Source organism: Chiloscyllium punctatum, chromosome 9 (genome assembly GCF_047496795.1).
Source record: "Chiloscyllium punctatum isolate Juve2018m chromosome 9, sChiPun1.3, whole genome shotgun sequence".
Lineage (NCBI taxonomy): Eukaryota > Metazoa > Chordata > Chondrichthyes > Orectolobiformes > Hemiscylliidae > Chiloscyllium > Chiloscyllium punctatum.
The window spans coordinates 102,650,621-102,794,799 of record NC_092747.1 but is presented as its reverse complement, the minus strand read 5'-3'; the positions used below and the strand labels follow the sequence as shown (position 1 = coordinate 102,794,799).

Sequence of the window (144,179 nt, the reverse complement as noted above, 5' to 3'; positions counted from 1 at the left end):
GGCATTGAAGTATCAAAGATTCTACTTTAAAACTTGTCATGCAAAGAAAAATATGGAAACCCTCACCCCCACCTATAATCTGGTGAACTTGATAACGGACCATTAAAATGGACCACAGATCATCCCCATTGTGACATAATATGGGGTTATGGGGTTATGGGGTTGTGGGGATAAGGCAGGAACAGGATACTGATTGAGGACGATCAGCCATGATCATAATGAATGGTGGTGCTGGCTCGAAGGGCAGAATGGCCTACTCCTGCACCTATTATCTACTGTCTATTGTCTAATATTCACTCATTGAAGCCCCTCACTCCTGAGAGGATTTGTGATGATGAGTTGTAGTATTGTTACTGAAAGCAGTAACATTCTGGAATGCGAAGAAGGACTCCTTGGAGAAACTAACATCAACTCCCTTTTTGGAACATGTAACAGAAACAGGGAAATTATAAATGAAAGGAATTTCAAGTGCCTTACAGGTCATTCTGGGAAAAGGAATGATTGTAGTTTAAATTGACTGTCTCCAGGAGAACAAGCAACTCAAGTACAAGCCCTACAGGAATTTCAAGATTAACATGGAAATAACTAATTCTTTTCCTGGTGAACAGCAACTTTTTCTCAATTCCACCTCACCTTGTGCCTTGTACCTTGTTCTGCTTGTTATGCACAATGGGTTTTATCTTTTTAATGAAGTCAGTACTTTTTATTGTGTTAAGTTTATAATAAAAGTATAACTCATTAATTAATTAACTCAAGATCTGCCTGGATTTGAACTTCATTGCTATACTCAGCATCAGATAAATAATGGATTGAAAATGAAAAATTTCAGTTTAAAAATTCAAACCTCTGTTTCCAAACATCAGGCATGTAAAGAAAATAATTTATTCACCCTTCTAGTCCTGGTTGTAAAATGAAACATTTTTTGTCCTTGAAAGTAAGGCAGTAGTGATCAAGTTTTAGACCTAAAGTTATAGATGTCTATATCTATATGAATTTTGAGCATTTAACTTGGTATTAATGGAAATATAAATATGTACCAGCCTGAAATTCTCATTAATAGAAATTTCCCAAATGCTATGATTATATGAGGAAATTTTGATCAGGGTACACTGCTATATATCTAAAAAATAACATCATTACAAGTTTGATTTCCTTTGAATGTTTCTTAGATACAATTAATATATATCATATGAATTGGAATACAGCTCTGTCAAACCATGATTTAGACACAAGGTGAAGTCCTGCCATATTGAAATCAGAAAGATCAAGAATTAAACACAGACTCCATTTGTCATTAATTTCTATTCAACATGCTGTTTGTTTACATTTAATAATTATCCTTGTAATTTAAAAATCTTTACCAAAGGCAGTATTACTATTGTTCACCATTGTATGATAAGATAACAGTACTTAGCTTTTACCTTCGTTGTGTCACAGCTATTATGCAGTGAATCAGTCTTCCCCTGCAATGCAGCACATTGGTGTAATGTGTATTTTTATTTTCAGTTTTGATATTCTTCCACATCGTCAACTGTGTTTCATAAAGCATCTTAATTTCTAATTTATGTAATGGTGATAGAAGAATCTTAGGAAAATTTTAGGGCCTTTGTTGATTTAACAATTTTTCCTTGATGTCCATTGATAGTAAATAAAGTACTTCCTTTGCACATAATGTTCAGCTCCTGAACCATGTCCTCATTGAAAGATCAGAGAATTAACACTCTTCTTTTTCACTAAATTGCATGAGTAAAGATTGAAGTGTTACTGAACGAGAATGAAAAGATGTAACAAATGGATGAAGACCAAATCAGAAAAAGAATTTACTCAAAGAGAAAAATGATGATCCAAAATTATTGTTTCATATACTTATTGACCTACTTTCATGGGTGCTAGCTAAGTTTTTTTTAACTTCTCTTCATAATTCAATGCATTGATATAAGGATTAACTATGTGGCCTTTATCTACTCCACTCCAAGTTAATTTTCATACAGACTCTTCTCAAATTGGATCCTAATAATCCATAACTGATTTGCAGGTTGACTGATATAAAACTGGTGTTTATTGGATCTCTTGCTTTGAAGATAAGTGGATGTTTTCAATATAATCCAACAGCTCCATCACCTAAGACATGTGATTGTATTTTTTTCTTTTTCATGATGACTAGCAGCCCTTCATAGATACCGTATCTAGCCTATATGCAACCTTTGATATAAAGGCCCCAGCACTGATCTTCTGTTTTGGCTATTACCATTTTAGCAAATTGTAACTAGGTCTGTCTACTGAAGCTCCTCTAAGTCTCAAGTTTCAAGCATCTACTTTAGTGAACATTTCCAAGAAATGAACATTTATAAAGAGTTAACGTTATGAGTCCAATTTGGCATTTTTTTTGGACACTCTTTCTTCAGTTTCTGTTAATACACTGTTAATTCCACTGACATTGCCAGATCAGTTGTGTTTTTCAGCATTTCTTATTCTTGTTTTAAGTTTCCAAAATCTCTTAACAGTTAGCTTTTATACATGATTCCAGTTATTTCATTCATCTTCAGTTTCAATACCATATGCGTGCTGAAGCGTTCTAAATTTTCTTTGTTAGAATCCTATATCATTTCTCATTACCCTCTCTCTGATCCTTCGTTACCTACTATAGTTTTTTTTTAATCAACCTGTTCTGATTGGCTGTGACAAAACTCTGGGACTTCATCTTGGTCCTTCTGGGGTCACTGATTGTACATTTGTGAAGATTCCTGCATTCTCTGCAATGTGTTGTGTTGTTTCCCATGTTTTGAATATTATTTATTTTGCTTATCCTTGTTAATATTCACAATGCAATTATCTTGAATGGTCAGTAGCACCTTTTTAAATCAATTCAATTTTACTGTAAATTGAAGTTTTCTTGAATTCTGCCACCGGTATAATGATTGGTAAATTAATTTAAATCCGTCATTCATACTGTTAGTTTGTTATTTCAAGGTTGCATGGATGCATATTGATTGCCAGCATTTCTAACCCCAGATCCAGACAGGCTGTGATTGAATATTCAATAAGAGCTAAAACAAAAGAGATACTCCAGGGATGGTGATCTGCAATACTTCCATTATGTGTCCTATCAATGTTGTATTTTCCTTTTTTTTTAATTAACCTTATGAAAAGATATGAACCATCTTTGTCAGTTACTCTTCACAGAATTAGATAGGCTGGTAGACTTCATAATAAGATAAAACCTGTACAGGCCTAGAAGATTGGGCTTCACTGGGGAAAATGGTTTTGTATTGATTATTTTTATGTTCTTTAATTGTAGCATTTCTCACAATCCCCTCAAAAGATTTTTACAATTAAAGATACTCGGGAGAACTAGCAAAATACATGCACGGTATCCTGGGACGCAAGATGATTTCCATATTTTCTCTGATTCTAACCTGATAGTGTAAATGTGAAGCTCAGGCCTACCCGAATTCTGAAATGAATCAAAATGTGACTTATGGAGACCATAGCCAAACATCACCCAGTTTAACATAATTTGGAGTAGAACTGCACTTCAATGTCAAATCAGGTTCGCAGACCATTCACAGGCATTTGAACATTCTTTTAAACTTACCTGATTTTATTTTAGAATGTTCAGTGATTAAAATTCTTCTTTCCTCAGTTGTTAGAACATTCAAACTTCCAACATGTGGCCAAAGACCCCCTGATATCTTGTGTTATAGGAAAATAAGAACACATTGGAGTAGGCCAATGAGCACCTAAAACCTGTTCCTCAATCCAATGAGATGATAGCAGAGATGTGTACTAGTCCTGGGTCTCCTCCTCCACGAAATCCAACCCACCCGACATTTGGAGGAAGAACGCCTGATCCTCCACCTTAGGACCCTCCAACCACATGGCATCAATGTCGATTTCACCTGTTTACTCATCTCCCCTACCCCCCCCCCTCCCCCCCCCCCCCCCCCCCCCCCCCACCTCATCCCAGATCCTGTTCAACTCTCCAACTCGGCAACACCCTCTTGAACTGTCCTACCTGTCCATTTTCCTTCTCACCTATCTACTCCACTGTCCCCTCCAACCTATCACCATCACCCTCACCTGTATCTACCCATCGACTTCCCAGCATCCTTACCCCCAGCCCCACCCCACCCTCCTATTTATCTTTCAATCCCTTACCCTCTCCCCACATTCCCAGTGAAGGGCTTATGCCTGAAATATCGATTCTCCTGCTTCTCAGATGCTGCCTGACCTACTGTGCTTTTCCAGCATCACACTTTTTGACTATTAAATCCATACATTTACCTTTGTCCTTTATCTCATAATTAAGACCATATTGAGCATCAATTATTAGTCACAGAAGTGAGTTCCAAACTTTTATTACTTTCTGTGTGAAGAAGTACTTCTCAATTTTATTTCAGAAAGGTCTCACTCTAATTTTTAAACTACTCCCCAGTCCTAAATTTACAACCAGTAAGAAATAGTTTCTCAGAAATAGTACATCACTATGGGAAGAGCCTGATCCTCAACTGGATAGGTGCAATTATAGTCGTGTAACTTAATATAAGATGTAATATAAGATGCAAAGCTCGATACTGGCACTGTCACATACCTTCATACAAATTCTTTTTGACTCAAATTCCTGTTTGCATGGTCTAGATGTGTCAAGCTATTTTAAATAACTGAGTTAACATTTCTGGCAAAACAGCACAAAAAAGACGTTCAGGTAAATGTTTTAGCATTTGTACATTGATACCCTGCATGCCATTTGCAGGTTGAAAAGCTGATGGTAGCAGGAGATGCTTTAACAACCATAAATAAGATAATATCTTTGTTGAAGTGTAGTTAAAAGTCATTCAGTTCTTTTGATTAATAGCTGGATGTGTTCAAAAACTACAATACTGGATTGACTTCAGTTATCTAAAATTGGTTGAAGTGAACTGAAATGAGCATTAGAAGGGATGCAAAGGTAGGAGAATGATGAAGAGTAAGCAGAAACATAATAAAAGCAAATATACTTTATTTTAGCTACAAGCAAGGTAATGAGAGCATTAAAGACCAGATGGAGACTTTAAAGGGGTTGGCTAGATAGAAATATGATGAAGTAACAGATGGATTAAATTAATTCTTTGTATCAGTCCTCACAAATGAAGATTGTGGATGTATTCCAGGTGCAATTAAACTGGTTCAGAAAACTAAAGCATATGTTGAGGTCAATAAAGCATGTGTTATAAATAAATTTAAGGCATTAACTGTATATAAAGGACACCTGGACTACAAGGTATCCATCCTACAATCTGCAAGGAAATGGCTGAGTGAATAAACTATGAGCAGGCTAACATTTTAAAGAATGTTGGAAATACAAAATTATAACAGAGAAAAGAGATGTTGATGTAAGAGTGGCACTAAAAGCAAAACGATTTCAGATCATTTGATGTCACATTTGTTGTGGGGAGTAGAATTTGTTTAATTTTCCTCTCCTTTTTTCTAATACTGGCCTGTTGTGCATTCTAACTTCCATCATTGTCATCTGTACCTTCACCTGTCTGCACACTGAATCTTTGAGTTCCTTCCCTAAACATCTCTGCCTCTCTTCTTATTCATTTTTAAAACTCTACTTTGGTCAAACTTTTGATTCTCCTCGCTGATATCTCCTTGTGTGGTTCAGAGTAAGATTTTGTCTGAGAGCACTCTTATGAGGCACCGTGGAAAGTAGTTATGCAAAATGAAGAACAGCCAGATCCATGTCAATTAAGTCCTCGAAAGAAGTTCCTGTGTCTCATGGAATGATCCCAACTGATGGTCATTGATTTTGAATTATGTTGGTTTGACGAAGGAAAGAAAAGTAACTGATATTTATATTACATTATTCTTGTTTAAACAATTGGATTCCAAGTGTTAGGATACACCTTTCTGACTAGGAACTGTCCTGTGCTTTGAATACTATTGCTTCATCTTTCCACTGCTCTTGAAGTGCTATACGATACCTATTACATCAGACATTAATTATGCCTTCCACATACATTAAATCTCAAAGACATAGAGATGTTGAAACGTTGTTGGGTTGATGAGATCTAAGAAAGTGATAAAGAGAGGGAAAAACTCTTTGGGTTAAATGTCTTTTTGCATATTAACTGCTTTTATCTCATGAGGGATGAATATCACCCCTTTGATCTTTCCTTGATGTAAAATGTTTCTGTAGCCTTTGTTAATAAAAGACAATTTTAAAATAAATTTACATAGAATTTACAGCATAGAAATGGGCTATCTGCCCTAACTGATCTGTCCGAAGTTTTGTACTCCACACAAGCCTTCCAACATATTTAAATTATTTCTTCCCACCCTGTTCCACTATCCCTTCATTCTCTTTTTCCTTTTATGGTGGTAGTTGCACAGTAATAATGTCACGAAACAAGTAATGACTCAATTTATGTTCGAGGGATATTGGTTTCAAGTCCCAACATGGCAGATGGTGAAACTTGAATCCAATAAAATCTGGAATAAAAATGCAGTGTAATGACAACCATATGTATCAATTGTCATATAAGCCCATGTGGTTCACTAATGTTCAAAAGGGAAGGAATTCTTACCTAGTTTGGCCTACATCTGACCACAGCCATTGACTAGAGGGGTGTAGTTGACTCTTAACTGCCCCTGAAATGAGCCAGCAACCCACTCAGTTCAAGGACAATTGTAGATGGGCAACAAATGCTGGTCTTTCCAGCAACACCCAATTCCATCCAATTAAAAAAAAACGTTTGTGCAAAGTCTGCCTTAGATGTGTCAATGTTATCTGCTACACCTACTGTATGCAACAGCATGCAGCATGTATTTATTCACTACTGTCTTTGGAAGCAAATGTATCCTAAATTTCATCTTTTGGTGGTTATCTTATGTCCATGTCCTCTTGTTCCAGACTTACCCACAAGTGGAAAGCAGTCTTGATACACTTTCAAGTTGGGCTGATTCATTTCTCACACTCTATTAGTTCCTATTGCTTTTCCTCCATTAATTTGATCCTTATCAGTGTCTATTTAAAGCAATTATCGATAACATCAGGCATTGAAAGAACAAAACAAAATGAAACCAGTATTTCATTAATGAATTCTCTGGTCAAACTAAATACTGTGATAGGATATCAGTAGCTATTTGCCCTCTGTAAGAGATTTCAGCTAACGCGGCACCATTTGTCCATCCTGCTTTTATTTTTATTGACTTGCCTGTCATAGTGAATCTTCTGCATGCCACCAATCATGACAAGGGCAGTTTTCATGTGGAGAAGGGCACTAGAATTCACAGCAATCAAAATGTATAAAGCAATTCGAGAGCAGCAGCATGGAGCTGAAAAAATCCCAGATCTTTTGCATTTCAGACTGCTTTAATTGCAGGACCTTACCATTAATCAATAGGTGAAGAGAATGATTTTGAGCACAGTATAGTTCAAACATGGAATTCTCCACTGGAAATAGTAAGGAACAAAATATGCAGCAGGAAAAATGTGTCAATATTATAAAATTTTTCATCTTTGTTGGTAAGCTAACACAAATAGCTCCCCAGCAACACTTATAATGTTATTGTTGATTTATAAACTGATAATCTCCAGCCAATAGGAGAAAATCACTTGCTTGAAAAGAAATTGAGAAAGTAATAAACTATCAAAGCTTAAAGAAGACCTTATTCAGCAAAGACTAACCGTGGCCCACCCCGGAATACAATGACACAGACCCCAACCAGATATCTAACCACAGCTGAAGTCTGGGACCAGTATAGGAGCCCTCCCTCCGAAGGTTAGGTGACCACCTAGGCTTCACTGCGAACTACTCTCCTCAAACTTTGAGACTTGCTTCCTGCAGATGGTGTGAACACTGCTGCCACGTGATACCTTGCAAGACTGACATGACTGGATGGGTATATGAATAGGAAGGGTTTGGAGGGGTATGGGCCGGGTGCTGGCTGGTGAGACTAGATTGGATTGGGATAGCTGGTTGTCATGGACAGGTTGGACCAAAGGGTTTGTTTCCATGCTGTACATCCCTATTACTCTATGTCTCTATGACACACTGACAGATGATAAGATGTATGTGACCCTTACTGAGGACTGCCGCACAGAACATGCCTGGTTGTGTGATTACCATCACAAAATGTGGCAGGGTAAGGCAAGATATTTTTGTTGTAGACATACCCCTACACAGCAGATGAACGTGTGCTGAGAGAGCAAAGGTACAGTTGTGGTAGGCAGCCTTATTCACGCCTGGACTGGGTACCTGTCCCTGTGCAGTAACTATACCTATAGCAGTCATACAAGACTAGCTGATCGTGTGCTGTGCTAAGCAAGTCTGGATTTGCAGGGCACACTACCTATGCATCAGAGAGGTGCCAGGAAGGAGAGGTGCCAGATAACGACTCACTGAATGTCATATACCAATGTGGACAAGCAGGTGTTCCTGGATCATGCCCTGCTCTACTGTTTGGCCATGGGCAAGATGAAGGTCATTTGGAGGAAGCAGTGAATTGAACCCGTCAAGTACCCGCTCTCGTTTCAATGTTGGATTTTTCCACCAGTTTGTTTGGGGTTTGGCGAGATCACAACCAGAATATTAATGATGCAAGTGAGGCCTTCAACAAGGAGCCTAACAAGTATTAATCACTATCAATTGTCAACTTGCTATTGCCAAGTAAGAATCTTGCCACACCATTTTACACAAATGTTTAAAAGAATCATAGAATCCCTGCAGTGTAGAAAGAGGCCATTTGGTCCATTGGGTCTGTACCAACCCTCCAAAGAGATCTCTCTTAGACCTTTCACCCTAACCTATCTCCATAAGACCATAAGACCATAAGACATAGGAGTGGAAGTAAGGCCATTCGGCCCATCGAGTCCACTCCGCCATTCAATCATGGCTGATGCGCATTTCAGCTCCACTTGCCAGCGTTCTCCCCGTAGCCCTTAATTCCTCTAGACAACAAGAACCTATCAATCTCGGCCTTGAAGACATTTAGCGTCCTGGCTTCCACTGCACTCCATGGCAATGAATTCCACAGGCCCACCACTCTCTGGCTGAAGAAATGTCTCCGCATTTCCGTTCTGAAATGACCCCCTCTAATTCTAAGGCTGTGTCCACGGGTCCTAGTCTCCTCGCCTAACAGAAACAATTTTCTAGCATCCACCTTTTCAAAGCCATGTATTATTTTGTACGTCTCTATTAGATCTCCCCTTAATCTTCTAAACTCCAACGAATACAATCCCAGTATCCTCAGCCGTTCCTCATATGCTAGACCTGTCATTCCAGGGATCATCCGTGTGAATCTCCGCTGGACACGTTCCAGTGCCAGTATGTCCTTCCTGAGGTGTGGGGACCAAAACTGGACACAGTACTCCAAATGGGGCCTAACCAGAGCTTTATAAAGTCTTAGTAGTACATCTCTGCTTTTATATTCCAACCCTCTTGAGATAAGAGACAACATTGCATTCGCTTTCTTAATCACAGACTCAACCTGCATGTTTACCTTTAGAGAATCCTCGACTAGCACTCCCAGATCCCTTTGTGCTTTGGCTTTATTAAGTTTCTCACCATTTAGAAAGTAGTCCATTCCTATATTCTTTTTGCCAAAGTGCAAGACCTCGCACTTGCTCACGTTAAATTCCATCAGCCATTTCCTGGACCACTCTCCCAACCTGTCTAGATCCTTCTGTAGCCTCCCCACTTCCTCAGTACTACCTGCCTGTCTACCTAACTTTGTATCATCGGCAAACTTCGCTAGAATGCCCCCGGTTCCCTCATCCAAATCATTAATATATAATGCGAACAGCTGTGGCCCCAGCACCGAACCCTGCGGGACACCGCTCGTCACCGGCTGCCATTCTGAAAAAGAACCTTTTATCCCAACTCTCTGCCTTCTGTTAGATAGCCAATCCTCAATCCATCCCAGCAGCTCACCTCGAACACCATGGGCCCTCACCTTGCTCAGCAGTCTCCCGTGTGGCACCTTATCAAAGGCCTTTTGAAAGTCCAGATAGACCACATCCACTGGGTTCCCCTGGTCTAACCTACTTGTTACCTCTTCAAAAATTTCCAACAGGTTTGTCAGGCATGACCTCCCTTTACTAAATCCATGTTGACTTGTTCTAATCAGACTCTGCTCTTCCAAGAATTTAGAAACCTCATCCTTAATGATGGATTCTAGAATTTTACCAACAACCGAGGTTAAGCTGATTGGCCTATAATTTTCCATCTTTTGCCTTGATCCTTTCTTGAACAAGGGGGTTACTACAGCCATCTTCCAATCGTCCGGGACCTTTCCTGACTCCAGTGACTCTTGAAAGATCTCAACCAATGCCTCTGCTATTTCCTCAGCAACCTCTCTCAGAACTCTAGGGTGTATCCCATCGGGGCCAGGAGATTTATCAATTTTAAGACTTTTTAACTTTTCTAGCACTATCTCTTTCGTAATGGCAACCATACTCAACTCAGCCTCGTGACACCCTTTAATTTTTGGGATATTACTCCTGTCTTCCACTGTGAAAACTGACGCAAAGTACTTGTTAAGTTCTCCTGCTATTTCCTTATCTCCCATCACTAGGCTCCCTGCATCAGTTTGAAGTGGCCCAATGTCTACTTTTGCCTGTCGTTTGTTTCTTATGTACTGAAAGAAACTTTTACTATTATTTCTAATATTACTGGCTAGCCTACCTTCATATTTGATCCTCTCATTTCTTATTACACTCTTTGTTATCCTCTGTTTGCTTTTGTATCCTTCCCAATCTTCTGATTTCCCACTGTTCTTAGCCACTTTATAGGATCTCTCTTTTTCTTTAATACATTTCCTGACTTCCTTTGTCAGCCAAGGTTGTCTAATCCCTCCCCGGTTAATCTTTCTTTTCTTGGGAATGAACCTCTGTACAGTGTCCTCAATTATACCTACAAACTCCTGCCATTTTTGCTCTAGTGTCTTCCCGGTTAGCCTCTGCTTCCAGTCTATTTTAGTCAGTTCCTCTCTCATGCCCTCATAATTACCTTTATTCAACTGTAACACTATTACATCAGATTTCGCCTTCTCCCTTTCAAACTCCAGACTGAACTCTACCATATTATGGTCGCTACTTCCTAAGGGTTCCCTTACTTTAAGATCTTTTATAGAGTCTGGTTCATTGCAAAGCACTAGGTCCAGAATAGCCTGCTCTCTTGTGGGCTCCATGACTAGCTGTTCCAAAAAGCCATCCTGTAAGCATTCCATGAATTCCCTTTCTTTAGATCCACTAGCAACATTATTTACCCAGTCCACCTGCATATTGAAGTCACCCATGATCAATGTAACCTTGCCTTTCTGACATGCCTTCTCTATTTCCCGGTACATGTTGCGTCCCTGGTCCTGACCACTGTTAGGAGGTCTGTACACAACTCCAATTATGGTTTTTTTGCCTTTGTGGTTCCTCAATTCCACCCACACAGACTCCACATCATCCGACGCTATGTCATTCAATACCATAGATTTAATTTTGTTCTTAACTAACAAGGCAACCCCACCCCCTCTGCCCACCTCTCTGTCTTTTCGATAAGTCGAAAAACCATGGAGGTTTAACTGCCAGTCCTGACCCCCCTGTAACCAAGTCTCTGTGATGCCTACTACATCATAATCATGGTCATAACCCTGCATTTACCATGGCTAACCCCCCTAGGTTGTACATCCCAAGACACTAAGGGGAAATTTGGCATGGCCAATCCACTTAATCAACACATCTTTGGACATGAGGTGATCTTGCTATTGAGGTGGGCATTGTCACAATTTTTTTTCGCACACCTTGCCACAGCCCACATTGCACAGAGGCATATAAGATGCTGCCCATACTTTTGCTGTGAAAATATACATATTCCCATTGGAGCAGAAATATCTCACAGTTCCAATTGTCTATATGTTCTAAATGTTCACTAATATTCATGCAAAGTCATTAGTACACAAATGTAGCATTATCACAGGCCTATCTGCCTCATCTCATCATTCTCCTGGCTTATTACCTCATCATTAGCATTGACTGCCTCAGCATCTCCATCAGATTCCCCTTCATCCTCATCTGAGGAGAGAGGTAGCTGGTCCATCCCCCTCTCTTCTCTGCTCTCGCCCTGTTATTGAGCAAGGTTGTGCTGGCCATGGTTGCTATTCACTGCTCTGGTGTTTGTTCAGTGAGTGCTGAAGTGCTCCCCTTGAATGGTCCAGAAAACCAATCGATAGTGAATAGAGTCATAGAGATGTACAGCACAGAAACGGACCCTTTGGTCTAAATCAGCATTAGCCTGAGAGTTTTGCACTGGATTAATTAATCAGGCTTTCTGAATGCTAACCATTGTCATTCACAAGCCAACACTGTGACAATGAAGGGGAACAGGGTGCAAATATTTGTGTAAGCTGGGAGTTGTGTAAATGTAACTGTCTTCATAATTCCCTAAATAGTGGGTGTGCACATTCAGTCACAAACGAGTTGAACATCAAGGGAGTGTAAACCCTTCCAGTTCAGGAATCTGATTGAATGATGCTATGGAGCTCTGAGTGCTACACGTACGTAGTCAATGGCCCCATGTACCTGAGGGAACCCAGTGATGACTAGAAATCCAATACCTCAGACACATTGCCTCTGTGGATCCACCACTGTAAACTGTGCAAACTGAATTGCTTTCCTGTAAAAGTCATCGATAACCTCACAACGCAACTTGTGGAGTGTTAGTTAGGAATGTCACACAAATCCTCATTGAGTTTGGAAGGACCAATGGTAATGCCTCCAAAGCTGAGCTGCTGCAGATTTGCTTGCAAGAGACGGTAGATGGATGTATTGGCTTTTCTAGTCATGGAATTATATTGCCTGCAGTGTCCTTCATTCATCTAGAGACAGATGCAAGACTGTCTGCAGACCTTTCTCTGTAAACTGCTGTAAATTGCTAAAAGCTCTTGTTCCCAATTTCATGCGTTGTTTGCTCCTCCACAGCTGCAACCCCCTAATTCTGCTGTTGTTGCTGTTCCCTCTCTTTTCCTTCTATTATTTGTCTTCTTAATCTTATCAATGTTCAAGCAGCTGCTGGATTCCAACATCTGGCATGAAATTAATGATCTGTGAAGAAAGATCAAGAATGAAATGTATGCTTTGCATTTGGAATCTTGACATAGTCAATTTATGTCCTTGTCATGCTGCTGCTTTCTTGGGCGAAAACCTGGCTAATCACTTTTACAACCTCTGTAATCCATAACTGACTCTCCCTTTCAAGATCTGCCATGTGCAATTCTTTTTGGGCTCTTTACCTTAACATTGCTGATCACTCATGGGGTAATTAACACAATTTGACTGCTGTTGCACTCCATTACTGACTGCAATGCAGCCTTTGTATCATTGGAAGCATCAGCAAGCATGGCGCTTAATCGAAATTGTGTCAATTTGCCTATGATGGGTAACTGTCCCATTAACCCACTCTATATCATCCTCCTACCATTACCCAACCCTTAAAGACAATTGTCAACTCTGCTGTCGAACTTAGCTACCCCTTTTATGAATGGTTAATGATTGATTCAATACAATTGCAAACTCAACTTTTGTAGCTTTTGCAACTTTAATATGCATTGATAATTTGTCTTTAAGGCAAAGTCGTGAATGCAATGTGCAAGCAACATACTTTTCCAGTTTCTGTTTCAATTGCTTTCTTTGAGTGTATGGTTGTTTCACCTAAACATGTGCAAACATATCTGTGGCCCCACTTTGCACATTCTTAAAACCTCTATTTTGGAAAGTGAGTTTGGGAAAGCTGGTCGTGGTTAGCTTTCATTTTGATTTTGTTTCCTTATCTACCTATCACCTTTTAAGAGTACTTTCTCACCACTACAGTGGTTGGCCTTCAAATTTTCTCTTTGCTTCCCTGTCCTATTTCGATTCCCCCACCCTTAATACCTGTCCTTTTACAATTTCCCTTGACATTCCTCTTGACCCTACTCCCATTATGATCCCTGGGCCCAGGTGTACATTTACATGCCCTCATTCAGTTTCATTGCCCTGTGAAAGTGATAGAAAATGGAAGAAATAACTTCCTAGATCATCATTACAGTTTCTCTCTGATAAATATGAACTACAACAATGGTTAACTAATTTAGAATTGAACAAAAAGGATGTAAGGATATTTCATCTTCAAAGAAGTTGCAAAGCAATTCAAAGAAACATGGAATCATTTTATATTTTCGATCAATCATTTTCATGCAAGCCATTGCTTCTGAATCTTTCTTTCTTGTTGCAGTTTTATATGTGAAGGAATTATACAATTTTGACTGATACAATGTTATCTAATTGGTAATGATGAATGTCAGTACTTACTTAATTTAGCTTTCTAGCTTTGTTATACTTTTATTTCAATGCTTGTTTTATTTCAGTACATTTGAGGTTGGGTATCTGTTGTGATGGCTCTGGCTTTGATTAAATCTAGTAAGTTTCATTTTGAAGGGCATAAGATCAAAATAGAATGAACATGTGGCACAACATTGTCATCCTCATGAATGCCACTGACTTTAGAGTCTGTTGAATATATCTCAGAAAATGAAATTCGTATAATCATACACAAAATGAGCCCATTGTGCCTATCATGTCCATACTGTCTTACAATAAGAACCACTCAGCTGGTCCTACTCTTTCTAGCCTGTTCTCTGCAGCTCCAAAATTTTGCCTGTTCAAATAATTAACCAATTTCCTTTTGAAAGGTACAACTGAATATCCCTCTGCCCCGTTCTCAAATTCTGTTTTCCAGATCCCAACCACACTCTGCATAAAATTCTTTTTCCCTCATTTTGCCAATCATTTTAAGTCTGTGTCCTTCTGGCTCTCAATCCCTACACTAATAAGAACTGATTGAGACACCTTTATCAAATCTCCTCTCAACATTTTCTTGAGGAAAACAGTCCCAGATCCTCATACTTAGCTGTAATACAAAAGAAACAATTTTACCTTTTCCTTCTTGATGTTTCAATAGACCTTTGACCCAAGAAAAGTCTCCGAACATCATGGCAGCTGCTTAGGGAGCCTTGTTTTAACCATGTGTCATTGTTGATGATCTTTTTGGATTGTTCTTCCACATTCCCACCATGGAAGACTATTCAAACTGTCCTTTAAATCGTCCAGTTGCTGAAAAGGCAATTGGAAAATGATTTTGTCAACTTTGTGCTAATCTGTTACATTGGTTTGCAGTGCTTCCATTGTTCTCATATTGACTTGTATATTCTTCTCACTATGCAAAATACTTACAACGTGGAGACAAGCCACTCAACTCAAATGCCCATGCTTGTTACACATAAAGGTTTTGACTACTTTTGTTTCTAACTGAATCAACAACTTGAATTCCTGTCTTCCACATTTGTTGGGTCCAAAATGTTCCTTGAGAGGGAAATGTAGGACCATGAATAGACAGCAGTTGTTCCCCTTGATTGAGGGGTAAATCACAAGAGGGCATAGTTTGAGGTTAAGGGGCAGAAGGTTTAGAGGGGATTTTGGAAAAATACTGTTTTTACTTAGCAGGTAGTGGGAATCTGGAATGCACTGCATGAGAAGGTCGTGGTGGCCAGAAACCTTGCAACCTTTAAAAAATATTTGGATGAGCACTTCAAATCTCATAACATTCAAAGACATGGCACTAATGCAGGAAATTGGGATTAGTGCACCTTTGGTGGTGGTTATATCAGTGCAGACTCAATGGGCTTAAGGGCCTTTTTCACACTGTATGACTCTATGACTCTATAGATCTTAGAGGATGAAGTTTTGTCACCCAGAGAGTGGTGAGCATGAGGAATTCCCTACCACAGAAAGCAGTTCAGGCCAAAACATTGTATGTGTTCAAAAAGTTGTTAAATATAGTTCTTCAGGCTATAGGGATCAAAGGGCATAAGGACAAAGCAGGAATGAGTTAGAAGATCAGCCAAAATTATACTGAAAGACAGAGCAAGCTCAAAGGGCTGAATGGCCTACTCCTCTTATTTTCTATTTTTCTATGTGTCTGACCACCTCTGTCAGTGGATCATTTTGCAGCAACTCCTCCACATTGCTGCAGGTACTATATTCTTAATTCTCAATTGGATTAATAAGTGACTATTGTGTATTTATGGACCCCTAGTTCTGGCCTTGGAAATATCTCCTTTTTGGTTAGCCAATCAAACATTTTAATGGTTCGTATTTTCTCACACAATACAAACATGTCAACCAATCGTTACCAATATATCACAACTGATTACTGAAGCCTTGGTCATCCAGCATATTTGAATTTTTCTCAGATGTTTTTGCATTAAATTCTTTTTGTTTCTCAGCATCTTTTCATTCCTGTTTGGCTTCCTTGACATTTTTTTATTTTGCTGTCAAAATGTCACTTTGCTTTCGAATTTTGAGGATCTGTTGATATTACCATGTATGCAATTTAGTTGCTTTGCATGTCTATCAATACTTATATTATTCCAAAGATTAAGGCAGCACTTTTTAAAAAAAATTCTGATAGAACACTCAAGTAGGTCATTATGTTGTCTAGTTTCTGAGATTTATTCTTCAGGGGCAGAATTACTCAGTTGCTCAATTAGAAACGATTGAGGTGATGTTTCGTCAATTCCATTTTTTGGATTTATTATTAAGGATGCTCCTTGAAGAGATTGGATAGTGCCATGGATACACAAGGCAGAATTTTACCAGCTCTTAACAATATGGGCAATGATCAGAAATTTGGGAAATACAGCCTTGAATGAAAACCATCAGATTTTTCATTTTGAGAAAAAATAGACCAATTTTTTATAATAGTCTGAATTTTCCCTTAGCATTTTAATAACTAGATGAAAATCTCACAAATAAGCAGTGTCAACCTTATTTCCATTGATTTACACTTCATTATTAGCCAATCTCTCATCATTTTAATGCAGTACACAATTCTCACAAACACTGGTGAGAAATTAGAGGGTGTCAATTCTTAAGTTGTCAATTCCCAACTTAAAAGTTAGTGCAGTTATCTGATAGATGCAGCTCACCAATTTGTTTCTCTGTTCCTTCATCTTCCCCCTCATTTACCAGCATCTCATGGCACACTTGGTGGACAGCAACTGCCTCCAGCCTCTGCTCACAGAAGTCAGCATCAGCAAAATGCCAGTCTCACCATACCATCATGACTGATCTCAAAATAATTCAGAAGACACTTCCCAACTTCACCCACTTACCATGGGGCTCACCCACACCCTATACTGCAATGATCTGCCAGATCACATCACATTTAGAAACACGCCCATCTCATACATCTGTGCAGGGTGCACATGGTCTTAGGGTCTTATCACAGAACTCATAGCTTGCTTTTTTATTGTTCATTCACTTTGTGCTTACCTGCACACTCTGGCCTGCCTTGCCTTTTAGCAAATGTATTAAACTGGCTATATTGAAATTGCCATGTTATCCAAAGACAGTGAAAGGAGACAAATAAATCACTATCTGGAAATTCTTATCTCCTTAATTAATTTTGAATGGTAAATTGGTACATTGGAAGATGAACAGTGGCCTGTAGATATTCAGCTTGGAAAGACAATGGAGCTAAGCTCAGAAATATGCAAATATGTCATATTTCAGAAGCTTGTTTTGGATAGCTGAGTAGAAGGAAAATGAATGAAAAAATGACTCTCTGTCTCACACTTCAGAATTCTACATATTTCGCAATTCTAAGGAATAATGGCAGCAGCTAAACAGCTTGGGACTCAGATTTCACTCTTGCAACTCAAGGAACGTTAAATTGCATCTGCCTTTTTAGATTAGATTACAGCATGGAAAGAGGCCCTTCAGCCCAACAACTCCACACTGACCCTCTGAAGAACAACACACCCAGACCCATTCCCCTACATTTACCCCTTCACCTAACACTAACAAGTTAGCATGGCCAATTCACCTAACCGGCACATCTTTGGATTGTGGGAGGAAACTGAAGCAAACCCATACAGACACAGGGAGAATGTGCAAACTCCACACAGACAGTTGCCCGAGGCGGGAATTGAAGCCGGGTCTCTGGTGCCATGAGTAGGCAGTGCTAACCACTGTGCCACTGTGCCACCGTGCCGCCCTATTTACACTAGACACCCTCCTCCCACTTCTCTTTAAACTTATTACCCTTTCTTGTGTGAGTGCTTGACATCACATTTTATTATTTTATTCTCAGCATTTGTAGATAATTAACATCTTCTTTCTTTTAATTTTGAAAATCTTGGAATTGACTCCTTCATTTTGAATTAGTTAACTACATGCTTACTGAAATGTGCGAACTGCATTTTAAGAGAAGTTTTTTTTAAAAATTTGCTGAAACTGACCAAGAAGAAGTTATAAGAAGAGGAGCCAATTTCCCCCTCCACACCTGGTCATAACAACTGGCTATTGAGTGATATGCATGTTATGGTTTTGTGGCAATCTTCTGTGGAACATACCTTCCAGTCGTGAAATGTTCACTTGAATGTGTCTTATGTGCAGTTTAGTCTTGTGTGTGTTCTGGAGAGCTTCTGTTTCCAAGAAGAATTATCCCGTGTTTTCTGAATATAATCAAATTAGTTTGGAAGACATGCTAATATATTATAATTTTTTTTTAAAATAAAAAGAATATTTACTGTCTTTCCCAACTGCTCTGGATAAATTTATCTTTATTTTTGTCTTATACGACTTCTCATGGAAATTCCTATTTATTCGTTGGGGATTGTTAACCAATATTAAATTTCTTTGGCTGCAGCTGTAATGCCAGAATTATAAGACAACTGAGGTCCTATTATTTCTATTTGGCTTAAGAAAGCATTGATTATAAAGACCATTTGGATGTACACATGCATCATGTATCAGATTCTGTGACTGAATGAAAAGCCAATTCAGAACTAATCCACTGACATGGAGTTATTGGCATTCAGTTTGCATGTGAGGTATAAGAAATAGGAAAACTCTTCATCAGAACATAAGAAGCAGGGACAGGTGTAGTTCTTTTTGGCTCTTTCAGCCTGTACTTCCATTCAGTACAGTTATGAGTTGTGCCTACAAAGATGTGAAACGAACCATTAGCCATGGGTCCAGTGTTGCATCCCCTCCTCTGAGTCAAAGGTTCTGTTTTCAAATTCCACTCCAAAAACATTAACACACAATCCAAGGTCTGATTCACAATGCAGTACTGAGGGTGTGCAACGCTGCTGATGCTGTTTCTCTGTATACCGGAGACAATCTATACCGGAGACAAATTTGTCCTCTTGAGTGGATATGAGAAAAAAGATACAGTGACTCTATTTTGAGGAAGAGCAGGCAAGTTCCTTTCCAGAGCCCTGGTGAATTCCTCAGCCACTTCATTGAAATTCACAGCTAATCTGGATGAGTAAGTGACTGCTGTTTGTGGAAGTTTGCTGTTTTGAATATGACAACTGCATTTCATATATTGTAACAATGACTCCACTTTAAAAGTCCTCATTGAGTGTAAAGCATTAAGATATCCTGGTCTAATGCAAAGTATTATAGTCATGGACTCTTTGTATTTCTTTAAAGAAAGATATTTACAGAATTACAATTTTAAAAATTAACAAAAAGAACTGCAGATGCTGGAAATCAGAAATAAAAAACAGAAGAAGGGTCACTGGACGTGAAATATTAACATTGCTTTCTCTCCACAGATGCTACAAAAACTGCTGAGTTTTCCCAGAAATTTCTGTTTTTGTTTTTAAAAATACATTCTTCTCTGAGGGAGAATGTCAAACATGATTTCTACTCGGAACATTACAACTTTTAGGACTCAACGTAGAGTTTAACAATTTTAGATCAGCTCCCTTTTGTCAAACACAATCAACTCATTTGTCATTTAATGTCTACTGCTATCAGAGATATTTTACTGAGCCAGTCCTAGTGCCTACACCAACAAGTATACACACAAACATACCTGAGAGTTCATCGTTAAATAATCTTCAATGTAAAGTCAGGAAATAACATTCAAAACAAACAGAGGTCAGTGATTCCTGAGGAGGGATCTTAGGTACTGAAACACATATTCAAATAGCTGACAAGATGCATATATCCGAACCTGGATTGTGTGTGTGATTTTACATGGCAAAGGATATAAAATTGAAGTGATTGAAATGTGTGTTCCATGATTACGAAGGAATCAGTGTTGGATGTACACCAGCACCATGTCCTAGTTCAAAATTTGGAATGCAAGTTATTACAACTAAGGAGGGAGAGAAGTAGACTAACTGCTCTATAAAATATAGAATGGACAGATTGGACTTCACAGAAATTAAAGTACTTATTGCCCTCCAGCAGTGGCAAAGCACAAGATAGTCATCCACACTTGTGGCAAAGAGAATATCAACAATCTTTCCACAGAGGGACAATTTCACAGTGGGACAAAACACAAAAGTAAATCATCACAGTCCCAACACTTGCAACCTTCATAACCCATCCTTCAGCTCTTTCCATTTACAAGTATTTTGTTATCAAGACGACCTGAACAGCAGGCCTTGCCTCATTTAACCAGTATTAGGAAATGTGGATGTTAGGAGAAAGTGAGGACTGCAGATGCTGGAGACCAGAGTGGATGTTAGTCAATGATCCTTTGACAGCACCATCCAAACCCATAACTTCTTCTACCATCTAGAAGGACAGGGGTGACAGGTTGGTGGGAAGATCACCTGCAAGTTCTCTTCCAAACTGCACATGATCCTGACTTGGAACTATTTCACCATTCTTCATTATCGCTGGGTTAAAATCCACAATCTTCCATCCTTACATGCACTGTAGCAGTTCAAGAAGGCAGTTCACTCAAATATTTCTAAGGTGAATTGGAGATGGGTCATAAATGCAGACTTAGCCATTGGTAATCACATACCACACAATAATTTTTAAATAATGCTGGCAGAACCAGAGCTGAAACAGGAGCCAACAAATGAAGATGGTAGTAAAATTAAGTTCATTAATTCTATTCCCCTCACTGGTCAACCTTCCAAGCATTTTCAGCATTTTCTGTTTCAGTCTCACTCACTACTTAATTCATTGACTACTGATCAGTTGCAAACTGAAAGAGAACAGCTCCATGCACATTTTTGATGAATCCAGCAACATAAGCGACCATTGTGTGACTGGCAGAGATTTGAAGCTACACCAAAAGTGAAGTCAGAAATGGTGTTTAAATTGTCTTTTGCGCAATTTTCTTCAATCAGTATTAGTCACAGGGAGGTGAGATGGAAATCAGTGGAAAGCTAACAAGTGCATTAATGAGCCCATGATGTTAGAGGCTAGATGCTAGCATGGATAGAAGTTTGGCTATCTGGCAGAAAGCAGAGTGGGGATAAAGGGGTCCTTCTCAGGATGGCAGCCAGTGACAAGTGGTGTTCCACAATGCTCAATGTTGGGGACCACGACTTTTTGTTTTATACTTTAATGATCTACATGAAGGAACTGAGGGCATTCTGGCTAAGTTTGCTGATGATACAAATATGGGTAGTGGGACAGATAGCATTGAGGAGGTGAGGAGGCTGCAGAAGAATTTGGACAGGTTAGGAGAGTGGGGCAAAGAAGTGGCAGATGGAGTACAATGTGGGAAAGTATGAGGTCATGCACTCTGGTAGGAAGAATAGAGGCATGGACTATTTTCTAAATGGGGAGAAGATTCAGAAAGCTGTAGTGCAGAGAGACTTGGAAACTCTAGTCCAGGATTCTCTCAAGGTAAACTAGCAGGTTGAATCAATAATTAGGAAGGCAAATGCTATGATGGCATTTATTTTGAGAGGATTGAATATAAAAGCAGGGACACATTTCTGAGGCTTTATAAACCTCTGGTCAGGCCACATTTGGAGTATTGTGTGTAGGTTTGGTACCCCAATCTCAGGAAGGATGTACTGGCCCTAGAGCGTGTTTAGAGGAGGTTCACGGAAATTGTCCTAGGAATGAAAAGCTTAACATATGAGGAACGTTTGAGGACTCTGAGTCTATACTTGACGGAATTGAGAAAGATGAGGGGGGATCTAATTTACATAATACTGACTGGCCTGGACAGAGTGAATGTTAGGAAGGTATTTCCATTGGTAGGAGAGATTAGGACACAAGAACACAGCCTTAGAGGAAAGAGAAGTCCTTTCAGAACAGAGATAAGGAGAAACTTCTTCAGCCAGAGAATGGTAAATCTATGGAATTCACTGCCACAGAAAGCTATGGAGGCCAGCTCATTGAGCATATTTAAGATGGAGATAGATAGGTTCTTGATTGTCAAGAGGATCAAGGGTTACAGGAAGAAAGCAGGAGAATGGGGATGAGAAACTTATCAACCAGACTCAATAGGCTTAAGTCACTGATATGTAAACCCACGAGATCCAGTGGGAAACTGTGATAAACAACTAAAGACATGCTTGAATGGGAGAGTTTTGAGACCAGAAAAGCTGGGAGTGATGAAGAAGTTACCAGGGTAGAGGTCTCCAGTAGGCAAAACATAATAGTTGCACAACAAACCATGAAGGAAGGTGACGAGAAATCTTGATATTAGAAGAGTGTGCATTGGAAGAGGTGCAAAGCAGTAGAAATGTGGGACTTTTTAAACCAATATGTGAGCAATATTACCGGGGTAACTTGAAGTTAGTGCCATTGATAACGTATCAGGCTGGGATATTTCAGTTGAGAAGGATAGTGTGAAAGCCAGCTAACTATATTGTAGAGAAGCCACTTCGAGAAAGTATGAAATAATGTTTAGTTGGTGCAAAGTCGAGAGAAAGAGGATGTTGTGACCAGTTTTGCAGAAGTGGAAGAACGTATTTATGGTAACAAAACAATTTTAGCAGAGAAAGCTGAGATTAAATCAAAAAAGGAAAAGTTAGGTTCTCCATCTTCCGTGTTTCAAAGATTGCAACTTTCCCATTTGAGCAGCAAATGCAGGAATTCTCAGCACTCATCTCATAAATGGCTGAATCATCTGTTAGTCAGAATAGTCAGTTTATTGCCTCTGATTAAAGCCACAGCAAACAAATTCAGAGCTCGCTAGAAGTTAAGGTTTAATGGCAAAATTGTCCTAAAACAGATATCAGTTAGAAATTATTGAGAACCAGGTTGAATGTAGAAGGTGTAGAAGGTTTAGAATGAGAAGAAAAGCAAATTACGGAAATGAAGAGGGATTATGAGAAGAAACTGGAAACTAACATAAAATGGAATCTCAAGGTGTTCTCTCGGCGCATAAATAGAAAATGAGGTGGTGGAAGTAGAAATGATGCCAATTAGTGGCTCGAAAGGAATTTTACATATGAGAACTGGGGGCATGGTTGTGGAAATAATGAATATTTTGCATGTCTTTACCAAGAAAGCAGATGTTACCCAGGCCGTGAAGATAGAGGAAGAAATTCAGTTATGAGAAGGGATCAAAGTTGATAAAAAGAATGTATTGGAGAGTTTGTCTGTATTTAAAGTTAACAAGACACTGGCACTGGATGACACACATACAAACATACTGAAGAAAATGAGCATAAGAACATATGAGGCAGTACACATAATTTTGCAGTGTTTATCAGACTCAGGAATAATGCCAAAGCATTGGAGAATTACAAATATTATGCTGTGTAAGGGTGTAAGGATAAACTGAGAAATTATAGAACAATCAGTTTAATTTCATTGTTTCTTGAAGTTTCTGCACCAATGTCCTGAACCTTGCATTATTCTGGCTAAGTCTGAGTTGCATTGAGTTTTGAGGGTTTGTTACTGCAAGGCTGAGCAAGTTCGCTCACTGTTTTTTACCATACACACTGCATTAACCACAGACACTGCCGCATGGTGTCTTTCAAATCTGATTTCTGTTCCATTTTACCAAGTGATGTTCCCACAACAATTTGCCATATTTCAAAGCCCAGTATGCCTTGTGCCTGCATCATCACTAAAATGCCAATGAGCACTGGCATTCTGAATCTGCCATGCTTGTTGAAGAACTTGCCCACATGATGTTGAAGAACAGGTAAATGCACCACAAATGACTGACAGGGATCAGAAGGCCCAGGTGTTACAGAGGAGGGCAATCCTTTCCCCAAAAGGCCGCTGGGAGATACTGTGCCATCAGACCTTGCCAACCTTGTCTGAGGCCACCACTGGATCAGTGCATTCGCCAGGGTGGAGGCAAATGGCCAAAAGTGCCACCAAAGATCGATGATCTTCTCTGTTCTGCCTAGGAAAATGCCGTACTACTCATATTGCCATCTCTCACTGACTCTGCACACACCTCTCGCCAATGCTCATGCCTTATCATTCTTAGTGTTGCCTGGAATATCTTCCCTCACACTGCACCACCCTCCCCAACGTCTCCCAACCTCCATAACCACCAGCTTCCCAACCCATCATCCTTCTGTGCTGCTCCCTCAACCTTCTTTACATATCATCATCATTCTCCCCACCTACCACTGTCAGCCATGCTACTCAGTGTAATCTCATTCATTCTCCTTATTTTAATTATTGCAGGAGAAGTCAGCAAAGAACAGGACAGAAGGAGACCAGGCCAAAGGAGAGAGGTCTGACATCAGGCTCCTTACTTCCTACAAGGAGAGAATTTGCCACCTACAGGAGAAGACTGGGATTGCACCTGAGAACATGATGAAACATCCATGTCCCATCAAATGAGTAAATACCATTCTGTGTACTACTGACACTCTCCCATTAGCTCTGCTGTCATTCTTAGTCCATGGATGAAACTTCTAACCCTGGCAGCAATGCCTTTCTCTCTTTTGCCTTTCAGGTTTTGCAAGCCTGCTCTTGATCTCAGCATTATACACCCAGTTCGACCAGAACACCCAATCTCATCCCGTAAGGACAAAAACACAGCAGGCCTCAGTGGAAGCATCATTAAGACTACATCCTGACCAGCTCAGATATAGACACCTCCATGGGGACAATCATGATAGAGAATAAGGGCATACAACCTGGTGAAGCACCTCAGTGTTCATCAGCTCTGCAGCTGGATGAGGCAAAAATACTTCAGGGACTAGTACTCAGGGGATTCCTAGATATCAGCCAGCTCCCAGGTAGGAGAGGACCCTGTGATGTGAGCCATCAGGGACTTCATACAAATGCACAAGGAGGAGCAACAGTGGCAGGCAAGCAAATGATTATCCAGAAGCTGTACCCAGTACAGTAAACCAAGTGACTTTTCAGCTGTCTGCCTCCATTGAGAGGTTGGCAGGCACAGCACCCTTATGACAGCCACACATACATACACCTGCCCTCCAATAACACACCCATTGGTTCCTAGGACCAAAAGCATGGCAAAAGGGGAATGGGGAACTTTGAACCTAGTCCAGGGGTGCTCTCCTCACAAGAACGTGGTGTCATTCACCACCCAAGCCAAAAGGGGAACTATATACAGACCCTTGAGCAGTTTCTACTCAGGACACATCAAAGATTGCTAGACCTTCCATCCCCACACCATATGGCTCTATCACTTTGAACCTTGGAACTTCAAGCTGAGGAGGGTCAACTTCTCTCTCTAGCAAAAAAAGGTCCTCAGCATGTCCGACCTGTCTAGACATGCTTTCTCCTTCAAAAAGCTCCAGGGCCAACAAAGTAACATACCTCAATTCCAACTGCAGACCCAAGGAGTGTATTTAAAAGTACAGGGATGGAGAGAAAGAAGAAAATGCATTGACGTTACTTTGGTGACATACAAAGAAATCAAACTTGTTTTTCACATTTTGTTCCGTACATATTGCTGACTGTAACCTTCATGCATCTGCTTTCTCTGTGGGCACTCAAAGCAATATCCCACCATCCAACGCCAGTTCCTGGTTAAAGAAGAGGCTTCATGGTTTGAGGTTTGCTCACAGAGTGGCTGACATCAGGTACAACTAGGGGAACAATGTCTACATATAGCTTTTCTTGTTGCTGGGGCATTTGGTCCTCCTGTATTTTTTGATTCCTTGATGTGTAAAGGTGTAGCTACCAGACAGTTTTCCAGCAGTGGCTGTGCTAGTGGTTTGCCACATTCTGAGAGATTCACCAGTCCACAGAGCCCAGAGTGTACACATCCTACAGGACAACAGCCTGACAGATGTTGGATGTCAATGTCCACGGAGGAGGATTGAGTCTGTCTGTTGCCTGTCTATCTTACTCTAAATTTTGTTTTCATCACAAGCAGCATGCAATTGGTTTGGAGCAATGGCAATTTGAATCACCGGGTACCTCCTGTGATTTCCTTGTCAAACTTTCTCGACTTAGAACTTGGTTGACCATTTGGTAAGATGGGAATGTGAATATTATTGAGGTGAGTTGTGCTGTTAACAAGGCAATTTAACAAACATTAATCCCTGTCATTTGGCATCTTGCTTCTACTTAGCACGAGTCACATCATTCAGTTGTGAAAATCATAAATGATGGAGTGAAATGATCTCAATCTTGAGATGTGCCTCTCTGGACATGATGCCTAATTTAGCAACACATTTCACCATAACTCATGTCACTTAGACCTCTTTAAGCATCCGCCCAATAAGTTGGGATGGAATTAATTGTCACATGGATAAATATGGGCTAATTAGGAAGGCCAGCACAAATTTCTTCAGGAAAATGATGTTTTCTGAAGGGGTTGGTGAGTTTAATATTGTTGATGTGGCATGCATGGTCTTCCAAATGGCTTGTAATAAAGACTCATACTCATGAGAAATATTGGAACTTATGGACTGAAAGGAACAATATCAACATGCATAAAGCATTGTCTGCATGGCATAAAAACTGGGTGTAATAGTTAATAAAATAGTTTGGGTTACAGGAACATCAGTGTGGAGTTCCCCAGGGGTTAATTTTTGGGATCCTTGCTTTTCCTGACATAGTAATGATCAGGAACCTGGCGTGCAGTGACAATTTCAAAATTCCACTTTGGAAACTGTGAGGAGAGCATTGCAGAACTTCAAAAGGACATTAATAAGTTGATGGATGAGCAAATTGTTGTCACATGACATTCAATGTACAGAAAGACAGGGTGATATATTTTGGTAGAAGGAAAAGCACATACTACATGAGAAAATAGCTGCTACTCTAAAGTTGCAGTTGTATAGAGAGACCTTGGCGTAAATATGGATAAATCACTAAAGCTGGCTGAGCAGATCAGGATCGGATAGGACAGGTGGAGAGACCAGGCCATAAAGCATAAGTATGCTGGACCTTATTAATAGGGTATAAAGTACAAAAACAAGGAGGTGATGCCAACCTTATATAAGTCACTAGTTAGAGTATTGTGGAGTATTGTATCAAGATCTGGATGCCATACTTTATGAAAAATGTGAATGCATTGGAGAGAGTTCAGAAGAAAATTATCAGCATTATTCAGGGCTGATTGTAGGGATAGATTGGAGAAGGCAGGGCCATTTTCCTTAAAGAGAAGAAGACTAAAAGGAGATTTCCCCATCAAGGGTCTGGACAAAATAGATAGGGACAAACTATTGTCAATCATAAGAAGATCAAGGAGGGGAGGGAATGATCTTAAGTTAACTAGCAAATGAAGAAAATATGAGGTGACAAACAAAATTTTCACACAGTCAGTATATAAGTATGGCCCAGATGTGCGGTGGAGCTGGATTCACCCAAACAATCTAGACGGCACTGATTGATGATTTAACTTGAGACAAGTGTGGGGTTGTTACAGAGGAATTGCAAGAGAATGGCACTAAACCACCATGTTCATTTGGACAGCTGGTGTAGATATAATGGACTGAAGAGTTTCCTTCTATATCATACTGATTTGCATGATTCAGTGATTTATTCCTTTTGAAAATTCACTCCATGTTCAAAATCTTTGTGTCTGCTGGCTTCATGCACTCTCCACAATGCAGATGCTTTATATTTAACATTATTCAGAGGACTTTAGTTTTGAAGGATTTTGCAAAGCTAATTTCATACAATCCATACAGTGTGAAAACAGACCATTCAGCCAATGAGTCCAAATCAACCCTCCGAAGAGCATCCCACCCAAATCCACCCCATACCTGTACACCTATATTTGCCATGCATTAGCCTGCACATCCCTAGACACCATGGGCAACTAACCTGCACATCTTTGAACCATGGAAGGAAACCAGAGCACCTGGAGCAAACCCACGCAGACACGGGGAGAATGTGTAGACTCGATGAAAACAATCGCCTAAGGCTAGAATCATACCCAGGTTCCTGGCACTGTGCAGGCACCATGCCACCCCAAAATGCTATTTCAAGTTTTGAGAAAATACTTGGAGTGGTGTGTGAGCCAAGCCACCGCAATGATTTGGGCTGGAGATGGTGCTCATACATGCTGGCTTGTCTGATGAGTAGATGCAAGTGTTTGGCAGTACATAACTCTCTAAAGGATTTACTTGCTCTCTAGCCATAATATCATTCACCTTTTGATCTCACACCATGTTTAAAATATCTCTTGCTCAGCATAAAATAAGAGGTATCATGAGGAAGAGATTTACACACAGAAGGTTGTTAGTCTTTAGAATTCTCTTCCACAGAGAACAATAGAGGCATGGTCATTAAATACATTCAAGGCAGAGCTGAACAGAAATTTGATTGACAAGTATATAAGGAGTGCTGGGGAAAGGGAGGAGAGTGGAGCTTAGGCCACAATCTGATGATGTGTTGAGTGGCCTACTCCAACTCCTATTTCTTATGATTGCATGTTCTTATGAGTCTGGAACTCACAGTCTGAAAAGATTATCGAGTTAGAAACTCTGATTGCAATTAAAAGTATGTTGAGTAATGCACTTGAAGAACATTAACCTGCAAGAAATGGACCAAAAGCTGGAAAGTGAGAAAGTGACACTGAAGTCCCTTTGGCCTTCTTCTCTGCTGTAAATATCTATAATCCTGTGATTCCATGGTAATTCCAATGATTCTTAATCTTTCACAAACAAATCAAATAAATTGAATTTAGAAAAGCAAAATAAAAAATTGAATGCTAGAAATATGAAATGTGACTTAATGACCTGTGTTTGGCATGAAGGCATCCTCTTAGTTTATTTAGAATTGGTAACTGCATCAAAAATTCTGGAAAGGGAGCTGAATAATGACAGGTAGAAATAGAAAGAGAGGTCCTGAAGTTACTATATTTTTGTACCTTCCTAAAACTCAACCATTTCATGGAATTTTGGACAGCAGCCAAATCTGGAAACTGTTGTTGGCATTGCCATTTTCCATCACTTTTTTCCAAATGTCATGACAGATTTGTTTTGGCATTCACCGCCTATCCATTGGGAAGAGGACCTCTTTTTGCAGCTCACTTTAATCAGCACCTCCACCGTTATTTCAGAGGGCTTCAGAATCCTCTGGTAGGGAGGTAATTTTCACCTCCGGCTCCACCATCCTGCTCTTGCTGTCTCTATTTAACAGAAAAGTATTTCCCTTTTAAATGCTGCCTTCGGCCTTTAAGTATTTGCCATCCCGCCAGCTTACCCATTCTTTTTAACAACAAGCTGCTTATAGTCAATGCTTCCTGTACTGGCAACTGACCAAATTAATTAAAATAGGTTTAGCCATGAAACCTCCCACCCACCCATTCCCAATTGATTGCTTTGAGTGGTCACAGAGCACTAACTGCCCACTCTCTGCCTGATTTTTATTTCAAATGACTATTGTCACCTACTTATTTTGAAGAAGTTTAGGGGGGGTGCATCATCAGCTGTGATGGTGCTTGACTGTTCTCTGAACTAAAGCTTTATCTTGGCTGGAGAAATTATTCTCCTGTGAGGGAAACCAACACCATTTACTCAGAATTATTCACTGTTTCTCAAAGATCAGAAGAACAATTTCCTTAACCTCTCCCATTTGTGAAAACCTCCATGTTAACTCACTCACCTTACCTATTCCTGTAGTACCTTCGAGTAAATGTTACTAGGAGTGCAATTTTTCCCTCCCTACATGTGGTGAATGGGGAGAAGGTCAAATAATTGAGCAAGTTGCATCTGGAAGGGTGCTCACTCTTTTCTAACCATCATTAAATGTGGGCCAAGAAGGGCCAGTCTAGATTTCCTTGACTTGCCAGCAATTAACAGCCACTTAAGAACCTCAATTCAAAATGAGAGAATTACCTTCTGACAGGTGAGAGAGGTGGCTAGTTTCTGAGGTACTTGGGCGGTATGCTAACCAGAATGGAGCCGGGGGACATTTGTTTAACACGATCATTGGCAGAGCTAGAGACAAGAGGGCAGCTGGTGAAAGCTATTCCCTGTTCTACCCCAACAATGGTCTGCCCACAATTCCCATCAGACCATAAGATGTCAGAGCAGAAGTTGGCCATTTCATCAATTGTGTCTGTCCCACCATTCAATGAGATCATGGTTGATCTGCTAATCCTGAACTCCACTTTCTTGCTTTCTCTCCATAATCTTTTATTCCCTTCCTGGTGAAAAAGCTGTCCATTTCAGCCCTGAACGCATTTAATGCCCCAACCACTACAGCCCGCCATTGTAAAGAATTCCACAGAATTGCCAAATAAAGACACGATACTGAGTTCTGGAAATCTAGACCAAACACAGAAGACGCTTACGAAAGTCAGCGGGTCTTGCAGACTCTTCAGAAGAAGAGTCACACCAGACTCAAAACATTAACTCTGCTTCTCTCTCCACAGATGGTTCCAGACCCACTGCATTTCCCCTGCATTCTCTGTGCTTGTTTTCATAGATTTATTACTCTCTGAAAGAAGTAATCCCTCCTCATCTTTATCTCTACCCTGTAAGAAGTGAAAAAGTTCCTTCTTGCTATTGGTTCCCCCAAAGATCATGTCTCAAAGTCTTTAGGACTCAGAAGGTGTTGGCTTTTGATTTGTTGGCTATGTTTCTTGATGGGGCAGTGGCAATTTTGATTGTGCCTTCCCCTTCACCGGGACTACATTTCAGAGAATTGTGGCATTGGACACAACAGCAGTGATTTTGTAAATTTCTTTGTCTTTCAGGAGATTATTTTACCTTCACAAGATTGCTCTAGTAAATGGTTATTTGCTCTAATCTGCAAGTCATTCATCACAATCATAGCATAACAGTAACAAGGATATCATTTTAAATCCAACTTAGTAACTTTTCAAATTAGTATTCCTGAGACTAAGTTGTAAGACATTTCTATTCACCTTCTGTTGGACTTAGTTACTTTAACACATTTTGTTGGTGTCAATAAATCATGGGGAGTGAACTTTCAACTTAGCACCTGCCCAAGGAATTGGGATCACCTGAACTTAGATGAAATCCATCCATTGTGGGTAGATGGTTATGAGCAAGATGAATTCTGTATTCTTCCCAAAAGGTAGGCCTTTCAGTCATGGGACCTTGAATGTGCAATTTGTGAACTTTGCATCATATCCTAGAGTCAGTCAACAGCCCACATAAAAGGTCATCTGTAAAATGATGATCATCATTGGTCATTTTGCCAGTTATTTTTATATTAGCTGTTGCAATGTCATGTTTTCATTACAGTCCATGAATGAATTCAAAAGCATATTATGTGGGAATTTAGGTTCATTAAATTGTAAAGTGAAAGAAGCCACCCCAAACCAAATCTTTCTGCCATGACTTGAAAAAGGAAAAAACACATTTTCCAAGAGATCAACCAGCTAGCAGCGCAAAAACAGTGAGAGGCAACTTGTTTTGCCAACTGTAATTTTGTTTGTAGAATGGAATGCTATCACCATAACAATAAAGTCATCATTGGCATGTTCAAAGTTTTCCAATGCAAGAGCGATTAGCAGCCTTCCTCTGGTTACAAATAAAAGCATGCAAAATCTAAGTAATAAAACAAAGTTATCAGATGGAAATGTTCAGTCAAATCTAATTGTGCAGTTGTAGTGGTATCCAATAAATGATAAGTACTTTTAAATATATCGAGGTTTAATGTTAATAGTTATGTAACTCCATTTAGTTTGCTTAAAAATCAAATATAATTTTTGTCAAAAAAATATTTTTGTTTGTTTCAGGATAGCAAATACAAAACTTTTTCATTAATCACCAAAACTATCCCATCACTTAATTTGAAGTTGATAAGAACTCAGGATATTGTGGCTGGGGTAAACTATTTGGTCCCTTCAATCTTTTGCAGTTTAATATGAAACTAATTTTCTACCTCAATTCTAAATTCTAGCAACATTTCCAAATCTTTTCAGTGTCTTCATATCCACAGACATGTTATTCTTTATCTTGAATACAGCCATTGACTGAGCATATACAGGACTTTGAAAAATTCAAATCATTTTGAGTGAAGTCATTTTTTAATATGTCTCAATTCTAAATATCAAATTCTTTTTTGGAGCCATGATTTCCAGTACTCGGCACTTCACCAATGGAAATAACCTCTCAGAATCTACACTGTCAAGTTACATAAGAGCTTTTTTTTTACATCCTTCTAAATCAAGGGAATGTTGACCTATTCTGGACAATCTCACCACCTAATTCACTCTTCATCCGAGAACCAGTCTCAACTGTACGCAAATTTATTCCAATACATTATACACAGCTCTGGACCATGTTGAATTTGTTTTGCATTTTCCCAGTGATGATTTTCATTTTAATTTTTCATTAGTAAGAGGCTACAATTTGTCGAAGGGTGAATAGTAGATATTTTAAAATGCGACTAAAAGCAATAATTAACAGCATTGAACAACATAAGTTGATCAAAGAAGTGCTTGTTGGCAGAAGGAATTGGACCTTGAAGCTTGCTAGAATAGCCAGCATTGGTATTACAGAATACCAACCATGAAAATTTCCTTTGATTGTCTATATGAGGGCTTGTTACAAAGCTTATCCATTAAATGTGTGCAAAGGTTCCATATCTTCATGCACACCCTTGGCATTAGGTCATGTTAGTGTTATTATAAATATTCTGGACATTGAGGAGATCAATAATGCCAAGTCTGAGAACTATGATAACAGTTTGAAGAGAGAAAAAGAGTATAAAATTACAGCAGAAATTGTTACAAACAAAAGAGCTGAATTTCTTTGCTGGGTGTATTCCAACACTTCCCTCCTCAGGCCTCAGCCCAGGCACTAAGTAACAGGGACAGGTAGGCTGCAGGTTCCTATATAGTGGTGCTGGAAAAGCACAGCAGGTCAGGCAGCATCCGTAGAGCAGGAAAATCAACATTTCGGGCAAAAGCCCTTCATCAGGAAGAGCTTTTGCCTGAAATGTTGATTTTCGTGCTCCTCGGATGCTACCTGACCTGCTGTGCTTTTTCAGTTCCGCTCTAATCTAAACTCTGATTGCCAGCATCTGCAGTCCTCACTTTTGCCTTGCAGGTTCCTATATTTAAATTGGGTGACTCCTGCTGCTCCAACTACCAGGTACTCCACTGGAGGCTGCAATGCAAGTCAATGGCCTTCAAGATTCTCTTCTGTTTTAGCTCTCGTGGCTTGCGAGATCCACATATTGTGCCGTATACAATTTAACTGATTTAGTATTTTTAAGATTGTGGTATTATTTTAAAATAATGTAATGTTGCAATTTGAAATGACATTTTTACTTACCACTATAACTTAGGTACATTAGCCTATACGACTGGCCTATTAGCTGTTAACAGACCAACATGTTGAAGAGTTGCTGGAGAGATCTGCTGTCAGCCCAATGCTAAGCAGTTTGGAATTGCCTAACAGCTGCTGATGCTTAAGCACCATATTCAGCATGGGACACATTTCATAGCATTATATGAAATTCAACGCTGGGCACAAAGGATGACCATTTGGACAATGGTGGTATTTACATTCCATACAGCATCTCTATGCACTGATTCTATCCCAACAGCAGCTTCCACCATCCAATTCATTATATTGCATTTCCTTTCTCCACGGAACGCAGCTGAGGTGCTGGTACAATCAAGGGCTAGGAACTGATGCTCTGAATTTATGAATTGCCTCAGGAGAAGTAACAGACACTGACCAGATAGTCCAAAGTCATCAACTGAGGCCCAAGGTTCTACTTAATAGGGACCATGAGCATCCAGGTAGTGAGTGCCCAAAACCAGGAACAGGATCAAATCTCTGAGTTTTCCCTCTTCACCTAAAGGTGTTGAACTATAAAAATGAATTTAAATACTATTTACTAAATAGTATCATGCCATCTGACCAGATGGCATTTTGTTGTTTATCCTCAACAACCTTTGCACCCCCCCCGCCCCCCAACCTTCTATTCCCTCTACTTTCAAGTATTAATCTATCTTCTCTTGAAATACATTTGTGCTATCATCCTCAACTACTCTATTTGATAATGAACATTCTCACTACTCTCTGGTGAAAGGAATTTCACTGATATTTTTTATTGAATTTGTGGCCACTTTAGATTTATGGCCTTTAATTTTGAAGTCCCCACAATAGAAAATATCTTCACTACATCCACCCAATAGAATGACTTTGTAATTTTAAGAGCTTCCAGCAGGCTATCTGTCAACATCCGCTAATTCACAGAAAAAGTGCCCCAGTCCTTCCTAATATTCACAAAATTGTCATGATAAAGAAGGAACCCACCTGCCTCATGGGTACCTTAATTTATTTTGTGTCTTTTCCCCGCTTTCTCCTCATAACTCTGCACATTCATTCCTTTCAGATAATAATCAAATTCCTTCTTAAATGCCTCAGTTGAACCTAGCCCTCTAACTTTTTGGGGCATCACATTTCTGACCCTGTCTGCTCACTGAATGAGAAAAGTATCTCCTCATGTTTCTATTGTTATGAAGTTACTTCCAGTCCTTTTTTTTATTTTGAGGATACATGTTTACAAGACAACAAAAGTTAATACATTTCAATGACTGTGGAGATGCTTGGACTTGTTTTCTTTTAAAAAAAAGGTTACTAGAAGGACACTTTGGATTTTTTTTAAAAGCACTTACAGGAAGAGACAATTAATCCAAGGAAACAGCTGGAGCCTTATAGACTATAGAACTGTCAATTTGTTGACTGAAATGTCACATGTCTGCGTTTATGGTTGTCAGGAGTTTTGGGTTAATATGATATTTTCGGAAAGGTCAATTAGGATATAGCCTTGAAAAGAGAAGCCACCCAATTTATTCTTTGTAACTTTGTTTTGAGAAAACCCTCTTAGAGTCCAGTGTGAGAACTGGAAAACTGATGCAGCAATCCTCTTGAGAAACCTCTGGAAGATATCTTGCTGATATTTTCTGAATAAACAACTTCAGAAAATGTCCTAATAACAGCCATACATGTATATGTGTACCAGGAAATGCAAATTGTCAGCTACCTTGTATCTTATCCTTTTTCTATAAGAATTCACAATTTGTTGACCAAAGAATATATTTCTTCTAAATTGAGCTGTGCAGAATAAAAACCTTTTTTTCACCCCTGTATGTATGCATATGTGTAAGGGTATTTAAAAGGGTTAGTAATTGTACTTTCATATTTCAAACTGGATGTCACCTTTTTGTTGTATTCTTAAGCTAACATAGATAAACCAAATATTTGTGAATGTTGGTAACTGGGTAAAACATTTAAGTCTATGTTGCGGTTCCCGTTAAATAATGAAAGACAATGCAGTCCTCCAACCTTGGTTGTAACACTGTAGTAAATAATTTTAACTTTGCTTTTATTAAGCAATTCTACTTTTATTTTAATGAAAATTAAAAATTGACAAAATTCTAATCTTTTGAATGTATCAATTGTCTTCACTGGATTGATTGGTTCCTTGCATCCTTGCTATATTTTGAAATTACATGCATTCATCTCGGTAACAAATGCATCACGATTGACACTTGGTCTCAATACAACTAAACGTTTAGACATGGAAACAATGTTCCTGTTGAGGCAAATCCAATTTCTCAGTATCTCAGAATTGGAGTCTTTTCTCCTAAATGTGTCAATTCATTGTTAATGAAAAAAAAATTAGATTTTATAAACATCAACTGAATGAAACATTATTAAAAATGAATTTCTAAATGATTTAAGTTGAGAGAAATGCTGCCTCTGCCCCTTGGCTTCAAGATGCAATGAACATTTCATCAGCTTGTTCTTAGCTGCATGCTTATTGTAGAAAGTGCATTTTAAGCACTTAATTCCCCTACGTAAGAAAATGTTCACTGAAAGAACTGTTTCATCACATAATGAAAAGCTTCCTCTTTTAATTGCTACTCACAGGATTTCAATTATACTTTGCTCTGTGCATTGTTTGTAAGTAAGTAAAGAGGAACTTTTAAAATAAGCAACATCCTAAGGCTATAAATCTGCCAAAAAATTGCTTAGAAAATCACATATTGCTTTTTTTACAGATCCAGAGAGAAAAGCACATTTTTCAGATTGTTAATTTATGTGGGATAACAGTGTAAGTAGGAATTTATAGAATTCCGTGGAGAGCGGGGGTTCTGCTTAGAGTATATGCCAAAGCAAACTGAAGAGCCTCAATGTGTTCTGTGTTTAGTTTTAATTAATGGATGCTGTGGGAGGTAACCTTCACCTTGGGAATATCTTTATGTGGAACATTCACCCCTCACACAAGCCTCCTAGCTTGGTCCACGTGGACCATTCTGATGCAATCAATAGAGCGTGCTCGAGACCATCTGACTATCTACTCCACCAGATCTTCACTCAGCCAGTGAAAGTAAAAGTACTTTCAAGTTACCACTGACAGCCTTGGCACTGGCCAAAGAATTAAAGGTAAGGAACATGTTTCTTCAGGACAGTAGTTTGAACTGACCAGAAGATGTCACTGTTCATTGTACCATTTTTGGAATATGCAGACGAGGATTTTTAATCCAGCATTGATGAGTTGACATGATATGTAGATACTGCGCAGTAATGAATAAACACGCATTTGCCTTGAGTGAAACAAGAAGCTGTTATTTATGTGATAATTCTTCAATGTAAAAATGATGAGGTTCTGTTTCCAATTGACATCGTTTTTGAAAGTTTTTAGTGTAGCTGGTTTGAATTGCACATTTGCTGGTCTGAGGTGGGAAATTTGAAAAAGTGCTTAAGGCAAACAAAACAGATTTTAATTAAATTTTGAATGCTTAAATGTGATGCACTTCAGCAGCATTTTAGCTCAAATGAAGGGGGAAAAATACAACAACATCAACATTAACATGAAAGCAAAATACCGTGGACATTGGAAATCTGCAATAAGGACTAAAGAATAACTGGAAGAACACACCAGGCCATCAGTATCTGAAATGAGAAAAAGAGTTAACAAGAAGAATCTTCCAACACCCCACAGATGGGGAAGATGCTGTAGTGCAGGGTGTTGGCCTTTCCTGGCATGTCATTGGTAGGGACATAGCTCTAGGTAGACTAAGAAGATGTCTCTGTCTAATTCCTCTGTGTTTGACTTCAACATTAATCACACCACACACCACCCTCCAACACACCCATCAATAATTGGAGGTCTGCCTGCAAAGTCAGTTTTTAATCTTTGTTTAAAGAAGTTATTGAGTGAGGATCTCCATGCTGAAGTGCCCTCGACAGCATTTAGAGAGACATACACACCCTCCCCACCACTACCCATTCCCCCACCTCTCCACTCATATCTCCAGGTGCTGGGCAATATCTCATTCTGGCCACTGATTCACCAAATTGGGGAAAGTCACACTGACTGTTCTCCAAACAATGCTACTTTCTAATGTTCTTTTCATCCTGACAAAGCAGTCCTGAAGAATACAGGAAAGTTAATTTAAAACAACAATATCATGCATTTATGGAATGCTTTTCAGGTATTATGTCTCAAGACACTATGCAGGAGTGTTATTGAATAAAATTTAACAAGCCCAGTAGAGATCTGGGATGAGAGAACAAAAAATGTAGTCAAAGAGGTAAGTTTTAGGACTTGCCTTAAGAGAGAGCGAGAGGACAAGCGAAAATTCCAGAAATTAATGCCAAGGCTGCTAAAAGCATGGTTGTCAATAGTTGAGTGCTTCAAGGGGATGTCCAAAAGGCCAGGATTAGAGGACAAAAACAATTCCAAATTTAAATACACAATCTTCGGCTTCTAAACAAATATTTTTAAAAAGGGCCTGTTACATAGATGTTAATCCTTCCTTCTATTCTAAGGTCAGAATTGGAAATGTTTACTGATAATTATATAATGTTCAGCACATTTATGACTCTTTCAATACTGAAACAGTTTATATGTAAAAGAACAAGACATGAACAATATCCAGGTGTTGGCTGATGAGGTGGCTGCCTCAAAATGATAACCTCTAACAAAACAGAATCTAACCCTTGCCCTATGATATTCATTGGCATTTACCATTATTGAATCTTAAACTATCAACATCCTGAGGTGACCATTGACCAGAAACAGAAGGGCAGTAGCCACATAACTACTGTGGTGACAAAAGCAGGTCAGAGGTTGGGAGTAATTCATCTCCTGATTCCAGAGCCTGTCCACAATCTACAAGCTACAAATCAGGAATATGATAGAATGTCTGGATGATGTGCAGCTCCAACAACACTCAAGAAGCTTGACACCATCATGGTCAAAGCAGCCCTCTTAACTGGCACCACATTCACAAACATTCACTCTCTTCATCTTGATGGATAGTTGCAGCAAGATTTAATATCTGCAAGATGCACAGCAGAAATTCTCCAGTGCTACTTAAACAGTTGCTTCCAAACCCACAACCATTTCCATCTCAAAGGACAAGGGCAGCAGATATATGGGAACATCACTTGCTGCAATGTCCCCTACAAGCCACTCACCAACCTGACTCAGAAGTGTAGTATCACTCCTTTGCCAGCCAACATCCTGGACTTTTCTCCTGAACAGCATTGTGGGTCTACCTACACCAATAGGATTGCAGTGGTTCAAGAAGGCAACTCCCACCACCTCCTTAAGAGCAACTAGGGATGGGCAACAAATGCTGGTTCAGCCAGTGACATCCACATCCCATGAATGAATAAAGAAACAGTGAGGACTGAACAGAACAAATTGTATTTTGCAGCATTGCTTTGTCAAGCTGAGGAATGTGTCAATGGTAGATTGGAGAAGTTCTACATCTAAGGCACTTATCGTCTATGGTTTGAATTAATAATAGATGCAAAGTCTTACGTTTTTGTATAATTCTGTTCCTCTTCAGTCAAGAAAAAAACCTTAGTGCTTGGGGCTAAAGTTAATGATACCTGAAAGCCAGTGTAGGAATCATGAGATGTGATTTAGTTTGCCATTGATAGCAAAGCAGGCAGCAGGCAATGCACACTTTCACAGCCACCAGCATTGCAGTTCTCGCTCACTCTGAAGTTATAACTACAGTCGGTGTCAGATTTCAGTCAGGACATTGTTACTGAAGAATGCTTCCTGCTTCCCCATCATCCATCAGTTTGACCAATTCAACATTCATAACCTTTGTTTACCCTGAAGTCATGTGGTATTCCATGGTGATAATTCACTTACATCTGGGGGCAACTAGTGTGTAAATAAGCCCTGAAGTAAGCAAATGCACCCAGGTAAGGTTGTGAAAGCATATTTGTCAATGGTTGAGTCGCTAAATCGGAGCGCAAGAGTTCAAAACAGGATGAGAGAAAAGTTTCCTGTTCCATATGTACAATTGCATGCTTCAAAATAAATATATTCAAAAACATTAGCCAATCAGATAACACACAACTCCATTTACAATTTGGAGCACCATACACTCACTAAATAGGATTGCAAACAAATAAAGGGCTGATAAAGTATGTGGTTAAAGCTTTGAACTCCAAAATAGTATTGCTAGCATTAAATTGGCACTGCACACTGTCATTGTGATCTGCCTGTTCTCCATATATCCAGTGACAATGGTATCTGCACTCAATAACACTTGTATATCGCCTCTGCAACAATTTGACCCCAGAAGTGCACATGATCACCATGGACACAAATTTGGAGTTTTAAACACATTGAAATTGGATGAAGATGACCCTGTTTCTCAATCCTTAGTTCTCAGTCCATTCTGTGACACCCTGTGCCTTGAAGCATTTTAGCTGCTAATGTTGAAAAAAATAAATTTTGGTGTTTCAATTTAAAATAAAAATTGAAATTTCATTGAAAAATAATTCTTCAGCAAAATAAAAAGGCAGTATGTTTAAATAATAAGTATCAGTGCGCATTATTTTAACAAAGCTTAAAAAGGCACTTAAAAGTTGTTACTGACATTATACTGTGGTACAACCTATTAGTCATAGGAAAGTTTTCTGGCTAGGGACATAGATACTTAACATATCATTCATTTCTCCATACAAATGTATAATCCTTCAAACTCTTGAAATCCCTGCAGACCTTTTAGCTTGGGAAAAAAATGTAAAGCTAATTCTGTACTGGATGCTTTACGATTACAGATGGAAAAATACTTTGCCTGTGCTTTTGATTTTTTGATCCCTATTTAACTGAAATCCTATTAAAATCAGCTTTATGCTTTTCAACTGTTGAGTGTAATTGGATCCAATGCTCCACAGCCCAAAACCTTGGCTGCTGTTTTCAAACTGGTTGCTGGAGGGAATTGGCACTGAGTTATGAATGGATTAGGCTGAGTTCTTGAAGCAAGCATAGATGTATAATAAGTCTACGAGCTCATTTCATCTAATGAAGCTAACTGCAACAATAAATCAGTATCTAAACAGCATGCAAGAAGGGTTTACAAAAATACATGCTGTTGAATGCAAAATGAACGGCTGGTTCACAAAGTGATTCCACATGACTGAACTGCAACACTACGCATATAATAATTATTTTCGAGATAGTTACAAAAGAAATAATGACACCAATGATGAGGTTTTGCAACCATGGTGTGAATTAAGAGCTTGGATTTGTCACACAATGCACTTGCATAATCATCCATGTATATTTTAAATATATATTGTAAGTATCAAATAAATATGCAGGCAAAGGCAAATCATGCTGTATATTCATCATGAATGCAAATTAGGAAATTTTTGCTTTGAAGTAACTGAATTATATTTTTTCAGGTTGAAGTTATTTTAATTCAAGAATGTGCTAATTGTGCTAAAATTGTTATGTTTTGCACAATTTATGTCGAACCTAATTTCTCACAGAACTGTAATGGGGCTCTTGACAATATAGTGTCAGCACTGACAAAGGCCATTTGGTCCATCAAGTCTGTGGAACAATTTAATTAGTCCCACTTCATTTTTTATTCCAATACCCTAAGAATGCTTTTCTCCTCACATGCCCATTCAATTTTCTCTTCAAATCATTTGTCACTTCTATCATTTTCAAAGGCAGCAAGTTCTGAGCTGTTACCATTCACTGCCTGGCAAATAAAATGCTTCTTCATTTTTCCTTTGTGCCTCTTGTCCAAAACTTTAAATCTGTGGTGCCTGCTCCTTGCCATTATCTTACTGGACCATAAGGTTGCTCTCTCATTAGACTTGGAAAGAGAGAGAGAGATGTGTGGTGGAGATTTAACCAGAGGGTCTCCATGCCTCAGGCGAGGGGAGAGGTTGAGAAGTAGACCCCATCATCATAACTTCAGTCAATGTGGGAATTAAGACCATGCTGTTGGAATCACTTCACATTGCAAACAAACCATCCAATTAGCTTATGGGAGCAGCTTCTCTTTAGTTATCTTATCTCAATCTGTCATATTCTTATATAGATCAATCAATGTACTTTGTCCAAAGAGAATACTCCCAATTTCCTCAATCTCACCTTGTGGTTGGAATATATTAATAACTGCTTGGTAGTACAGAAGTTAGACATTACTAAGAGGAGACAGGAAGTTCATGTTTTTGTCTTGCATTTGTCAGAACTAGGACACAAGAAAAATACTTGAGAAACAGACTCCATTTTATACAGTATGAAAAGAGGATCCTTGGTTGGAGGGAAATGCAGCAAGAACAGTTAATTGTTAATCTTCTCAAACCACACAGGTACATTTTGATTGGTCAGAATGTCGCCATGGGGATGCAACAGCGATTGGTGGCTCCATGGCTCCTTTCTCAATGAAACAGTGCAAGATATGCAAAAAATCCATTTGCCTACATACGACTGAGTCCTGTATATGTGAAGCATCTGTCATAAATATATCACAATGTGAACCTGATTGATGATCATCCAACACTTTTCACTGTAGTTTGTAACACGATACATGTGACAATAAATAAATCAAATCTTAAATCAGTTTCTGCCAAAAAGCTAAGCACAGCCTGGATTATTTGCTAAACGGTTTTTAACAGCTGAATCACATCTACTTATGGATATACTTGTATGAGGCTTGCAAGAACCGACTAGTTGCCTACTTTCTTTATGCTGCCCATTGCATATGGTCAATGAGACAAGTTGTTTGATAGGGTGCACCAGTAATTAGGATGAATGACCTATACACCTAGTACTACATGGCACCTAAACTTGTAAACAGGTAGTATGAGTATTATGAGTACTATGAGTACATTTGCAAATCGATTTGTGCTCAAGTTGGAACTCATACAGGACATTATAAAATAGTCAGTTATAAGTGTGAACTAACATTCACATGTGGGATCTTTAAAATGAACATGAATACACTCCTGTAAGGAATTGCATTCATCAGTGAGTGTTTGTAAGTCAGACTTTTATAAGTCAGGGACCCTGTTATCACATTGCTCATTTGTGTAATGGACTGAATGTCCTTTTGACAATGCTATAGATGGACCAACCAGTCAGCACCTTCTTGTCATGCAATATAAATTGTCAAACCAGTTTTTCAAGTATTTTCCTTGCATTCTAATTTTGGTGAGTGCAAGATGAAATGTTTCAATTCTAGTTTCCTTTCAACAATGTTAAAAATATGTCTCTTGTGAAGTTATTGACATGATGCTCATAATTCTAATGATAACTCAACCAGTAGATCCAGTGAGTAATTGAATTGTGCAGAAGAATAGGATTTTAAATTGAACCCCTGGTCTCTACTAACTTAACTTCAGCTGAAGTAGCAGCAATTACATTTGCATCCAGTGCCCCCAAACATAGGTATGATGCAACTAGTCAGTGTTTACACTGCCCATCAAAATTCAATGTCTATAGCTGAATATACAACTGTGAACATTTGATGAAGCTTTATCAGCCTGACTGTCCTTCTACCAGCAAAGGAAGAGCTTATTGACAGCTATCACTGCAGCTCAAACACTACTATTGGTTAAAGTACCAAATGGTGACTGATACAATTGAAAACGAACCCCCAGTAAGGAGCAGTCAATGTCTTTTGGAGTAAAGGGTCAAAGCTTGTGGTGCAAAATTGTAAAAATTAAAATAACTGCTGATAATTGCATGATAATCTAGAAGATAAACATTGCTAAACAGAGATATGATATCAAAGCTTCTCTTGTGGTTCGCTCCTGATGAATAAATTATGACATTTATTCATCAAGAATGAATCACAAGAAAACCAACTTTAAACGAGTAAAGAATGTCTGATTATTTGTGAGTGTACAAGGATATGGGCTGTGATGTATAAAGGGACTTTTGCTTTAGGGAAGGTGGGCTGTCAACATGCTGGCTTACTGCCAGAATTCCATTCTCCTAAAGCAGCACAAACAAATTTGCGTGTGCAATATATATTTGGAAAATCTTCCATAGCTCAGAGCTCTCAGCAAGATGTGGCATTGAACTCTTTGGGAAGCCGCTATAGCACATTGTGTCAGGGCATAATCTAAGTTCCACTGTGATTGCCCTGAATTGATGGAATTGTGTTCTCTTTCTGACATTTCCTTCCAGATTTTCTGTTCAAACATCTGACAAAGACATTGCTGTTACTGGAGTCCTTGTCACCTTGCCTCAAATTCAAGGACAATGTTGTCAGCAAGCCCATCGAGAGCAACAACCTCTAACTGCTGCCACATATCCTGCCAAGAAGGTGAATTACAATCATGCAACTTCACATCTAAAGACCTGGCTATCATGTTTTATATCTCTCAGAAAGTCACTGCAGGCCTTTATTAAGGATGTCGTGGGCCATTGTCACTGAACTATGTCAGCTGCTAGAGCAGGATTTGCACTTAGAGTCATAGAGTCATTGAGAAAACCCCTCAGTTCAACTCGTCCATGCCGACAAACTATCCCAACCCAATCTAGTCCCACCAGCCAGCACCCGGGGCCATATCCCTCCAAACCCTTCCTATTCATATACACATCCAGATGCCTTTTAAATGTTGCAATTGTACTAGCTTCCACCACTTTCTCTGGCAGCCCATTCCACACATGCACCACTCTCTGTGTGAAAAAGTTGCCACTTAGGTCTCTTTTATATCTTTCCCCTCTCACCCTAAACCTATGCACTCTAGTTCTGGACTCTCCAACCTGAGTAAAATATCTTGTCTATTTACTCTATCCATGCCCCTCATGATTTTATAAACCCCTATAAGGTCACCCCCTCAACCTCTGTCACTCCAGGGAAAGCAGCCCTAGGCTATTTATCCTCTCCCTGTAGCTCAAATACTCCATCCCTGGCAACATACTTGTAGATCTTTTCTGAACCCTTCCAAGTTTCACAACATCTTTCCGATAGGAAGAAGACCAGAATTGCATACAATATTCCAAAAGTGGCCTAACCAATGAATGTACAGCTGCAACAAAACCTCCCAACTCCTGTATTCAATACTCTGACCAATAAAGGAATGCATACCAAACACCTTCTTCACTATCCTATCTACCTGAAACTCTACTTTCAAGGAGCTATGAACCTGCACTCCAAGGTCTCTTTGTTCAGCAATACTCCCTAGGACCTTACCATTAAGTGTATAAGTCCTGCCAAGATTTGCTTTCCCAAAATGTAGCACCTTACATTTATCTAAATTAAGCTCTATCTGCCACTCCTCAGCCCATTGGCCTATCTGATCAAGATCCCATTGTAATCTGAGGTAACCACCTTTGCTGTCTACCAAACCTTCAATTTTGATGTCATCTGCAAACTTATTAACTATACCTCTTACGCTGACATCCAAATAATTTATATAAATGATGAAACATAATGGACCCAGCACTGATCCTTGTTGCATTCCACTGGTCATAGGCCTCTAATCTGAAAAACAACCATCCACCACCACACTCTGTTTCTACCTTTGAGCCTGTTCTGTATCCAAATGGCTAGTTCTCCCTGTATTCCACGAGATCTAACCTTGCTAACCAATCTCCCGTGGGGAACCCTGTCGAACGCCTTACTGAAGTCCGTATAGATTATATCTACCGCTCTGCCCCATCAATCCTCTTTGTTACTCCTTCAAAAAACTCAATCAAGTTTGTGAGACATGATTTCCCACACACAAAGCCATGTTGACTATCCTTAATCCGTCCTTGCCTTTCCAAATACATGTACATCCTATACTTGGAAGGAATGAGTGGCCTTTCAATCGTGGTGGCTGTTCAGGTTACAGCTCCCCTTGAATTGTTATACCAGAGGTTCAGTTTAAGGAGCAACTGTGGGTCTGTGTGACATCTCAGATTCCTCAACTCACAAATGCATGCATTAGGGATTCCATTTTCTCCAGATCATAGATGTTCACATGCTTCCTGGAGACAAAGGGAGTCATGCAGGTTGGTCATGGGATTCTTCAATATTGTTGTCTTGAGAAAGTAAGAACTACAGATTCTGGATATCAGAGTCGTAAGTGTGGTGCTGGAAAAGCACAGCAGGTCAGGCAGCATCCGAGGAGCAGGAGAATCAACATTTCTAGCAAACATTAATTCTCCTGCTCCTCGGATACTGCCTGACCTGTTGTGCTTTTCCAGCACCACACTCTCAATATCATTGCCTTGTCCAAGGGCAGGGTGCACCCATATTGCTTTGAGAGTTTCCTACTACAAATCTGCTGAGTTTATTGACAGAAAAGGCTTCCAGTCCATTAATGTCTGACTCTTCTGTGACCATAGATACCTTCACGAGATATTCAAGGAGTTGTTATGCTGTAACATTTGAGACTCACATATTCCTGCCTCCTTCAAGGCCCTTGGATCGTACAGAGAAGGCTTCTGGGAGATAGGTTACCCCCTTAAAAATGTCAGGTGATACATTTACAAAAGCTGCAGATTGTTGCAGGATGGGGAGATATTGGTGCTCATATTTCCTGCAAGACCTGAGTGGATCAGACCATAGCTGTGTTTAAGGTGAGATTTTGATGCCTGGAATCCTCTGGTGGAGTCTTTCAATATTGTTCAGAAAGAATGGCCCATGAGATTGTGACATCATATGCCCTTCACAACTGGAAGTGAAAATGGGGAACGTCCCAAATGCAGAGGAAATGAAAGGTGGACAGCAATCTTCCAAGAATGAAGATGACAGCAAGAATGTGGTCACTGACCTGGAGGGACAATCAAGAAAGCATCACAGAGCAAAGCATGTTTGAGATCCAGAAACCAAGAGAACATAATTGAAACATACATCTAGGATTAATGTGATGCATTAAGTCTTCTTTTACATGTTTGATATATGGCAAGCAGCCCCTGCTTAGAGCAGTTATAGAGTCATAGAGTTATAGAGATGTACAGCACGGAGACAGACCCTTCAGTCCAACTCATCCATGCCGACAAGTTCTCCCAACCCAATCTAGTCCCACCTGCCAGCACCTGGCCCATATCCCTCCAAACCCTTCCTATTCATATACCCATCCAGATGCCTTTTGAATGTTGCAATTGTATTAGCCTCCACCATTTCCTCTGGCAGCTCATTCCATACACGTACCACCCTGTGATTGAGAAAGTTGCCTCTTAGGTCTCTTTTATATCTTTCCCCTCTCACCCTAAACCTATGCTCTCTATTACTGGGCTTTGTTGTAGTCCTTCAACATTTCTGTTGCTGAATTTATTTGCATCATTCATTTGATTGCAGCTATTTTAATGATCCTGTTCAGATATGTTAAGACACACATCAAAAGCACTTGGAACTTGAAACTGGACCTTCAAGCTCAGACTTAGGGAAATTATCACTCTGCCACAACAGCCCTATCTATCTGACTGTACAGTTGATATCAGTGAGTGATCCCACTTTCAGGGATTTACACATTGTATGTCATATTAGTTGTTAGAGAAAAAGCAGCAGCCAGTGAATCAGTACACTAACATCACATTGGGCTAATGTTGTCATTTTTGTTGTGGGCGTAAGTGTGGAATGATGTATGTCAGGCCAGGGCCTACCACAATTCTCATGTATTGTTGTTGGCCTCAATGTTGTCCACTTTAATTTGCAATGCCTTGACTGCAAGCAACAAGGTTACACTTCAAGGATCTTTGATGACTGATGCTATCTGCAGTTAAGGAGTTGGTTGCTTATAAGTAATGAGTAACTGGTCTTCATGGTTTCTTTCATCCAATTGTTATGGACTGGGCCAGACCCCCTCAAAACATTTCAAGAAAGTTGCCCGGATCCTAGCTTTACTAGTTGTTTTAAGCAGGTGTAAAATGGATATTCCAGGAGGGATGCAATTGGCCCAATCACTTAGTTTTGAACAAAACAGAATTTATTGACACTAAAAAATTGAACAGAATATAAAATAGTTTGACCTATCCAAAACCTCGACAGATTATCCCAACTTAATGATGCTGTTCCAAATTCCTGCAACAATCCTCATAAACACCCCTTAGCGAAAAAAGGTAAAATCAAACACAGAGTCTTACGAGAGAGAGAGAGAGATGGCAGAGAGATTCAGCATGGAATACCTTCTTCCATGTAGTTATTTCTTAGGCCAGCAGCCTCAAAACTGACTGCTTGCTAAATCCAAACCAAACCAAACCAGAGGAAAGCTAATCTGGGAGAATTCGCCATTCCCCTTTTACTGTACAAGTATTTTTTTAAACCCAAAAGCCTTTTGCTGAGGCAGTATCTGTTAGCTATAATTGGCCCTAAAATCCATCCAAACCAGAACTCCTGATAACTCTGAGTTTATGCTCCTTCTGAAAAAAAACAAGGACTCTATAATCTTTTTAAAGGAGCAGCATCACCATACCTCCCTCCTTAAAAAGCAACGAGCCATCAATGTCCAAAGATGGCTTCATTTTAATACCCCTTAATATCAAATTGTTAGTAGTGTACAACACACATACTCATTACATTGACTATAACATCCAAACATGCAATACTACATGCTGTTTCAGTCTGTTTTACTCCTGCCTCCAAATGCCTCCCTTTCTCATCATGTTTTCTCATCCTGCCACATGCACAATTTTTAAATTGAATGGCTATAACAACAAGGTCCATCTAAACAGTCTGGAATTTTTGTCCTTAAATTTCTCCACAAACTTCAATGGATTACGATCAGTGTATATGATTGTCTCAGGTACATTACTGGTAACGTAAACATTGAAATGTTGTAACATCAACACCAAAGCCAAAGTCTCCTGCTCAACTGTTGAATAATTCTGCTGATGAATGTTCAGTTTCCTGGAGAAATACCTGATAGGTCTTTCTATTTTCTCATTGTCTTCTTGTAAGAGCTCAGCACTGACACCCACATCACTTGCATTGATAGCCACCTTGAATGGCTTTGCAAAAATAGATGTGGCTAATACTGGGACAGTGGTTATCATAGCTGTCAGGTTGTCAAATACCTTGCTTACAGTCCACCGTCCTATCAAACTTCTTGCCTTTCTTTCGCAATGCAGCATGTGGAGCAGCCACTTTGCTAAAATCTGGGACAAATTTTCGCTAAAATCCACTCAGTCCAGGAATCATAGTCCTGCTCTTTTGGTCGATGGTATGGGAAACTCCACAATTACTTTTGTATTGCATTCCGTAGGGCCATTTGCCCATGTCCAGTAACATGGCCCAGGAAGGTGACTTGGCTTTGGAAAATTCACTTTTTGCCAGGTTTATCACCAAGTCTGCCTCTTAAAGTTGATTGGAAAAGTTTGATAAATGTTACAAATTCTCCTTCCATGTGTGACTGAAAATCACCAGGTCATCTATATTTTTTTTTAGATTAGATTAGATTCCCTACGGTATGACCTTATTGGTTAGTTGCTAAAATGTGGCTGGCACATTTGTCATATCGAAAAGCCTGACTTTAAACTGATACATTCAGCTTCGCTCTTTTGGACAAAAGTATCCTCTGAAGAAGTCCAACTTAGAAATACAAGCTGCATATCCCACCTTCTCAACACAGTCTTCCAAACATGGAATCGGATCTGCATCAGTCTTTGTAATGGCATTGATTTTGTGATAGTTCACACATAACCATTGGGCACCATCTGGTTTTGGCACCATGACTACGTGTGAGCTCCAGACACTGTAACTCAGTTTTATTGCATCATCTTGGAGCATGCATTTAATTTCCTTTGAACTTGTGCCAACTTTAGAGGGTAATGCCTATACGGATGTTGCTTAATAGGAACAGCATCTCTTATATCTACATCATGCATAATTAGGTTGGTACTTCCCAGCTTATTTCCAAATATCTCCCCATGTAATGGCAATAACACTTCCAGGTTATTTCAATTTTCCTCTGCACGGTAACTCAATAAATTATCTCAATTTTTGGCAAATTCCTCATTGTCCAACTTAATTTGAGCAATGTCCAAATCTGAATCCTCTGAATGTTGTTCTTCACTGTGTGTTGTAACCAATAACACAGTCTCGTTTTGCTTTCATTCCCTGTCAAAATACCTTTTGAGCATATTCATATGACGCACCCTGTAAGGTTTCTTCCTGTCTGGACTCTTTATCAAATAGTTCACCTCCACTCAATTTCCTTTCAATAAGGTCCACTCAACCTTGCTTTTAAAGTTTCACCTGTCACTGGAAGTCACATTAACACCTTATCTTCGATAGCAAAATTGTGAGTTTTTGATTTCTTGCCTTTTGCCTCTAACTCAAGCTGTTCATTTGCAATTGAATTGTTGTCATCTCAACAGATCCTGATGGTGTTTCCAGAAAATTTAAATGCTGAGCTATTGCTCTAATTACCTCTCCTTTCCTCACGGAAGGAGACAGCTCCAGCTCCTGATTGCCTGCTAATTCCAGCTGCTTGGCCTTAATTATCTTTCGTGAACCCCCCATAGTCACTTCTTCTACCCGCAGAAACTTTTTGGTGGCTGAAAGAGCCATGGCTATCCCCAGCACTGTTTAAACCAACTGAATTCAATACCCAGAACAAAAGACACTAACACCTACCACTCGCTGCCTTTGAGTCCAAAACCTTAATCCCAATTTGGTACTATAGAATAAATCCCGGATGAGCCCTCAACCTGATATGGATCAGCCCAGACCTCCTCAAAATGTTTCAAGAAAGCAGCCCAGAGCCTAACTTTGCTAATTGTTTTAAGCAGATGTAAAGTGGATATTCCAGTGGATGCAGCTGGCTCAACCACTTCGTTTTGAACAAAACAGAATTTATTTGCAAGATTACTGAATGAATCACAAACAAAAGAGAACAGAATAACTTAACCTCTCCAAAAACCCAACAGACTATGCTGACTTAATGATGCTGTACCAAATTCCTGCAACAATCACCAGAAACATCCCTTGCAAAAAATAAGTATAATCAAACACAGGGTCTTACAAGAGAGAGAGAGCAAGAGAGAGAGAGAGATGGCACAGAGATTCAGCCTGGAACACCTTCTTCCATGGAGCTGTTTCTTTAACCAGCAACCTCAAAACTGACTGCTTGCTCAAACCAAACCAAAGCAAACCAGAGAAAAGCAGAGCTAGGACAACTGGCCACTCCCCTTTCTTTGTACGCATGTTTTTTTTAAAACTCGAAAGCCTTTTGCCTTTTGTTCTGTAGTTAGCCGTGTTGACTCAGAAGATTCATCTCATCATCCATGGGGGGCATTGGAGCCCAGAGGGCACAAACATACTTAGAATTCCCTGTCCAGACATTCATGGCATCATGGGAGGGGAGGCAGTTAAGGGATTAGGAACTGTTTAACTATATTGAAAGGAAGCTTCCTGGGGCCTTCCTGTGTATGCGTCCTTCTCTCTATGGGTTTGGTCTGGGATCATGTAAATTCTGAGAGGAAGAGACACTTAGAGGGAGGTTGGATTCCCTCATCCCCTCCTTGCATTGCCATTGATACTAAGCACCAATAGTTACAGCAATGGAGTGCAGATCCATGCACAAATCAGCAGGTAAGTGTGTGTGGTGGATCTGGGCTTCCAAGGTTGTAGCTGGCCTGTCAGTAGAGAAAGCCAGATCCAGGCATGTCAGAACCAACATACTACTGATTATGTTGGTAAATTCCTTCATCATTTGGTGCCATTTTCTGACTATCTCTGAGAAACCTGCATGCTATTCCTGTGCCTGTCAAGTGCATTGTCACACAGTCATTTGTGATCGAGATCATAGACAAATCCTCTCCTGGGGCTGAGCAGGTGCCTGATCTTTGACAATCCTTCTGAATGCCAGAGGTCTATGGAATTTCTTTCTTGTCCTGCAATGGAGATGGGTCAGCGATCTACTCTCTAGATTTTGCTCTCAAGTCTGAACTAGAAAGATGACATACCAAGGTGAATGTCTCCAAGATAGTAGAGGATGCAAGGGAAAGACTTGCCATACGAGAAGAGAAGGAATTATTTGTCAAAGGTAGATAAAAGCCTGTGCAGATTGTTAGGAAATGGAAGGCATATACTGTACCTTTAAGAGAAAGTGAATGCAGGCACCTGTCATGTAACTGGTTAGCAGTCTCAGAGTGTACAGGAAAATTGAAAATATGTAACATTTGGCTATGAAACAAATACCGAAGTTTGGTTGCTATGTTTTCACAACAATTCAAATTTAATCAATCAATTTAAATTATGCCCCAGGATATTAAAACCCAACTGAATTTGAATTTTACTGTTTTGACAACATTGACCCAATGAGACAATCTGATGTTGCGGGTATAAAAGAAGCAGACATTTTGATAGCCAGAGAAAATGACAAACTGACATTGAGAGAGACTGCTATTCAAAACACCCTCTATCAAAGGTACCTTTTCATATGAAACATCTTTGCAGCAAAAGACTGATGACGACCCAGGGAGATCTGGAAAGACAGAGATGACAGCCACTGTAGGGATTTGAAAAGTTAAGTTGAGGCAATTTTAGTAGGGGCGTTTATTAGAACAGTATATTGCTATAGAGCTGGAGGTACATAACAAATCTTTAAGAGAAAGGAGGCTTTGAGTTATAAAAAGTTGTTGTTTGATGTTCACTTTTACAGCTAAAGAATAAATTGATATATTCCTTTAAATAGTGGAAATTGGGAGTTCTCTTTTACTCATACGCTAACACATTACAGGACAAGGTGAACTTTTCTGTGTGTTTGGTTTAATTAGCAGAAGGGTTCACCACCATGTCGTAACAACATCTAGATTGAATTAGCACTCATGGTGACAGAACAGCAACACAGCACAGAGCTTACTGGTTTGATTGGCCATTATGTTTACCCATCCCTACATGAGCAATCATGATCTTTTTCCCTCTAACTCAGGCATTTTCTCTTCATATAGATCAAGGAGCCAATCCCTGTCACTTTTGGCCTTCCTGACCTGACTGTGCGTAAGCCTTTCATGCAGTGATCAATGAACCTTAGCAAGATATATGTGCATAGGCAGAGTTAGAATGAGTGTTGGCCCTACAAACTTGAACTCACAGAGAGACGTTGGTGTCACTTATTGTTGCGGAGCATAGATCATTGATATTCTGCCTGCACTGCTGTGCGTTTCTTCTTACTCTTGCCATTGCACTGATGTGGGCTACTGTCTCAGTTCAGTTGGCTGGGTCTGGTGGTGTGGCGTCCAGTGCCAGTCAACAGGAGAAACCATTGCACTCTTTTCCACCAGCGTTCCCACGTGCCTGACAGTGAAATGGGGAGGCCAGTGTCAATTTCTAAACCATGTCCTTGGTTATAATTGTTGAGAAACAGAGTGTAAAAAATAATCTCTAGCTTGCAACATCTGAAGCAGTGATCTTGGACTTTAAACATGGCGTCAGGGTGTGAATGCTGAAAGGTCCCAGCAATGGTGAGCATTTCTGTCTCTCCTCTTGCATTATTCCATGAGAAGGGCTCTGCAGAACCCAGATGCATAATTATTGAGGTGAAGAGGGGAATATTGTGGGTGATGTTGCTCCAAGCAATGGCTGGATGCTGCAAATCTCACTCAGCAAAACATTTCAACTTAAAGTGGGAAATTTCAGCCCCATGTCTCTGTTTAACAACGGCAAAAGCAATACAGAGAAAAAAAATCTCTGATTGTATACTTCAATGATGCAGCTTTCCTTTCAAGGCAATCTGACATGAATCTGTAACTTAACGGGTGAAAAATGCTGAACTGATGATCTACAATTTCCCAATATGCAAGGCCACATAAAAAGAGAGGCATCCTGGAGTATTTCAGTTTTTGTCAGTTTTCATTCACAGCATATTTTACTAAGGAAAATGTACCAAACTCAAAAGTACCTTTATAATTAGCAGTGCAAATCTAGAGGAAAGCCATATGAGAAAAATATTGTATCACAAATTGTAAATCAAACTTAAGTATTAGGTATTAATAATTTTTTTAAAATAGATTGGCACTGGTTTTAATTTAAAGCCAATAAAGTGAAGCTAATTTAACACCAGTTAACAAATGCAGTTATTCCACTATTTTTAAAAGGTTATGCACGTTTACGTGACATTTGAAATGGTTATCTTCCAACCTGCTGAATAGTCCAGTGTTAAAATTATGACTAGTGAATGGCTGAACACTCAATTCCAAGGATTTGGTGTTGAAGAGATGATTGCCCTGCCTGTAAAGCATCAAATGCTTTGACTGCATCGTAAGATTATAGTACATTGAACTTTTATTGGTGACAAAGCAGATTTCAAACCAGCTGCAAATATGGAAATGAAAAGCTTTGATGCAGCAGATTTGGAAACATGTTTCAAAAACCTGCCTTTTAAAAAAATGAAAAACCTAATATGGTGATGATTTCTTAATGGACTGCCTATGATGCACAAAATCATCAAATTACTTGAACTTCAGATTAGCGAGTCTATTTACGTGCTGCTCAATCGGATTTTTAACATACTGCGTAATTTGTTGTTTTATTAGTCTGTCAATATTATGCATTAAGACTTTCAACAGCTTCCATTGAACATGGAAGTGCTCCTTTCAAAACAGGAAATGCCTAATGCATGTTCTTCTATGTCATGGCCAAGATGAAAGGACTCACTCGTACTCTAACTAATTAATTTGAAATGGTGCGATGAAAAGATTTTGTTTATATATAGATGAGAATGACATTGTCCAGGGAAAAAAGAAGCTTTTTATTCTGTGGAGTTTGTTTTTACCCTAATATTGAAAACAGTGTACATATTCATCACTTTGAAGTTCAATTACAATGACTGACTGTTTTATAGGGTGAGTCTCCGTATTGAACATGCTCTTTGAACTTTGAACACTGATTGTGATCATTCTGAAGTGGGTTACAATTTAGAATATATGAAAATAGACTGGCAAGATGTCATATGCCCCACCCAGTCATTCTTTAATGAAAAAGTCTGAGAGATGTCTATTTCTGTCACACGTTTAAACCAAGATAACTCCTCTAAATTTCAAGTACATTGGTAGCAATTCTTCACTTCTTCTCACTATTTCTGTCTCCATTTCTGCAGCTAGATCATCAATGAATATTCATTTTTAGCCTAGTGATTCACAAACTACCTCAACCATACTTTCTCCACATCTCCATTTCATTGTCCCAACATCTCTATCTCTGTCATAACTGTTTTGCTGATGCAATTTTCCATATAACTGCGTCTGACATGGTCCTTTTATCCTCAAACAAAGATCCTTTAACTTTGGTTGACAGAGCTCTCAACCTTATTTGTCCTATTTCCCACATGACTCCTCTATCTCATCCCTTCCATCTTGAAACCCTTGCTCCCAATTTCTCCTCCAGCAGCCCCCACAGTCAATAAATGATCCTTCACATTTTCTCCCACCCCAGTATAAAAATCAAATAGATCTTCCTTCCCCAGTGTTCTGAAGGGATTCTTACCTTTGCAATATCATGGTTCAGAAGCCCATTGCTTCTTATAGCATTTTTCCACACAAGTGTGGAAGATGCAATACCCATCCTAATAACGCCAAACAATGCTTCTGAAGAAACAACAATTTAACGTTGCTTCCATTAACTTATTGCATTCTATTCACTAACATTATGCTCTCCATTGCAATGGGGACAGCAAATGCAGATTAGATGATTGTTCAATCTGCAGGTATAACATCCTCCAGTTACATTCTCCACCTTTGTCTCACTCTGAGCTCTTTGTTCTTGGCACCTTGGGATGTTCATTAACAGCTCAATGCAAGCTCAAGGCACAGCACCTCATCTTTAAATTACTTTACAGTCTTCCACATTCAAAGTTGCATCCAACAATTTCAGAGCATAACATCTACTTCCATGATGTTAACTCTTCCATTGTTAGCTTTGGCTTCTACTTCTATTTTCTCAAATTCTAGCTATTGATTATTCTGTTGCTTGCATGGCTTCCAAATGCCAATGCATTCCAAACACCCACCGCCCTCTGTGTGAAGTATTTGCCGCGCGTATCCCCCTCAAACTTTCCACCTCTCACCTTGAAAGCATGACCTCGCGTTATTGAATCCTTCACCCTGGGAAAAAGCTTGTTTCTATCCACCCTGTCTATACCCTTCATGATTTTGTAAACCTCAATTAGGTCCCCCCTCAATCTCCTTTTTCCTAATGAAAATAAACCCAACCTACTCAATCTCTCTTCATTGGTAGCACCTTCCATATCAGGCAACATCCTCGTAAACCTTCTCTGCACCCTCTCCAAAGCATCCACATCTTTTTGGTAATGTGGCGACCAGAACTGGACACAGTATTCTAAATGCAGCCGAACCAATGTCTTGTACAATGTTAACATGACTTGCCAGCTCTTATACTCAATACCCCGTCCAATGAAGGCAAGCATATTATATGCCTTCTTGACCACTCTATCTACCCGAACAGCAACCTTCAGGGTACAATAGACCTGCACTCCCAGATCTCTCTGCCCATCAACTCTTCCCAAGGCTCTTACGTTCAATGTCTAATTCGCTCTAGAATTAGTCTTGCCGAAATACATCACCTCACATTTGTCTGGATTGAAATCCATCTGCCACTTTTCCACCTAACTCTCCAGCCTATCTATATCCTCCTGTATTCTCTGACAGTCCTTTATGCTTTCTGCTACTCACCAATCTTTGTGTCATCTGCAAACTTGCTGATCATACCAACAGTGCCCTCTTCCAGATCATTTATGTATATTACAAACAATAGTGGCCCCAACACTGACCCCTGTAGAACACCACTGGTCACCTTTCTCCATTTCGAGAAACTCCCTTCAACTACTTCTCTCTGTCTCCTGCTGCTCAACCAGTTCTTTATCCATCTAGCTAGAACACCCTGCACACCATGTGACTTCACTTTTCCATTAGTCTACCATGGGGAACCTTATCAAATGCCTTACTAAAGTCCATGTATATGACATCAACAGCCCTTCCTTCATCTATCAACTTGGTCACTTCCTTGAGGAACTCTATTAAGTTGGTAAGGCATGATCTGCCCTGCACAAAACCATGTTGCCTATCACTGATAAGCCCATTCTTTTCTAAATATAAATAGATCTTATCCCTCAGTACCTTCTCCATCAACTTTCCCACAACCACCAACGTCAGGCTCACTGATCTGTAGTAATCCGGAATATCCCTACTACCCTTCTTGTACAGGGGGACAACATGAGCAACTCTCCAGTCCTTCGGCACTTCACCTGTATTTAAGGATGCCACAAAGATATCTGTCAGGGCCCCAGCTATTTCCTCTCTCGCTTCCCTTAGCAACCTGGGATAGATCCCATCCAGTCCTGGGGATTTGTCCACCTTAATAACCTCTAGCCTATCCAACACATCTTCCCTACTTATGTCAACGTGATCCAGACTAATCAAACTTCTATCCCTAATCTCAACATTCATCATGTTCCTCTCCTCAGTAACACTGATGCAAAGTAATCATTCAGAATCTCACCCATTCTCTCAGTTTCAACACACAGCTTTCCTTCATTATCCTTTAGTGGACCAATCCTTTCTCTAGTTACCCGCTTGCTTCTTATAGAAGAATAAAATGCTTTGGGATTCTCCTTAATTCTGCTAGCTAAAGCTATTTCATGACCCCTTTTAGCCTTCTTGATTTCTCCTTTAAGACTTGTCCTACTCTTCCGATATTCTTCCAGGGCCCGTTCTGTTCTTAGCTGCCTAGACCTTATGTATGCTTCCCTTTTCCTCTTGGCTAGTCGTACAATTTCTTCTGTCATCCACGGTTCATGAATCTTGCCCTTCCTATCCTTTGCCTTCAAAGGGACATGCCTATCCTGCACTATCTTTAACCTATCTTTGAAAGCTTCCCACATCTCAAATGTGGACTTCCCTTCAAATAGCTATGTCCAATCCACATTTTCGAGCTCCTGCCTAATTCTGATATAATTGGCCTTGGCCCAGTTTAGTACTCTTCCCTTAGGACCACTCTCTTCTTTATCTATGAGTGTTCTAACACTTACAGAATTGTGGTCACTGTTCACAAAGAAATCCCCCACCGCAACTTCTACCACCTGGCCTGGCTCGTTCCCCCGTACCATGTCCAATATGGGTGGCACAGAGGCACAGTGGTTAGCACTGCTGCCTCACAGTGCCAGAGATCCAGGTTCAATTCCTGCCTCAGGCAACTGTCTGTATGGAGTTTGTGCATTCTCCCTGTGTCTGCGTGGGTTTCCTCCAGGTGCTCTAGTTTCCTCCCACAGTCCAAAAATGTGCAGGTTAGGCGAATTGACCATGCTAAAATTGCCCATAGTGTTAGGTGAAGTGGTAAATGTAGGGGAATGGGTCTGGGTGGGTTGCTCTTCGGAGGGTCCATGTGGACTTGTTGGGCCGAAGGGCCTGTTTCCACACTAAGTAATCTAAATTAATATGGCCCCTTCCCTCATCGGACTATTGTCATTTAATTTCTCCTGGGATCTGAATTCCCATAAAGCATCGCTTGCATTCTTTTTCCTCACCCAACATGCTTTAACTCGCTTAAAACCTACTACACCTCTAACTTTTCATAGTTCTGATCGAACCCGAAACATTTTTTTTTATTTCTGAAATTATAGTTGGAAATCATTGGCTATTGAACATGAAATTCTGATTTTATCTTAATAGGGAATGTCTGAAATCATCAGGCAGAAGAACAGACATATTTCCACTGACTGTTGATGAGAGTCAATCTGATAGATGCACGGTTGTAGACATTAATAACCAGAGGATAGCATGCATATTTGAATGAGAAATCTCCAGAAACAAAAAGCTGGCTCTCCCGGTAACCCAACTGATAAGTGCATTGCATCATTTGGAACTCATGTTGGTGACAAGAAGACATTTCTCTTAAGTTTGTTTATTGAAGTCAATCCAAAAGCCATTTATACTGGTCCTACCATTATACTAAAATTGATTAATTCTGGAGTCCCCATATGTTGGTGATGCCAAAATTAACCTAATTTAGTATAATGGTAGAACCAGTATAAATGACTTATGGATTGACTTCAATAAACAAACTTTAGAGAAATTTCTTCCTGCATAGAGTGGTGAGATTAATACACATGGACTTGTGGAGTCAAAATATTCAAGAGGAATCTAGGTGAATACACAAGAGAGAAAGTAATAAAAGACTATACTGATAGGACTAATTGAAATGGAAGAGACAAGTGTGCAGTCGAACTAGTGGTAACAAGCTATTAAACCAAATAGCCTGTTTCTGTGCACTAAATTCAACAGTATTCAATGTCATTGTAGATGGTGTGTATGAGGAAAGTTATTATTCCATTTTAGTTAATTAATTTTTTCAATTTAATCCTTAATTTTCTAATCATTTGTTTCATGAAAGATTTTTCCTCTGATATCTTACGCAGAAAACTTATTGGTTACAATTGTCTCTTAATTAGTTCCCAGAATCTTTCTTGGATTGCCTTGTTACTTTGAATCTACCCTCTCCTTGTCTCACTGTGATGATTTATTTGAAATTTAATTGTTTTTTGCTCAGTTTACGATCATAAAAACCTCTCAGCCTCCTCCTTTCATTACTTTTAATTTTATCTATTCTTCCCTTACAGCTCAGATCCCTGATACTAAAATATAATAAAATAATTTGGATTTGTTTCACAAAACTTGGGATGTCTCAAAGCAACTTGTCAGTGAAATTTTTTAAACTAATCATTGGTTAATAATACAGAAGTTGAAAGCACTTTTGCATACAGTTATGTGGCTATGATAACCTAATTTGTTGTTGAGGTATTGGTTGCTGGATAATTATTTGTTCGGACATTCAGTAGAACTCCCATGCTCTTTCTTAAAATTACCACAAGATTATTTGTGAATGAGACAGGGTAAAAAGCATTTTCAGTTAAAAGCTCATGTGAAAGCTGAACAGTGTGCCATTCGATTTTAGTGTTCAAGTAACTAAAATAGGAAGTAAACCCACAGCCTTCAGACTTAGAGGGATTTGTTATTGCATAGATTCATGACTGGACAAACAGTGTACCTTTCAGAGAATTACATATAATCCCTTCATATGACAATATGGTATAAAGTTACCTGCCTTGCCTTCAGTCATTCTCAAGTAATGGGAGTCTTAGTAGTGTCTTCAATCAATCTGTAATGTGAAAATGTAACATACCAAAACCTAACTATGTATACATCTCTGATGTACTGGCAATGTAAATATTTAGTGTTGTTAACAGACTTCAAGACATGTATCTCAACAAGAACCTAATCCATGTGGTATATGTGAGTGGAGTTAACACACAGGGCACCATTCAAACTATTTCATACTGGAAGTGGTGAGTGACTTAAGACAGCATGTTGCATTGCAACATCACGATGCCAGCAATTGAGAACTTCAAGCTAATATTGACAGTTACTTAATGGCAATGAATTGGCATGAAAGGCTGAAAAAGTGGGAGTCACAGTGTTTTCAGCACATAGAAGTTTTTTTTTTAGAATTCCTACAGTGTGGAAACAGGCCCTTCAGCCCAACAAATCCACATCGACACTCTGAAGAGTATCTCACCCAAACCCATTGCCCTATCATTCTACATTTACCCCTGACTAATGCACCTAACTTACACATCTCTGAACACTGTGGGCAATTTAGCGTGGCCAATTCACCTAGCCTGCACAATTTTGGATTGTGGGAAGAAACCAGAACACCCGGGTGAAACCCACGCAGACAAAGGGGAGAATTTACCTGAGTTAGAAGTTCAAGCTTCATATAAAGTGCTCCAAATATGTACTGAAGCAGGGTAAAGTGCTCAGATCTGGAGAGGGAGAAGGGGAGTGGGTGTCCAGACCAAGGAATGTGTCGGGTATGGAGTGAGGGTGTCTTGGCTCCAGTGGCAGGGGGAGTGTAGAGGAGGGTCCAGAGCAGGGAAAGGGGTTGTGCAGTCCTGAGTGCTAAAGTGGGATGTTGAGTCCAGTGATAGATCAAAGATAAAGTCAGGTCTGGTGGTGGGATAAGGGAGCTCGCAACCTGTGGAAAGGGTGGAGTGATGATGGATGGTGTTGTATCTGGAGCTGGGGTCGAGGAGCTCGGGTCCAAAAGTGGACAGAGAGTTTCAAGTCCAGTGGAGGGGCAAAGGGCTCATTGGAAAGTGTAGGAAGGGTTGGCCTCAGCAAAGTGCGAAGGGGAATTATGTCCACTGTTGCGGGAAGTGGATGTTTGGTCTGGGGATGGATATTGTGCCCCTTGCAGCATGGGCATTAGGTAAGTGTCTGGTCCAATGGTGGGAGAGGAGACGTTAATGTCCAGGAGGAGTGCGGATGGGATGTTGTGGGAAGAGGGGATGACTGGTCAAGGCCTTGGGAAATAAAGAATCTGGAGAAGGTGTAGTTGGGACATGCGAGGTACATTGGTGATCAGTGAAATCATTATTCAGGGCTTATTCTAGATTTTTAATGGCTGAACCTTTCTTGAGTAACTATTTACCCAACTGCAGCAGAATCCCTCATATTGTCTGATTTAAATAGATACTTCTGACGGACACCAGGAATTGGGAAATGCCCTATTGGAATCCTCAATTTCTCAGCTGATTCCTTCACAGTCTGTTATAATTGTGATATTGCAGGATCCCCATTCACAACTCCCAGATACACTTCAGAAACTATTATCTGCCCAATGGAAAATCTAATGTTATACTGGATATGGCATATTTTCTATAGATTCTTTAGTAGTGTCTAACTCCAGGATTTGGTGAGTCACCTCTTCATAAGGAAACCAGTGGAAGAAAGGAAATGGGAACTATTAGTGCTCAATTATTCCAGCCCATCAACTATTACAAAATGTACATGTGCCAAGACTCAAAACAGTAGAAAATATCACCCTAGTGCCAAACAGTGACAGCCCTTGAGCACGTAGCACATTAAAAACTCATCTTTTCAATGTGTTCGCAGGTCCTGTGTTGCACGATTTATGACATTACGGGTAATTTTCTGAGTTGGCAACAAAGTGAGATCTGCAGCAGAATAAGGATGCAAACATGAGTCAACCATGTCAAAGGTTGCTTGAATACTTTGCATGCCATTCTGCTGAAGACAGCCAAGATAAGGAATGAACTTATGTTGGCATTCATCACTCAGCTATATACCAAACATGGGAAAGTCTGGGTAATCTTAACTTGGCAATCTTCATGAATCCAAATTATCCATTGCACACCTGCTCCCCTAATTGAAAGACATTGGCAAGTGTACTAATTTTCTTCACCATTTCTGTTTGGTATTTTGAGCTGTACTGCTGATAACAGAGCATGTCCAAGTTCCAAAGTGGGCACTTCTTTGCAGCATGTCCTGTTGTAACGCCTCCAATGCAGTACACTTTGTATTGAACAGTCAAACCCCAGTTCCTTTTGCTGTCAGCCTGAACTGGTATCAACAAATTCTTCAAATTTGTGATGAACAGTCCATTTGAAGCTTTAGGAGGGAAATTAGATGATGATAGCATTGGCTCCCTCAGCCAGTTCCTGCACTGAATGCTGATCTGTGGGGGAACAAAACACAGCAAAGTTACTTTCCAATGCTACAATGCTATTTGTTTTTACATTTCCAACTAGTACCTTCTAGTGGTCTAATTTCTTTCTCCTGATTAATCTTTTGAGTTATTCCTGCTGCTCTTTAGATTCTGCACATTACTCTGCTCATTCAGCTCATCCAGATCACACCAGCATTTTTGCTCCATTTGAGCTTCCTTCCACATTTCCACATCTAAATCTACGATAATCACCTATTCCACTCTCCTTCATATCTTTGTCCAGCTTCCCTTTAAATGAAGCCATTCTATTCACTTCAGAAATTCCTTGTGGTAGCAAGTTCCACATTCTTCCCACTCTTTGTATGTAAAAGGTTCTTCTGAATTTCTTATTGACTTTCAGCCTTCTTTCAAGAGAAAGAGAGCCAACCTGTCCACTCTTTCCCAGTATGTGTACTAAAGAAGACTACAGTTCAAGATAAAGATATATCACTCACTTGTCAGGGAAAGTAGGAAAGGACAATGAATGCAGCTTTCTTTATGCCACCACTCCATTATTGAGGATCTGAAATTTGAATTTAGGCAACAAAATATGTAGATTTTTATTTCAACAAAATGGTTTCTCGATTTAAAAGAATACAATAAAATGGCCTGTGAACCATACTGCTGATTTGCAGAATTAACTTGCAGTTCAAAGGTAAGAGGACAATAGAGTTTTCATAAGAAGAATACTGACACATTAATTGACCATTTGAACTAACCTTGAACTAATACATGGCATGACAATTTACGTAAATTAGATATTTCTCTTAAGGAAAATACCATTGCATTAGCCTGTCTTCAATCATATCACCATATTACAGTTGATTGGATTTTTCTTTGTAATTAAGAACCCTTTCCCAGGAAATATTATTGGATTAACTTGCTGTAAATCATGTCACCTTACTATATATGATTGGTCTTTCTTGTAATTAAGGCTTTACTATTTCTTAAAAAACATATAAATAATGTGTAATTTTAAAATGTAATTGTGCAACTTCAGCCCGGAATATGGAAGCTTCAATCTCTGTGTTGCTGGATAGAATTGCGTCAAGGCACCTTAATTCAATCAACTAATGAAACTTGCTTTTTGAATACACCGCATTTATCGATTCCTTTGACTGATCTCAAACCAAGAGGCCCCTCTTCAGGGGACGTAGATCTTCAGTATTACCTCCTTGTAGGTTAATACAAAAGGCCAGATAAAGGCGGTGAATAAAGAGCTTCAATTGATACTTGTTGTTGCTTTAGTTTATACAGGCTAACTGTCTCTGCAAGAAAACTGAATTCTTGATAATGCATCACTTTGTGAGGTGACATAGAATTTGGTGCAAACCTTTATATTTCACATGTTAATGAATATACTATGTATCTCTCCATAACATAAGCAATGCCACTAGCATATTCAAAAATAACATGGAAAAAGAAAGGGAAATACAAGTATTATCACTATCATAGGTGTTCAGTATTTAACTTTGAAATGTCATGAGAGATGTGTTTGCACCAACTTTGTTTCAGCCAGCTGCTGAACTGTACCATCACATGAAGGCAATTACTTATCAAGAACAATTTAGAGACTAAAGCTCCTCGATCAATGGCTTCATGGTCTGGTCACATTATTGAGGCTAAAATGTCAAGGTCCATGCAGTGACACTTCAAATTTGCAACAACAGATTTTCATCATTCCTCTTATTTAATAGGAGTGAGTGATTAAAAAAAAAACTTTCATAAGATAGCTCCTTACTAAATTGAGCATCCTAACAGATGCAACAAATATGTTTTTACATAACAGAGCCAACAGACTTATGGCCTCCACACACCATAATTGATTTAATTTTGTTAACGTACAGATACATTCAGAACATAATATCTAAGGTTTGTCTTGTGTATTGAGTTTTTGTCTTGTGGCATAAGTTGAACCTGCATTTCTGAACGTCAGCTACCTGCCAATGTCTTAAGTCATTTTAAGGAACTGGCTGAGTCGGAAAGATCCAGAATCATCATGACTGGTACCGCTGAGAAACAGGTGAACTACAATATGTCCTAGGTAAAAACAATGACTGCAGATGCTGGAAACCAGATTCTGGATTAATGGTGCTGAAAGAGCACAGCAGTTCAGGCAGCATCCAACGAGCAGCAAAATCGATGTTTCGGGCAAAAGCCCTTCATCAGGAATACAGGCAGAGAGCCTGAAGGGTGGAGAGATAAGTGAGAGGAGGGTGGGGGTGGGGAGAAAGTAGCATAGAGTACAATAGGTGAATGGGAGAGGGGATGAAGGTGATAGGCCAGGAAGGAGGGTGGAGTGGATAGGTGGAAAAGAAGATAAGCAGGTAGGACAAGTCATGGGGACAGTACTGAGCTGGAAGTTTGGAACTAGGGTGAGGTGGGGGAAGGAGATATGAGGAAACTGTTGAAATCCACATTGATGCCCTGGGTTTGAAGTGTTCCAAGGCAGAAGATGAGGCGTTCTTCCTCCAGGCATCTGGTGGTGAGGGAGCGGCGGTGAAGGAGGCCCAGGACCTCCATGTCCTCGGCAGAGTGGGAGGGAGAGTTGAAATGTTGGGCCACAGGGCGGTGTGGTTGATTGGTGCGGGTGTCCCGGAGATGTTCCCTAAAGCGCTCTGGTAGGAGGTGTCCAGTCTCTCCAATGTAGAGGAGACCACATCGGGAGCAACGGATACAATAAATGATATTGGTGGATGTGCAGGTAAAACTTTGATGGATGTGGAAGGCTCCTTTACGGCCTTGGATGGAGGTGAGGGAGGAGGTGTAGGCGCAGGTTTTGCAATGCCCACGGTGGCAGGGGAAGTTGCCAGGATGGGAGGGTGGGTTTAGGGGGGCGTGGACCTGACCAGGTAGTCGCGGAGGGAACGATCTTTGCAGAAGGTGGAAAGAGGTGGGGAGGGAACTATATCCCTGGTAGTGGGGTCTGTTTGGAGGTGGCGGAAATGTCGGCGGATGGTTTGGTTTATGCGAAGGTTGGTAGGGTGGAAGGTGAGCACCAGGGGCGTTCTGTCCTTGTTATGGGTTGGAGGGGTGGGGTCTGAGGGCAGAGGTGCGGGATGTGGACAAGATGCGTTGGAGGGCATCTTTACCCACATGGGAAGGGAAATTGTGGTCTCTAAAGAAGGAGGCCACTGGTGTGTTCTGTGGTGGAACTGGTCCTCCTGGGAGCAGATACGGCGGAGGCGGAGGAATTGGGAATACGGGATGGCATTTTTGCAGGAGGTAGGGTGGGAAGAGGTGTACTCCAGGTAGCTGTGGGAGTCGGTGGGTTTGTAAAAAATGTCAGTATCAAGTCGGTCGTCATTAATGGAGATGGAGAGGTCCAGGAAAGGGAGGGAGGTATCAGAGATGGTCCAGGTAAATTTAAGGTCAGGGTGGAATGTGTTGGTGAAGTTGATGAATTGCTCAACCTCCTCGCGAGAGTACGAGGTGGCGCCAATGCAGTCATCAATGTAGCGAAGGAAGAGGTGGGGAGTCCTTGTCTCTGATATCCAGTAGGCAATCTGCATCTGATAAAATACAAATGGTTAAGAAAGGATTAAATTAACTTATATTTCCCTTCTGTGTCACATGTCTCTGCAACACCAGACACCACCAAAAAAATAGCTCTAAGTAAATGAACATGTTTTGCGTTCCGCATTTTCTTATTCAAATCTTCCTTCAACACTCAGCAAAATTCCTTCCAGGATCTTCATGCTTTCTTTTAGTATTCTTTTCAAAGACAGATAAATGAAAGAATTGCAGCTGCTCAGAACTAATTAAAGATGTATAAATAATATTAAACAGCTTCTTACATTTCAAAGTACAAAGTCTCACCTTTCACAATAGTATTCATGTGTTGCACGAAACTGCCACTTTGGGTTTTAAAATAGCAATACAGTTTTTTTTATTCAGAATAGCTTTCTTGAAAAGATGTTGACAAGAAGGCAGTGTAAGTTCCATTTTGGTGATCAGATATTTGAGAGGCTGATGTAAGGAATGAAAGAGCAGGCGGAAACCATTGATGAGCTGAGGAGGACATTCTGACCCCACTTGCTAGCTGAGCAAGTATGGAAAGAAATCATTAAATAAATCAATGAAATGCTGTGAACCATCAGAACCTGGAATAAAATCATATGGCAGGTAGCAGAATTTTATAAATGTGCTCAGTGATATTAATATGTATAACATGCATCTTCTGTAAGTGAACATGAAACAAAGTCACCCAGAATGAGCTATTCATTCTTTTTGATATTTCAGGAAGCCCACACAAGGAATTTAACCAGCGTGGTACGGTCTTAAGCTAAATGTGAACATATGTGGGGGTCATTTATGTCTTATATGAGTGAAAATGGTTGGTGTAGAAAGGTGGAGTTGGAAAATAAATTAGTTGTTTATTCTAGAATACTTGTTAAATGCTCAAAGGAAAATCCTACATGGAAAGGACAAGACAGTAGGACTCATTGGACAGCCCTAACATTAGGGTTAGCATGATTCCTTTGGGTTGAAAAGCCTTCTTCTGTGCTGCATTGTTCTTGAATTCTTTACAGCTCCTGTACAACTGTTCACGCTCCGCCTGCCACAACTGCCATATTGGACAATTTTCCAAACTTTCTTCGGCTGCATTAGATAGTGCAACATCCTTGGAAAGACTGGGCGAGAACAAGAAGGAAATGCAGATAACTGGAATTCAGCTGTGACCTATTTAAATGGTAGAATTGTTTCAGTGGATTAAATAACCACCTCATATTCCCATTTATTTATGTGTCACTTGTGGAAAAGTGCAGACTCCAGACAACATTACCCTAAAATAGTATTTGGATATTGATGCAGTTCACAGGGCCACAATTTTTTGTTTAAACACCTTGGGATGTTCTACTGCATGAAGTGTGCAGTTTTAAGCCAGTTGTTGTTACTAGGAGAGGTGCACCAGCTAAAGCTTTCACCACCTAGCCTGTAAATGTCAATATTAGTTGAGTTTCTCAATTGCCCAACCTGTCAGTGTCCTATTATTATATTCATTTTAACTGTGTCTTAACTGCTAAGTTGTAACATACTGTTTGAAAGTGCAATTAGTTCTACATTACCAAAGCTCATTAGATATCCAAATGCCAGTTCACCAATATTTGCCTATTGTTCAGTTAAGTACAATATTAACTTTCCATTTCTTTCTATTAATCCGACTTAGCGGGTTTAAGGTAGCAAAGAGATATAAAACATGGAACTGTAGCTCAGTAGGGGGCAGTCTCATCTCTAAGAATCATTGCAAGGATTTGAACTCTTCATTTAGGTTAATTCATTGCAATGCCAACAGCGAACTGCTCGATAAGATAAAAGTTAAACTGAGGCCCACTGAGGTAAAATTAAGATCCCTGGTGTAATTTCAAAGAGGACCAAAAATAATTTCTAGTTGCCTTGCCAATATTTATTCTTTAGCCAAGGCCATTTAGAAGAGATTTTATGCCCCAGACTTCTACATGACTGCAAAAACTGCACTTCAAGAAAGTACTTCTGTGGCTATCTAGTGCCTTGGGACAGTTTGAGGCTGTAAAAGGCAATATATACTGCCACAAACAAACTGGCTTGAACAAATCATCCTTGCTAACTGCTTCCTCATTCCAAAATCCCACGTGGATGCAACGGTCAAAAAAGCACAATAATGCCTCTGCTTCCCCAGGTGACTCAGGAAATTTGGCATGTCCATAAGGACCCTCACCAACTTCAATAGATGCATCATATAAAGCATCTTATCTGGATAAAAATGGCCAGATACGGCAACTGTTCTGCTCAGGACCATAAGAAACTACAGAAGGTTGTGTAGTTGCGGAAGCCAACCTCCCATCCATGGACTCCATTTACAGCTCTCATTGCTACAGAAAGACTGCCAACATCAACCAACCCTGGTAATGCTATCCTGCGACATCTTCCGTGAGGCAGAAGATACAGAAGCTTGAACACATGCACCAGCTGGTTCAAGAACAGCTTCTTCTCTGCCGTTATTAGACTGCTGAATGGGGTCTCTAACTTCAAATATTGCTGATCTTGTTAGTGTTGATCTTGCCTCATGCATGTCCAGTGCGTAGTAACCTGTCTGCCTTACTCTGACCAAGACTTTTTCACCCTATGTCCTTGCTTACTATGAGCTGCCTGTACTGCTCTCGAACAAAGGTTTTCACTCTACTTAGGTATACATGACAATAAATCAAATCAAATCAAATCCATCCCTATCCTCTCCAACATCCTTGAAAGTCTGTCATCTGTCAAATCCATGTCCATGTTTCTGGAATTTTATGTTTAATCCTTCTGTTGTCTGAGTCCTTAAGGGTCAGAAAGGGTCATCAGCGAGCAGTACCTGAAGCACCACCCACTATGATAATGTCATATCTGCTTGCTAGATGAACAGTTTAGCACTGCAAAAGATTAAGACTATCATCTGGGTCTTCCTCCTAGCACCTGTAACAATGACCTTCTTTCTGTCAGAATGTCAGAAGTGGGGATATTCATCAATGATGACATAATGTTTAGCACATGGTTGTGACTTCTCAAATATTGAAACAGTGAATGTTCAAATTCAGCAAGACCTGGACAATTTCCTAGCAAGACCATTTCCAACACAAGAGAATTTGACAATCATGGCTTGACATTTGTTGTGGGCATTCACCTTACACAAACCACAGGAAGACTGAGGATCACAAATTAACTTTGTGTTTATTCAAGTGATCTCAGTCTTAGACTGGTCAACAGAATGTTACCTAATGCTCACTCCCACTCTGTCTGTCTCTCTTCACCTCTGTCTGATCTTGGTCAGACATGTGTCTGAAATGTACAGAAAATTATTAACTTTCATAGACATGCTTTATTTACATTTCTACAAGACAAAGAAATCTTCAATCTTCGGCCTTTCCCTTATCCTAACTATAAGAAGTTGATAATACTGTAGTTTGCTCCCAAGGTTGATACTGGTTTTAGGGTGTACAAGGTTCATATTCAGTCATTACTTTTGATGTGGTCCTTTAGGGTGTTCAAGACTCATGCATGCTAAAATATGCCTTACAGTTCTAGCTTATTACGGTATCATCTTACTCTTGTTGCAACTTCTTTTTTATAAAATCCTATTTAATTCCCACTACAAATCCAATAGCATGACCGTGGCTGAATTCCCCTACTGCCAAACATTTGAGGCTTACCATAGACCAAATTCTGAGCTGGACTAACCATGAAATTTCAATGGTGTAGACTAGGAATAGGTATAGGTTTCGATGAGTAACTCACTCCTGAATATCTAAAGTATATCCACCACCTACAAGGCACCAGTCAGGAGTGCAAGCACTCATGAAAGTTTTCCAGTTTGACTCCATGCAAGGCACAGCAGCATACTTGGTTAGCACCACATTTACAAAAATTGCTCCCTTCATAAGTGATGCTCAGTAGCAGCAGTGTATATCATCCAAAAAACGAATAGCTGGAATTCACCAAGACTCTGTAGACGAAGCGACCAACCCACAGTTGTTTCCATCTAGAAAGACAAGGGCAGCAAATACATGAGAAAACTATCACCTACAAGTTTGCTTTCAAATACTTGGCATCCTGACTTGGAAATATATTATCATTCCTTCAACATTGCTGGACCAAAATCATGGAATTCCCTTCTTAGCAGCATTGTAGGTCTATGCAAAGCATATGTGGTTCAAGAAAGCAGCTCACTATAACCTTCTCAAGGACAACTTGGAACAGGCAATAAATGCTGGCTCAGTCAATGATGCCCACATCCCATGAATGATTCTTTTCAAGTCTTTCACATCAATGTAATTTAAATTAGCTGCTTTCATGCAATAAACTACATTTCAATCTAAGACAATACTAAATGGTTGATTTCTGCAATATGACATCAAGCAGGTTCTGTGGATCCCTAAACTGAAAGGTGATAGTGACAGCAAGTCTACATCTACCATGTAGCGGAAAATAGTGCAGGAAACATATTCAACATGATAAGAAGCAGGACAAATTCAGTCAACAAGCTCCAATTAAGTTTCCATCCCTGCCAAGGTACCAAAAAGGCTCTTATCAGTGACCCCAGATCACATTTTTTATGACTGTGACTAAGGGAAGATATCTATTGTTCCTTACTGATTTTGGTCATCCTGAAGCCTTTGATATGATTGAGCACATGATTCCCCCCTCCAATACCTCTTTGTTGTTCAGCTAGATGAGACTGCTCCCAGCTGGTTCCCTTCTTATCCAAAAGTGCCCAGACAAACACTTGCAATGGCTGCTGTTCATGCTTGTATGCATCTGTCTCCTAATTTTGACCCCCTCCTCTTTCTCAACTAAAAGTAACAGCATCTGAAAGCACAATGCTGTTTTTATTTTGCATGTATGACAGTAGTCAGAATGATATATGGCATGGAAGGGAACTTGCAGATGATTGTCCTTCAAGACTGTAACGACCATTAACTTTCAAGCTGCTGTTGAAGGAGCCTTAGTGTGTTGCTGCTGTTCGTCTTTCAGGTGGCACACACTGCTGTTACTGTGTGTCGTTCATCGACAAAGTAAATGGTGGATGTAGTGTCAAGCAAGTGGCTGTTTTTGACGTGGAAGATGTCGAGTTTCTTGAGTGTTGTTGCAGCTGCACTCAAGCAGACAGGTTGGGAGGATTTCATCACACTCTTGATTAGAGCCTTGTAGATGGTGGACAGGCTTTGGGCTGGTAGGAGCTCAGTTATTCACTGCAGGATTTCTATTATCTGACCTGTTCTTGCAGTTGTAGCATATATGTGGTTTGGTCAGTTCAGTTTGTGGGCAATGGTAGTCTCCAGAATGTTGATAATGTAGGTTCAGCAATGAGAATACCATTGAATATCAATCATTGCCAGTCTGGATGTTGTTGCATTTCAAAATGGACTGCTTTAGTAACTGAGGAGTCACAAATACTGCTAAATATCATGCAATCATCATTGAATATCCTCAGTTCTGACATAATGATGAAAGGAAGGTCATTGATGAAGCAGCTAAATGTGCTTGATGAGATGATTAATTTCCTACAGTCACAAGCATCTTCCTTTGTAGTAGGTGTGGCTCCAATCAGCAGCGAGTTTTCCCCAGTTCTTACTGACCTCAGTTTTGCTAGGGCTCCTTGATACCATATTTGGTCAAATGCTGCCTTGATATCAAGGACAGTTATTCTCATCTTACCCCTTGAGTTCACCTTTCTTGATTAAGCTTGGTCCAAGACTGTATTGAGGCTAAGTGCTGAGTGGTCCTTGTAGAACTTAAAAATGAGTGTCAATTAACAGGTCATTAATGAGTAAATGCCAGTATTATCAATCCCTGAGATATCTATACTCATTTAATCATGGTACATTTTGAGCACACAATTTTAATTTTGCCACTACTGGTAGCTCAATTTGGCATAACATTTCTTACAATGTTTTTGTGAAGCCCCTTGGGACATATTATGACATTAAAGTTCCTATACAAATATAAGTTACTGTTAGGTTTTGTGACTGACTCCTCCTGACTTGCTTGATTTAGGGAGACCTTTGCATTTCTATTTTCTGGAACATAAGAAGGTATTTGGGGAGATCATTCTTCTGTTTTCCCTTACTGAAGTCCTTACTCTCTTTGCAAATGGGATGTCCCTTCTGCCCTTGTCTTATTGTGCCTGGGCTCCTGACTGAAAGCTATCTCCTTTGATTTGACTGAGGCCTGCCGACAACCATAAGAAGCTTCCTGCCTTTGTGCCTGCACTAAATGACAAGGCAAGACAGAAGTAATATTAGTCTGGCATCGTTGGCTGAGGGATCAAAATTCAAAAGTGCACTGCAAGGCATTTCAAAGCAATGATACTGGGAATAACCACATAGGATGAAAAAGAGTGAGCCCTATGATGGAAAGTGAAGTGCACAGAGTTGCTGCCTAGTCTACTTCATGAGCTAGGTGCATGTCTGAGTGCACCGTCTCCTTCCAGCAGTATTGTATTGATAGTTGCCAGTACATCTTGAGGTGAAGTGCAAAAGTGTCCTGTAAGTGGATTGGAGGTGTGTCATCAGCATTCTTCAAAGCTGGTGTGTGTTGTATGACATTATTTATGAATGTGAACTACACGTAGCTGGTGCCCTGAGATGCTGGAGGCTGGTTGAAGATGTTGGAGAAAGTGGCAGATGAATTTGCAAGGTACCATCTAATTTCCATGCCAAATGTTCTCAATGTCTAGCTTGCTTGATATGAATATTAATGTAGTGAGTTGTGTTGTTACCAATGCATTTAACTATTAATAATGCCCCTTAATTGGCAACTCAACACTGCCATGCAAGAAACTCACTGGCTGCTTGTTAAAAGCATAAAAAGAGATAGTGAGATGTTCCTGACATCGAGATAGTTCTCGGCAGGCTTCTTGTCCAATTCAGCCAAACACTGGGCCACACATCAAAGTTCAGACCCCTTTCATATAGCACTCTAACGTATTGTTTCCCCTTGTAGGCAATCTAGAACTTGGGAACTTGGTCTCAAGATAAAGTGTTAGTGAAGAACTGGGTTAAGAAGAAATTTCTTCAATCAGAGAGTTGCGGATGTTTGAAATTCTCTAATCTGGTGTGCTGTCTGTGCTCAGTTATTGAGTTTGGTCAAGGTTAACTGCAAGCGAATCAAAAGTCATGAAAGTTGGCTGAAAAAATGAATTGATTTTGCATGTCAGGCATTACTAAATGGCAGAGTAGGATTAAGGGTCTAAATGCCCGATTCTTGTTCCTATTTCTCATGTTCTTATGCCACGGTATTAAAATGTTTTCGAGAGGGAAAAAGTAACATTGGCTTCAGTGAAGAGGAGCACATGAATCACGCAAAGTTGCAGCCGATTTTGGTGCCTGCATCCTTTCTGACCAAAACCTCACATAAATTTCCAGGAATCAATGTACAATACATAGAATTTCAACAGTTGTTGCCATATGCACAACTTTCTTCCACTGTATGTCATTAGGACTCTGGATTGTCCTGCAATATCATGTCGCTAATAATTGAAAGAGGCATCTAAGATGTTACAGTCCCAGTTTGTCATCCTGACCCTTTTATTGTAACTTGGTTATTTTAGGATTCTTCATAAAAGTTGCCATTAATTATGCTTTAATATTACTGTAAAATTTGTTGCATAAATCGTTCCCTTGTTTTATGATTCCATGAAGGCCCATTATTTCTGTTCATGGATTGCAGCCAGCTGACCCTTTAGCCAATTGATACTTTAGGGGGTTTTTGATGCATTTTTAGACTTACATAGTAGACGCTAGTTCAGTGGAAGATTAATGCCTCATTAAGTCTACCTCTTAAGATCTAGTATATGAGTCCCATGAATTTCAATGATAAAGTTTTCAAGTAATTTGTTTAAATATTATAAATCTCATTTCTTTCAACCAAATTGACATTTGAATTAAGATTCTGCCATTTATGGGAATACTTCAAAAGTAGTCCATGGAAATATTTGTGAATGATATCTATTGTTTCAATTACTAAGTCCAATCTCTTGTTAATATCTTGCTAAATGATTCTGCCATGCATGACGCTTGCTTATTACCTGAATACCAAAGCACTGTAGCTCTCAGTTCTCTTAAACTGCATTTTTTTTTCAAGGATTTAGACATCTACAATTGAAAAAATTTTAGTCAATGTTGAAGAAGTTGGTATTTTCTTTACACCAGACTCCACAGTAATTATTAAAATACACGTAGGTCATCCATCTTAACTTATGATTTACCATGATGGATCGTTTGGACTTAATCATTGCTTAGGGAAGGTTATGTTTTAATATTTCATAAGATTTTATGTTGCACAGCTTTTTTCCAAGTTATTTCAAACCAATTTGCAGATGAATTTTCACAGTAAATAATAGATTTTCAGCTGAGTTTCACATGTAATTATCATTTTACCTATGCTTGAAAGTTATTTTGAAGACAATGAAGAATGCAGGAGGATATGTCAAGAACAACACAAGACTTAGGCAAAAATGAGGTGTCAATCTCACAAAGCTACACTACAGAGCTACTTGCATGCATCTGGTGAAAGCATCATGTGATGTGATGTGAGACGACTAAGTGATTCCACAACAATATTTCAGATCCAAACTCTGCAGTTTTGCCACTTTTTGTTATGAATGGTAATTAAATAACAGTAGGCAAAGCCTATATAAAATCCTTATCGTCATGAAAGGGAAAACTCAGCATAGAAATGCAAAAGACAAGGCTAAAGCATTTGTACCAATCTGCAGTCAGAAAGGTCAAATGGACAATCCATCTCAGCTTTTTCTGGAGATAGAACACAGAACATAGAACATTACAGAGCAGTACAGACCCTTCGGCCCTTGATGTTCCGCCGACCTGTGGAACCAATCTGGAGCCCATCTATCTTACACTATTCCATTTCATCCATATGTTTATCCAATGACCATTTAAATGCCCTTAAAGTTGGCGAGTCTACTACTGTTGAAGGCAGGACATTCCATGCCCCTACTACTCTCTCTGAATAAAGAAACTATCTCTGATGTCTATCCTATATCTATCACCCCTCAATTTAAAGCTATGTCCCCTCATGCTAGCCATCACCATCTCAGGAAAAAGGCTCTCATTGTCCACCCAATCTAACACTCTAATCATCTTATTTGTGTCAATTAAGTCACCTCTCAACCTTCTTCTCTCTCATGAAAACAGCCTCAATTCCCTCAGCCTTTCATCATAAGACTTTCCCTCCATACCAGTAAATTTCCTAGTAAATTGCCTCTGAACCTTTTACAAAGCTTCCACATCCTTCCTATAATATGATGACCAGAACTGTATGCAATACTCCAAGTGTTGTTGCACCAAAGTTTTGTACAGCTGCAGCATGATCTTGTGACTCCATAACTCAGTCCCTCTACCAAAAAAGGTTAACACACCATATGCCTTCGTAACAACCCTATCAAATGAGATGGCAGCTTTCAGGAATCTATATACATGGACACCGAGATCTCTTTGTTCATCTACAATTCCAAGAATCTTACCATTAGCCCATGATTTGGTGTTGGACTGGGTGTACAAAGTTAAAAATCACACAACACTAGGTTATAGTCCAACAGGTTTAATTGGAAGCACACTAGCTTTCGGAGTGACGCTCCTTCATCAGGAGATAGTGATCATCTGATGAAGGAGCATCTCTCCGAAAGCTTGTGGGCTTCCAATTAAACCTGTTGGACTATATCTGGTGTTGTGCGATTTTTAATCATTAGCCCAGTACTATTTATTCCTGTTACTCCTTTCAAAGTGAATTAGCTCACATTTTTCCACATTAAACTCAATTTGCCACCTTTCAGCCCAGCTCTGCAGCTTATCAATGTCTCTCTGAAACATGCAACATCTTTCGGCACTGTACACAACCCTAACAACCTTAGTGTCATCAGCAAATTTACTAACCCATCATTCTATGCCCTCTTCCACGTCATTTATAAAAATGACAAACAGCATTGGACCCAAAACAGATCCTTGAAGTACACCACTAGTAACTGGACTTCAGGATGAGCAATTCCCATCGGCCACGACGCTGTGTCTTCTTTCAGCTACCCAATTTCTAAGTTAAACCACAAAATCACTCTCAGTCCCATGATTCCATATTTTGTGCAATAGCCTATCACGGGGAACCTTATCAAAAACCTTACTGAAATCCATTTACACCACATCAACCGCTTTACCCTCATCTAACTGTTTGGTCACCTTCTCAAAGAACTCAATAAGGTTTGTGAGGCATGGCCTACCCTTCACAAAACCGTGTTGACGATACCTAATCAACTTATTCCTTTCTTGATGATTATAAAACCTATCTCTGATACCCAGCATCAGAAAAGTCAGTCTTCAGCTAATTTGATTCTCTCCATGTGATGCCAAAAAAATAGTTGAAGGGACTGGATACTTCAAAGACAATGTAGCATAACAACATTCTGGCAATGGAAGTAAAGACCGTATTCCAAACTAGGCAAATGTCCACCACCATAGTGTACTTTGCCCACCACTTTCAGCTGCTTCCCTCTGTCATGCAATTAGAAACAGGAATAGTCACTGATGATTGCACAATGTTCAGCCCCATCCATGCCTCCTCAGCTACTGAAGCAGCCCATGTCCAAATGCAGCAAAACCAGGACAGGACCCAGGCTTGGGCTAAGTAGCAAGAGCACATAAGATCTAGACAAGCATCTGACCATCTCTCCTTCACATTCAACAATATTACAGTATCACATAAATATTACAGAGCAGAAGGAGGCCATCTGGCATTATGTCTCTGAAAATGAGCATCGTGACCTAGTACCATTCTTCTGCCTTTTCCCCATACATTTGCAGATTGTGCCTATTCAGATTATCACCTAAAACTCTTTTCAATGCCTCAATTGAACTTGCCTCTACCACACAAAATGCATCACCTCACACTTCATCTGTCACTTATCCAGTCACTCCACCAACTTGTCAATTCTTTTTTGTCCTCCTCATGGTTTACAATGCTTCCAAGTTTTTGTTTCAATCACAAGGATTAAAATTGTTTCCTGTGCACCAAGATCTAGATCATTATTACCTATCCAGAAAAGAAAGAGTCTCACAGCTGACTGGGACAAACTCCAGCGAATCCCACTTAAACCTTCCTCCAATCTGAAAAATATCAGTTGACCATTACAATGCTAATTTTGAATCCATGATTTTACCATATCTTCTATTCTATGAGTTATTCTCACAAATATTCTCACAAATCTGCTATGTGCATTCTATCAAATGCCTTGTGAAAAATACCACATCAATTGCATTGCCATCTTTTCTTTTGAATCTTGAAAAAACTCCAGCAAGTTAGTTAAACATCTTTTCCCCTTTATAATTCATCCTGTCTTTTCCTAAACAGCTCACCTTTTTGCATATAACCACTAATTCTATCCTGAGTAATTGTTTCGTGAAGCTTCCCACTGCTGAAATTAAATTGGCTGTTTTGTGATTGCTGGGCGTATCTTCATGTCAACCTTCATGTCAACCGCCATAACCATGACCCGAGTAGTATCTATCTGAAAGACAAGTGTAAAATATTCACCTCAGCCATGCCCAGCCTGCAAGTGGTAAATCTACTTCTTGCTCCCTAATAGGCCCTGCTTCTCCTTTTACCACACTTTTTCTATTTATATATCTATATGAGTCTTTGGAATCTCCTTTTTTATTAGCTGCCAGCATTTTCTAATAATTTCTTTGCTTGTTTAATATGCATTTTCAACTCTCCTTTGAATCTTTTGTAATCCTTTTGGTTTTCAGTTGTGATTTCTATCTGTCATAAGCATATGTTTTAATTGCTTCTTGAACTTTTTATTTTCTTTGTCATCCATGATTTGTTTATCTTACCATTCCCTTTTGAGAGAATTTTGTTGTGCTAACAACTGTATTGTACCTGAACAATCCCATCTTTGAAGGCAGGGAGAAAGTGAGGACTGCAGCTGCTGGAGATCAGAGTCAAAAGGTGTGATGCTGGAAAAGCACAGCTGGTCAAGCAGCATCCGAGGAGCGGGAGAGTCAATATTTTGAGCATATGCTCTTCGTCAGAAATGTGGTGATAAATTCCTGATGAAGAGTTTATGCTCGAAACGTTGATTCTCCTGCGCCTCAGATGCTGCCTGACTGGCTGTGCTTTTCCAGTGCCACTCTTTTTGACTCATCTTTGAAGACAGCTCATTGTTCATTTACAGTTTTTTCAAACCATCCTTTGTTCCCATCTATCCATTGCAGTTCCATTCTTGCCCCATTGAAGTCAGCTCTCCCCAAAGTAATTTGTCTTTCTCAGGAATGGTACTGTCATTCATTATCAACATCATAAACCTTAAACTTGATCTACTTAGCCCACCTCGCTTACAAGAATCGGTACAACAGTGCATCCTTTGTTTTGAACAATATACATACTACTGTAGAAAATTCTCATGAACACTATACAGGAATACATGTCCTTGCTACCCCTTCCTGCTACTAATATCTCAGTCTATAAAATCTTCTGTTATAACTACTCTATAATGCTGGCATTTCTCTGTAGTTTCCCTGAAGATTTGTTCCTCTACATTTTTCTCACTAGTTGGTGGTCTACAGTCTCCACCAAGCAATTACCCCTTTTTCTTCCTAAGCTGTAGTCAAAATTGATTCTGTCCTTAAACGCTTTGAGACAATCTCTTTCTCCAATACTGCAATGTTCTCCTTACCCAATGCCGTTACCTCCCCTCCTTTCCTTCTTTTCCTATCTTACTTGAACACATTGAACTCTGAAATATTAAATAGCTAATCCTATCCTTCCTTGTCTCTGTTATCCCCTTGGCCTCTGTTATTCCCTAGCAACATGTTTCTTCATGATATTCTGTGCCTGCGACTCCCCAGTCCTATTCACCATACTCCACGCATTCACATAAATGCACAGGAACCTTGATTTAGAATCAATTAACTGTGTGTCACTATGACTTTATCAATTAGCGCATTATTCCCTATTCTCCTTCTAGCTGACTCGTCAAATACTTTGTGAACCTTGGTATTGTTTTCTGATATTCTCTCTTGGTTTCCTCACCCCAGCCAAATTAGTTAAAGGTCCTCCCAGAGGCAGTTAACAAAACAACCCAGAAAAGTTGATGGCAGAGAGATCTGGGAGTGCAGGTCCATTGTACCCTGAAGGTTGCTACACAGGTGGATAGAGTGGTCAAGAAGGCATATAGTATGCTTGCCTTCATTGGACAGGGTATTGAGTATAAGCGCTGGCAAGTCATGTTAACATTGTGCAAGACATTGGTTCGGCCGCATTTAGAATACAGTTCTGGTCGCCACATTACCAAAAGGATGTGGATGCTTTGGAGAGGTTGCAGAGAAGGTTTACAAGGATGTTGCCTGATATGGAAGGTGCTAGCTATGAAGAGAGGTTGAGTAGGTTGGGTTTGTTTTCATTAGAAAAAAGGAGATTGAGGGGGGGACCTGATTGAAGTTTACAAAATCATGAAGGGTATAGACAGGGTGGATAGGGACAAGCTTTTTCCCAGGGTGAAGGATTCAATAATGAGAGGTCACGCTTTCAAGGTGAGAGGTGGAAAGTTTAAGGGGGATACATGTGGCAAGTACTTCACACAGAGGGTGGTGGGCATTTGGAACACATTGCCAGCAGAGGTGGTAGAGGCAGGCACGGTAGATTCATTTAAGATGCATCTGGATAAATGCATGAGTAGGTGGGGAGCAGAGGGATACAGATGCTTAGGAATTGACCGACTGGTTTAGACAATACATTTGGATTGGCTCAGGCATGGAGGGCCAAAGGGCCTGTTCCTGGGCTGTATATTTTCTTTGTTCTTTGTTCTTGTTCAACCCTGACTCAGTTGCACTTGGGAGCAACCTGTTCAACTTATACTGGTACTACCTTCCCCAGTGCCAGTCCCAGTGTCCCAGGAACTTAAAACCCTCTCTCCTGCATCATCTTTCCACCCATACATATATCTGACACATGCTCCTATTTCTATACTTAGTTATGTTTGGTACTTCTAGTAATCCGAAGATTACTATTTTTGAGGTCTTGTTTACTATGCTTCCACATAGTTCCCCAACTTCTGATTTAAGGACCTAACTCCCTTCCCAGTCAAGTGATTGGCACCAAAGTAAGCCATGGCTTCTGACTGTTCATTCTCCCCAGAGGAATATCCTGTAGCCGCTTTGTGATAACATTGACCTTAGTACCAGGGATGCAACAGACCATCCTGGAGTAATGCCTATTGCCACAGAAATACCTGTTTGTTCCAGTAACTCATAAATTCCCTATTATTACCCATCTTGTTTTCTTCTTCCTCTGCCCACCTCCTAACCTGCCAAACCACTTGTGATGCCATAAATGTGGCTCTTACTACACTTCCCTGAGGAAACACTGATCAGCTCCCAAAATGGCAAACCAATTTGTGAGCATGACCCCAGAGCATTCCAAGACTATTTGCCTGTTTCTCTTCAAACGACTTACCATCATTCATTTCATTTCTGCCTCTTGCCTCATAAGTTACAGTGTGATCGCTTCACTGAATGAGCTATCCATATATCTCTCAGACACAAATGAATCCAGAGTCAACAATCTGTATGTCTTTCTTTATTCATGCTTAGAATTGATTGTTCACAGAAAATGTAATTTTGTTCACATCAGAACAGTCTTCCAGCTATTGAATCATGGTATTGGACATTAATATTGCAGGTTATTTGGCCCATCCATTTGCTGTTTGAAAGAACTGCCTAATTAATCCAGTTAAATGAATTAGTCTGGGCTTCACAGAATGTTTTTGCTTTCTGCAATTGTGATGTCTTCTCCTGTTTGGTCAGTGCCCATGGTTAGTGTCAGTCATACTAATTCCTTGGTTTCAATGTGATAAGTGTTATTTTCCTTGGAGTTAAATATGTATTGACAGAGCCATTTTCTTACGGGGCATTAACCAAAGAGTACAAATTGAAGCAATTGTCCAGATGAACAAAGCTGACAGGAGGAATGATCTTTTAGTCAATGAGTGATTAATAATTTGAATACACTGATAATCTGTTGGAAACAATGTCAGCAAAATGATATTTGACTAATACTTAAAGGAGAAAAATAACTGTAGCAACATGGGAAAAGCATGGTTTATTGGATTAAATACATTGTTCTTTAAAAGAACCGGTGAGAACTCATTGAGTTGAATGACACCCTTATGTTCTTTACTATTCTGTGATTCTATGATAACATTTGCTGTTAGCTAATCCAACATAAGTCACTGCATGTGAGGCAATTGAATTAATTTAGGATAATAATCATTACAAGCCATCAACTTCGCATTTTTTCTTAGATAAAATATAATTTCTCCATAATTCAAAGTATGACAGGCTAGTCATATTTGACTGACAGCTGGTAAACACAAGGATTTTAGTTGAATGCTAAAGTCCAATACAGATAAGAATTTTTTCAAAAAAAAAACTAAAACTGACAATGATGGGACAGTCTCTCATAGACAGATTGTGGATAGCAAGTCCATTGCAGTGCAAACATTGTCAGAAAAACAAATATCATGGAAAGTTCTAGTGGTCAGCTCAAAGCAGGTGACTTGAACCGGTAATTAACATCAGTCTTTACCACAGAGGGCACATGAATCATTCCAGGAGTAGCTGCAATTCAGAAACTGGAAGGATGAAGGAATTCCAGAAAATTATAAAAACCAAGGGAAGTAGTATTGAGCAATTGTTGGACCAGTGAGCTGACAGGTCCTGTGTCCTGAAGAGCTTCATTCCAGGATTTTTATATTATCAGCTAGTGAGAAAATTGATGCATGAGCTATAATTTATCAAAATTTCCTAGATTTGGGGAAGGAGTTCCACCAGATTAGAAAATATCCATATATCTCTCAGACACAAAAAGAGAAGGAGACAGAAAGGATTAAAAAAAACATGAAGTTCAGTCGGCTCAATATGTATCACAAGAAAAGTTTTGAAACTAATATTAAAAATATTATTACAGGCACTTAGAAAAATTCAAAGAGTTTCAGATAGCATTGCATGTTTTTGTGGAAAGGAAATAAAAATTAACCAACTTATTGGTTTTTTTTAAACAGTAACATGTGCTGTGGATAAAGGGGAGCCTTTAGATATGCAGTTCTCAGAGGTGCAGAAGGTATGTGATAAGGTGCCAGAGCCAAGGTTATTGTAAAAATAAAAGCTTGTGCTTTAGGGATAACACATTGACATGGATAGAAGGTTGGCTGGCTAATAAGAAACAGAAAGTGGGTATAAATAATTATTTATGGTTTACACAGATGTAATGAGTTGAGTACTACAGGGATCAGTGCTTTTGGGTATCCTAATTAATTAAAATTTACAGAAATAACTTGGATAAAGGGAATGGAGGTATGTTTGCTAAATTTGCTTATGACTCAAAGTTAGTTAGAAAAGTAATTTATAAAGAGGACACAAGGAGGTTACAATGGAACATGAATAGGTTAAAAGAGTGGCCAAAATTCTAGCGAATATAGCATAATGTGGGAAATTATAAAAACACCTACTTTGCTGGAATGATTTATAAATAAATAAATATTTAAACATCGAAGTGGTGAGAGATTGCAGAGCTATTAGATGGAATGGGATCTGGGCATCCTAGTGCATGAATCACAAAATGTTAGTATACAGGTACAGCAAGTAATTAGGAAAGTTAATAAAATGTAATTTATTGCAAGGGGAATTGATTTGAAAAGTAGGGAGGTTATGTTTCAGTTTTACAGGATACTTGTGAGACCATATCTGGAAAATGTTTCCAACATTAGTCTCCTTATTTAGGGAAGAATGCAAATATGGTGGAAGCAATTGAGATGAGAATTATGTGACTAATATCTGGAATGAGAGCATTCTTTTATGAGTGTCAGGCTATGTTTGTATTTTTTAGAGTTTAGAAGACTAAAAGGCAAATTGATTGAAGCGTGCATGATTCTGAGGGAGCTTAGCAGAATGGGTATGGTGAACATGTTTCCCCCTGTGGATGTATCTGGAACTTGGAATCTCCATTTAAAATTAAGGGATGATTAATTTACCACAGGGATGTAGTGGATTTTCATTTTTTCCTTCAAGTGTCATTTGTCATTAGACTTTGAATCTCTCTTCTCAAAAGGCAGAAGAAGACTCTGATTATGTTTAAGGTTGAGATGGATAGATTCTTATGAGCAAGAGGATGAAAGGTTATTGAGGACACATGGGAACACAGAGATAAGGTTAAAATCAGATCAGTTATGATCTTATTAAAAAGTTGATAGGCTCTAAGTGCCTACTCTTGTTACTTATTTGGGTGTCAAAAGATTGAAAAAATGAAATAAAGTTTCAAAATGTTCTTTTTCTTGATGAATTATTTTATTTATTAAAGCTATAGGAACATTTATTTTATTCCTATGAGAGTAGTTCAGAGACATTAGAAATGTAATCGGTTCCCATTTGAATTCACAACATCCTTTCTTGAGGATGTGACAATATGTCAAGAGTTTATATAAGAACAAAACAAGGGGAATTTGTTTTCCATCTTTGACGGCCTGCCTGGGAATACTTGCTTTAGGTATAGTGAAAGCTGAAAGATTCTTGAAGCCTCAGACATGAAGATAAAAGAGGTAATGCAAACGGAGAATGATGGAAACCTCAAATATTGCAGAGACTAATTTTAGCCCATAAATCCTGTTCACCTGCTCTAATGCAATAGAAACATAGTTGCAGTATGTACATAAATTTCTGCAGGTCAGCATAACCATGGGATAATAAGCCTTTATTGTGATTTTGCATGGCCGACAGAAGCAGGATAGGAGGCAGAAGAAACCAAAATCCTAGAAGGGAAGGTGGGGTATGGGATTTGTCATGTCGGTTGCCTTTGCACCTCTACGGCATTCTGTCATGCGAGAAGACCATCTAGCAGCATCTCTGAGAGATCAGTGATGGTTCCTCTTCCACTCAGATGCCTTGTGGCCCACAAAAGGTCCCTGAAGGCAATGGTTGCCTCAAAACGGCCCCTCCAAATTGCCTCCAACATAACCCTCTGAGACCCCCCCGCATCATGCCCACATTGGAGCCTTGATGAATGGGATGCCAGTGATCCCTGCCATTGTTTATCTTGCTGGATGGCTGGCTTCATTGCTTCTTCCCCACACTGGATGCAGTCCCAGGAGTAGCCACCGCTGCTTGAGGCACTGTTAGAATAGGCAGAGTTATGACCCTCTGCTTCATTAGTCAACTTTGAGGCAACAACTCTGCCCTTAATTTGACACGAGATCTGACATCAGTTTATTTGCTGCCTGTTGGTCATAAAACCTAGTTGAGGCTTCCTAAAAAAAAACAAGGCATGTTGCTCTGGCTTTCTGGCACATTGTTGGGGCCGCCCTGCCAAAATCCTGATTCTTATTTTTGTCCTGGTTTTCCATTAAATTAACTAAGGAAATCTGAAATGCTGGCAGTTTAAGAATTTTATGCTTCGTGGCTTTTGTGTCTGTCATAAAGAGAAACCTAATTGCGTTGAAAGTTTGTCAATTTTTTTTCTTTCAATGCAATGATCAGTTACTGGGTGGATAAGTACCTGTCCAGACTGCCAAGAAACCTTAGGAAACAACTCAATAAAGCATTTCTTTTGCTAAATGTACATTGTTGATTTATGTCTGCTTCTTTACCCTTAAACCCAAGGGGTCTTTTAAACATTGAGAGACATTTTGAAGAGTCTTATCTGACAGGGCTTCAAATAATTGCAGGTGCTGATGACCACGGCAATGTTTTCATATATAGTTGAAACAAAGCCTTGGTGACATGGTGATGATTATATTGTTCCTTTGCAGTTGACATCCGTATCCTTTAATATTAATTGAAAACAGAAATCTTGGCGAGAAATTCTCTTTTATTCTCAACATACATCAACATCAGTTAAATGCTATTCAATAATAATGTTGATTTATTTTTACTTAATGTCACAATTCATTACGGAATGTTCACAAAGTTCCCTCAAGCAGAATTCTTTTTGAACAAGCCATTTTTATCTGCTCACTTGGCTTTTTACTGACTGGGAATGTGCTGTGGAACCAAAGCAATAATGAAATAACAGTGAATCACACTGCTCTTACCACTGAAGTGCCAAAGAGCGATGCCGTAAGGGATTAATTCTTTTGCTTTAGGAAGGCCTTAATCTGCTGCAACCTCAGCTCTACTCCAACAAAACTGGTGCTGAGACCTGCAAAAGGTCATAGAGCAAGATTCACACTGACCTCAATGACAACAGCACCATGACTCACCATGACTGTTTTTGGAACCAATTACTCTTCACTTAGGGAAATGTTTTTTCAGAAATATGATGGAGAATCAGGGTCAATAAATCTGTTATTATTCAAATGATTGTTCAACAGCTGTAGTTCAGAAGTCCAATGATATGTTAGATCTAGAAATAATTCACTGTTCAATGCTCTGCCAGGCATTAGGTTACAGTAATCGCCAAAAGAGATAATTGAGCCACTGCCCACTAATTAGTTGATGACCTTTTTAAGCAGCATTGCTTGGGTGTGAGAGGGTTCTTCATGTTATTGAGCGCACAACCAGCTGTGGGACATTAACAGAGGTCATAGGTTGAAATGTGAAGCTCTGAAATGGTAGCACAAACATTAAGTCGTAGTTACACACTGATCAATGTCATCAGCTACCTGCTCTGCCGACTACTAGTGGATTATAAATGCACACTCTAAGTCCATTACCAGAGGTAATCTGACACACATTATGTTTGGAGTCATGATATGAAGATGCCGGTGTTGGACTGGGGTGTACAATGTTAAAAATCACACAACACCAGGTTATAGTCCAACAGGTTTAATTGGAAGCACACCAGCTTTCGGAGCGACGCTCCTTCATCAGGTGGTTGTGGAGTACACAATTGTAAGACACAAAATTTACAGCAAAATTTTGCTATAAACTATAAATTCTGTGTCTTACAATTGTGTACACCTGATGAAGGAACAGTGCTCCAAAAGGTAGTGCTTCCAATTAACCTGGTGTTGTATGATTTTTAACTATGTTTGGAGTGTGCTCGATGTAAGCCAATTTGGAATCTTAAAGTGCCCAAAGTGGGAATTATCCAGCCCAATTTCACCCCTAAATTTAAATATAGAACAATAAATAATATGCTCTTTGTGGACATCAACATTTTATTCAGAGGACCGCTGGCCAATCCATCATACTGAGCTTTACCAGCAATTACTGCTCAGGATTTGGAATGAATCTGGATTCACGATTAGAGATGTTGAATTTATATCAAAAAGATCTAGAGTCATAGAGATGGACAGCACAGAAACAGACCCTTCAGTCCAACCTGTCCATGCTGACCAGATATCCCAACCCAATCTAGTCCCACCTGCCAGCACCTGGCCCATATCCCTCCAAATCCTTCCTATTCATATACCCATCCAAATGCCTCTGAACTGTTACAATTGTACCAGCCTCCACCACATCCTCTGGCAGCTCATTCCATACACGTACCACCCTCTGCATAAAAAAGTTGCCCCTTAGGTCTCTTTTATATCTTTCCCCTCTCACCCTAAACCTATGCCCTCTAGTTCTGGACTCCGCGACCCCAGGGAAAAGACTTTGTCTATTTATCTTTTCTATGCCCCTCATAATTTTGTAAACCTCTATGAGGTCACCCCTCAGCCTCTGAAGCTCCAGGGAAACAGCCCCAGCCTGTTCAGCCTCTCCATGTAGCTCAGATCCTCCAACTCTGGCAACATCCTTGTAAATCTTTTCTGAAGCCTTTCAAGTTTCACAACATCTTTCCGATAGGAAGGAGACCAGAATTGCACGCAATATTCTAACAGTGGCCTAACCAATATCCTGTACAGCCGCAACATGACCTCCCAACTCCTGTACTCAATACTCTGACCAATAAAGGAAAGCATATCAAATGCCTTCTTCACTATCCTATCTACCTGCGACTCCACTTTCAAGGAGCTATGAACCTGCACTCCAAGATCTCTTTGTTCAGCAACACTCCCTAGGACCTTACCATTAAGTGTATAAGTCCTGCTAAGATTTGCTTTCCCAAAAAACAGCACCTCGCATTTATGTGAATTAAACTCCATCTGCCACTTCTCAACCCATTGGCCCATCTGGTCCAGATCCTGTTGTAATCTGAGGTAACCCTCTTCGCTGTCCACTACACCTCCAATTTTGGTGTCATCTGCAAACTTACTAACTGTACCTCTTATGCTCGCATCCAAATCATTTATATAAATGACAAAAAGTAGAGGGCCGAGCACCAATCCTTGTGGCACTCCACTGGTCACAGGCCTCCACTCTGAAAAACAACCCTCCACCACCATCCTCTGTCTTGTACCTTTGAGCCAGTTCTGTATCCAAATGGCTATTCCATGATATCTAACCTTGCTAATCAGTCTCCCATCTACTGCTCTGCCCTCATCAATCTTCTTTGTTACTTCTTCAAAAAATTCAATCAAGTTTGTGAGACATGATTTCCCACACACAAAGCCATGTTGACTATCCCTAATCAGTCCTTGCCTTTCCAAATACATGTACATCCTGTCCCTCAAGATTCCCTCCAACAACCTGCTCACCACTGAGGTCAGTCTCACTGGTCTATAGTTCCCTGGCTTGTCTTTACCGCCCTTCTTAAACAGTGGCACCACGTTTGCTAACCTCCAGTCTTCCGGCACCTCACCTGTGACTATCGATGATACAAATATCTCAGCAAGAGGCCCAGCAATCACTTCTCTAGCTTCCCACAGAGTTCTCGGGTACACCTGATCAGGTCCTGGGGATTTATCCACCTTTAACCATTTCAAGGCATCCAGCATTTCCTCCTCTGTAATCTGGACATTTTGCAAGGTGTCACTATCTATTTCCCTACAGTCTATATCTTCCATATCCTTTTCCACAGTAAATACTCTTGCAAAATATTCATTTAGTATCTCCCCCATTTTCTGTCGCTCCACACAAAGGCCGCCTTGCTGATCTTTGAGGGTCCCTATTCTCTCCCAAGTTACCCTTTTGTCCTTAATATATTTGTAAAAACCCTTTGGATTCTCCTTAATTCTATTTGCCAAAGCCAGCTCATGTCCCCTTTTTGTCCTCCTGATTTCCCTCTTAAGTGTACTCCTACTGCCTTTATACTCTTCTAAGGATTCATTCGATCTATCCAGTCTATACCTGACATATGCTTCCTTCTTTTTCTTAATCAAACCCTCAATTTCTTTCGTCATCCAGCATTCCCTATACCTACCATCCTTCCCTTTCACCCTGACAGGAATATACTTTCTCTGGATTCTTGTTATCTCATTTCTGAAGGCTTCCCATTTTCCAGCCGTCCCTTTACCTGCGAACATCTGCCTCCAATCAGCTTTCGAAAATTCTTGCCTAATCCCATCAAAATTGGCCATTCTCCAATTTCGAACTTCAACTTTTAGATCTGGTCTATCCTTTTCCATCACTATTTTAAAACGAATATAATTATGGTCACTGGCCCCAAAGTGCTCCCCCACTGACACCTCAGTCACCTGCCTGCCTTATTTCCCAAGAGTAGATCAAGTTTTGCACCTTCTCTAATAAGTACATCCACATACTGAATCAGAAAATTGTCTCGTACACACTTAAGAAATTCCCCTCCATCTAAACCTTTAACACTATGGCAGTCCCAGTCGATGTTTGGAAAGTTAAAATCCCCTACCATAACTACCCTATTATTCTTACAGATAGCTGAGATCTCCTTACAAGTTTGTTTCTCAATTTCCCTCTGACTATTGGGGGGTCTATAATACAATCCCAATAAGGTGATCATCCCTTTCTTATTTCTCAGTTCAACCCAAATAACTTCCTTGGATGTATTTCCAGGAATATCCTCCCTCAGCACAGCTGTAATGCTATCCCTTATCAAAAATGCCACTCCCCCTCCTCTTTTGCCTCCTTTTCTATCCTTCCTGTAGTATTTGTATCCTGGAACATTAAGCTGCCAGTCCTGCCCCTCCCTGAGCCATGTTTCCATAATTGCTATGATATTCCCGTCCCATGTTCCTAACCATGCCCTGAGTTCATCTGCCTTCCCTGTTAGGCCCCTTGCATTGAAATAAATGCAGTTTAATGTATTAGTACTTCCTTGTCTCTGTCTGCCCTGACTGTTTGACTTGCTTCTGTTCTCAACTGTACCCGTCTCAGATTGATCTCTTTCCTCACTATCTTCCTGGATCCCACTCCCCCCCTGCACCTTGCTAGCTTAAATCCTCCCGAGCAGGTCTAGCCAATTTCCTTGCCAGTAAATTAGTCCCCTTCCAATTTAGGTGCAATCCATCCTTCTTGTACAGGTCACTTCTACCCCAAAAGAGATTCCAATGATCAAAAATGTGAATCCTTCTCCTATACACCAGCTCCTCAGCCATGCATTCATTTGCTCTATCCCCCTATTCCTGACCTCACTAGCTCGTAGCACTGGGAGTAATCCAGATATTACTACCTTTGAGGACCTCCTTTTTAAATTTCTGCCTAACTCTCTGTAATCTCCTTTCAGAGTCTCAACCTTTTCCCTTCCAATGTCATTGGTTCCAATGTAGACAATGACCTCCTGCTGGCCCCTCTCCCCTGTGAGAACATTCTGCACCCTCTCTGAGACATCCTTGATCCTGGCACCAGGGAAACAACACACCATTCTGCTTTTTCTCTGCTGGCCACAGAAACGTCTGTCTGTACCTCTGACTACAGAATCCCCTAACACAATTGATCTCTTGGAAGCTGATGAACCCCTCGTTGCATTAGAGCCAGTCTCAATTCCAGAAACTTGACTGTTCGTGCTACGTTCCCCTGAGAATTCACCACCTCCTACATTTTCCAAAACATCATATGTGTTTGAAATGGGTATATCCACAAAAGACTCCTGCACTAGCTGCCTACCTCTCTTACCCTTCCTGGAGTTACCCATCTATGTGACTGTATCTGAGACTTTCCCCCCTTCATATATCTGCCATCCATCACATACTGTTGCTGTTGCAAATTCCTCATCGCTTCTATCTATCTCTCCAACCAATCCACTCGATTTGATAGATTATAAGATGTTTTTTGTGAATTAAAACAACAACTTGGAGAGAACTGCAAGGGTGATTTTCAAGAGTATATCTGCTAAGTGCTCATTTGGAAGTCCTATTGTTTCTTTTTGTTTTATGAGCAATAGTTGGTTTTACACAAAGGTAAAGTTCTGCTCAAGCCAAATGAACCTGACCTGTGGATACAATTAGTTCATTTCAAAACTCCACGGAGCCACTCTCTCTGCTGTGGCTTATGATCATTGCCCAGAATTCGCTACAGCAGGAAAGCTTGCCCCATTAGTGGACATTTAGGCCTCAACTTTTCAGGCAAATAGTTTTGTCTTTTGTGTTGCTGGATGTGCGAGTTAATAATGGTGTGAAGATGGCAGCAGCACTTAATGGTAAGCTGACATTTTATAAGCATAACGGTGTTATGTAGCGATTTACAATTCACAGGTTATCTCTTTGCTGTCACAAGTCACCAGATGATTCACTGCACTGATAATGGCGAGCAGTATTAAACTCATTTTTTTCCAGAAAAAGTTGCCTCTGGCCTGACCTTGGAGGATCAGGTTAATGAACGTTCCACCAGTAACATCATCACTGCAAAATTCAGGCCAAGGCTTCACCAGTTTCCTTTATTCAACAACATGTCTCTCTTTTCTGCAAAATTGGGCAGTCATTCAGATCTGTTTCTCTTCACTTTTGTTTTGCTTTAATTCCTTCAAGAGCTTACTCATGTTTTTGTCATTTTTTCCCATCAGCCCAATATTCCTTTCTTCTCTTTTACACTGATAATAGAATTGCACCTTGATCGCTGAACACCAAGAAATATGAACTATGCTTCAATAGCACTAAAGATAAATTACTCAGTATGAAGATGACCTAGCACCTTTTGCATCACTGTACAAAATAGCAACAAAATCTTTAAATTGGGCATCACATCACCTTCAATTTGTGAGTTGGCAAGGCAGAGGGATAAAAGCTCCCAACAAGAAAATCATTTGGCAAGGGTGTTATTTTGCAGCAGGATTGACATATCTGAAATCCCATGTGGGCAATTATACTGCAATACACTAACTCCTCAACTATACAATAGATATAAGAATTTAAATGATATTTTGACATATATCTTCAAATGGAAACCTGCCTTTTCACTTGGTCCTCATCCATCTCAAAAAGCTGGTACAGCTTATTACAATGTATATCTGCCACATGAAGTATATTGATATTTTTATTTAAATAAAGCTTACTTATCTCTTTCCAAAGCTAGTGACAGATGATGCAGACAAAGTGTGTGCTTATGTCTGTTTTTGTAGAAAGCTTTTCCTGGAACAGGTTGTCAGCCTGTTGCCAGAGGCTATTGCTTGAGGGATGCCACTGTGCCTCAAGTGTGGCTGCGCAAGAGACTCTCCCACTCTTCCAACCTACCATTGGTGTACTACAAGGGGTTACAAGTTGATAAGCAACTTTCTCAGTTGCATTATGGAAATTGAAATCCAGTTATTAAATTTGGATTAATATGTTAGATTGATTAATAATCAGCATTAAAATGCCAGGTTATTGGAAAAACTCTTTTGGTTCACAAATGTGAAGTCTGCTGTCCTCAAACAGTGATATTTTTGGTTCTTAACTGCCCTCTGAAGTGTTCTCACAAGCTATTCAGTTATAGGTCCCTCATCAACATCCTCTCAAGGGTTATTAGGATGAGCAATTGATGCTAAACCCTTGTACTGGAAAACCTACACAGTGCAGGTGCTACATTATGTAAAACATGGATCGTTGGGCACCTGGAATTAAAACACAGGCTGGGTAGAGTCTCTGTTATAATGCCAAGATCAGTAGTCTGGGCACAAATTTATACTTGTTTTGAAAAGCATATTTTTTGCTGAAATTTATCTTCAGTTCACCAAGCTCAATAGACAATAGACAATAGACAATAGGTGCAGGAGTAGGCCATTCTGCCCTTTGAGCCTGCACCACCATTCAATACGATCATGGCTGATCATCCTTAATCAGTATCCTGTTCCTGCCTCAAAGTCTGTCAAGAACCAGAAAAGATATACAGTGTTTTCCAATGTGATTTTAAAATAAAAGGTTGAATTTCTCAATTTTTTAAAATGCCATTTTTGGGATGCTTCATCACTCTGTTTACCAGTATCTCCAGATCTCAATTCGTGATATATGTGTCAGCTGCCCCTTCTGAGCTGCAATCTACACACTGATGGCTAAGAATCACAGTGTAAAGGGCAGTCCCTTCCTTGTTCCGTTGAAGTGGTGTCTATGGAGTGGACCAGAAAGGCCTAGTAGCAATGAGTCTCTGGCCTCCACCTCTGTTGCTGCATAGGAAGGATGCCAGCAAGACCCTGTGCATAATTAACATGGAAAGCAGCACAATGTTACTTGAAAAATATCTCCATGAGCCATTTCAACATTATAAGGAAAGGACTGCCCTTTACACTGTGATTCTTAGCCATCAGTGTGTAGATTATAGCTCAGAAGGGGCAGCTGACACACATATCACGAATTGAGATCTGGAGATGCTGGTGGACAGGGTGGTGTAGATAAAGGGAGTGCACTTTTCACCAGATGCAACCAGTCCCAACAGGTATAACCACTCAGATCAGCGTATTACCTGGAGTGAAAATAATCTCCGAGCAATGCTTTGAGAAGGCTCTTGACTTTGTGCACTCCACAAGGGTAAGTGAAACCATTTTGTCTCTATTATCTCATTGTCACAAGGCCACCACTAAGGCTTATAGTCCACCACATTCACCAATGCATTCAGCATCTCATTTAACAACTCTCACCAACCTCATTCATCAAAACTGGCCTTCCTGCCCTCTGCATTTTGTATTCACTCACTTGGGGCACCTTTTCACTTCTGCTGCTCCTGAATCACAGTTCCATCTTCCATCTACTTTCATCCCACTCATTCACTACTTTGTTGCACAACAGAGCTGAGAGAGTATAAAGATGGGTGGTGGGTAGCCAACACGCATGTGTTCACTGCCACAAAGAGGAGCTCCTTGAAATGGCAAGAGAATGACAGTAATGGAAGGATGTTGTGAAACTTGAAAGGGTTCAGAAAAGATTTACAAGGATGTTGCCAAGATTGGAGGATTTGAGCTATAGGAAGAGGCTGAATAGGTTAACGCTGTTTTCCCTGGAGTGTCAAAGACTGAGGTCTGACCTTATAGAGATCTATAAAATCATGCGGTGCATGGATAGGATAAATAGACAAAGTCTCTTCTCTAGGGTGGGAGAGTCTAGAACTAGAGGACATAGGTTAAGGGTGAGAGGGCAAAGATATAAAAGAGACCTAAGGAGCAACATTTTCACGTAGAGGGTAGTACATGTATGAAATGAACTGCCAGAGCAAGTGGTGGAGACTGGTACAATTACAACATTTAAAAGGCATTTGGATGGGTATATGAATAGGAAGGTTTTGAAAGGATATGGGCCGGGTGCTGGCAGGTGGGACGAGATTGGGTTGGGATATTTAGTCGACGTGGATGAGTTGGACCGAGGGGATCTGTTTCCATGCTGTATATCTCTATGATTCTGTGACTCTGTAACTGCTTAGTTTCCAGTCAACCAAGTAAACCTCATTGTTCTGTGTTGTGCTGCTCTCCCATTAGTCTACAAAGAACACATTCTTAACATGCTCAAGCTGTTATCCCTACTGCACATCTAATGGCCTCTCCTCTCCTCTGTACACACTACTGACACCCACAGCCTCTGCCAGAAATACACCAGCCCCTTATCCCATGGATTCTCCTTTACCTCTAAGGAAGAAGCCATAGATTCCTCGGAAAATGCATCACTGCACTCAGAGGACTATCTGAGACCAGATATCTGTCCTAGGCAGGGCTTGACCCCATAACTTGGTTGTTAATAACTTTGTGTAAATGCACAGATGTGCAGGCAAGTATATTGGAAGTGCTCGAATAAACTGTATCAAAGGTTGAAGGAGTCCATCGATGTTATTAGTATGGTATGTATATCTGACTATCTCCATGGACATGTTGACAGCCACCACAGAGAGTTCCATTAGACAAGCTCTTTATTGAATTCAATTTCACCATCTGCCGTGGTGAGATTCGAGCCTATGTCCTCATAACATTAGCCAGGGTTTCTGCATCATTGTTCCAGTGACATTACTATTGCATCACTGACTCCCCAATCTGTTGCAAAATCCTGACATGTTGTGTCCGACATAACCTAAGCAGGTGAATAGATGATGTTATGGATGCTGAGGTTTGAGGAGAGCAGCAGCAGTATTCTAGGGCGACACAGTGTCTCAATGGTTAGCACTGCTGCCTTACAGCACCAGGGATGTGCACACTAGGTGGATTAAACATGGGAAATGCAGGAATGGGTAGGTGGATGGGTCTGGTGGGATGTTATTTGGAGTAGCAGTGGAAAATCAATGGGCTGAATGGCCTCCTTCCACACTGTAGAGATTCTATAATGATGGCATTGAATGAGGGTGGGGGGGGGGGGGGGGGGTGGAATAGTCGCTTTCATATGTTAGAGCAATGCAACATCAGACACAACAAGTCAGAAAGATCCTAGCGAATTGCAGCTTCCAAAGCATCTGTTTAAATGCTTCATAACACCTGCTGCCCCCTCATCCAGGACTGAGAACATCATATATTTCATTCATGATCACGTATCCAAGAGCCATGCTCTGATTTCTGCCATGATCAGATTAAAAGATATATTGACACAGATCCCTTTGACCTTCCATTATCATTCACCTTTCAGTGTCTGTGGTACCATTTACAGTGCTAAATGAGTTTATAATGCTTAAGCACACTTCACTCCAACTTGTAAAGTGCCAGAGGCTGCTCTTCCAGTAAATATTCCCTCCAGAGCAATCTGCTATGAGGCAAAGTTTGGATTCTAATGGATATTTGGATATCACCCATCCATGAATGGGTGTGCTTTCTCTCATAAAGCACAAAGGTAGAATGAGCTTTGTCCCAGAGAAATGTGCATTCATAATTGATTGCGTAGTCCTACACACAAAGTGGTTCTAAGTGTGCTTTGCAAGTGTAGGTAGGGATCCATTATGACATTAAATTTGGCCTCAGCAAACTTTTCAGTAATGCCATTTAATACTGTACTTATGAACATAAGGACTGAAGGATGGATGACTAAATTCTTCAAGGTGAAATTCTCCTCCTCCCTCCACAAGGATCTCAGTGTGTGTCTCTCTCACTGCACTCCCCAGGTCATCTCCTCTGCACTGAAGCTACCTATCACCTTCAAAGCTACCTTTCCCCCAACTCTCCCCAACCTCCTATTTATGTCTCAGAGCAGTTCCCCCCACTCCCCTCCACACTCCCACATATTCCTGATGAAGAGCTAATGCCTGAAACATCAACTCTCCTGCTCCTCAGTTGCTGCCTCACCTGATGTGCTTTTGCAGCGCCACACTTTTCAACTCTGATCTCTGGTGTCTGCAGTCCAGGAACCTTGAATGTCCTGCCGAGCTGCAACTTCACAGGGTTAGGGTTCACCGACAAGATAAAGGAGCTGGCAACACTTGGAATTGTCTGAAATGAAAATTCTGCTGTGTGTATGTTGTTCCTCCTCCAGCTGGGTGCTTACTGGCATTGTATCATCTCTTTACGAGCAAGGAGCAGCTGGATAAGGTTGAGTTCCTTTGACGACTACTCACCTGACCATAGATACTGATTACCAATGAGTAAAACCAAGGACTGCAGATCTGCACGCATTGCTGGCAGCTATTGAGCATTCTGTTGGACCTAGCTCTTCATGTTGGCTGCTATCCTATCCATGGGAATGCTAAAATTAGGTTAATCAGACAGAAACACATCAGTGACAATGTCGATGCACCATCTCTGAGCTATCTGATTTAAAATGATAGAAACAGTCTTTTCACTAATGCAGAGACTATTTTCAAGCCATATTGTAGCTGATGGTAATGATAGATAAGCCACAAGTCAGAGTCATTTTTTTTTTCTCTCAGTTTGGTTACCGTGGTGCTCAGATAGTGAACATATTCATAAGAGGCTGTCAATGAACTCTTGAGAAAAGAACATAAGTTTATTAGCACAACAGAAAAGGAAATAAACAACAACATATACTGAAGAAAGTTTTGAAAGCGCCATTATAAACAGGAAATAGAAAGATTCAATTATAATACTCTTTGGAGGCTCTAGAAATCTTCTTTTTGACCCATTATTTTAAAAAACAATGTGTTTGCGCTCTTTTAAAAAAAATCAATTTACCAGAACTAAGAAATCAAATCCCACTTGCTTCTATTTCAGAACCCAAGTTCCCAAAAATAATATAAATATGTTATAGACCTTCAAACATTTTCAACAAAGGGTTACTATTTTCAAGGAGTAATGTTGATGAAATTTCTCTGAACTTGCGTCACCCAGGAACATTACATCAATTATTACTCCCTAATAAAGCTGTTGCCTCATGCTTAGTTAGTTCATATAACCAGTCAGATGGTAAGCCACAGAGTGTGTCTAATGAATCTATGAGATTTTCCTGAGATTACTCTTTACTCATAGACTGAGTAAAAATGATAGATGACCAATTAACTAAAGCATGCATCAAGTCTGATTCGGATTTGTAAGGATTTGCTTACTTTCCTGTTCTTGTGAGATTTACAAGAAGCGGGTTTGTTCAATGTTCAATTTTTCTGCCTATTGTGAATTTTTGTGGTTCGCAGCTTACAAAATCACATCAACTATACTTTAATTTTTGTTTGCAATAGATATGGTGTATTCAAGCAATTTGTTTCTTGTATGCTACAATTTCCAGAATTCACAGTAATTGGGCCTGAGAGAAGCAATCACCTCATTTCTCTTCATTAGATCAGACATATAGAACCCGGCTGTAGTTCCAATTTGAACGGTTATTGGATTTAATTGAAGTAAAACTGCCAAATTCACATCTGCTTAAAATATCACTTTAACTCATGTTGAACAGAGACTTTATTTTTGAAGGACAATAGTTTGTATCAAGTCAAATCCAGTCAATGTTTTATGCCAGTAGAGGATTTGAACAGCAATTCCTGCTAATGTTCTTTATTATGAAGTCTGGCACCAGTAAGTGGTTCAGAGTTGCATATGAAGAGATTTTGCTACCAGTCTTGACTGGATGCAAGTCAAAGCAGATGAATCCATACCACATCTTCTAACTCAATTCTGCTTTGACTGATTTCATCACAATAAATTTATGGAAAGAAGTATTATGCTGATGCAGTCAATCCATTAGGGAAGTTGTTTTTTTTATACATCAGTGTTAGGGGATGCTTCATAACACAGCAAGAATTTGCAATAAAATTGGTGAACAAACGTAGAAAGGTATGAAGGAAAATAGGGGAGAGGTAGAGGAAATTTCAGAACGTGGGGATGAGGCAGTTGTGGAGTCTCAAGGTTGGATAAGGTGCATAAGGACAGGAAGAATGGAAATAAGTTTCATGGACAAGATAAGCTGAGAGAGTAAGAGTGAATGAGCATGAGATGAGAAATGAGCCAGGAGGGGTGTAGGTCCAGGGTAGGGGAAGTCTTAAAAAAAAGCAAAATTAAAAATCACACAACACCAGGTTATAGCCCAACAGGTTTATTTGGAAGTACAAGTTTTCAGAGTGCTTCTTCCTGATGAAGGAATAGTGCTCCAAAATCTTGTACTTCCAAATATACCTGTTGGACTATAACCTGGTGTTGTGTGACTTTTAACTTTGTCTACCCCAGTCCAACACCGGCACCTCCACTTCTTTAAAAAAAAAAGCAGAGAAGGAATAAGGAAGAGTAGCGGAGAAGATAATCTCGTTCTTAGTGACAAAGAGGTCTATGAGCATTTCAAAAAGATAATTGGAGATGATGATGTAGGGATGTGAAAGAATAGATTCCTGAGATAATTGGTAGTGCCGACAACAAGGTTATTGTATCTTTGCTCTCCAGGGTCCTGGAATTGCGTTGGCTCTAGCAGAGAGAATTGTGACCTGATTGCGCCTTATGTCGTCCCACCAGATTAGGTGATGAAACCAATTGTTCACCAGACGCACTGCAGAGTATGTCCTTATGATATGAGGGAATAGAGGTTCCGGCTAGTCAAGGAGAGAAGACCATGATGCATTAGGCTAAGCAAGCAATATTAGATTATGTTACAATCCTCGTAATGGCCATTAAATTTCATAAAGAAATTTCAACTTCAAATAATAGTTAGAAGAAAAGATAAGAGTTTACTTTTTAAGATGCTCACTTAACATACAGACTAAAAACACTATTGACTGAAGATTAGTTTCCTAGACAACTTGATTTGCTCTATTATTGTCACAGGTACTGAGATCTATGAAAAGTATTGTTTGCATGTTAACCAGACAAATCATATCTTACATAAGTACATCAGGATAATAGAACAGAATTCAGAATATAGTGCTACAGCTAGAGGGAAGAAGCAGAGAAAATTTAATACGTGAGGGGTCTGTTAACAGTGGGAAATAAGCTATTGTTTTGTTTTGTTTTCGAACTTTTGTATTTTCTACCTAATGGAGGAGAGTAGAAGAGAGTATAATGAGGGTGGTGCAATTTAAACTGTTGAACAGAAATAATTTTAACACAATTGAAAAATCCAACAATTAGGTGTGCATTATACTGTTTTTAAGCTGAGAATTAATTTACCCACAATTAGCCAAAATGATTATGAACTCCCATGGGTTTATTTTTCCTTTCCTGACCTAAAACTCTCTTCACTCCAGAGCTGCATTTCATACTGTGATCTTAAAATTACTCCCTCTAGGTAGTGCCTTGCAAATCTTCTGGCTATATTTTAATTCCCAAAGTGTGGGACGTAAGGGTCACCACTAGTGTCCCTGCTGACTACATCTGCGGGAAGTGTACCCAACTCCAACTCCTCGAAAACCGCATTAGGGAACTGGAGCTAGAGCTGGATGAACTTCGGATCATTCGGGACGCGGGGGCGGGGGGGGGGGGGGGGCGGGGTGGGTGGGGGGGTTATTGAGAGGAGTTACAGGGAGGTAGTCACTCCTCAGGGACAAGAAAAAGGCAGATGGGTTACAGTCAGGGGAAGGAAAGGAAACTGGCAGGCAGTGCAGGGATCCCCATGGCCATTCCCCTCAATAATAAGTATACTGTTGGGGGGGACGAGTTACCAGGGGAAAGCAGTGGGGCACAGGACTCTGGCACAGAGTCTGTCCTTGCTGCTCAGAAGGGAAAGGGGAAGAGGAGCCGGGCAGTGGTCATTGGGGACTCCATAGTTAGGGGGACAGATAGGAGGTTCTGTGGGGACGAAAGAGACTCACGGTTGTTGTGTTGCCTCCCAGGTGCCAGGGTTTGTGATGCCTCTGATCATGTTTTTGTGATCCTTAAGGGGGAAGGGGAGCAGACCCAAGTCGTGGTCCACATAGGCATCAACGATGTAGGTAGGAAGAGAGATGGGGATTTAAGGCAGAAATTCAGAGAGCTAGGATGGAAGCTTAGAGCTAGGATGAACAGAGTTGTTGTCTCTGGTTTGTTGCCCGTGCCACGTGGTAGTGAGGCGAAGAATAGGGAGAGAGAAGAGTTGAACACGTGGCTACAGGGATGGTGCAGGAGGGAGGGTTTTGGATTCTTGGATAATTGGGGCTCTTTCTGGGGTAGGTGGGACCTCTACAAGCAGAATGGTCTTCATCTGAACCAGAGGGGTACCAATATCCTGGGGGGGGGGGGGAATTCGCTAAGGCTATTGGGGTGGGTTTAAACTAATCCAGCAGGGGTATGGGAACCAAAATTCTAATTCGAGTATAGAAAAGGTTGAGAGTAGGGAGGTCCGAAATCAAGTTTCAGGGACGCAAGATGGCACCGGCGAGCAAGAAGTTGGTTTGAAATGTGTCTACTTCAACGCCAGGAGCATCTGGAATAAGGTGGGTGAATTTGCAGCATGGGTTGGTACCTGGGACTTCGATGTTATGGCCATTTCAGAGACATGGATAGAGCAGGGACAGGAATGGTTGTTGCAGGTTCCAGGATTTAGATGTTTCAGTAAGAACTGAGAAGATGGTAAAAGAGGGGGAGGTGTGGCATTGTTGGTCAAGGACAGTATTACAGTTGCAGAAAGGATGTTTGGGGACTTGTCAACTGAAGTAGTATATGGGCTGAGGTTAAAAACAGGAAAGGAGAGGTCACCCTGTTGGGAGTTTTCTATAGGCCTCTGAATAGTTCCAGAGATGGAGAGGAAAGGATAGCAAAGATGATTCTCGAAAGGAGTGAGAGAGACAGGGTTGTTGTCATGGGGGACTTCAACTTTCCAAATATTGACTGAGAACACTATAGTACGAGTACTATAGATGGGTCAGTGTGTGCAGGAGGGCTTCCTGACACAATATGTAGACAGACCAACAAGGGGTGAAGCCACATTAGATTTGGGACTGGGTAATGAGCCAGGAAGTAGGTGAGCACTTTGGTGATAGCGATCACAATTCTGTTATGTTTACTTTAGTGATAGAAAGGAATAGGTGTATACCACTGGGCAAGAGTTACAGCTGGGGGAAAGGCAATTACGGTGCAATTAGGCAAGATTTAGGATGCATAGGATGGGGAAGGAAACTGCAGGGGATGGGCACATTAGAAATGTGGAGCTTATTCAAGAAAAAGCTCCTGAGTGTCCTAGATAAGTATGTACCTGTCAGGCAGGGAGGAAGCTGTAGAGTGCGGGAGCTGTGGTTTACGAAGAAAGTGGAATCTCTGGTCAAGAGGAAGAAGAAGATTTATGTTAGGATGAGATGTGAAGGCTCAGTTAGGGTGCTTGAGTGTTACAAGGTAGCCAGGAAAGACCTAAAGAGGGAGCTCAAGAAGAGCCAGGAGGAGACATGAGAAGTTGTTGGCGGATAGAATCAAGGTAAACCCTAAGGCTTTCTATAGGTATTTAAGGAATAAAAGAATGACAAAAGTAAGATTAGGACCAATCAAGGATAGTAGTGGGAAGTTGTGTGTGGAGTCAGAGGAGATAGGGGAAGCACCAAATGAATATTTTCAACAGTATTCACTCTAGAAAATGGCAATGTTATCGAGGAGATTACTGAGATACAGGCTACTAGACTAGGTGGGATTGAGGTTCACAAGGAAGAGATATTAGAAATCCTGCAGAGTGTGAAAATAGATAAGTCCCCTGGGCCGGATGGGATTTATCCTAGGATCCTCTGGGGGGCCAGGGAGGAGATTGCTGAGCCTTTGGCATTGATCTTTAAATTGTCATTGTCTACAGGAATAGTGCCAGAAGACTGGAGGATAGCAATGTGGTTCCCCTATTCAAGAAGGGGAGTAGACACAACCCTTATCTATGTCTCTCTGTAACCTACAACATCCTTTGTCATGATCCATAACTCCAGTGAGCCTTACTTCAGTTGTTGGTAAAGTTTTGGAAAAGATTATAAGAGATAAGATTCATAATCATCTAGAAAAGAATAATTTGATTAGGGATAGTCAGCACGGTTTTGTGAAGGGTAGGTCATGCCTCACAAACCTTATTGAATTCTTTGAGAAGGGGACCAAACAGGTAGATGAGAGTAAACCGGTTGATGTGGTGTATATGGATTTCAGCAAGGCATTCGATAAGGTTCCCCACAGTAGGCTATTGTACAAAATGTGGAGGAATGGGATTGTGGGCGATACAGCAGTTTGGATCAGTAATTGGCTTGCAGAGGGTGGGTGATTGATGGGAAATGTTCATCCTGGAGTCCAGTTACTAGTGGTATACCGAAAGGGTCAGTGTTGGGTCCACTGCAGTTCATCATTTTTATAAATGACCTGGATGAGGGCATAGAATGGTGGGTTAGTAAATTTGCAGGTGACACTAAGGTTGGTGGAGTTATGGATCGTGACAAAGGATGTTGTAGGTTACAGAGAGACATAGATAAGCTGCAGAGCTGGGCTGAGAGGTGGCAAATGGAGTTTAATGCAGACAAGTGTGAGGTGATTCACTTTGGTCGGAGTAACTGGATTGCTAATGGTAAGAATCTTGGTACTGGGCTAATGGTAAGATTCTTGGTAGTGTAGATGAGCAGAGAGATCTCAGTGTCCAGGTACACAGATACACAGATCCTTGAAAGTTGCCACCAGGTTGACAGGGTTGTTAAGAAGGCATACAGTGTTTTAGCTTTTATTAATAGAGGGATCGAGTTCTGGAACCATGAGGTTATGCAACAGCTGTACAAAACTCTGGTGCGGCCGCACTTGGAGTATTGTACAGTTCTGATCACCGCATTATAAGAAGGATGTGGAAACTTTGACAAGGGTGCAGAGGAGATTTACTAGGATGTTGCCTGGTATAGAGGGAAGGTCTTACGAGGAAAGGCTGAAGGACTTGAGGCTGTTTTCATTGGAGAGAAGAAGGTTGAGAGGTGACTTAATAGAGTCATAAAAGATAATCACAGGGTTAGATAGGGTGGGCAGGGAGAACCTTTTTCCAAGAATGGTGACGGCGAGCACGAGGGGGCATAGTTTTAAATTGAGGGGTGATAGATATAGGACAGATGTCAGAGGTAGTTTCTTTACTCAGAGAGTAGTAAGGGTATGGAATGCTTTGCCTGCAATGGTAGTAGATTTGCCAACTTTAAGTACATTTAAGTTGTCATTGGACATGCATATGGATGTCCATGGAATAGTGTAGGTTAGATGGGCTTCAGATTGGTATGACAGGTCGGCGCAACATCGAGGGCCGAAGGGCCTGTACTGCACTGTAATGTTCTGTGTTCTATGTCTTTGGTCTTTTCAAACAGAATATGAATCTCTCCCACATTATTTCACAGTGAACCAAAGGATCTTGTGGCCTATAACATTGTTCCTTCACTGGATCCTGACTGCTGAACCTATTTGTGATATTCAAGAAAGCTTATTAACTAAAATGACAGTGGTTTGCTCTGCACCTTTCCCATCATAATGTTCATTTCCACAGCAATATGAATCACATGGTCTTTACATCCACATATGGAAACTGATTAACTCTCTTTTGATTCCCAACTTTATCCTGTTCTGGATTCAAAAAGATAGTCCAAAGTACACTCTTTTACAACTTGGAATTTTGTACACTTCATTGGAATTTGCAAACCCACAGTCTATTCACTATCATCACATCTACCTTGGCCAATGTCTGCATTGTGAAAAACTTGCACCTTCATTCCAGTAAAATGAACTAGGCCTTTCTTTAATCTTAAACAGCAAAGCCACTCAAACCTGTTATCAAACAGTTTCAAAAAGCCACTTGATCGCCTTTGTTCTACCTAAAGTTATAGTTTCAAAGTAGAACTGTACAAACTTCATATTTGTATTAATACCTGATCTTTAATATAATTTCCCTATAGAAGAGCAGAATATCAGGGACTGTGTTATAACAGTTGGTTGATGTGATGTCAACTGTTTTGCATCAATTCATGTGATAAATGCTAAGCCTCATAACCATTGCATCTCTGCAGAGGGAGGAACTGTATTTGGTCAATGGCCTTTCACAAGTTTATTTTTATAGATTAGAGTGAGTGGTGGATGCAGACTCTTCCACTCTTGGATATGGTAAGATCAGAGACAGGAAAGGCCCTTGATTCATGGAATGATGACCAAACATAGCCTATCACCATCCTGACTCCACTGGACTTAAGTCTTGGGTGAGAAGGCCAATGGTCAACCTTCCTACCATAATGCTAAGTTAGGTCCTTAGGTGGCCAATTCTTGCTAGATAAGTGCCTCATCCTAGTACTGATCACCACAGCTGTAAGTGGAACTGTTGCCATGCAGTGTTGATGATAAGTCAAACTATGTAGCCCACTTGTCATCTCAACTGGGGATGGGTCGTAGCTAGGAGTAAGGGCTTCAGATTGGCTGGCACATCTTATCGGTCAGGATTTCAGCATCCTTGGTTCTTGGTTCCAGGAAATGTCCTCCCTGCCTACTTGGCCTGTGGTTCAGCAAACCTTTCCTGGAAGAGGTAGTTCCCTGGTTTTCAATTAACAGGCAATACTCCCATTTACCTCATCAAGACTCCAGCAGAGAGTGACAATACCATATAGACAGTGCTCAATGGACAGATCTGGAAAAGGTAAGAGGTCAAGGTGTTCAGGGCGGCAATTCTGGAAACAAGAAGGGGAAGACTCCTGATCAAAGAAGAGAGCATAAGTGTGGAAGTCATGGAAGAAGGCCTCAGTTTCATTGCTCAGCTTGAATTCATTAGGAAGATGTTTGGGCAGTGAAAGCTTAGTGTCAAGTGGAAATTTTAAGTCTGGTTCTCCCTACACAGATTCTATCTGACTTGTTGCTTTTTCCAGACTTTTCTGTTCCAGTTTCAGAATTTTCAGGTCTGCAGTAATTCGAGTGGCATCAAGTTCCACATTCTTACTGCTCTCTGAGCAAAGAAGCTGATCCAAAATCCTTCTAGAATTTATTAGTTCCCATCTTACCTTTATAGAACAAAGAACAAAGAAAATTTACAGCCCAGCAACAAGCCCTTCAGCCCTCCAAGCCTGAGCCGATCAAAATGTAATGTCTAAACCTGTCGGTCAATTCCTAAGCATCCGTATCCCTCTGCTCCCTACCTACTCATGCATTTATCCAGACGCATCTTAAATGAATCTACCGTGCCTACCTCTACCACCTCTGCTGGCAATGTGTTCCAAATGCCCACCATCCTCTGTGTGAAGTTATGTTTCCTCTTTCTGACAGGTTTTAGCAACCAAGTGAAGTTAAACACTTATTTTGTCTAAAACCAATGTGGATATGAACTTGATGTCAAAAATCAAGGAATAGTTGAAGAGAACTATTTTTTGTTCAGTCACGCAGGTATTTTTGTTGGCGCTTTGGTTATACTCAGTCTTGTGGTATTTTACATATAATTAGCAGCATGTTGTTAAAGTGTTGGTTTTCTTCATTTAGCTGGAAATAAAGTGTCCAACTGCTGGCTGGAACAGCTGCTAACCCAGACAGGAATCAACCAGCTCAATTGGCTCTGCTCTTTAAGACTGTGAATTAAAATGGAACAGATGATTGTTTGTATAGTGACTATCTGGAAAGTTCATTCTGAGGAGAGTTGAAAGCAGTAGGACAGTAGTACTTTAGAGAGAAAAAGAAACAGGTTGTTTGATTAAAGTTGAAATGCCGGTGAATGAAAAAAGATACAGGAAAACATGTTCCATCGGGTGAAAAACTTGGAATTTGTCACTGAAAATGGCATCCCAGCAAATTTTCTGTCTTTCAAATATGCCGTGTATCTGTTATTTGGCCTGTTTGCAGTGGCTTGTAATTTTTCTGTACGTCAGTTCCAGCCATATAAACGTTTTCTATTTGATGTGTCTCTGTTTCTGAAATCTGATTCACTCCAGTGGTATCTAATAGCGTGTTTTCACAGATTGCTGATAAATGCCCCCGTACTTTATACATTCCAATCTTGTTATCCGCATTTATAAAATCACATATGGCAATCAGACCTGCGTAGACAAGTCAGGAGTGTGCTTGTAGGAGCAATATTGCTATCTTCACTAGCTTCCAGTTACTTCTACTTCCTGTGATTGGCAATGTATTAAAAAAATTGCTGGCTCTCTTGGCAGATAAATTTCTTCATCTACTTCAAAGGCCAAGAAAAAGGCAGGTCAGAAGTAAAAAGCAGCATTATATTATTCAAGTTATTTTCTCACTCTTTGCCCTCGTTGCTTGAGTTTTTTTTCCCTTGCCATGTCTTTGAGGATGTCAGAGGTACATTATTCTGTGAAGGGTTGGTTTGAGTCTTGGGGTTTTTCGAAGAAACATTTCATTTGCATGCTGCTAATTATGTAGATGCTAAAAACAATTTTGTGTCCCTCTTGTCCTACACATCTTTTTACATTCCGAGGGGCAGCATGGTGGTACAGTGGTTAGCACTACTGATCCAAACACTAGAGTCCTGGATTCACCTCCAGCCTTGGGTGATTGTCTGTATGGTGTTTGCATGTTCTCCCTGCGTCTGTGTGGGTTTCCTCACACACAGCAAAGATGTACAGGTTGGTGGGTTAGCTATGAGAAATATGGGGATAGGATAGAGTATGGATCTGGGTAGAATGCTCTTTGAAGGGTTGGTTATTCCTGATGAAGGGCTTTTGCCCGAAACGTCGATTTTGCTGCTCCTTGGATGCTGCCTGAACTGCTGTGCTCTTCCAACACCACTAATCCAAAATCTGGTTTCCAGCATCTGCAGTCATTGTTTTTAACCACCTTGATGGGCCAAATGGTCTCTATATGCATGGTAATGCGAATGAAGCTACACGGTACCAATCCTGAATACCACCTCATGTTAGAATTCTGTCAAAGGGAGTGCAACTCTTTTCCTAATGTCCAGCATAGCATAACATGTTCTCATTGTTCTGTGTGGGATCATCACATATTGCTATATCTTCATAATGGTTGGAAGCTTTTATTGAGTAACAAGAAAAGCAAAAAAAAACAAAAAAAACTGTATTTGCATCAACAACAGATAGTGACTACCTGCCCTTCCATCAGTAACAAATTTGTGGTAAATGAATGATCACTACATCCAAGGTCTGTCCACAAAAATGATCCTGAATTTCCAGCTACCTGCCACTTCAACACACCACCATGTTCCCACACCAACATTTCTGTCGCAGACCTGCTGCAGTGCTCCAGCAGGCTTCAGTGCAAACTAAAGATTAGATTACTTACAGTGTGGAAACAGGCCCTTCAGCCCAACAAGTCCACACTGCCCCGCCGAAGCGCAACCCACCCATACCCCTACATCTACCCCTTACCTACCACTACGGGCAATTTATCATGACCAATTCACCTGACCTGCACCTCTTTGGACTGTGGGAGGAAACCGGAGCACCCGGAGGAAACCCACGCAGACATGGGGAGAATGTGCAAACTCCACACAGTCAGTCGCCTGAGGCGGGAACTGAACCCGGGTCTCTGGCGCTGTGAGGCAGCAGTGCTAACTAAAGAACAACATCTCATTTTCAGTTGGAGACCCTGCTACTCAGGAATTAACACTAGGCTCAATACCTGATTCTATCCTCCCATGTTTTTTAACCACCCCACAGCTGGCCCTATTATGACATGAGTTACTTTCAGCAAAGTCATACTTTCAGATGTACTCCTCAACCCATTATCATATTATATGGGTTGTATTCAGTACAGCTCACCCAATTTCTCCTACTCTTAGTTCTGATGATCACTTATTCAGCTCTTCTTCTGTCTTGGCCTGTTGTCCATAATCATCTTGTTTACTGAACCCTCTCATATTTCTCTTTCTCGTTCTGGGCTCCACGTCCATCTAATTGCTCACCTTCTCCTCCTCATCACCCCTGCCAACTTCAGCTTCAGTATAAATATTACTTTTTCCTAACTGCTAACTAGAAGAGTAACCAACTTGATTTGTTATCTCTGCTTTCTTCCACAGTTGATGCCAGATCCGTTGAGTTTCTCCAGCATTTTCAGTATCTGGCAATCATCTGGCTAGTTCCATGGACAGATTTGTGGCTGAAATGGAGGGTAATTTTGTGATATTCCCGAATGATGGAACTCTTTTATATGCTTTGTTTTCTGGGCCACTGCCATTAGGCCCATTGTTTTGGACAATATGACCCTTGACATTTACCATAGGAATCAAAAACTCACACCTCTCTTTTAATGCTAACTAATATCTCTTGCAAGGTTATTAGCAATTCTATTGCTGTCCGGTCATGTCAGTTTTCATTGAACCATGAAAAATAGTGCTTTCCATTCCTGTCAAGATATTTGACATTGTCTTCAGAAATATAATGCTGAGGTGATCTGAAAAGGTCAGCAATTAAAACAATACTTTCCAACTTATGTTATAAGTTTAGTTGCTTATTTAGAGGTACAACATACTGCAAAAGCTATGGGCCATGACAACATCCTTGGAATAGTACTGAAGACTTAGACTCCAGAATTAACTACCACACTCCTAGCCAAGCTGTTCCTGTACAGCTACAACACTGGCATCTATTCAACAATGTAGAAATAGCCCAAATACAGTCTGTCCACAAAAAGCACGCCAAATCCAACCCAGCCAATCCCCACCCCATCAGTGTCAACAACGTGATGGAAAAGGTCACTGTCAGTGCTATCAAGTGGCACTTGTTCAATAATAATCTGCTCACTGATGCTCACTTTGGATTCTGCCAGAGCCACACTGCTCTGATCTCATTACAGCCTTGGTCAAAACATGAGTCATAGAGTCACACAATGAGAAACAGGCCCTTCATACATTTTGGTAAGATGAATAGAGGTAAAGACTACAAATAGTTCTTGAGTAACACAATGGTTGTGTTCTTGCGCAATAAAAATAGCAGCTTTTTTTTTTGCTAAATGGAGAGAAGACTTAGAAATCTGGAGTGCAATGGGACTTGGTTGTCCTCGTCCAGGATTCTCTGAAGGTTAAGTCAGTGGTGAGGAAGGCAAATTCAATGTTGGCATTTATTTCGACAGAACGAGAATATATAAACAGGGGTGTACTTCTTATTAAAGGTACTGATGCTTTATAAGGCTCTGGTCATACTGCAGTTAGAATATTGTGAGCAATTTTGGGCCCCATAATTCAGAAAGGACATACTGACCCTGGAGCATGTCCAGAGAAGGTTCATAAGAGTGAAAGGCTTAGCATACGAGGAACATTTGAGGACTCTTGGTCTACATGCAATGCAGTTTAGAAGGATTAGGGGAGACCTAACTGAAACTTAAAGAATGCTAAAAGGTCTGTATAGAGTGGACATTAGGACGATGTTTCCATTAGCAGGAGAGACTGGGTCCCGAGGCACAACCTTAGATCGAAGTGAAGACCCTTTCGAACAGAGATGAGGAGAAACTTCTTCAGCTAGAAAGCAGTGAATCTTTGGAATTCATTGCCACAGAAGGCTGTGGAGGCCAGGTCTTTGAGTATATTTAAGACAGAGATAGATAATTTCTTGATTGTTAAGGGGATCAAAGGTTACGGGGAGAAGGTGGGAGAACGGGATTGAGACACTTATCAGCCATGATTGAATGGCAGAGCAGACTCGATGGGCTGAATGGTCTAATTTCTGCTCCTATGTTTTATGGTCTTACAGACTTCAGCCTGCCATGTCTATGGTGACCAACAAATACCAAACTACACAAGTCCCATTTACCTGTATTTGGTCCATAACCTAGTATGCACTAACATTGTAACTGTCTGTCAAAATGCTTCTTAAATGTAGTGAGAGTACCCTCCTGCACCTTCTCAACAGCAGTTACCACATATACATCATACCCTGCGTGAAAAAAAATCGGATCTTCTTTACTTACTTCTCACCTTAAATTGATGCCCTCTGTTTTAAACACAACAGCCGTAGGAAAAAGATTCTCACAATCTAGACTGTCCCTGCCTTCTTTAATTTTATGTACATCTTTCAGAACACACACATACACACCCACTCTGCCTCCTTGGAAAACAAACTCAGCCTCTCCAGTCTCTCCTCACAGCTTTGAGATATTGTGTTCGAGGCTATCTTTAGTAACTCACTCACCAGCTCTCTATATTCATAAATATCGGGTTCCTAATCATTCATTCATAATCCTTTACTAACCCCTTATTTACTATCACGCAGTTTCATTCATTCATTCACAAACCGTGCTTCTGTCCAAATTTAAAATAATACTTTCTAATCAAAACAACCCTTTCAAACCCATTACTGCATTCTCACACCTTATCAGTCCTTGCTTCAAGCAGTGTTTACCTCGGAATCAGTGTAGCATACAGAACAAATCCTCATCAAGTCTCCACTGAAACATTATAATATTAATCAGCCCTTACCACCATCTCTTGGACCTGAATAGATCCTCCAATCAGTAAGTACCTGTTAAATACCTTCTAACTAGACCATCATCCCTTTGAAAAATTAACTGACAAAACAACACTTCCATGACATTGCATGAATGAATGAAACTCATACCAATAAATAGTAAACAAATCTCATAACCCAGCTGCGGTAATCAGTTTAATATCCTTTATTCTTTTATTAAGTATAGGTACAACTTGTAACTTATTCAGAGCATATAGGCTTAGTATTTTAACTAATATTTACAAAAATAAAAGACAAAATACCTCTTCATTATACAAGCAGACTGGACAGACACTCTTAACCTCATGAGAAGCAGCAGCCAGCAATTCACGCATTTTAGCCCGTCTCCTGTCTCCCAGGAGAAAAGCCTTTCAAACCTTGTGTACTATAAATAAAAGAAGGTAACATCATAGTAATGGAACTTTAATATATGTAAGAACTGTGTATAAAGGGGCTTTTGTAAGAGATTCTTGTATTTCAGGATTCTATTACTGTCTCGAACTTGTGATGTGATTGCTGAATAAAAGAGGCTATTTCGCCACTCACTGATTCCAGTCATTATTTGAACACGATCCCACACAACTGAGACTTTTCATCCCAGGTAACATCCTGGAATCATATCCTTCTGATTGGGTGATGGCCAGAACTGTACATAGTATTCCATCTGTGGCCTACTCAATGTTTTATAAAGTTGTAAGAAGACTTCCTTGCTGGTATATTTTGTACCCAGCGAAAAAGGCAAGCATTTTGTATCCCTGCTCCATCACCCAGTCTACCTGTGCTGACACCTTCAGGGATCTATGGACCTGTACACCAAGGTCCCATTGTTCCTCAGTACTACATAGAGACCTATCATTCATTGTGTATATCCTTCTCTTACTGGACCTCCAAAATGCATCACCTTGCACTTATTGGGATTAAATTTCATCAGCCATTGCTGAGCCTGATCAATATGAGACTGTAGACTGAGACCATCTTCCTTACTATCAACAACACTGTCAATTTTTGTGTTATCTGCAGATTTATGAATTTTCCTTTCTATATTCACATCCAATTCGTTAACGTACACAAGAAACAGCAAGGATCCCGGCACCAACTCCTGTGGGACATCTCGGGTCACAGGCTTCCAATTACAAAAACAACTGCCGACTATTACTCTTCACCTCCTACTTGTGAGCCAGTTTTGGATTATGATTGCTAACTTTCCTTGGGTCCCATGGGCTCTTATCTTTTTGACTAGCATTTCATGTGGGACCTTGTCAAAGTCTTACTGAAGTCCATGTAAACCCACCAACTGATTTTTAGTCATCAATACACAAAAAAAACCTCAATTGAATTAGTCAGACAAGATCTTCCTTTAACAAACTATTCCTGATCTATCTCTGCCTTTCAAAGTATTATAGAATCATAGAGATGTACAGCACGGGAACAGACCCTTCTGTCCAACTTGTCCATGCCAACCAGATATCCCAACCCAATCTAGTCCCACCTACCAGCACCCGGCCCATATCCCTCCAAATCTTTCCTATTCATATACCCATCCAAATGCCTCTTAAATGTTGCAATTATACTCGCCTCTACCACTTTCTCTGGCAGCTCAATCCATACACGTACCACCCTCTACGTGAAAAAGTTGCCCCTTAGGTCACTTTATATCTTTCCCCTATCACCCTAAACCTATGCCCTCTGGTTCTGGACTCCCCCACCCCAGGACAAAGACTTTGTCTAATTACCCTATCCATGCCCCTCATGATTGTATAAAACTCTATTAGGTTACCTTTTAGCCTCCGATGCTCCAGGGAAAACAGCCCCAGTGTATTCAACCTCTCCCTATAGCTCAAATCCTCCAACACTGGCAACATCCTTGTAAATCTTTTCTGAACTCTTTCAAATTTCACAACATCTTTCCGATAGGAAGGAGACCAGAATTGCTCGCAATATCCCAAAATTGGCGTAACCAATGTTCTGTACAGCCACAACACAAACTCCCGACTCCTGTACTCAATACTCTGACCAATAAAGGAAAGCATACCCAATGCCTTCTTCACTATCCTATCTACCTGCGGCTCCACTTTCAAGGAGCTATGAACCTGCACTTCAAGGTGTCTTTGTTCAGCAACACTCCCTGGGACCTTACCATTAAGTGTATAAGTCCTGTTAAGATATCCCAAAATGCAGCACTTTGAATTTATCTAAATTAAACTTCATCTGCCACCTCTCAGCACATTGGCCCATCTGATCGAGATCCCATTGTAAGCTGAGGTAACCTTCTTTGCGTCCACTACACCTCCAATTTTGGTGTCATCTGCAAACTTACTAACTATACCTCTTCTGCTCATACCCAAATCATTTATGTAAATGATGAAAAGTAGAGGACCCAGCACCGATCCTTGCGGTAACCACTGGTCACAGGCCTCTAGTCTGAAAAACAACCCTCCACCACCACCTTTACTTTGAGCCAGTTCTGTATCCAAATAGTTAATTCTCCCTATATTCTATGAGATCTAACCTTGCTAATCAGGCTTCCATGGGGAACCTTGTCGAATGCCTTACTGAAGTCCATTGATTAAGCCTGTCCTTTAGAATTTTAAAAAATAACTTCCTTACCATTGACATCAGTCTAACTGGTCTGTAATTACCTGACCTATGGTAAAAGTGAGGACTGGAGATGCTGGAAACCAGAGTTTAGATCAGAGTGGTGCAGGAAAAGCACAGCAGGTCAGGAAGCATCCGAGGGGCAGGAAAATCAACATTTCAGGCAAAAGCTCTTCATCAGGAACCAATTACATGACCTATCCCTGCTGCCCTTTTTTTAAAATCAAACTCTAGATATCCCTTGATATCCAGGGTTACCTGGACTTACTGCCCTTGCCTTTAAGAGGAACATGCTGGTCCTGAATTTTCACTATCCTACTTTTAAAAGATCCTCACTTGCCAAATGTGGACTTCTCTGCAAAGGGTGGCACAGTGGCACCGTGGTTAGCACTGCTGCCTTGCAGTACCAGAGACCTGGGTTCAATTCCCGCCTCAGGCGACTGACTGTGTGGGGTTTACACATTCTCCCCGTATCTGTGTGGGTTTTCTCCCACAGTCCAAAGATGTGCAGGTCAGGTGAATTGGCCATGCTAAATTACCCATAGTGTTAGGTAAGGGGTAAAATGTAGGGGTATGGGTGGGTTGCAGGTCAGTGTGGACTTGGTGGGCCAAAGGGCCTGTTTCCACACTGTAAGTAATCTAATTGCTACCAATCTATTTTTGCCAGATCCTGTCTGATTAACTGGCCTTCTCCTAATTTAGACACTTAACTTCTGCATTATCTTTAACATTTTCCAAAATGATTTTGAAACCTACAGAGCTATGGGCACCAACCCTCCAAGTGCTGGCCCACTGTAACTGCACTGTAACTCATGATCAGCTTCAATCCCTCGGATAGGGACTAGCACTGCCCAACTCTAGCAGGACTATTAAAACCTCTCCTTTAACATTCCACCCCATCTGATCCATTCACACTAAGGCAACCCTAGTTAATGTTAACAAAGTTGAAGTCCACAACAATAACCCAGTTCTCTCACACCTTTCTGCAATTTGCTGACATATTTTCTCCTTTATCTCCTTCTGACTATTGGGAGGTCCGTGTAATAATCCCAGCAAACTAATCATCCCTGTTTTATTTCTGAGCTATAACCAGATGCTCTCATTTGAAGACCCTTCTCGGATCTCCTCACTCATTCTGGCAGTGATGGTTTCCTTTATCAATAATGCAAACTCCAAAGCTCTCACCTCTCTTACTTCCCTTCCTCCTCCCCCCCGGCCCCTCTCCCAAATCTGAAACTACCTGGAATATTGAACTGCCTGTCTTGTGCTTCCTACAACCATGTCTCAGTAATTATAACGATACCATGTTCCCACTTATTGATCAGGGCTCTAAATTCATCCTTCTAACCAGTCAAACCTTTTGCATTAAAATAGGTAGAATTTAGATTTCTCGACCTCCCATGTTCCTTATCCTGCCCATCTTTCTCCACCTACTATATCCTAGTATTCTTTCTATATCTGATTGGACCTTGCTCCCAACCTTGCACCTTTTCTGTGCCCCCTCCCCACTGCCAGAACAATTTAAAGCCTCTCCAACAGCACAACTGCCAGCAAGGATATTAGACCCTTTCCCATTCAGGTGCAATCTGTTCAACCTGTCGAGGTCCCAACTACCCCAGAAAGCATCCCAGTGATCCAAACATCTAAATTTCTCTCTCCCACACCATCCCATCACTCATGCATTCATTTGACTTATCTCCCTATTCCTATACTCAGTAGTGTGTGACACTGAAATTATCCAAAGATTATAACCTTAAGTAGTATTTTCCTTTAAGCTACTATATAACTCCCTAAATTTCTGCTCATTTCTTTTTTTATCCATGTCATTGGTACTGACATATAGTATGACTGTTAACTGTTTATCCTTCCCCTTCGGAACACCTTGCAGCCCCTCTGGGACATCCCTGACTCTGGCACCAGCGAGGCAAAGTACTGTTCCAGGATCTGATTTGCTGGCACAGAACTACCTGCCAGTTCCTCTGACAATCAAGTCTCCTATCACTGGTGGTATCCCAGTCTTTTTCCCCTCCTGCTGTACAGCAGAGCCAACTATGACAACACAAGCATCTCTGCTGCTGCTTTCCCTGAGAGGCCACCCACCCCCCATTCCTTCAACACTATGGTATAATTAACTTCAGATCCTATATATTTTTCCTGCATCTTAACAATCATTCTTGGTTCTGGATTCTGTACAGAACGGCTAAAAGTTCTGCCATTGTGTTTATGTCTTGTAGTCAACTGTCCTTTTATTTTCAGTTTGATCCCTCCTGGACCTAGGAGTTGCATTTTTGATGGTTAAAGTATTAAATGATCCAACTTCCCATTGGAAAGTCCTGGAACCCCTACTTCAGTGAGGAGTTTAAAACTAGTAGGCTATCTTTTGATCTCTGTTTTAGTACTCCAATATTTGCTTTGTAACTCCTTGATTTCCTCAAAGAAGGCAATTTCACCACTTTCTGAGTCTTTTATTCCATGAATGGTTCTCTTTTTTAAGCATTTTTCCCTCCATTTAGTGGATAAAATCATTTTAGAATAACATATCAATTTAAAAATTAACATAATCAAAGTGTCGGAGAATTTAGCCCAATCAGAGATCACAAACACACAGATCAGACTGAGAAAACTGAAAAGGATTTATTTAACAAACAGCAAAATCACAGAAGAGACTTGACTCCACTGAAACAGTCACTGACAGGTTGTTCAGAAGGAACCACATCTTCTTCCCCGAACAGAGAATACAATGGAGTTTTATACCTTTCCAACAATAAAGTGAGTTATGAGACAATGGTGTGAGTTGTACAACAAAGAGAAATAAAGTTCATGCATCAAAGAGATTCAAGTGTCTGGTGTCTGACAATGAGTTTCTTAATTTACTCAGGAAATTCTGATCCTTGCCTGGAGTAGATGTTAGTGGGTTTCATCCTGGTATCAATGTGTTTGTATTGTTGAGGGGGCAAGTGAAATACCTTTGATGCCTCCTTGTCTGGGTACCCTTTGTGAAGGCTTGATTCCTAGTGGGAACAACTGTGCCCTAAGGACATCAGAGGTGGCTGAGCTATTGTGGATGGGAGGTGCATTATCAGTTAATCTGAAGAAGTATATTCTCTTGGTCTGGGACTGGATGAGTCATGTCCCAAGGTATGTGTGTTTCTGGTGTGGCTGGTTTGGCCAACTTGAGACATTGTGGGTAGGCTTAGTGGCTAAGTGCAAACATTTTTTGTTGTCTGTTTTGTGGCCATGTCATGGGGAGGCCGGGACAAGTATTTTCTCCCACACAAAGTCATGACAGTCCCTGGTTCTGCTGGTACATTCTACAAGGTAAAACCAAATACTGGATTAGTGGTGCTGGAAGAGCACAGCAGTTCAGGCAGCATCCAATGAGCAGCGAAATCGATGTTTCGGGCAAAAGCCCTTCATCAGGTACATTCTACACTCTTGTGCATCATCTGCCTTCCACAATGAATGTTGGAAAAATGGCACCTGACACTTTTCAATGTACTCCCCTGGTGACTGCCACTATATAGTTTCAGTTTGCACTCAATGCATTGAGTAAAGTCAAATGTTTATTTCACATGAATTCTCTCTCTATTTTAGTAAAAACTTGACTCTGTCTTCAGTCCTCAACCTGTCTAGCTGCTTCAGCCAATGTTAGGCCTTTTGTAGATTGGAGGACGTCTAAATAAGTTCCCTCTGAAACATCGACTGATTACATGCCGAATCAAATTGTTCTTTAATATACTACAGAAGCAAGTGTTTGTCAAATGAAAATGGTCATTAATGAAAACATGGATGCCCTTCTCCCAACCTTTGTTTCCTTCATTTAAGTTTTGGTTACTCAAGAATGAATGTTGTGCTAAGCACAAATGTAAAAGGCCTGCACATTGATTACAATCATGTGTCTGTTTCATTGTTCACTTCTACCTTGCTAACACATCCTTTACAATGCTACCATTGTATATAGAAAGACACCAGGCTGGTCTTTAACAATGTTGCCAAACTTCAAGAATTTTTGTAACAAACAAAGTGTTCACCCCAGTTCTTACATTTTCTGCCTATTGTGGACCATCTAAGTGTATGAATGTTTCTTGAAGTAACAAAGTCAAATCCATTTCTTACCTGGGTTACAGATATTCTTCCCAGGCTGTCTCTTCCCAAGTTTCTGAGTTGTATTTTCTGAGCATTTATTTATTTATGCTCTATTCAGTCAATGGGATTTGCCTCGAGGTTTCAACAACTGTTCCAGCTTTCTATAAGTTGTATTTTTAGACTTTTTCCCACTGCTGTAATTTGCTGCCATGTCTCTTCACAGCTGCAACCATCTGTTGTTTTCGTTTGATGCCTTAGAGGATGTTTCACGTGCACTATGTGACCAGAATTTTAGGAATCTTCAATGTAATTTGTTATTTACACCATACTGGCTACATTCAGTTTACATAAGCTGAAGGTCTAAGCTGTTTCTCCTGCTTTCATAGTCTCTGTCAACATGTGCTCATTACATTATCATGGACATACCTCAGTATAATCATAGTCAAGTGTTAACCCTTTGCTTTACAGATTTAATTTTCTATATGTTTGCAGAATAGGTTCATTGCCACACATGTGCAAGTACCTTCTTTTGTATAAACATATTAACAAACTAATAACATGCAAGGCAGAGAAAGCTAAGACTTTCTTTGTGCAATTGGGGTCAACCAATACTGTCTGGCTTTGTACTTAAGCAGATCGAGAAAAAGAAAATTCAGTACTGAACCAGTATGTGATGGTTCCAGAATATTCTTATGGAATAAATAATGATATATTAACAGGAAAAAAGTGTCTATTATGGTGCAACTAATTCATACTAACTACAGAATTTAACATGGGAAATGAAGTGCCCTGAGTTATTGAGATAGTGTACTGGAAATCAAGTACCACTGTTCTGATATTTAACAAGAATGACAATTTATTATAAGTAATTAGACTGTAGTTGAAGTTAAAAGTTATAAATTGTCTGCAGAAAACAAGTTAAAATTCAAACTTCCCCTTTCACACAGACAAACCAAAATAAACAAATAGGTTAAAAGTGGAGGAAACCTGGGAAGTGTTTCAGTGGTCCCTATTCACGAGTTGCTGAGATGATCCTTGTAGTGATTGTAATGAGGTCAGCCATGTGGACTTCATGGAATATGAGTTCCTTGATTGGGGCTGTTAATCTGGTCCAATCAAGGAGCCTTGGCTGACAGCTATGAACAGAAACGTGAGAGCTGGATCTGAGGGAGCTGGATCAGTGTCAAGGACTCTCCATGTGTAAACAAAAAGTACTTGGGGACAGGATACTGACATCTGTGAAGCTATTTCAGTCCTTATGATTCTAATGTTGGTCAGAATATTGCTTTTCAGACGTCTTTCTCAGGATGCTTTCACTGCTTTGTAAGAGACAGACACAAGGTGGTTGGTTCACTCACAGAATGTTTTTGACTTAGCAGTTAGAAGTCACAGGCTTCAACAGCTGATGAAAAAATATAAATAGGTTTCCTTCAGTTTTAAGGGAATTTTGATTGCAGAGAACAGAGGGACAGCTCCTGTGTAAGTGGACAGCACTTTCCTTTTTATCTTCATTCTAGCCCTAAGATGTTCATTTACTTGAGAATCAAACTTACAACTGTTGGCAGGCAAATGTTTCTTTATCGTTGATAACTGGTCACTAGTCCATAAACCAATCAATATATTTCCACCATCTGGCTCACCAATATCTTTTCTCGGGGAACTGGATGCCCACATCCCATGAAAAAAAAGATTTATTTAAGAGCCATTTGGCTCTGTTAACTAAACAGTTGGTGGAGATCAAATTGGTGATAGCAACATGGGGTGCTAACCTTACTCAGGATGGCATGGAATTGAAACATGCCTTTTTATCCAAGATGTGGTGGAAATTATTTTGCTGAAGGAGTACTTGTCTTTGTGCTGAGAACTGAAGCAGAAGAATGAACACTAGGCTTTATGCCCAGAAGATAAGAATGTAGGAGGAAATAAGTTGTCCTACAGTAATACAAAGTGCTGTTTACACAACATTTGGAATTCTGCAAACCCATTGTGCTGGATTCCTATTTCAAAGAAGGAAGTTTTTAGCTATCTACCCTGTCAAGTCCCGTTATTCATTTAAACACCTCAGTTAGGTTAAGACTTAAACTTCAAAATGCAAGACTTTAAAGGTCATGTTTTAACAAGCTGGTCTCATAATTGCACTCTTTAAAACACAACATCCTGATAGAGAACAGTACTGCAGCCTCAGCAAGGCAAATATGTCTTTCCTGAAATGTATTACCAGAACGTCAATTCAGTATGATGTGACCAAGAACCTAATGTTGGAAATTGGGGTCCTCTTTTAAAATTTCACCTTCTTAGTATTCCACTTTTAGCATAGGCTGTGTAGCATGAGATCGCATAGCAACTGTGTTTCAGTAGCAATTATTTGCAAATAGCAATCACTATAAACACAAAACATATCTCGAGCACATGAAAACAAAGGTAAGGTCGCTGAACAGATGTCAAAGATGTAATGAGCTCCCTCAGCCCTCCTATCAGTTCAGTGCTATGGAGAATACAATGTGTTGGTCTGAGAATAACGACAACTAAACTTCAAATAGAGAAGGGCAAGGGTCAATGATCATCCTGATGTCATGAATAGCTACCCAATGATATGTGGCCAAGGCAATTTAAACAACACATTGACACATCATAATCTATCAGCGCCAAGAAATTGAGTGTATCAACAAGTGCACAGGAGCATTCTTCACCAGTCCTCATTAGGGAGGTGTTTGTGGTGGAAGATGCATTGGAAAAGTAGGGAAAAGTTCTCTAAAACTTTGGCTAGAAAACAGAATTCAGATTACACAACATCAATAAATTCCATGCCGGCAGTCTTTTTGTTCTTGGGTATCAGTGAAACATCCTCAATTGTCACCATTGTATACCTACTTTGTCGAATTAACTAAGATATCATCTTTAAACAGATACTTAAATTTAATAAACTATCTGAAAATTTCTCACAAACAGTTGACTTCCTATTTAATATAACACTGATCGTGAATCCCGAAAATCTAGCACTAAGTGATTGTAAAATAATTTCATATTTCTTCGTACTGCAGCTAATATTCAATTAGCATTTTAGATTACTTGTCATGCATTGCACAGGTGAACAGATAAACCTTTCTGCTCTTACACATTTCCTATAGTCCTCATATATTCTGAGTTGATTTTCCACGTCACCCAAGAGATAGGACATAGGTTTAAGGAGAGAGGGGAACAATTTAAAAGGGACGTAAGGGGCAACTTTTTCATATAGAGGGTAGGCCTGTGTGGAATGAGCTGCCAGAGGAAGTACAATTACAACATTTAAAAGGTATTTGGATGGGTATATGAATAGGAAGGATTTAGAAGGATACGGGCCAAGTGCTGGCAAATGGGACTGGATTAATTTCAGATATCTGGTCGGCATGGACTAGTTTTGACCGAAGGGTCCATTTCTGTGCTGTACATATGTATGACTCCATAAGTGCTTTCTGATCAGTTAATTAATTTTCAAGTACAGTAACTGAGATATAAGTCAAAGTTGCCGTGTCCAACTAAACCATAGGGCCTCTCTCTAGTTAGAAAGTGATGAGAGGTGCTGGTATAACCTGAGGGTTACTATGCATTGGGTAAAGGGTGAGGTTGGAACGGAGAATCCTTCGTGGTAACCACAGCTGGCATGGGAATTGAACCCATATTGTTAGTGTGTCACTCTGTATTATAAAGCAGCCAATTAAGCTAACTGAGCCTCATATGCCAAAATGGTTTACTTAATTCAAATTTTGAATGGTAAGTGTATCATGGGAAAATAATTGAAAAAAATCCTATTAACATTATATTATTTGTGTTCTCTAAGTAGTCTTCTGAAGAAATTCATCATTTCTATCTGTCATTCCAAGAAAGAATGAGTACTATTGCATTTATATTTGGTACCACCTTTGTTGTTGCTGACAAAGAAAAAGAATAATAGTAAGTTTTGGATTTAGATCCTTCAGGATATTTGTGACACCATTTGTAACACAGGAATTCATACACTTCTGTTAAACTAGTGTGCTGGGCACCAATATTAATTAAACTATAAAATGTAAGGGAAGATTATCAAAAGGAATGTGAGGAAATGTTTTGCAGATGTGTTGCTTTCAGCTTAATAAACCCCATTAGTTTTGTTCCTTTGGCCAATAACTGTTGGAAATGTTGCTAACTTTAAAAGGAATAATTATCCCAATCTGCACTGTCTCATTAGTTTGTCATATTTTTTTCATTAGAACATATTGCAACTTAAAAGTAAAGCTTTGTCTAACGCACATTGTTTCAATTCACCACTTCAGCAGGTTACAGGATATTTCTGAATTCCAGTTCTGTGTCAGCAGGTGCCTTTATTTTTCCTTTTAAAATCGTTTTATATATAACCCTCTAGACATTCTGTGAAAGTGGGGAGATTTTCAGCAACCATAAAAAAACTAATGAAGTCGGCATTTTTCTGTTTTTCTGTTATGTCGAGATGCTAAAGAGAAAGTTAGAGAATACAAAGCTGAGTGTACTTTCTGACAAACACTACTTCTGCTCTTTCAACCTCTAAAAGAAATATCTCATTGTTAAGACATAACCTCATTTCCTTACTAATGACATTATCATTGTTATTATTGTTATTGCTTTTAATGTTTTCTGAATCTGTTTTCAGTCTCCTGAAGACATATATAATTAAGTTATGGATCTCTTCTGCTGTTTTGGTGTCACAGCTAACAAAATCAACTAAAAAGCATTCCAGAACCATTCGAGCTTAATGGGAACTGCCATTTCAGCAGACTGCAGTGAGTGAAGACATGAGTCAATATGTCACAAGCTACAACATTGTAATTGTCCAGGTTAAGATTGCTCCCTTAGGAATGTTGGCACAATGCATAATGGTTCTTAAGATTATACTTATTTTTCCTCTAGCCTTGTGACATAATTCATTATAGCCTTTTAATGGCCTTGTGTAACCCTTTCATCATTAAGTTAATGCAATTTGCCTGTTCGTTCAATATTTGATCCATGTTGATTAACCCTGTGTAATAGAGTTTTCTTGAGGACTTCTCTACAAATTTGTGTACTTTTTCCACAAGCAGATGTAAAGTCCATGCAGGAAGTAGATGATCTCTGTAAGTACTTTTTTAAAAAAATAATTCAGGTGATGTAGGTGGGCCAGCATCTATTGCTCAGTCTTCTGGTACTACTGCAGATGGTAGGGGTTGTGGATTTGAAAGGTTTCATCTAAGGAGCCTTGGTGACACTCTGCAGTGCAACTTGCAGATGGTACACTGCTGCTACTGAACAAAGGTGGTGGAGCCAATGTATATGGATGTGATGCCAATCAAAAGGGCTACTTTGACCTGAATAATATTGAGCTTCTCAAGTGTTATTGGAGTTGGTCTCATCAAGCAAGTGGGCAGTATTCCATTGATCCTTATTTGTGTCTTTCAGACGGTGAACAGTCTCTAGGGAGACCAGAGGTCAGTTATTCGCTGCAGAATTTCTATCCTCTGACCTGTACTTGTCGCCACAGTACATGTATAGCTCATCCAGTTCAATTTGGAGTCAATGGTAACTCCAAGGATGTGAATAGCTTTAGGTTACTTCTGTTTATCAGCAAGGATAGCACCATTTTAGAAAGTCAAACAATCTACATTAGGTACTAATTGTAATAGCTAAAATCTGAATTTTAAAAGGATGCCATATTTTGCCATGGCACCTCATATGCCATAGGATAATGGGCAGTGTTATTTTTCTCTTTCAAAACTGTTCGTAGATCTCGTTAAATTGCATACTGCAGCATCTCCAACACAGGAGATGCTGTTTTAATGCTTTGAGTGCTAGTGTCCTGAAAGCTCTAACCCATTAAGTAGTAATGATCAATGACTTGGAAAGGGAATTGATTGGGAAGATAAGAAAATAAACTTGTAGGGTGACAGAAATAAAACAAAGTTAAAAAATCACACAACACCAGGTTATAGTCCAACAGGGTTATTTGGAAGTACTAGCTTTCGGAGCACTGCTCCTTCATCAGGTGGCTGTTGAACTATAACCTGGTGGTGTGTGATTTTTAACTTTGACCACCTCAGTCCAACACCGAAACCTCCACATCAGGAATAAAGTAGGGGAACAGGACTGACTAGATTACTCTACAGAGAGATAACATAGACTCACTGAGTGACTGTATACTTCTATACAGGAAAAGTAAGCTACAATCTGAACTGAATTTCCAGCTATTCTCACTTCCACTTTCAAAAATAACCATGGCATTAGTTCCAGAACAACTACCGACTGGGGTGTGTTAGAGGATTGAAAGACTCGATTCAAAAACAATATAGTCAATATGAATGAGCCAAACTTGGACTTGTGTGCTGCTGAGTCTTAAGGTAAGCTCACATCACAAACACAAATAGATTGAAATTTCATTTGAATTATGAATTCAGATTTGGTTGAATTGTGTCAAAAATACCATTATTTCCAACCTTAAAGATAAATGAGTAACCGTTTGCCCAATTCATCATTCCAGGATATTTTTATAATCCTTACTGCTTTTAAATAAGTAAAGGAAAAAGACTAAAAACTGATGTTGTTTTAACTTGTGTAGCAAGCCACTGCTACATGAGACTGGAGCATTGAGTGATTGGTGCTGTGATTTTGACACAAACAGATTGGTAACTTGTGCTATTTAGGAAACTTAATATTAAGGATCAGAGGAAAAAGAGTTTCCAACTCATCGGTTTTGGTCATAGTCAAATTCACATGCTGAGGAGTGTTAATCCCCAAATCGATACGTTTACTTTTATACAAGCGTCTTAATCACAGTAACTGCCCCCTTCTGGTGCTCTGATATATGGCATCTTAAAAACATCAAATTGTATTCAATCCTCATTCATTCTTTATTTGGAAATGACAATTTAAAATCTTCAATCAATACACAACACAATATACTCAATAGTTATATTAATTTGCAATCTCATAAGTGTTTGTTTAATTGTTTTCTACCAAACCAATTCCTAGCTGCTTACAATTCAAATACATAAATTAATATGAACATCATGCTTTTGCTTCCTTGATAATGGAACCATCTTTAGATCTGAAATTTACGACTCTAACTGAAATTTCAATTATGTTCCTAGTCCTGAAAATGTTTCAAGGAAATTTTTTTTAAGTGGATTTGGTTAAGTGAAAGGAATTGTGCGTGTGCCAATGCCAAGAGCAATTTTTTAAAATGCAGCTGAAATCTGTCAACAGGATCACTTCCATGTTTGTGTTATTAGGTACATATAACTCATTAAGTTCTTAAATATGATATAAAAGGTGCCTACTTGTAACTGGTACCGATACACAACAACAGCCCACCAGCTACCACCTCCAAACCCCCCCCCCCCCTCCCCCCCATCTCAGCTGTAAATACTTTGAGCCAGGGTGAGGGTGAGGGTTTATTTTGGTTTATCCTCCCCTCATGCAAAGTTTTTTTCACATCTCAACAATGATGTCTCTCTTGGCTCCCCCTGCCCCAACACCAACTGAATGTGCCAAGATTTCAGAGGATCCCACTACTTCTTCGACTGATCTGGTGGATGATATTTTGGGCTCAAGCTCAGGTGCGTGTACCCAGAATGTACACATGAAGCACATCACTTAAATATTTAATTGTATTGCCATCGTAATATTGCAGAATATCAATTATGTTCATGCAGCTACACAGAGCAGTTCTAAACAATATTCTCATTAACAATTCATTTACAGAGCAAGATGTACATATCTAAAAAAAATCTAAAAATCTCTGGACTACCTTCCACTAGAAAGCTGTAATTATAAGAAGTTTCTTTCCCATAAAAAAACAATTCAGTGTTATTGTTAAATGTTTCTGTGGATTCGGATCATTGGTTAAGAACATCTTCAAAACAAGGTTCCATAAGACTTGACAGTGCAATAAGATGCTTTCACTGTGGGTGGAGCATTTGGGAAATTGGTATGATTTTTAGCCCATTGCAGTTAATAGTCTCCTGCTTAGGAGGGACTCATAGAATTGTCACTTTGACACAATTCTTCTGGGATTGCTGTGTGTGATCTCCATTGGATGGTGGAAAGAATACACTGACAAACTCACCATTAAACTCAACATGGACTACTCTCATTCTTGGAGACATGCATTTCCATTAAGGATGGGCACCTCAGCACCTCACTCTACCACAAACCCTCAGATAACCTCACAATGCTACACTTCTCCAGCTTCCACCCAAAATATATTGAAACAGCCATCCCCTATGGACAAGCCCTATGCATACACAGGATCTGTTCAGATGACGGGCACCTGGAAGTATCAAGAATGCCCTCATAATATGGGGTACAATACTCAACTCATCGACTACCAGTTCTGATGGGCCACAGCGAGAAACTGTAATGACCTCCTCAGGAGTCAGACACAAGCTTCATTGTCCAGTACTTCCCAGGAGCTGAAGAACTACACCATGTTCTTTGTATCATGCAACACCTTATCAATGAGGATGAGCTGAGCACCTTCCCAAGACCTTTCCCATGCCTTAACCTCTCACCTTTAAACAACCACCAAACCTCAAACAGATCATTGTTCATAGCAAACTGCCTGGCTTTCAGGACAACACCATACAACTGTGTCATGGGAGACACTGCAAGACATGTCAGAGTTTCGACACCGATTTTATCATTACGCGTGGTGACACCTCCCACTGTGTATGTGGCAGGTACTCATGTGACTCAGCCACCATTGTCTATTTCATACGCTGTAGGTAAGGAGGCATGGTACATTGGTGAGACTGAGCAGAGGCTACGGTAATGGATGAATGGACATTGTACAACAATCAACAGACAGGAGTGTTCTCTCCCAGTAGGAGAACACATCAGCGGTCCGGGACATTCGACCTTGGACCTTCGGGTGACCATCCTCCAAGACGGACTTTGGGACAGGCAACAACGCAAAGTGGCCAAGCAGAGGCTGATAGCCAATTTCGGTACCTATGGGGATGGCCTCAACAGGGACCTTGGGTTCATGTCACACTACAGGTGACCCCACTGCACTACACACACACATAGACACAGACACACACACACACACTTACAGACAGACACACACACACACACTCCTACACACACAAACTCCTACAGATACACACTCCTAGAGATGCACACACATTCCTAGAGAACCATACACTTACGCAGACCCTCTCTCATGTACAAGCTCTCTCTCATACGCTCATGAATGCACTTCCGCACTCATACGCACACATCATCCTCTCCCAGACTTATACCCCTTTACACTCACTCTCACAAACATACACACACTCTCTCACAGACACTCGTAACTCTGTGCACCCCCCCCCCGCTCCCCGCACCCCCCCCCCCCCACACACACACACACACACCACATGCACACATACATCTAAGTTTGTGAGGTAAATTTGTACTTGCAGAATTACATTTTATTTTGCTCAAAAACTGCATGAATCGATATAAGATTCTATAAATTCATTCAGAATCAGTCTGAACATTGTGGCACAGACAGTCTCACACAGGGCACCTCACACCTTCAATGCATTATCTGGGCAGATGACACCAATTGTTAAAGTTCACTTGAGAATATAACTTTTAAAAAGTTCTGTGATTTACATATGAAAGAACTAAGACCAACATGTTCTTTCTAAAAGATGAGAGACTTAGCAAACAATCCAGGTATTTTTCAATATATAATTTCAGTTACATCACACTGTAAACTTTTGCTATAAATTCTGTGTCTCACAATCTTATGCCCACAACCACCTGATGAAGGAGCAATGCTCCAAACGCTAGTACTTCCAAATAAGCCTGTCAGACTATAACCTGGAGTTGTGTGATTTTTAACTTTGTATACCCCAGTCCTGATTTGCACCTCCAAATCCTGACAAACGAGACGTCCTGTTTACAAAAAGAAACTACCCTTGAAGTTATTTTGTGTAGGCCTTTCTACCAATGTCCTAATGTAGTTGCAGAAGACGATCCGGAACACCCAATGGGAATCCAGGTCTGGTATATTTCAGTCCCAAGTCAAATAGCAACATGATGCAGCCCTTGTAATCTCATAACCTCAACTCATAACTGCTATGCTTACCAGATAGCATTCTGATCTTGAACTTAGCAGTTGGCATGTGAAAAATAAAGTGCATTTGGCAGCAGTGCTAGCTCATAATACCTCTAGTTTGGTTATTTTTAAGGAGAATTTCAAAACAGCCACTAGAATGAAAGGCAACTTGTTTAAGCCCAATGCTGATATCTCTATCTTCATAGTTCCCATTATGATTAAACAAACATAATTTTTGCATTTCAGCTGGTGGTGAATTTAACATGAGCACTTTCTGGATGAACAAATGTCAGTCACCACTAATGCCTGTTGGTTTACTTGCCAATGGAGCTCACTATTGGAATTTAATTGAACATCTGCTCTTCCCTGGAGTAGCTGTAACGTTTGCACATAAATAACTGCCAGTAACATTAGTACCACTATTATTTTGACACCAAGTGATGGGACAATTTACTTTGCCAGAAATAGTGATTCACAGTCAAATTCTGTGATGTGGTCTAAACAGCTTTATGGCATCACTACACCACTCTTACCTGGAATAACAAAAACACTGCTGCTACATATGTAATATTTGGGAAGTATCCCACTTTGTAGATGGATTAATGTGAATTTAGTTTTAAAAATATGGAATTATTGTGGCACTATCACCATGCTGTATTGGACAGAATAAAACCAGCAGCTCAAGACTGGACATCAATGAGACATTGTGGGCAATCAACAGCAACAGAATTGTACTCCAGCACATTGTGCAATATAAGCCTGCTATTCCCTCTCTTAGGGCACTATGGGTCAACTGACAGGACATGGACTACAATGGTTCAAGAAGTCGGCTCACTACCTCCTTCTGAAGGGCAACTAATGGGAAATAATTGCTAGCCAGATAGTGAGAACTACACTCCCAAGCGAAAAAAAAACAACTATTGAAGACAGCTTAGTTTTTTGTATTGCCATCAATGTGTCCAGATGGAAATTGTGGTGATGGCAATACAATCAGGTGGTCCAAGTTGCTGTGGCAACATGCATTTTTACATGCATGTTATTGTGACACTGATGGTAAAGACAACAAATTTCTTTCCATCATATGGCTAACGTGTGTGTGTTTGTGTCTGTCTATGTGTGTGCGTGTGTGTGTGTATGTGCATGTGTGTTGTCTGTCTGTGTGTCTGTGTGTGTATATCAAGTCTTTGAGTGGAAAATTGTGGCATTGGACAAGCACAGCAGGTTAGGCAGCATCTGAGGAGCAGGAGAATCAATGTTTTGGGCATAAGCCCTTCATCAGGAAGCAGCATCATTCTTGATGAAAGGGTTATGCCAAAAACATCGATCCTCCTGCTCCTCAGATGCTGCCTGACCTGCTGTGCTTTTCCAGCATCACACTTTTTGACTCTGATCTCCAGCATCTGCAGTCCTCACTGTCTCCTATCAAGTCTTAGAGTTGCATTTGAGACCAATAGAACCCTGAGTAAAGCAGTAATGTAAAGGAAAAACATTTCAAAATGCAGTTATAAGAAATTACACAGAAACTAATTCTACTAAACACGCATAAGAGTGTTCATATTCAAAAGACCGGACTCTTTTCTCTTAAAGGCAGAGAAGTAATACGATAGAAGACTTCAAGATTGTGAATGTGTTTTATAGCCGAATGTGGAAAAGATGGTTCTACCAGTAAGAGACAACAATCGGGGAAAAGCAAAAACGAGTCATTAACAAATCCAACAGGAAAATCAGGAGAAATGTCTTTACCCAGGGAATAGTTCGGAAGTGGAATCAATTCCTTTGGTGAGCAGTTGAGACAAATAGGATAGATGCTTTTATGAGGAAGTCAGTAAACACAAGGGAGAAAGGATATGTTGATTAGGTTTAGATGAAAAAAAGACAGGGAGAAGAGACTCATGTGGTGCATAAATACTGGCATGGACCTATAGGACTGAATGACCTGTTTCTGTGCTATAAATACTTACTAAAATGTGCATCTGATTCAACTATGAAAGTTCATTTGTCACTTGCTTTGTGCTGATTTGAAAGGGCGTTATTTCATTTAAACTGCTCTGTATTAGAAGGATACTTGTGTTAGTTTGTTATTGAATGCTCCAGAAACAAACTCATTACCCCATCTATTCACACATATTAAATAACAAACAGATGGATGGCTGTAACAGGCTGCCAAGATTTCCATGAATGTTCTATTTAAAAAAAAACAAAGATGTTTTATTTAGATTTGTTCTTTGTTTCTTTCTGTTTTTCTGGCAGATGGCAGCTGGTTCCTGATGTTTGTACTGGCACGGATGAAATAACTGTCTGTTTGCATGAAGCCTGATAACTCTTTGAACTGTTGCTTTTATGATTTTATTTAAGGAACTATATTATTTGATAAATTAATTTGCTAAAACAAAGATTTCCACGTTCAAAGAAAGAAGACAAGCAGATAATTAATCTTGTGGTGGTCAGCTTTAGAAGAACATGGTTGTTTTGTCAATATCTGGCCGACAGGTCTGTTCATATTTCAGTATGTATAAAGTCAACTTACTTAATTCCAGAAAAATGCTGCTAAATGTTGCAGGGTATTTGAGAACAATTTTCATTGAAACTGCACAAGGTCGCAATAATGTCCTTTTACCATGGTGCTATTTCAAATCAAACTAAACCGATGGCTAAGTTCCCTGTAGGATTAATATATTTTTAATCCAATATGAAAATATATTTACCATAAAATAGGTCGACATAATTCTGAGCTGATGTCATTAACTACCATGAAGCCAAAGTTTATTTGAGATTCGTTGCCTAATTTGGTCATTGATGAAAGTCAAACTAAGAGTAACATTAGTATCTTTCAGAAGATGTATCCCCTGGCTGGGTACGGTTACCAACACACAATAGATTGCGTTAATTCCATGAGTATATAAACATTGATTAGGGTTCTTATGGCACACTGGTAGTGTCCTTACCTCTGAGGCCATGTTCAAGTGCTACCTGCTCCAAAGGTCTGTCAAAACATCTCTGAATATATTGATTAAAAATACACGTAATTATTGATAATCTAATGATGTCTCTGCTGGTTCAGCCGCATTCATCAGATGGATTATAGCTATATACCCAAAGATCCTCTATTCAGTGATTTGATTATGGCTGTCTGACCATCCATATATCCACTACAAGAAAAACTGCAAATGAGCTATGAAAACATCAAATGTTGGAGACAATTACTGATGGCCATGATCTCTGTCATCCAACCCTTTGTATGGATATAAGAAGAGGTGACAGAAACAATATGCTCAGCTGGCTGAGAAAATGTCTCAGAGATAACAGAGGCCACTGAATTGTTTCAGCGCATGCTTCTCCTCTGCAGCAAATGCAGCTGTGCCAGAATGGAATTCCTGAGCTACATCAGGTGCTATCTAACACAGAGTTGACAACTTGGTACAAGCCACCGTGCATATCAGCTCAAAGCCCACCACTTTCAAATCCTCTGGGCAATCCAAAGCACTTTACAGGCAATAAAGCTCTTTTGAATTGTAGCCACTGGTGTAAGATAGACCAAATGCAGCAGCTCAAACTTGATGATGCAAAATCTCACAAAATACTAAGCAATAAATAACCAGCTATTCAGTTAGTAACTGTTTTGGTTGGGAAATGCATGTGACCAGAATGAAAAGGGAACTCCATTCCTCATTTTTGAAGTTCTAGCATGGTATATTTTACCTGTAAGGACTGAAGGATACCTCGACAACAAGAGACAATGATGTATCAGCATGATTATGTGCTCAAAGTGTTCTTTGAAACTACATCCTAACCATCACTATTCACTTAAACTAAGGTCAAAATGAAGGAGAGACAATCCCAATATTTTGTTGAGTGAATATCAAGCTCCCCTGAGTTGGTGACCTTACACTCCAGAGCAGATACAATAGTGTACTGTTCCCCAATCAAATCCAGTAATCAACATGCTGACTGTTGATTACTCAAGCCACCCTGTCTCCCCCTCCCCCCACATTATGGATTTCCCTCCTTTGCTCAATCATCCCATGTATGTTTCCTTGGAAGTACGGCCACAACTGTTGAACAACCAGACACCTAACTGATCTCTTTGCACCTCCCCAACTGTCTTATCGTGACTCCCTCAACTGGTTCAACTGGACCTCTGGGACTGATGGCAATCCACTACCTGGACTACAATGCAATGGAACCCCTGACACTAGGTGTTCCAAATAGCAGTCCAACCGTGTCTAAGGCCTTGGACTGAGACTGGACGATGGTATTCACTGATTGTGATGAGACCCCCGGACTGATAACAGTGCCCATTGTCTGCAGTGAGGACTATTTCCTCATTTCCATTACCATTGGTTGATGGACAATGTATTATGTTTGCCACATCTGCTGCTAACACATTGTCTAAGTGTAACATTAACATAACACAGTGCCTTGCAGTAACATGTCCACCCTCTTGACTGATCATTGATGGTAAGTATGACATATTGCCTGGTTTCATCTTTGCACTAAAAGGCAAGATAAGACAGAAACATGGTGAGCTTTTAAGTTCTGAATATGTAAAAATGTAAGGCAAGGCTGATATGTACTCAGCATCCAAGTAAGTGCAAGGTGAATGAGCACTAAGAGAGCAAGCCTTGAACCCTGAACTGGAGCTTGTTTTGATGCATAAGATCAATACCTGTCCCTGTGTGCAAAGCAGCCTGGCAGGAATATTGTAAAGTGTTGGTGAGCTCCAAATGGAGTATTGACATGCTAAACTCCATTGTAAATGAGTTGTCGTCATGCCAAGTGATGTGGCGATGTTTGTGCATCTACAATGCCAATCTCCATGGATGGGAATGGGAGCTGGTTACTGCCTATGAAGCGTGCCCTGAGATGTTGGGGAATGATGGTCAGGATGAATATCAAGATGGTGCTGCAATGGCAGAGAAGATGCTCATGAGCTAGTGGTGCCAGAACCCCACTCAGCTTTTCATGTTGGGAATTGTTGTCATGCCATGCCTGGGAAAATAACAAATTATAAACAATTGAGGTGAGGCAACTTAATAATAAACCTTAATACTTCATTGTTCACTGATGAGATTTTCAACTTGTGTTCAAAACCTTGGATGCTTATTTTTGCTCAACATTGAGAATCTCATTTGACCAAGCCTGCTGTATTTCCCCAGCTGTCAATGCCCACAGTTGAGGGCCTGAGAAAATTCCACACTGTGTGTTTAATCTATGGTAAAATAATCAGAAACAACCATCACTGTATTAAATGTTTGCCATCTGAAAATGTTTTTGAGTGGACAAAGGAAAAGAATGGAAGGAAAACATTGGAAACAAGGAATCATTTTAAGCCTAGTCCAGAAAGATAAATGACTATCTGAAGAATAGTGCAATTGTATCTGTGATGTGATGTTGGCTTTCCATTACAAATTAAAAGGAAAATGGGAAAGCTCAGTTCTATATTGAAGGTATACGATCCCTCCAAAATCAATTGTGCTTCCTGCCTTATTCTTAAATTAAACTGCTTAAAACTGATAATCTCGTCATCCTCTCAGCTACAATTAGAAGTTCAACTCTCTTTTTTTAAAGTTTTTGGTCTCTGTAGGGATCATAGCCGAATAGAAATATCCTGCAGGAGCTCCAAAATTTTTATTTTCTGCACTCCCATATATAACACCAATCCACATCAGCAAGTGTGAATTTTCTAAGAGCAAATCAGTTCTCAATTAAACAAGTCAATTCATCAAGTACAATAGTTTGCAGTTGTACTTCTAACAGTAAGAGTAATTTGCCAGACAAATGTTGTAAAAGGTTAATGGGACATAAAAGATGTCTGAAGGCTGAATAGGAAGTATATAATTCAGTTTGTGAGGAATGTTTACTTTAATAGACTGCATGCGACCAGTAATCATTGATACCATTGAGGCGTTTTCACCCTGAAGGTAACAAAAGTGCAAATTAACTCAGAATTCTAGATCTGGGTAAATGAAATGAGGATAATTGTGTATCCTGCAGAGACCATTAAATCTGATAGAAGTATTATGATATGTAGAATTCAAAGCAAGTGAAATATTCTCCATTATCTAAATCACTTTTACATGCAATCTTAAAGCTATTTGAAAGTTACACATTGTAATATTTACCAATACAATCCACTAGCACGTGCTTTGAGTGAAGTTAGTGGTATACAGAAATGTAAATTGTAATGTTCCTTTCACCCAGGGCAACTTTTGTTTCCTGCCTTTGGGGGTTTCTAGGCAACATGTCATCACTGTGTGTTATATGTGCTCTGCATGTGTACTGTATAAAGTCCCATGGCATCTTGGGTCACAACAGAAAAATAATATACCATATACTGAATATTGTTGACTGGAAGTGCTCCACACTGAGTCTTTATTGCACAGTCAATGCCGTGGTACTACTACGACTTTGCCCATGGACTAAATGTAATGTGGAAAAAATTCTAGGCTTTGTCTCCGCTTATGTGACCAGAACAAGTAAAACATTAGGGAGGTGTAAGATATGCTTCAGACTTATGTAACCTATGTCAGGGTATAATGCAGGAAAAGGGAGGATACAACAGCAAACACTTATATTTGTACAAGAACTAAGAAAAAGCAGCAGGAGTAGGCCATTTGGTAAGATCATTGCTCAGTTTCAAACATAAATTCACTTTTATAGAAATATTAAACATAACCCAGGTTTGTGAGTTTCTGCCATGTGCCTATATAGAATCCCTACAATTTGGAAGCAGGCTATTCAGCCCAACGAGTCACACTGAATTTCCAAAGAGCATCCCACACAGTCCCACCCATCCACCTGTAACCCTGTATTACCATGGTTAATCCATCTAGCCTGCACATCCCTGGACACTATGGGAAATTTAGGCATCACCAATCCACCTAATCTGCACATCTTTGGACTGTGGAAGGAAACCGACAGAGATACAGGGAGCATGTGTAAACTCTACATAGACAGTTGCCCAAGGCTGGAATCAAGCCCAGATCCCTGGCACCTTGAGGCAGCAGTGTGATCTATTGAGCCACTGTGCTGCCCCAGTCTTTAGTCTGTTACTAAAGAGGCCTACTCTCGACTTGCATATCTTTGGACAACAGAACAGGAAGTCCCATAAGATTGTGGACTTGTGAGAGAAGTCTTTTCTTTCCTTCTCTGCTACCACTCTGCCTCATTATTAAGGTGCTGGGACTCGAAGCATGCTGATACTTGGTGGACAAATCATTGCCATTTATTGAATAAGCTGTAGCAAGCCATCCTCGTCATCAATGTCAATGCTGCCATGAGGCCAAGGCAAGTTTCAGAGCATTTGTGATGTGCTCCCCTGGGTTGTTGGCGATTCGACATTTGAGAAAACCGTATCTGGATTGGAGTGAACAGGGGAGTGTAGGGTAGTTGGTGGGCAGTAGGAATGAGGCAGATTCTCTGATAAACATTTGAACATAAGCTGGTCAAGATCTGCCTTCCAATGCTTTAATGGATGCATGGTGACTTTTAAGTAGCAGAGAGGGGAACCTGGTAGAAATGGATTTGCTATGAATCATTTCCACATTCCTACAACCACGAATAAATCAATTGACAGAATAGTTATGGAAATGGTTAACCTTTACAGCCAAACTGTCCACAAGCATAAAAGTGCTAACAACTTACTAAGAAGGAATTTTCCCATTTTCTTGCCTGGTACTTTACTGGTGGAACTATGTTCCCTTGCAATGCACAGCTGGTGTTTATTATAATTCTATTTGTACAATAACCAGTAAAATGTAATATATTAAATTCATATTGAAATAGTTGTAGAGAAAAATTCCAAAGAAAATCCCACTTAATATCCTGATCAAAAAGTAAAATATGCAGAGATTAAGATACCAGAACATGTTAATAAAACTCATAACAAGGCTACTTAAAGTAATTGTATTCAAAATTGAAAGCCTGGCCTCTATTAGCTAACAGCTAATAGTCCATTTTACCATGTGATATGGCACTATCTGGTATTCACAAATCTTCAATAAGAAAAGTTCCTGATACAGTATGTGGATGTACCTATTAGAGAAGTTGCAAAACCTGACCTACTCTTGGGAAATAAGGCAGGGCAGGTGATTGACGTGTCTGTGGGAGAGCACTTTGGGGTCAGCGACCATAATTTTATTAGTTTTAAAATAGTGATGGAAAAGGATAGACCAGATCTAAAAGTTGCAGTTCTAAGTTTGAGGAAGGCCAATTTGGACAGTATTAGGCAAGAACTTTCAAAAGTTGATTGGACGGGGATGTTCGCAGATAAAGGGACCACTGAAAAATGGGATTCCTTCAGAAATGAGAAAGTATATTCCTGTTAGGGTGAAAGGAAAGGCTGGTAGGTAGAGGGAATGCTGGATGACTAAAAAAATTGAGGTTTTGGTTAAGAATAAGAAGGAAGCACATTCGGGTATAGACATGGTAGATTGAGTGACTCCTTAGACGAGTATAAAGGCAGTAGGAGTACACTTAAGAGAGAATTCAGGAGGGCAAAAATGGGACATGAGATAGCTTTGGCAAATAGAACTAAGGAGAATCCAAAGCGTTTTTACAAATACATTAAGGACAAAAGGGTGACTAGGGAGAGAATAGGGCACCTCAAAGATCAGCAAAGTGGCCTTTGTGTGGAGCCGCAGGAGATGGGGGAGATACTAAATGAGTATTTTGCATCAGTATTTACTGGGGGAAAAGGACATGGAAGATATAGAATGTAGGGAAATAGATGGTAACATCTTGAAAACAAATGTCCATATTATAAAGGAGGAAATGCTGGATGTCTTGAAATGCATAAAAATGGATAAAACCCCAGGACCTGATCAGGTGTACCTGGAACTCTGTGGGAAGCTGGGGAAGTGATTGCTGGGCCTCCTACTGAGATAGTCACAGATTAGGTGCCGGAAAACTGGACATTGGCTAACGTGGTCCCACTGTTTAAGAAGGGTAGTAAGAACAAGCCAGGGAACTATAGACCAGTGAGCCTGACTTTAGTGGTGGGCAAGTTGTCGGAGGGAATCCTGAGGGACAGGTTGTATGTGTATTTGGAAAGGCAAGGACTGATTCGAGATAGTCAACATGGCTTTGTGCATGGGAAATCATGTCTCACAAACTTGATTGAGCTTTTTGAAGAAGTAACAAAGAGGATTGATGAGGGCAGGATGATGGACATGATCTATATGGACTTCGGTAAGGCATTCGACAAGGTTCCTTATGGGAGACTGGTTAGCAAGGTTAGATCTCATGGAATAAAGGGAGAACTATCCATTTGGACACAGAACTGGTTCAAAGGTAGAAGACAGAGGGTGGAGATGGAGGGTTGTTTTTCAGACTGGAGGCCTGTGACCAGGGGAGTGCCACAAGGATTGGTACTGGGTACACCATTTTTCATCATTTTTATAAATGATTTGGATGTGAGCACAAGAGGTATAGTTAGTTAGTTTGTAGATGACACCAAAATTGGAGGTGCAATGGACAGCGAAGAAGATTATCTCAGATTACAATGTGATCTTGATCAGATGGGCCAATGGGCTGAGACGTGGCAGATGGAGTTTAATTTAGATAACTGTGAGGTGCTGCATTTTGGGAAAGCAAATCTTAGCAGGACTTATACACTTAATGAGAAGATCCTGAGGAGTGTGACTGAACAAAGAGACCTTGGAGTGCAGGTTCATAGCTCCTTGAAAGTGGATTCACAGGTAGCTTGGATAGTGAAGAAGTCGTTTGGTATGTTTTCCTTTATTGGTCAGAGTACTGAGTACAGGAGTTGGGAGGTCATGTTGTGGCTGTACAAGATATTGGTTAGGCCACTGTTGGAATATTGCGAGCAATTCTGGTCTTCTTCCTATTGGAAAGATGTTGTGAAACATGAAAGGGTTTCAGAAAATATTTACAAGAATGTTGCCAGGGTTGGAGGATTTGAGTTATAGGGAGAGGTTGAATAGGCTAGGACTGTTTTCCCTGGAGCCTTGGAGGTGAAGGGTGACCTTATAGAGGTTAACAAAATCATAAGGGGCATGGATCAGATAAATAGACAAAGTCTTTTTCCCTGGGGTTCGGGAGTGCAGAACTAGAGGACATAGGTTTAGGGTGAGAGGGAAAGAGACCTAAGGGGCAACATTTTCACACAGAGGGTGATATGCGTCGGGAATGAGCTGCCAGAGGAAGTGGTGGAGGCTAGTACAATTGTAACATTTAAAAGGCATCTGGATGGGTATATGAATAGGAAGGGTTTGGAGGTAATATGCACCGGGTGCTGGCAGGTGGGACTAAATTGGGTTGGGATATCTGGTCGGCATGGATGAGTTGGACCGAAGGGTCTGTTTCCGTGCTGTACATTGCTGTTATGGTCCTCATAGAGATTATACATTTTAAAAAGAAGGTCAAATGTCCAGTTAATTGCTGAAAAAAATGACAAGTCAACATTTTATATTTTTAGATGCATACTATAACAAATCACTGAAACATTCAAGCTAAATATTATTGTTGCAAGCAACTTATATTAAAATAACAGAGCAAAATGTTTCTCATTTATATTTGTCACATATTGTCATCTCTACAAAATTTTCCAAAGGGATCAAAACACCCAATCTTGGAGAGTGGCAACTTCAAGTGACCAATTTCAGGTGTTTCCTTTAGATTTGTGGTAAGTTTCTTCAAACTACTACCAGTTGTACAGCATGTTCCGATGATTCTTCCATTCTGGGTACATCAAGATGAAGTCAAATGAATTATTCAGTCACAGGAATGTTGCAGTACAGATGGTGGCCATTCAGCCCTTTGTGGATCTCCTGTCTCCGGAACTGACCATCATGTCTTAGTGCCATTCTCCTGCTTTTTCCCTATAAGTCTGCACATTATTTCTATTCAAATTGTCTTCTAATGACCACTTGATTGTATGAATAATAATCCTTAAATGGTTGCAGGATACAACTGTTCAAGAAAAGATCGACAATCTTTCACATCTAGCTGCTTATAAAGTTAACTGATCTCTTCCCTTTGCTATCACACAAAACTGCTGTTTGCCTGTGATTGTCACTGCCGTTGTTTTATAGGGAAACCTGTAACCTGATCACAAAAAGAGCTTCCTTTGTCCTCTTGCCCATGGCAATAAAATACAATATTACTGCATTCAGGTAGAAAAGTGGGTTAGACATTCTTTATCCCAACTTCCTTCCTTCCATAAAATAAGTGAACAGCATCATATTTACAATCCAAAACTCCCAAAACATTTCTCAGATATTGGCCCTATTGTTAGACACATGGGCCACAGTCATTGTCTCTGAGTGTAAAACCTTGCACCACCCAGTAAAATGATCCAGGTCTTTCTTTGATCTTTAACAATGAAACCATCCATCCTTCCTACCAGAGTTTAAAACAGTCCATATAACACTCTTCGTTCTACCTTATGTTTAAAAATACCTTTGTACGTAAGATGACAGTTGGAATGGCAACTTTGTACACTATTTACTCTACGTTTGCATCTCTGTACATGTGATAATAAAATCTAATTCTAATTCTACTAGTTACTTCTACCTATCTTAACATTAAAAGGGTAATCTCGATCGTAATTACTGGCTTTAAATTTCTGCAGTGGATGTAAGTCTTTTGTACCACACTACTATAGCAACTTCAAAATATTCAATGCTTGTCCATGATGAGGTGGAAGAGTGAAATGTTGTTTAATGAATATAATGATGATTAAACATAGCACAGACAATAATCTTTGAATATTCACATTTAACTATACCTTTGCCACTTGTCTGAAGCTCCTGGACTATTTCGTTATAAGTATAGGTGACTGCCATTTCTCTCAGCATTATTTTGACAGTGAAATCTATCCATTGTCACTAGGTTCTGCCTTCCAAATGTTCTAAATTACAGGTAATTATTCAGTCATGCTGCAAGCGATTGGTTTCAAAGTGAAAGAAATACTGCTGCAGAATCAGAACTCTGTGGTAAAACTTTTAAGATCCTCTGTTGGTGGGTTTGCAGGTATGGATGAGGAATGAATTTCCCAATACCCTCATGATCACCCTGACCTGTCAGCAATTTTACAGGAAGAGGCAAGAATAGACAATGGCCTAGTGGTATTATCATTAAATTATTATTTCTGGGGACTTGGGTTAATATTCCACCATGACAGATGGTGGAATTTGAATTAAATAAAAATAATCTGAAATTAAGGGTCTAATGATGACCGTGAAGGCATTATGGATTATTGGAAAAACCCATCTGGTTCAGCAATGCTCTTTCGGGAAGAAAATCTGTCATCCTTAACTGACTTGGTCGATATGTGAGTCCAGTCTTACAGCAATATGGTTGACTCAACCATTCTCTGAGCATTTAGGGAAGGGCAATGAATGCTGGCTTAGCCAGAGAAGCACACATCACATGAGTGAATAAACAAAAAGGTCTACAGGACTCACTCTAATCCTTGGGCAGCAAAGAGTTGATGCTTCCTTCAAAGTCCCCATATTGTGTGCCTCTCCACCAGGTGTGTCTCCCTTGGGTGTTCTCTCCCCTCTAAGCTCTCTAACAAGATGCCATCCCTCTCATCCCGCCATGCTAAGAGTCTGTGAGGAACTTTTCCCACTGATAACATTTGCACTTTCAGCCATTGTGTTGTGCTCTCGCTGACTGAGATTGCCAATTGGTATCAAATTAAGAGATATGCGTTTAGGCTCTTGAATAGGGATGTCTTTGATGGGGAGTTCTGGATTATTTCAAATTAAAGTGGATACAGTTCATCGTCTTAAGTGCCACTAGTGTCAAATCCTTGAAAGTTTGGATTGTCAACCTGAAGCCTATTTCTGTTGTCACAGATGCTGTCAGAACTCCTGAACATTTTTGGTTCATCTTCCAGAAATAGCCTAATACTCTAAGGAACTTACTTTAGAGTCTGAAAGTGTTAGCAGTTGAGTCCACAGTTTGTTTCAGTTGGTAGGAACAGTCAAACATATTCTGTTTTTAATTTATTTCATTTTAACAAGCCAATTTATATATTTAAGAAGTAAAATATGAGCACTTATGGAAAAATCTTTTATTATTTCCTGCAATGTTTTTAAATTTCCCTTAAACTAGCCATATTAGACATATGTTCTCTGATTCACAGAGTAGTTACCATGGTGGTTAAGTGTGTTGTCCTTCTTCTGCTGGCACCCCTGAAGGTACAGCTGATTGTAATATAATAATCTCTTGTCACCAAAGGGACTCAGACAGATTACGCAGAGATTACATACCTACAGGATTAAACTGCTCTTGTTTTGTTATTGCCCTTACTAGTAGTATTAATTGCTCCTTATTTTGTATGCAGAAAGTTCAGTGCTGCACAGAAGATAAAATAGCAGGATTGTTTTGATTGTACCTCTTGTGGAAAGATCCACCCTTAGCTGCTGCCTTATTTAAAATGGTGTGTGGTTAGTTTGTTGCCCCATAAATAGAAGTGATAGGTGTGTTCATGTGATTATCTAATCTACACTTTCACATGCAAGAACTCAGAAAACCTTCCTTCATATCTCAGCACAGCAAATAAGATTCCCCTCAAGGCAACTGATTTACACAGTGTTTACACAAGAACAATGTCTTTGTGTCTAACCTGAATTAAGCTCTGACTCTTTGGGAAATATGAAAAGTCTTTGAAGCCATTCTGACCCATTGCTGATATGTTTGGAAGCCATTTAAACCTTCTTCAACATTCACTTAGGTCATGACTTCTCTGTGCCTAATATCCTTCTGCCTGGCTGTCCCAAATACTAATAATGAACAATATTCTATGGATCTGAAATTTGAAATGTTCAGTCGACTCCCAACCTCAAAAGTTGGTGCTAAGGAGAGTACCCCAATGCTTTATGTTCTGAAGAAGTATTTCCTTGAGTTACCACTGAATAGTTTGGCTCTATTTTAAAAATCATGCCGACAAGTTCTGAACTGTCTGACCAGAGGAAATAATCCCTCTCAACTCCATGTAACTCTCAACTCCATTTTAAACCCCTCCCCATTTCAAACATCCTTTAATCAAGCGCCCACATACACCTCTCTTATTTTAATATTAATTGACAAAGTCACTCAGAGGTCACTCAACGTCTGATGTAGGAAGTGGAAACATTTGGAGAGTAGTTCCAGGAATGGTGAGTGGTAGAAATGGGTGAGACAGAGTCATAAAGATGGGGTAGGTAGTTAATGAAACAAAAACCAAAAGAACAATGGATGCTGTAAATCAGAAACAAAAACAGAAATTGCTGGAAAAGCTCAGCAGGTTTTGAAGTATCAGTGGAACGAAATCAGAATTAACAAGTCCTCAGGACTCATTAGATTAGATTAATAAGACTGGTTTAGTAAGACTCAGTGAGAGATACTTCTAAGCCTCATGGAGAGAACCCCTGTATGAAACCTGATGAAACTGATTCTTAGGCAGAACAACTTCAGGCATTAATTTGAGTTCAAGGAAGCATTCTGTCTGAGGCCTTTGTTAACATAGAACCCCGGGCAACGTGAAACAGACTTATCTGAAATGTGTCAATCCTGTTGTCAGTGTTTAAGGTGAGAACCAGGTTAATCAAGTAAAAAAGAGGTTCTGATGAAGAGTCACTGGACTCAAAACATTAGTTCTGTTTTCTTCCCACAGACACTGCCAGACTTCCTGAGTTTCACCCGCAATTTTTGTTTTTGTTTCAGATCTCCAACACCTGCAATTATTTGCTTGATAAAATAAATAGAAAAGGCATTGACTTGACCAATGTTTCGATTATCTCAATAGGTATCAATTTTTTTTAAAAAATGAATTAAAGCCAAAAATTGGGGAAATAAGTGTTTCAACACCAATGAGCTATGCCAGGGATGAATTTAGATGATATGATAAAGGTGAAAAAGGCAGTTTTTGTAATGATGTGAATACATGTTTACAATCTCATCGCTGGATTAAATGCAGCACCAAGGTTCAGCCTCTGAGAGTTGTAAAGGAGAGGAATGGAGCTGGTTAAAGAATTGAGTTTATGATGGGGAATGAAGACAATGCTTTCTGTGTCCTAATATTTAACTGAAAGAAATTTTGACTCAACTTGCAATGGATAGTACACCTGCAGTCTGACAATTTAGGGAAAATTCAAGACACGATGTGAATATTTTGCTGGTCTTCATTGAGAAATATTGCACAAGTCTCTTGCTGCCTGATCCAAGAATCTGATTTTGAGCTGTTCAATCATCTCTTGATTTCCCACGTGCCACATTGCATCTGTTCTCCATTGTGGTTCAGGATTGAGCAGAGATACCTGCCGTGGTTGCACTCAGCAGTCAACTGTACAACCTTTTTTCTTAAAATGGCTGTATAACGTTTAATTAGCACCTAAATTAAACCATTATGATTACTGCAAAGAGTAGCTGATATGCATTATAGTGTGTCAGAAGTTACACATCATTTCTACTCTGATGGAATAACAGGACTACTTTTGGGTATGTTCTACAGTTATCAGACAATGCGTTGATAGTGTGGCAACTACTGAGTTAGTGATTTAGAGGGCTTGATGAATCAGAAAATATACTATAACTCAAATCCAAAAATGAAAATTTGCAAATTTGAATTCCTTGTTCAGGAAATTGTGGAATAATATAATGCAAAAGGAACCATTCCGTCCATCATGTCTTGCTGGTTCTTTTGTAGACCTATTAATTAATCCTACTCCCTGGTCTTTCAGCACCACAAAAGATTTCCTTTCAACTATTTATCAAATTCTCAATTGAATGTTCACATTGAATATGTTTCCAAAACTTTACGAGGCAGCAGATTACAAAACCTTGTTTGTTAGAAATATTACCATGTTGCCGATGGTTCTTGTGAAAATCATTTTAAATCTCCATCCTCTGATTGATAATCTTTGTCTTTAACTAGTCTATCAAGGCAACTCCTGACCTTCAACACCCCTATCAAATGTCTTAGCATTCTCTGCTCTAAGGCCAACAGTCCCAGCTTCACTAATCATGCCACAGACGTAAAGTCCTTCATTGCTGTTAAATGCAGTTATTATAAACAGATTAATTACAAAATCAATTTGAATTTTCAAAAGGTCATATATTGCAGTACCAGCTGCTGGTGGCTTTGTGGTTCATGTGGAGTGCAGCCACTTTTTAAAAATGAACACATTGAACAAAATGCAGGTGGCCACAAAGAGCATTGTGATGAAAATCAATTGAAACAAAAAGAAACTATGTGCTTTAAATAAAACATAATTTTGGAGGGTGACATTGCACCCCAGCCCCATGGTGCCCATAACGGACAAAAAGTTGGAGGCATTCCAATGGACACTATATGTGTCTTTGGGCTTGAATGAACCACGGAAGAAGGGCAAGCAGCCTGGTGCAATAACTCCCGCCATAACCCTATTATAGGTCATCTTGGCTAGGCTCAGGAACAGAGGAGGTCTTCCAATCTGAGTTGAAAGCATAGGACTGATGTGCTAGCAAATGTTTAATAATAGCCCATTCAAAAAGCAGGAGAGGGGTTGAATCTGAAAATAAGCACTGCCCATGGACTTCTTAAGGCTGCAAAAATTAGAGTTGGTCTTGGATTTTGTGAACCTACTTTGATCTATGATTTCATGGGACTGCTTCAGCATCACTCTCCATCTCAGATTCCTGATAATAAGGGGAGGTCTGGCCACTCATGGCCTCTATTACCGCCAAATGGCATGATGAAATGCCAGGACAGATAAGGAAGAAAAAGGTGTGCAGCAGGGAACCCCCTCCACCCCCCCCCCATACTGACCAGAAGGACATGGAGGTATGTTCCTCAAGACAACTCAAATTGTGGAGTCCAGGTCTCAGAGGATGGTCTCAGGGCCTGGAGGCATTATGATATTCCATCCGAACAGATGTCAGTTCAGACAGAAACTCACCACATTCTTAAGCCACCTTGACACTACAGTCCCCTCATGGCTGAATACGTCTGTTTTAAAACTCTCAATGAGTCTGGCTTCAAACCTCACATTAACATAAACCAGTCTGGCAAGTTCTTGTGGCATCATTTAACCTGTTTCTCCAAGTCAATCCCCACAGCAGCCTAAGCCCTCCCTCAGACAGCCACAGACACCCATATTGGTAGAGGTTCAGATCCAAGAGCAGTGGTTCGCTGACAACAGTCACTATTCCTGGCAGAGAACCCCAACATGAGGTGACTGCGCACAAACCCAGTTCTGGTAAAAGGCTAACAATTTCTATAACAACATGGAAACAGTAGAGACTGATGACACTGTCAGTTCGCAAGGCAGCCAGGTCTGTCAATCAAAAGTTGGCGCAGAGGCCGAGCGGAAGAGTCGGACATCGCGCAGAGCCGTGGTAATAGGGGACTCCATCGTGAGAGGAACTGACCGGGGTTTTTGTGGCAGCAGACGGGATTTAAGGATGGTGTGTTGCCTTCCTGGTGCCAGAGTGAAAGACATCGCGGACAGAGTGTAGGAAATCCTCAAGGACGAGGGTGAAGTGCCAGAGTGGTGGTACATGTCGGCACAAATGATGTCGGGAAGAAGAGGAGGAACATACTCCAGCGGGACTTCGGCGAACTAGGAAGAAGGCTGAAAAGCAGGACGTCCAAGGTGGTAATCTCCGGTTTGCTTCCAGTTCCTCGGGCTGGTGTGGCCAGAAACAGGGAGATAATGGACTTGAGCGTGGGGTTGGGGAACAGGTGCAGGAAGCAAGGATTTAAGTTCTTGGATCACTGGGGTATATTTTGTGGTAAGCATAAATTCTACCAGAGAGACAGTTTGCACCTTAATAGGTTAGGGACCAGCATTCTGACAGGCAGGTTTTCTACTGCAACACTGCTACATTTAAACTAAGTAGTGGGGGGGAGGGGACAAACTGGATGTTTAAAAAGGAAATTGAAGGGAAAGTTAGAACAAGAGAAGTCAAGAAAGACAACTGTATCAATGAGGCAGAAAACTCAGAAAGGGATCATGCTGTAAGGTCGAGTGAAATAGGGGTTGATGGGAAGGGTGAGAGCAGTAATAAATTAAAAATACTATACATGAATGCACGAAGTATTAGACATAAGATGGATGAGCTTGAGGCTCTTTTGGAAATTGGCAGATACGATATTGTGGGAATAACTGA

The 144,179-nt window shown here is 40.1% G+C and overlaps 2 long non-coding RNA genes across 2 annotated transcripts; one reads left to right on the top strand and one right to left on the bottom strand.

Annotated features, from left to right (window-relative positions):
• Positions 1–36,438: 36,438 nt before the first annotated feature.
• On the top strand, positions 36,439–46,623 carry LOC140481027 (uncharacterized). Its single transcript, XR_011961462.1, has 3 exons — positions 36,439–36,576; positions 43,601–43,739; positions 45,752–46,623. It is a non-coding gene; the product is annotated as an uncharacterized lncRNA (long non-coding RNA).
• A 15,214-nt stretch (positions 46,624–61,837) lies between these two features.
• Positions 61,838–116,146, bottom strand: LOC140481026 (uncharacterized). The gene is made up of 3 exons (XR_011961461.1): positions 116,036–116,146; positions 62,384–62,451; positions 61,838–61,898 (listed from the first exon to the last, which is right to left on the bottom strand). It is a non-coding gene; the product is annotated as an uncharacterized lncRNA (long non-coding RNA).
• Positions 116,147–144,179: the final 28,033 nt, after the last annotated feature.